Consider the following 142,681-nt stretch of genomic DNA (forward strand, 5'->3'; position numbering starts at 1 on the left):
CCTCAAGTATTTTCTTTGTTGTTGAAGTTAATGGAACCTACCTTCCAGAAGCAGAGTTGCTACATTCCACATTTAGAACAATTATCAATTTTATGCGGTGTTTTATTGCTCCCTGATTCTTAACCGTGCAGCTGCAAGCTGGAAGAGTCTGTAGTGCAGTCTTTCCCTTTCATCAACTCCAAGGGCAAACTTTACTCCTCTTTGCCCACTTTCAGACAGAAACTGTGTGTCTTCTACTTAAGTGCTACAGGTACCAATCTCAAGTAAAACAATTTAAACTGCCTCCCTTTTGTATAAAAATCGATGTTGTCTAAAATCACCAAAGGTACATTGTTTAAAACAATTCACCATCTTCCATTGGGTGCTGGATTCAGGGGCACAACTCCTCATGATAAACTTGTGTAGTGGGCAGCATGATGAAGGAGGGAATTGGAGGCTGACTGTACTACCTGAATTCCTACTTCTATCTTCCCTCCTATCAGTGTTGGGGAAGTAGGATTTTTTTCTGACATTCGGGATCCTACAGGCAGAGCATTTTGCAATTGCACACATGCCACTTTGAGGCCTAACCATTTGAAACACATCTTTCTACTCATACGTTTCACATTGCAGCATTACCCCAAGCAGCTTGGTTGAACTAGGGAGACCACCAGCAAACTAAACCTTCCTCAATGACAAGTGTCCCATGGCAGTGATCTCAACTATAATGAGGTGCAGCTGGTTATCCCGTCTTCCTGCTGCCCTGAACCCTTTCCAGTTCACTTGTCACTCAGATCAATCCACTCATGATGCCATAGCCTGTGTACTGCATTCTGTCCCTTTTCACATGGAAAATGGTGCCTCATATGCTACGATGCTGTTCATTGACTTCAGCTCAGTGTTTAATATGATCATCCCAGAAGCTGGTGGATATACTGACCTCACTGAGTCTCAACATCTCTCTCCGTAACTGGATCCTGGACTTCTTAACAAAAAAATCACATCAGTACATTTTGGCAGGAACATCTCTATCTCCATCACACTGAGCACTGGCACTCCCCAGACCTGCTGCTCTTCGCAATGCTAACTCTTGACTGTGTTGCTAAATCCAGTTCAAACCAAATTATCAAGTTTGTTGATGACAGAACAGTGGATGGCTCATCAACAACCATGATGGAGTGACATACAAAGAGGAAGTAGAATGGTGCAAACACAACTTAAGTCTCAATGTAGACATGACCAAAGAAATGCTTGTGAACTTTAGGAAGCTGTAGGCTGACGACTCCTCACGACATATACACTGTTCTTCCGTGGAGAGAGCTGGGAGCACATAACGGACAATCTGACCTAGTCTCTCAATAACACCTCTTTGGTTAACAAAGCACAGCAATATCTTCACTTCCTGAGGAGATGGAGGCAAGTGAGGCCTCCTCCCCATAGTAACCATCTTTATAAAGGAGCTCCACTGAGATTGTCCTGATCAGCCGCATTGCCATCTAGTGCAGGAATTGCAAGACATCTGACTGCAAGTTCCTACAAAGGATTGCAATGACTGCTGAGAGGATCATCGGAGTTTTCCTTCCACACGTTAGAAAATAATAAATAATAAAATAAAAATAATGATAATAATACATAAACAATTAAATCAATTACATTTATTGAATAGATTTTTTAAAATGTGCAAAAACAGAAATACTGTATATTTTTAAAAAGTGAGGTAGTGTCCAAAGATTCAATGTCCATTTGGGAATCGGATGGCAGAGGGGAAGAAGCTGTTCCTGAATCGCTGAGTGTGTGCCTTCAGGCATCTATACCTCCTACCTGATGGTAACAGTGAGAAAAGTGCATGCCCTGGGTGCTGGAGGTCTTTAATAATGGACACTGTTTTTCTGAGACACCGCTTCGGAAAGATGTCCTTTGTCGGCTCGTGCCCAAGATGGATCTGACTAGATTTACAACCTTCTGCAGCTTCTTTCGGTCCTGTGCAGCAGCCCCTCCATACCAGACAGTGATGCAGCCTGTCAGAATGCTCTCCATGATACAACTATAGAAGTTTTTGTGTGCATTTGTTGACATGCCAAAGCTCTTCAAACTCCTAATAAACTACAGCCACTCTCTTGCCTTCTTTATGACTACATCAATATGTTGGGACCAGGTTAGATTCTCAGAAATATTGACACCGAGGAACTTGAAGCTGCTCACTCTCTCCACTTCTGATCCTTCTATAAGGATTAGTATGTGTTCCTTCGTCTTACCCTTCCTGAAGTCCAGAATCGGCCCTTTCGTCTTACTGATGTTAAGTGCCAGGTTGTTGCTGCTGCACTACTCCACTAGTTGGCATATCTCACTTCTGTACACCCTCTCATCACCACTTGACATTCCACCAACAATGGTTGTATCGTCAGTAAATGTATAGATGGTATTTGAGCTATGTATAGCCACACAGTCATGTGTATATAGAGAGTAGAGCAGTGGGTTAAGCACACACCCCTGATCGTCAGCAATATGTTATCACCAATCCGCACAGATTGTGGTCTTCCAGTTAGGAAGTCGAGGTTCCAATTAACAGTGCTATTAGTATAATCCTTGTTCTATCACCTGTATTGGGCAAGTCCACTGTGTTCCTGTAACATATCCCTTCCAAAACGTTGCAAAAGCAATCCTAATGATAATCCGTACTGAGATTTCTGATGATATTTTTGAGGCCTTTCACATTTCGTATCATCTCGGACAGAGTGAACTTGACTATAGAGAGCAGTTATCTCCAAAGCTAACTGTATACATCTCCTCTAGGTTCCCATGCTGCGGTCTGTTTCCTGCTGGATCTGCTGTTTCCTGTTGAACTTCAGGTCCTGTCCTGGTTAAATAAAATCCAATTCAATACCAGAGCTAAACTTCCTTCATGCCAACTTCATCATTCTCATTCTATGGGCTTGAGTCATTATCAATAGATGGAAATGGAAATAGTCCTGTTTCCATTTGTGGGCTCTGCTTCTCCCAATCTGTTACTAAAAGTCAGCAAAGGAACTAAACACACTTGTTATATAATTCAATGCTGCTTTGTCTCCAAACAACGCACTTTGTATTGTATTTTCCATTTAACTAATTTGTGTGCTCCTCTTCAATTCTTACCTTTCCCCTTAATACCTAGATGATAACTCAAAAAGAGGTTTTCACTGGGCTATTTGCTCAGAATTCCTATAATCTGAGTTGGGGGATAGGTTGAATAGGTTAGAACTTTATTTGCTGGAGTCAGAAGAATGAGAGGAGTTCTTAGGAATACAAAATTATTAGGGTATCAATAGGGTAAATGCATGGAAACTTTTTCTCTTGATGTTGGTGGAGATTAGAAGTAGAGATCATAGGTTTAGGATGAAAGGTGAGATATTTAAAGGGAATCTAAGGGGGAACGTCTTCACTCAGAGGGTGGTGTGAATGTGGAATAAACTGCCAGTGGGTAGATACGGGCTCAATTGTAACATTTAAGAGGTTTGGACAGGCACATGGATGAGGAGGGTGTGGAGGGTTAGAGTCTGGGTGCAGGTAGATGGAACTAGGCAAAAGACCAAGCTTGCACAGACTAGATGGGCCAAAGGACCTGTTACTGTGCTGTAGTTCTTTATGACTTTAATTCTCTTTTCTCAGCTGGACTTCAGACATGAATACTCCATCATCTATTCTGCATTATTGTTTGAAGATCAGGAGCAGCCGCCACCAGCATCCCTATGGTACATATTGATGAATGCTGTGTGTTATTTGGTACTAATTTTGATATGTAGTGTATCAATTGGAAAATACTTAAATAACAAATTAAATTGGGCCATTAAATATCCTTGGTGAGTAGGATTAGGGAGAATCCCAAGACATTTTATTTGTATATTAGGAGCAAGGGAGTAGTTAAGAAAAGGGTAAATGAAAAAATTTATGAACAAATGAAAGAATTTATGCATGAATCCAGAAGTAGTGGGGTATATTTGACTGTGAGTATTTTTCATCTATATTCACAAAGGAAAAGAAAATGAATCATAGGAAGGTGCTGATATTTTATGGCATGTTAATATGAAGAAGGAGGATCTGTTACATGTGCGATTACTCGATTCAAATATGATAAGGTGGTGGATCCTCAGGTGGCAGAGACAATCTTTAATAAAGAATGACTGTGCATGACTTTGTTTAAAGTGGGGAGGATGATAGGTCGGGGTCAGGATCCAATGTCATAGAATTCAAGACGACTAGAGGCTTTCTCCAGCTTTGCTGCCATTGTTATGTGTCATCATTTCCCACCAGCTCCCCTGTTGAGATCTTGCTTGGATCACTCTTTGTCTGGGACCACCCCCTGGACCCTACCGTTATGGGTGACTCCACTAGGAGCTAAGTGACAGAGAGTTAAACTCCAGACAACATTGCTCTCAGGATCTCAGTAACTCACAAACTTTGGATAAGATTCTGTGTATACAGAAACATGAAGGTGGATAAGCCTCAAGGGCACAAGGAAATGATGAAGATGATTGAAGATGATGGGGCAGTGGATGTCATCTACATGGACTTTAGTAAAGCATTTAACAGGATACTCATGGTCGGCTACTAGAGCGGATTAAGTCATATGTGAGTCTGTGATGAATATATTACTAGATTGCTCATTGAAGACAGAGATAGTGGTGGGTAAGTGTGTTTATGACTTGAGATCTGTAACCAATGGTTTGCCAGAAAGATCTGTCCAGTATACAAGAGATTTGGATTCAAATACAGATGGTCTACATAGTATACTTGCAGATATTGATGGCCATGTGTAGAGTGAGGAAGGTTGTCAAAGCACGTACAAGAATATGGGTCAGTTGGTAATAATGGAAGAAAGTGGCAAATTGAGTTTAAGTGAGATACATTGCACAGGGATTTCAAATGCAAGATGAGAGTTTACAGAAAATGGCTGGATCTTTAGGTGTTTTGATGTACTGAGGGATCTTGTTTGCAAGTCCAAAACTCCCTGAAAGTGGCAACACAAGTAAATAGAGTGGTAAAACAAAGACATTCAGTGTGTCTCCTCAGTTCTTAATATTTGAGCAGTAGTGTTGGTAAGTCTTGCTGCAGATGTATAAATATTGGTCAGGCCAGATTTGGAGTATTGTGTACAGGTCAGGTTGCCCCATAACAGTAAGGATGCAGAAGGTCCCAATGGAATACCTGGTAAGGCTCTGAAAACCTGTGCCAACCAACTAGCAGGAGCACTCAAGGATATTTTCAATCTCTCACTGCTATGGGCAGAAGTTCCCACTTTCTTCAAAAAGGCAACAATTATACCAGTGCCAAAGAATAGTAATGTGGACTGCCTTAACGACTACCACCAGGTAGCACTCAAGTAAGTCAAGTCACTTTCATTGTCATTTTGACCATAACTGCTGGTACAATACAGAGTAAAAATGAGACAACGTTTTTCAGGACCATGGTGTTACATGACACAGTACAAAAACTACGTTAAAAAAACCAACACAGAGAAAGCTACACTAGACTACAGACCTACACAGGGACTGCGTAAAGTGCACAAAAACAGTGCAGGCGTTACAATAAATAATAAACAGGACAATAGGACAAGGGGTCAGTCCAGGCTCTGAGTATTGAGGAGTCTAATAGCTTGGGGGAAGAAACTGTTACATAGTCTGGTGTGAGAGCCCGAATGCTTCGGAGCCTTTTCCCAGACGGCAGGAGGGAGAAGAGATTGTATGAGGGGTGCATGGGATCTTTCATAATGCTGTTTCCTTTGCAGATGCAGCGTGTAGTGTAAATGTCTGTGATGGCGGGAAGAGAGATCCTGATGATCTTCTCAGCTGACTTTACTATCCACTGCAAAGTCTTGCGATTCGAGATGGTGCAATTTCTGAACCAGGCAGTGATGCAGCTGCTCAGGATGCTCTCAATACAACCCCTGTAGAATGTGATGAGGATGGGGGGGTGGGAGATGGACTTTCCTCAGCCTTCGCAGAAAGTAGAGGAGTCACTCACATCGACAGTGATGAAATGCTTTGAGAGGTTGGTTACGACCAGACTGAACCCCTGCCTCGGCCAGGACTTGGACCCACTGCAATTTGCCTATCATTACAATAGGTCAATGGCAGACACAATCTCCATTGCTCTTAACGTGGCTTTAGACCACCTAGACAACACAAACACCTATGTCAGGATGCTGTTCATCAACTATAGCTCAGCATTTAATACCATCATTCCCACAATCCTGATTGAGAAGTTGCAGAACCTGAGCCTCTGTACCTTGCTCTGTAATTAGATCCCTGACTTCCTAACCAGAAGACCACAGTCTGTGCAGACTGGTGATAACATATCCTCTTTGCTGACAGTCAACACTGGCACACCTCAGGGGTGTGTGTTTAGCCCACTGCTCTACTGTTTATTATTATATTTATTTTATTTATTTATTATTACTATTTTTTCTGTCTCTGCTAGATTATGTATTGCATTGAACTGCTGCTAACAAATTTCACATCACATGCCGGTGATAATAAACCTAATTCTGATTCTGACTTTGGAGAGGATGCAGAATAAGCAAATAAGGGTTTGACTGGATTGGAGTATTAGCTATCAGGAAAAGTTGAACAAACTTGGATTGTTTTCTCTAAAGCAACAAGATTGAGGGACAACTTGATAGAATTTTATAAACTTATAAGAGACAGAGTCTTTTATCTAGTGTGGATATATAAATACTTGAGGGAATAGGTGTAATGTGAGATGGGAGATGTTGAAGGTAGTAATCTCTAGATTAATCCCAGTGCCTCGGGCTAGTGCAGATAGGAATGGGATGGTAGCATAGATGAATAAGTGGCTGAGGAGATGGTGTAGGGGACAGGGTTTCAAGTTCTTGTTGTCATGGTTGGATCCATGAAGTCCACGTTCCGGTTCACAGTCTGGTCCATGGACTCCGAACTCCAAGTCTACTGGCTGTCCATTGTTTCAGTTGGATTTAATCACAGGCATCTGATTCTCATATTGGGGCTAGAATATAAGTGGCCTTGGGGTCGCGTGTCATTGCTGGTTCGTCTTGTTGGTATCCCGTCCTCGCCTCTGTGGGGTAAGTCAGGCCGTTCTTGCTGTTACCCTATGGTGGGATCTGTCCTTACCTCCATTGGGTAAGTCAGGCCGTCTTTGCTGTTACTCTGAGGCTGGACTGTTCCCTCCCTTCCCTCTGAAGCCTGGCCGGAAGCCCTGCAGGCTACCCACGCTGGAAGCCCTGCCAGCAACCTCGCCTGCATCCTCGCCTGTATTGCCATCAAGTTCAGCTGCCGGAGTGAGACCGGAGCCTTGCCATGCCAACAGAAGAAACTATCTATCATTGAGCTTGGAACTGTCTCTTTGTGTCCCTGTGTTTAGTGTCCGTGTATGAGTCCCGGCCCTATGCCGTGTCCCAAGGAGGGGTCCTGACTCCGTGTAAAGCCCCGGCCCTACGTCCTGTCTCAAGGAGGGGTCCGAGCTCTGTGTTCTGTGTTCCTGTGTTCCAGTTCAAGGCTCCGTCATCCTGTGTTCCAGTCCAAGGCTCCGTCATCCTGTGTTCCAGTCCAAGGCTCCGTGTTCCTGTGTTCCAGTCCAAGGCTCCGTGTTCCTGTGTTCCAGTCCAAGGCTCTGTCTTCCTGTGTTCCAGTCCAAGGCTCAGAGGAGGTTCCATTCCATGTCCAAGGCTCGGAGGAGGTTCCATTCCATGTCCAAGGCTTGGAGGAGGTTCCATTCCATGTCCAAGGCTCGGAGGAGGTTCCATTCCGTGTCCAAGGCTCGGAGGAGGTTCTAGTCCATGTCCAAGTCCAAGTCGTAGCCTAGGCCCTGAGTCCTGGTCTCGTCCAGGACTAGTGTCCATGTCCAGCTACGCCTCTCCCCGCTTCTGCTTTGCTCTCCCTCGACCTAGGCTCTGCGTTCCTGCTCTCCCTCGATCAAGACCAAGTCTGAGCTTCATGTCCTCGTCCAGCCCTGGAGTTCCACGTCCAGTCCTGTTGCCTTGCCACGTCCAGTCCTTGCCTGGATCCAGAGTCCGAGCCCAAGTCAAGACGCAGGTCCCAGATCCCTGTCCAGTCTCTGGCTCGGATTCCTTGTCCAGGTTCCTAGCTCCCAGTTCCCAGCTCCTAGTTCCTCATCCAGGTCCCACTTTCCTACTCTAGTCCTAGCCCATGCCCTGTCTCCTAGTCTTGTCCAGGGCCTGTGTCTTGTCCAGCGTCGTTTCTTCCCCACTTCCCTTGCTTTCTTGATACACCTAGTCCTCTCCCTAGTACTTTAGTGTCTGTGTCTTGCATTTGGGTCCGTTCCCAATGCCCACCTTATGACACTTGTATCTTTGGAATCATTTCTGGGGAAGAGGTGACTTGTACAAGAGGACGGGATGCATCTGAACTGGAGGGGGAAACTAATACCTCAGCTGGGAGGTTTGCTAATCCTATACAGAAGTTCAAGCTAGTCCTGCAGGAAGCAAGGAACTGGAGCACCAGGTCAGTAAATGAAAGAAGGTAGATGTCAGAAGTATTGAAAGACAAAATTGAAATAACAAGTATGATGGATCAGATAGTTTGAAGTGTGTTTATTTTAATGCTAGGACTATTATGGGTAAAGGTGGTGAACTTAGAACACGGATGTTGTGGACATTACTGAAACTTAGTTGAGAGAGGAGCAGAAATGGGTAATCAATGTACCAGGTTTTTGAAGTTTTAGAAAAGATAGAGAAGGGGGTAAAAGAGAAGGAGGGTTTGCACTACTAATCAGGAACAGTATCACAGTTGTACTCAGGGGAGACATAATGGAGAGTTCAGGCACTGAGTCCATTTGGGATTTGATTAGAACTCAAGAATAGGAAAGGTACAATCACACTGATCAGATTTTACTACAAACCCCCTAGTAGGCACAGGAACAGATATGTAGCCAAATTAAGGAAATGCATAAAAATGATAAGGCTGTTGTCATGAGGGATTTCAGCTTCTGTAATATAAAATGGAACATTCTTAGTGCAAAGGGTTTTGATGTGGCAGAATTTGTTTTGTGTTTCCAGGAGGATTTCTTCAATCAATATGTAGATGGTCCAATGACAGGAGGGGCTTTGCAAAACCTGGTGTTGGCTAATGAGCCAAGCCAGGCAACTGATATTTCAGTTGGTGAGCGGCTAGGGAACAATAACCACAACTCCTTAACTTTCAGGATAGTGGTGAAAAGAAATAACTACATTCTACAAATCAGTGAATTTGAATGAAACAAGGACAACGGAATTAGACAAGCCAATTGACTTTGCTTTGCCATATAACTGAAGGAAATGGAGGGTGCCATTTTGTGAAGTGACACTGCATCCTCCATTTTGTGAACTGGCTTGATCAGTTTTTACAGTCGACATGATGATGCTCCAGGTAACCTGCTGGATGAGAGATCATTTCCAAATAAGAAGTTATTTGTGAAATGTTTTTTGCTATCAGATGCATGTTTGTGAATAGTGTAGTCTCTGTCTGCCCTAAGTAATTCGACCTGGTTTGACTGCCTTGAACCAGTCAGTCAAAGAGAACACAGAACCGTAAATTACCAGTTATCACTTGCAGAAAAAGTGCTGGTTTGGATCAGAACCAATTAAAAGGTGTTAAAGTTCAACTGGGTGACCCACAGCCAATAACACTGAAATGTGATATTTGAAATGGTAGGGATTGAATATAAAAGCAGCTACTTTGGGTGCTCTAACAGTGATAACCCCAGTCACCAGAGACCCACCATTGTGGGTGTGAAGGAACCCACGGACATGCAGCAATCAGAGGAATACATTGCCAGCGTGGATTACTTTTAATGATATTACCTTTTCTATTCTTTGAGTGTTCACGGATGGTCAGGAAAACTTAGTATTTGTGCACACAGGTACTTGGTTGTGTAAATTCACAGGTATTACTTGTTGGCAATTACAGATTCTCTCTGTGCCTCTCTAATCATTATTAGTAAGGGGTAGATCCTTGAAAGAATAGCTACAATTAAGGATAGGTATGGTCCCTGTGAGTAAGTTTTAAGCTGAAGGAGGGCAAATTACAAAGTTGGTAGGCAGCAACTAAGTAGAGTTAATTGGGACCACGTTTTGTTCTGACTATGTGAAGGGTGTTTAAAGATTAATTGCACTGATTACAGTAGAGGTATGTTCCTGTTAGAAGGAAGGACAGGGATGGAAAGATCTCCAGAGAGGTGATGAATTTAGTCAAGAAGAAAAAGAGCAAGTATGTAAAGCTTTGGAAGTTAGGATCAAACGGAGTACATGGGAAGTATAAGGAAGCCAGGAAAGAACTAAAGAGGGAATTAGAAAAGCCAAGAGGGGCCATGAAAAGTCCTTGGCAAGTAGGAATAGGGTGCATCTCATGGCATTCTATACATACATCAAGCACTAGAGGATAACTAGGGAGAAGGTAGAACCACTCCAGAATAAGGGGGGAGTACTTACCTGGATGCTGAGAATGTGAGTGAGGTACCTCATGAGTACTTAACTTCAGTAATTACCAAGGAAAAGGCCATGGTGGACCAGGAGATCAGTGCTGAATGTCTAAATATGTTAGGGTATTTAGTGGTCAAGGAGAAGGAGGGATTGGGCCTCCTAATGAGTATTAAGGTGAATAAGTCCCCAGGGCCTGATAGGATTTACTCCTGGTTATTGAAGGAGGCAAGAGACAAGATTGCTGGGGCCTTGACCAGTATCTTCATGACCTCTCTAGGACATATTTGTAAGATCCTGGAGGACTGGTGAGTGGCTAATGTTATCCTACTAATTAAGAACGGAACAAGGGACAATCTTGGGAACTGCAGACTTATGAATCTCATGTCAGTTGTAGGAAAATTGTTGGAGAAAATTCTGGGGGATAGGATATATGGGTGTTTGGAAATCTTTGGTCTAATTAGGAAGAGCCAGCATGGTATTGTGTGTGGCATGGAACATACAAAATCTATAGCACATTACAAGCCCTTTGGCCCACAATGTTGTGCTGATCATGTAACCTACTCTAGAAGCTGCCTAGAATTTCCCTACCGCATAGCCCTCTATTTTTCTAAGCTCCATGTATCTATCTAAGAGTCTGTTTGACAAACTTACTGGAGTTCTTTGAAGACATAATGAGTGCAGTGGATAGAAGGGAACAGGCGGATGTCGTATACTTGGATTTCCAGGTGTTCAATAAGGTGCCGCACAAGAGACTTAGAAATAAGACACGGATGCATGGAGTCAGAGGAAGTGTATTGGCATGGATAGTGGATTGGTTAACCAATAGGAGGCAGAGAGTTGGTATAAATGGGTGTTTCTCTGGTTGGAAGTCAGTAGTGAGTGGGGTGCCACAGGGGTTGGTGCTGGGCCCGCAGCTGTTCACCATTTACGTTGATGATTTTGAAGAGGGGACTGAGTGTAGCACAGCAAAATTTGCTGATGACACTAAACTGAGTGAAAAGCAAATTGTACAGAGGATGTGGAGAGTCTACAGAGGGATATAGATGGGTTAAGTGAGTGGGCCAGGGTTTGGCAGATGGAATACAATGTTGGTAAGTGTGTGATCATCCACTTTGGAAGGAATAATAGAGGAGCAAATTATTAGTTAAATGGTGAGAGATTGCAGCACGCTGTTGTGCAGAGGGACTTGGGAGTGCTTGTTCATGAATTGCAAAAAGTTGGCTTGCAGGTACAACAGGCTATTAAGAAGGCAAACGGAATGTTGGCCTTCATTGCTAGAGGGATTGAATTCAAGAGCAGGGAGGTCATGTTGCAACTATACAGGGTACAGGTGAGGCTGTACCTGGAGTACTGTGTGCAGTTCTGGTCTCCATACTTGAGGAAGGATGTACTGGCTTTGGAGGCAGTGCAGAGGATGTTCACCAGGTTGGTTCCAGGGATGAAGGGGTTAACTCATGAGGAACGATTGAGTCACCTGGGACTATACTCTCTGGAGTTCAAAGAATGAGAGGGGATCTGACAGAAACATACAAAATTTTGAAAGGGATAGATAAGATAGAAGCAGGAAATTTGTTTCCATTGGTAGGTGAGACTGGAACTAGGGGACATTGCCTCAGGATTCAGGGGAGAAGATTTAGGATGGAGATGAGGAAAAATTGTTTTTCCCAGAGAGTGGTGAATCTGTGGAATTCTCTGCCCAGGGAAGCAGTTAAGACTTCCTCACTAAATATACTTAAGAAACAGTTAGATAGGTTTTTACACAGTAAGGAAATTAAGGGTTATGGGGAAAAGGCAGGTAGATGGAACTGAGTTTACGGACAGATCAGCCATGATCTTATTGAATGGTGGGGCAGGCTGAATGGGCCGGATGGCCTACTCCTGCTCCTATTTCTTATGTTCTTATGTTAAAAGACCCTATTTTATCTGCTTCTACCACCTTCCCTGGCAGTGGATTCCACACACCTGCTACTCTCTGTGTGGAAAACTTCCCTCTGAAATCTCCCTTGTACCTACTTCCAAGCACCTTAAAACTATGCCCTTCATATTAGCCATTTCAGTGCTGGGAAATGCCTCTGACTATTCACAGAATCAATGCCTCTCATCATCTTATACACCTCTATCAGGTCAGCTCTCATCCTCCGTCACTCCAAGGAGGAAAGGTCAAGTTCACTCAACCTATTCTCGTAAGGCATGATCTCCAACCCAGGCAACATCCTTGTAAATCTCTTCTGCATTCTCTCTATAGCATCCACATCCTTCCTGTAGTGAGGTGACCAGAACTGACCACAGTTCTCCATGGGGTCTAACTAAGGTCTTATACCTCACAGTTCTTGAACTTAATCCCACGGTTGATGAACACCAGCACTTCATACACCTTCTTAATAACACTGTCTACCTGCGCAGCAGCTTTGAATGTTTTATGGACATGGACCCCAAGATCTCTCTGATCCTTCATACTGCCAAGAGTCTTACCACTAATGTTATATTCTGGCTTCAAAGTTGACCTATCGAAAAGAACCAACGCACTTATCTGGGATGAGCTCCATCTGCCATTTCTCAGCCCAGTTCTGCATCCTATCGATATCCCGCTATAACCTCTGACAATCCTCCAGACTATCCACAACACGCCCGAGTTTTGTATCAACCGCAAACTTACTAACCTTCCCTTCTACTTCTTCATCCAGGTCATTTATAAAAATCATAAACAGGAGGGTTCCCAGAACAGATCCCTGTGGAACACCATCCTCCATGCAGAATATGACCCATCCACAACCACCCTTTGTCTTCTGTGGGCAAGCCAATTCTGGATCCAAAAAAGCAAGGTCCCCTTGGATCCCATGCCTCATTATTTTCTGAATGAGACTCACATGGGGAACCTTATCATGGGGCAGGTTGTGTCTTATCAACTTGATTGTGCTTTTAGACAAGGGGATGAGGCAGATTGATGATGGTCAGCAGTGAATGTTGCCGACATAGATTTTAGTAAGATGTTTGAGAAAGTCCTTCAAAGGAGGCTAATCCAGAAGATTAAGATGCATGGGTTTGTGACAAATTGCTTGTTTGGATGCAGAACTGGTCTGCACATAAAAAACAGAGGTTAGGCTTTGAAGAGACTTATGCAAGTTGGAGGTCTGTAATTAGTGGTGTTCTGCAAGAATCTGTGCTGGGATCTCAGCTGTTTGTGATGTATATGAATGACCTGGATGAAAATATAGATGGTTGGGTTAGTGAGACACTGCACCCTGGCTGGACAAATGCAAGGAGACAGTACATTGTTAAAGACAGGATCCATAACAGTGTTACTGAGCAGAGAGTTCTTGGGATTCAAGTTCATAGCTCCTTGAAAGTGGCCACACAGGTCAAAAACATTTTAAGACCATAAGGTATAAGATCAGAACTAGGCCTTTTGACCATTGAGTCTGCTGTGCTATTTCATCATGACTAATCCAACTTCCCTCAAGCCCCAATCTACAGGCTTCTCCCCGTATCCTGCATGCCCTGGCCAATCAAGAATCTATCATTCTCTGGATTTAATCTGCATAAAGGCTTGGCATCCACCACTCTCTGGCTAAAGAAATTCCTCCTCATCTCCATTCTGAAAGGATGGTCCTTTATTCTGAGGCAGCGTCCTCTGGTCTTAGACTCTCCCACCGTAGGAAACATCCTTTCCACATCCACTCTATCAAGGCCTTTCACCGTTTGATAAGTTCCAATTAGGTCATCCCTCATTCTTTTGAATTCCAGTGAATACAGGTCCAGAACCATCAAACACTCTTCACGACAAGGCATTTTTCGTCACCCTCTTTTGAAGCCTCTGCAGTTTCAGCACATCTTTTCTAAGCTAAGGAGCGGGACCCAAAAGTGCTTACAATACCTCAAGTGAGGCCTTATCAGTGCTTTATAAATTCTCAAAATTACATCTGTGCTTTTATTTTCTAGTTTTCTTGAAATGAATGCTAACATTCATTTGCCTTCCCCGCCACAGACTCGACATGCAAATTAACCTTTAGGGAATCCTGCACAAGGATTCCCAAGTCCTTTGCACTTGAAACTTGTCAACCCATTCATTTCTTCTACCGAAGTGCATGACTATACACTTCCCAATACTGTATTCCATATGCATTTCTTTGCTCATTCTCCCAATCTGTCCCAGTCCTTTAGAAGCTTCACTCCTCCTTCAAAACTACGTGCCCTTCCACCTATCTTCATGTCATCTACAAACTTTCCAACAATGTCATTAATTCCATCAACATAATCAGTGACATATAACGTAAAAAGAAATCAGTCCTGACACAGACCCCTGTAGAATACCACTTGTCAATGGCAGCCAACCAGAAAAGGCTTCCTTTATTCCCACCCTTTGCCTCCTGCCAATCTGCCACTGCTTTATCCAGGCAAGAATCTTTCCAGTTCGGTAGGCTTTTGGAATGCAAGCATTGAGTTCAAAAGTCAGGAGGTATTGTTGCAACTTTCTAAAACTCTGCTTAGGCCACATTTGTAGTGTTGAATACAGTTCTGGTCCCCTCACAATAGGAAGAATGCTGAGGCTTTGGAGAGGGTGGAGAAGAGATTTATCAGTACGCTGCCTGGTTTAGAGGGTTTGTGCTATCATGAAAAGTTGGATCAACTTTGGTTGTTTTCTTTGGAGTAGTGATGTCTGAGGGGAGATCTGACGGAGTTTTATAAGAGTATGAGAGGGATAGATAGAGTAGAGAGGAGTATCTGTTCCCCTGGTTAGAAATGTCTAATACCAGTGGGCGTGCGTTAAAGGTGAGAGTGGGTAGGTTCAAAGGGGATGCCTGGAATGTGCTGCCTGATATGGTGGTAGAGGCAAATACATGAGATATTTAGATAGGCACATGAATGTGTGGAAGATGGAGGGATATGAACATTGTGTAGGTAGGTGGGATTAGTGTTTGTGGTTTTTTTTATTTGCTTTTTAACTGTTTTGGCACAACTTTGTGGGCTGCAGGGTCTGTTCCAGTACTATGTTCTATGAAACTTTTTATTCATTTCAATGCACTTCAATCACATATCTAATCAATCATCTATCATGTGTTACGTACCCCGTAACCGGGTGTCTTACCAGCAAAGATAGAAGTGTCCGTTGGAGTCTGGTGGTACTATTTTCAACAGTGTTTATTAGTAAAAATATACAAATCAATATCAATGCAAATATACAGATAATACACGTTAGCAATACTAAACCTAAAAGTGCGGGTATAATAATAATCAGTAATAAAACAAGCTCTATCGTTGTCTAGGGGATAATGAATTGTCAGATGGAAATATAAAGTTCAGTTCATTTCATGCAGGCTGCGGTAGTTGTCAGTCGATGTGTTGCAATTGTTGGAGAGAGAGAGACTAGAGAAAGAGAGCACGCGAACAGTAACAGCTATGGTCTTTGCCAACCTTCCTTTACGATTTCGATCCGTCGATGTGTCGTTGTTGTGGCCATTCAAGTGTGACCCCTCCGTCCTTTAGCTAGACCGTTCTTCCATGGTGGACTCGTCACCCAGGCAAGGGTGGACACACACACAAGCCCCCACTGGTCTCGCTATAAACACTGAGAGTTAAAATTTACCGACCTTTCGTTCGGTCTCCAATGTCCCACACTGTCTCGTGGGTTTCTGCTGCTCACTAGCGTTTCTGCTGGTGCGTCTGAGGGGTGTCACCCCAGACCTCGATTTTATCCCCACTCACGGGGTCTCAGGTGTCAATCAGGTTTGAATGACTTAACCCATCAAACCAGCCCACTCTGGCTGTCCCCTGAGGGATTTCAATGAATAGAACAGTACCAAGTAAACAATCCTTCTCCAAAAGACAATAGCAGTCATCAATGGTTCCACTCCTCTTTTGTTAGTAGGAGGCATTCCACCATGGGGTACCTTTTAGCTGTGTCTCTCTCTCATTCTCTTTCATGAGCTGTTATCAATAACAACTGCCCTGGCAGATTTCCTTTTGTCTTTCTTACTTCCTTGTTAGCAGCATCGAAATAGTAGCGATTTGCGATTCTCCAAAAAGGGGGCGGCATGGGCCACTCTGCACCCTTCTGCCCATCAGAGTTGTTCATCCTTCGTAACACATGCAATAAGCAGATTTTGAAAATAAGTATTGCCAACAAAGGATTTCTATAATTCGGAGCATATGAGTAGAATCAGATGTTGTAGGATCTCAAGGGTATACTCCAGATTTGAATTCATACGTAGATTTAAAATCAATGGATTAATAGGTTGTGGAGCGTGGGAGGCAGGCCGAAGCTGGGTTTCTCTCCTCCCCTATTTGGGTGTGTCTGAGACTTCATCTGTTGAAGTTCTGCTAAATGATCTCAGTAGTATGAAAAGGAAGAGAACAGTGCCTGAGTGAGATTACCACTGAACAGTTACAGTTCAACACTTTTGAGAACACAATGCAACTGGGATACAGCTACCTTATGCTTGGTATGTTAAGTGAAATTGATCTCAGAAAGATTACTCTGTAACAGTGTTTTACCATTTTTAGACATGTAAAGTTAGTACTTTTTTCTGTATGAATGAATATTTTCTTGTTTGACCTTTCTCTCGCTGTCACTCTCATAAGAATACAATTCCCTTTGCCTCATCTGTTTAAGAAATTATTTCTTCCTTTTCTCTTAAAATATATTAGATAATTAGACTTTGACATGGCTCTGCAATCTTTGGTGTGAATGTTTATGTCCTTACTCTTTGCTTCTTTCAGGCTTTCTTTTCTCTCTTCACTCCTTCATGCTCCCTTTTATTTTTTTTTAATTATTTTTTATTTTTTATATTTTTTCTCCAGCACCTCACACCAAGATCACAGCATTTCTGCATACTCCATTTTCCACAGTTTTTATTTAATATGTGAATGTTTCCACCAGCGGTCTGAACTGTGGACTGAAAATAGCAACCTTTTCATATGCACCATGGGGGAAGTGACTGGGAGGCAATAAATGCTGATATGAGTAATCTCCGAGTAGCCCACAGCTCTCAGGCAGCTGCTGTACACAGGCCACCTTAAGCAGTTCTCCCTCTCATTTTGATTGTATCTTATTGTAAATCATTCACAAAGTGGTCAATTTGAACTGTAATATCCCATTTATGAATATAAGAAATTTTTAGACTGAATTGAAAGTTTAAAAAACTATTTGATCGTACTTTGTCATTGGAATAAATTGAATTCACATGACATGTATATTGTCTGGGCAATGTGTTGGTGTAAATGCTTAGAAATTATTTGTTAATTATCACTGGGTTGTCTCCTCTTGAGCATTGCATGCTGAATGGAGACCTGACGGAAGTTTATCATGTTATGAGAGGCATACATAGAACAAAGTTTTTTTCCTGGGTGCAGATGTCAAATACCAAAGGGCATAGCTTTATGATGATAGGGAAAACTTTAAAAGTGACTGCGGGGCAAGTTTTTTAACAAACAGTAGTGAGTACATCGAAAGTGCTGCCAGGAGAGGTGGCGAAAGCCAATACATTTAGCCGCACATGTGAACCAGAGGGATAATGATTACATGCAGACAGATGGGAGTAGATTAAATGTGCATGATGGCCAGTCAAAGCGATTTCTCTGTTCTGTCAGTAACAGCAGCACCTTCTATACCCAGAGGATGTTGAAAATGTGGTGAACCCTACATATTTTGCTAGTTAATTGATGTAATGGCTCACTTCTGACTGCTCAGCACACCAGGCCGCTTTTGTTGAGACTCAAGGATGATTCCTTGTGTGACTGAAGGAAACACATCTTAAACACGACTGATTCCAGACCACCGGGAAATCTGTATGTTCTCTTGATAAAACTTCTCTGTGGTACTTTTACCCCAGGACCCCTTGTAAGTATTTGCATACACATGTTCATGGGCTGAGGCATTGAGTGTACAAGTTTGGATGCCATGTTGCAGTTGTACAAAACATTGATTATATTTCATTGGACTATTGTGCATATTTCTGGATGCCACATTACAGAAGGATTGTGGTAGCAATAGGGAGAATGCAGGAGAGATTCACCAGGATATTGTCTGGCTTAGTGGGCTAGAGTTACAAGGAGAGAGTGGACAGGCTGGCTTTACTCTCATTGAAGACTGAGAGATGACCTTATAGAGATTTATAAAGTTATAAGTGATTGAGAGGATAGACATAATCTTATTTACAGGGCTATGGAGTCTTGAACAAAAGGAAATTAGATTTAAGGTGAGGGAGAGGAATTTAAAGAATATTTAAGAGGTATTTTACACAGAAGATGCTGGTTACCTGAAACAATATGGTAGAAGCAGATGCAATTACAATCTTTAAGTAATGCTTGAACAGTCCCTGGATAGGAAAGACTTGGAGGAGAATAGGCTAAATACAATTAAGAGTAGATTTGGTAAAAATGGTTCAGCTTTCTCAACAATATTGACCCTACAGCTTATCTACACTAATTGCATTTGCCTGCATTTGGCCTATTCTCCTCCAAGTCTTTCCCACCCAAGGAATGTCCAAGTGTGGTCTGGATAGATTGTTTTATGGCAAAGGGATGCTTGATAAGTGGAAGGCTTTCCAAAGTCAAATATTGAGAGTACCGAGTTTGTATGTTCCCGTCAGAATAAAAGGCAGCGGTAACAGGTTTTTAAGAGATATTGAGACCCTGTTTAAGAAAAAGGTGTATAGCAGATATAGGAAGACAAGAACAAATTAGGTACTTGAGGACCATAAGAAATACAGGATAACAGTTCAGAAGGAATTTAGGAGGGGTTAAAGAGGCTGCTCGAGCAGACAGAGCAAAGGAGAACCCTGAGGGCTTCTACAGATATATTAATAGTAAAAGGAAATTGCAGGGGCCCTAGTAGAGATATTTAAAACATTGTTAGTGACAGGTAAGGTACCGCAGGATTGGAGGATTGATAATGTTGTTCCACTATTTAAGAAAGGCTCTTAGAAGTAAACCAGCAAACTATAGGCTGGTGAGCCAGGTATCATTAGTAGGAAAGTTACTGGAAGGTTACTGGAAGATGTTCTAGATATGAGTATATGGATAGACAGGGACTGACTAAGGATAGTCAATATGGCTTTGAGTGTGGTAATTCACGGCTAACCAATCTTATAGAGTTGACGAAGGCAAGGCAGTGGATGAAGTCAAGTCAAGTCACTTTTTATTGTCATTTCGACGATAACTGCTAGTACTGTACACAGTAAAAATTAGACAACATTTTTCAGGACCATAGTGCTACATGAAACAGTACAAAAACTACACTATACTACAGACCTACCCAGGATTGCATAAAGTGCACAAAACAGTGTAGGGATTACAATAAGTAATAGACAAGACAATAGACACAGTAGAGGGCAGTAAGTTGGTGTCAGTCCAGACTCTGGGTATTGAGGAGTCTGATGGCTCGGGGGAAAAATCTGTTGCACAGACTGATCGTGAGAGCCCAAATGCTTTGGTGCCTTTTCACAGATGGCAGGAGGGAGAAGAGTTTATATGAGGGGTGCATGGGGTCCTTCATAATGCTGTTTGATTTGCAGATGCAGCGAGTGGTGTAAATGTCTGTAATGGCGGGAGGACAGACCCCAATGATCTTCTCAGCTGACCTCACTATCCGCGGCAGGGTCTTGTAATCGGAGATGGTGCAATTTCCGAACCAGGCAGTGATGCAGCTGCTCAGGATGCTTTCAATACAACCTCTGTAAAATGTGATGAGGATGGGGGGTGGGAGATGGACTTTCCTCAGCCTTTGCAGAAAGTAGAGACGCTGCTGGGCATTCTTTGCTATGGAGCTGGTGTTGAGGGACCAGGTGAGATTCTCCGCCAGGTGAACACCAAGAAATTTGGTGCTCTTAACAATCTCTACCGAGGAGCCATCGGCAGGGAGTGGTCGCTCCGTGCCCTCCTGAAGTCAACAACCATCTCTTTTGTTTTGTTCACATTCAGAGACGGGTTGTTGGTTCTGCACCAGTTCTTTAGCTGCTGCACCTCCTCTCTGTAAGCTGACTCGTCATTCTTGCTGATGAGACCCACCATGGTCGTGTCATCGGCGAACTTGATGATGTGGTTCGAGCTGTGTGTTGCAGCAGAGTCATGGGTCAGCAGTGGACTAAGTACACAGCCTGGTGGGGGGGGGGGGCGGGCCCATGCTCAGTGTGATGGTGTTGGAGATGCTGCTCTCGATCCGGACTGACTGAGGTCTCCCAGTTAGGAAGTCCAGGATCCAGTTGCAGAGGGAGGTGTTCAGGCCCAGTAGGCTCAGCTTTCCAATTAGTTTCTGAGGAATGATTGTGTTGAATGCTGAACTGAAGTCTATGAACAGCATTTGAACGTATGTGTCTTTTTTTGTCCAGGTGGGTTAGGGCCAGATGGAGGATGATGGCAATGGTGTCATCTGTTGAGCGGTTGGGATGGTACGCAAACTGCAGGGGGTCCAGTGAGGGGGGCAGCAGGGTCTTGATGTGCCTCATGATGAGCCTCTCGAAACACTTCATGGTGATGGATGTGAGTGCAACGGGACGGTAGTCATTGAGGCAGGACACTGAAGACTTCTTCGGCACGGGGACCATGGTGGCGGCCTTGAAGCACGTTGCAACAATGGCGCTACTCAGGGAGATGTTGAAGATGTCAGTGAGAACATCTGCAAGCTGGTCTGCACATCCTCTAAGCACTCTGCCAGGAATATTGTCTGGTCCAGCAGCCTTCCGTGGGTTGACCCTGCACGGGGTTCTCCTCACATCAGCCACGGTGAGACACAGCACCTGGTCATTTGGAGGAGGGGTGGACTTCCTCGCTTCCACATCATTGTGGTGGTTCACAAGGATGATTCCAGGAACAAAATGGTTATTATATGAGAAACGTGTGATAGCTCTGGGTCTGTACTCACTGGAATTTAGAAGGCTGAGGGGAGATCTGAATGAGGTTAACAAGCGTATGAGGGGCATAGATAGAGTGGACACAGAGTATCTGATACCCAGGGTTGAAATGTCAAATACCAGAGGGCATGTATTGAAGGTGAGAGGGGGTAGGTTCAATCTGGATATGAGGGGTAAATGTTTTACTCAGAGTCGGATGTCCATAATGCACTGCCTGGTGTAGTGGTAGAGGCAAATACATTTAGGTAGGCAGATAGATGTAAGAAAGAGGGATATGGTCATGGAGTAGGTAGGAAGGATTAGTATTTGGGTGCTTTGATTTGCTTTTTAGCAACATGGTGAGCCAAATTGTCGAAACATTGTGGAAACCATAGAAAGGGTGCAGAGGAGATTTTCAAAGATGTTGTCTGGATTGGGGAGCATGCCTTATGAGAATAGGTTGAGTGAACTCAGCCGTTTCTCCTTGGAAAGATGGAGAATGACAGTTCACCTGGTAGAGGTGTATAAGATGATGAGAGGCATTGATCATGTGAATAGTCAGAGGCTTTTTCCCTGGACTGAAGTGGCTAGCATGAGAGGGCACAGTTTTACCGTGCTTGGAAGAAGTTACAGAGGAGATGTCAGGGGTAAGTTTTTAACACAGAGAATGGTGAGTGCATGGAATGGGCTGCCGGAGATTGTGGTGGAGGCAGATACAATAGGGTCTTTTAAGAGTCTCCTGGACAGGTATATGGAGCTCAGAAAAATAGAGGGCTATAGGTAACCCTAGGTAATTTCTCAGGTAAGGACACGTTTGGCACAACTTTGTGGGCCAAAGGGCCTGTATTGTGCTGTGGATTTTCTATGTTTCTAAATGGCCCGTTCGTGTTCTGTACTCTTCTATGTTTAACATTCTTTGCTTTTTCCCTCTCTGGGAATCAGCAAGCAATGATGAATTGTGCAGCCTTTAGACTCATAGGCAGAGAAAATTATATTACAGAAACAAGCCCTTCTGATCAAATAGTCTGTGCCGAACTATTTAAACTGCCTGCACATAATTGATCTTCACCCAGACCATAAGATATAGGAGCAGAATTATGCCAATTAGCCATTCCATCATGGCTGATCCCAGATCCCACTCAACCCCAAATAACTGCCTTCTTGTCAAATCCTTTGATGCTCTAACCAATCAGGAAATGATCAACTTCTACCTTAAATATATGCACAGACTTGGCCTCCAACACATTCTGTGGCAGAGCATTCCACAGATTTACTACCCACTGGCTAAAAACAAAATTCTGCTTACCTCAGTTCTAAAGGGTCACCCCTCAATTTTGAGGCTGTTCCCTCTAGTTCTCGATACCACACCATAGGAAAAATCTTCTCCATATCCACTCAGTCAAGACCTTTCAACATTCATTCAGTTTCAATGAGGTTCCCACCTAATTCTTCAACATTTCAGAGAGTACAGGCCTAAAGCTGCCAAACGTTCCTCATACATTAACCTCTTCATTCCTGGAATCATCTTCATAAACCTCATCTGGACTCCCTCAAATGACAACACATCCTTTCTGAGATATGGGGCCAAAAACTGTTAACAATACTTAGCCCTCCATACACCCCACATCCCCATACCATCCAAACCTCACTTAAACGTTGAACTTGTGCTCGTACGTACCACTTGCACCAGCAGATCATTCCACACTCTCACCACCCTCTGCATAAAGAAGTTCCCCTTAACTTTTTCACCTTTCACCCTTAACCCATGACCTCTCGTTGTAGTCCCACTGAACCTCAGTGGAACAAGCAGCACACACAAAATGTTGGAGGAACTCAGCAACACAGCCAATATGCTGGAGGAACTCAGCAGGCCAGGCAACATCTATGGAAAAGAGTACAGTCGACGTTTCGGGCCAAAACCCTTCGGCAGGACTGGAGAGAAAAAGCTGAGGAGAAGGGATGAAATAAAGAGCTGGGGAGTTGATTGGTGAAAGAAATACAGGGAGAATCAGATTCCTCCTTGGGAGAAGAGGGAATCTGATAAAAGAGGACAGAAGGCCATGGAAGAAAGATAAGGGGGAGGAGCACCAGAGCGAGGTGATGGGCGGGCAAGGAGATAAGGTAAGAAAGGATAAAGGGATGGGAATAGTGAAAGAGGAGAGGGGAGGCATTACCAGAAGTTCAGAAATCGATGTTCATACCATCCGGTTGGAGGCTACGGAATATGAAGTGTTGTTCCTCCAAACTAAGTGTGGCCTCATCATGACAAAGGAGGAAGCCATGGATAGACATAGTGGAATGGGAATGGGGAGTGGAATTACAAAGGACAGCCACTCTGAGATCCAACTTTGCCTGGTGGACGGAGTGTAGATTTTCGCAAAACGTCTCCCAATTTACATTGGGTCTCAATGATATAGAGGAGCACCAAACATACAGGAGCACTGGGAGCACCAAACACAGTAAATAACCCCAAAAAAACTCACAGGTGAAGTGTCGTCTGACCTGAAAGGACTGTTTAGGGCCCTGAATGGCAGTGAGTGAGCAAGAGTAGGGGCAGGTGTAGCACTTGCTCCGCTTTCAAGGATAAGTGACAGGAGGGAGATCAGTGGGGATGGACAAATGGAGAAGGGAGTCATGTAAGGAGTGATCCCTATGGAAAATAGAAAGTGGGGCGGAGGGAAAGATGGGCTTGGTGATGTGATCCCGTTAGAGATGGTGGAAATTGCGGAGAATTATCTGCTAGACATGGAGGCTCGTGGGGTTGTCGGTGAGGACAAAAGGACACCTTTTGGTAGGTTGGCAGGAGGATGGGGTGAGAGCAGGCGTGTGTGAAATGGAGGAGATGGCAGCTGAAGGTGGTATTGATCATGGAGAAATGGAAGCCTTTTTCTTTGAAGAAGGAGGACATCTCTTTCATTCTGGAATGAAAAGCTTCATCCTGAGGGCAGATGCAGCAGAGATGGAGAAATTCAGAGAAGGGATGGGATAAGGTATACTCCAGGTAGCTGTGAGAGTCCATGGGTTTGTAATACAAACAGGGTGGGTGGAGGTCAACTATACACTTTTCCATAGATGCTGCCTGGCCTTCTGAGTTCCTCCAGCATTTTCTGTTTGTTGTTTGGATTACCAGCATCTGCAGATTTTCTCTTGTTTGTAAGGAACTCAGTAGCTTAAACAGCATTTATGGAAAAGTTGACATTTTGGGCCAAGATCCCTCTGCAGGACTGAGAGGGAAGGGGTGAGATGCTTGAATTAGGTGGGGGGGGGGGAAAGAGGATTGCTAGAATGTGATAGGTGAAGCCAGCTGGTGGGAAAGGCCAAAGGCTGGAGAAGAGATAGGGATGGTGAGCAGACATTAGGAGAAAGGGAAGTGCGAGGGAATCCAGGGGGAAGTAATAGGCAGGTGAGAAGAAGCAAACAGTCAGAGTGGGGAATAGAAGGTGGGGGGGGGGGAGAATTTTTGTTCACCGGAAGGAGAAATCTATATTCATACCATCAAGTTGGAGGGAATCCAGGCAGAATATAACGAGTGCTCATTCACCCTGAGGGTGGCCTCATCTTGGCACAAGATAGATTGACATGTCAGAAAGGGAAGGGGAATCAGAATGAAAATGCTTGGCCACTGGGAAGTCCTGCTTCTGGTGTCTGGTGCAGAGGTATTTGACAAAGAGGTCCCCCAATTTACAAAGGGTCTCACCAACATAAAGGAAGCACCGGACGCCATCGACGTCCCCAGTAGATTCATGGATAAACTGTTACCTCACCTGGATGGTCTGTTTGGGGTCCTGAATGGAGGTGAGGGAAGAGGTGTACGGGCAGGGTCGCACTTAGGCCGTTTACACGGTTAAGTGCCTGGAAAGAGATTAGCGGGGAGGAACGAATGAGCAAGAGAATCGCGGGTGGGGGGGCAATCCCTGTGGAAAGTGAAGTGGGGGAGGTAAGGATATATTTAGTGGTGGGGTCCCTTTGGAGATGTGGAAGTTGCAAAAGATAATGTGTTGGATGTGGAGGCTGATGGAGCAGTAGGTAAGAACAAGGGGGGGTCTCTATCACCTTTACAACACTAGAAAGATGTAATGAACACAGATGTATGGAAAATGGAGAAGATGCAAGTGAGGGCAGCATCAATAGCAAAGGGAGTGAAACCCCATTTTTTTAAAGAAGGAGGACATCTCAGATGTCCTGGAATGGAAATCCGCATCCTGGGAACAGATGAGGCAGAAGCGAAGGAACAGAGACGGGAAAAGTATTTGTACAGGAGACGGTGTGAGAAAAATTAGTCAAGACAACCATGGGAGTCAGTAAGTTTATAAAAGATGTCAGTTGATATTTTGATTCCAGAGATGGAGACAGAGAGATCAAGAAAGGGGAGGGAGGTGTCAGAGATGGCCCAAGTGAATTGAAGGGCAGGATGGAAGTTAGAGGCAAAATTGATGAAATTGGCAAGCACAGCCTAGGTGCACAAAACAGTGCCAATGCAAATATCAATATAGAGGAGGAAGTGTTAGGGGGTATGAGCGGGGAAGGCTTTGAACATAGACTATTCTACATTGCTGAAGTGCAACACTTTACACTTGTCTGCAGTAAATTCCACCTGCCATTTTTCAGCCTATTTTGCCAGCTGATCCAGATCTCACTACAAGCTCTGATAATCTTCCTCGCTGTCCACCACACCCTCAGTCTTGGTGTTGTCCACAAACTTGCTGATCCAGTTAACCACCTTATCATCCAGATCATTGATGATAAACAACCACAGATGAGAAACAAGCATTGGAGCCAGCACCAGTCCCTGCAGCACACCACTAGACATAGGCCTCCATCAGAGAGGCAATTACTTGTACTAGTACTCTCTGGCCTCTCCCACAAAGCCAACATCTAATCTAAATTACTACCTCACCTTTAAGATCTACTTTTCTACTACTTACAAATCAATTGGATGTCACTGTGTAGTCAATATCTATTTTTCATCATGATTTGCCCCTGAATTTAGGAGGCATCTAAGATTGTCCACATAACAGAGAATTTGGGGTCACAAGGGGCCAACACAGGTAAGAGGGACATATTTCCTTTTCTGAAGAATGTTGGTGAAATGGCTAAGTAAGTCTTAACCATTATGGTTAAGCAGCCTCAGGATCACCTTTTCTAGAATTCATGTTTTTCCAACTCCACTTATTATGATGTAATTTCTTTGTCCATACTCAAGATCATTCTTTCAGTGATTTATCCATCACTCTACATGGAGACACAGGGGCTACAGATGCAGGAATATGGAGCAACATAGAAAACACTGGAGGAATTTAGTGGGTCATGCAGCATCTGTGGAGAAAATGGACAATCAACATTTTAGTTTGAAAGCTTTCAATCTGGACTCAGATGAAGGGTCACAAACTGAAATGTTGACTGTCCATTCCTCAGTGTATATACAGCTCTTCATAAAACTCTAGTTAGGCCACATCTGGAGTATTGCATAGAGTTCTGGGCACTCCATTATAGGAAGGATGTCAAGGCTTTAGAGAGGGTGCAGAGGCTGTGGGGTGATCACATAGATGTCTATAAGATTACAGGAGGCATAGAGTTGACAGATGGTATCGTTTTGTCAGGGTTGAAATGTCTAAGACCAGAGGGCATGCATTTAAGGTGAAAGGGAGTAATGTCAAAGGAGATGTAAGGGCTAGTTTTTTACACAGAGAGTAGTGCGTGCTGGGAATGCACTGCGTGGGGTAATGGTAGAGGCAGATAGGTTAAAGCCTTTTAAGAGAAATTTAAATTGACACACGAATGTGAAGAAAATGGAATGATATGGATATTGTGCAAGCAGAAGAGATTAGTTTGGTTGGCCATTGGTTACTACTTTAATTGGTTTGGCCCAACTCTGGGCCTAAGGACCTGTGCTATACTGTCTATGTTCTGTGCACATTATTCTGCTGTTTGGATAAGTTTTTTGTGTACAAAATCCACCTTACAAACTCAACAGGCACTTTGTTTAAGATGGCGCCGGTATCTGGTGACTCTGCGCGTGCTCTCCTGTGCAAACTGCCCTCTACACTATCCTATACCCAGGAAACCCTTCTAAACCTCCAATTTGCTACATCTAGCAAGATCAACAACACCCTGGCGAAGCTACTGTCCCAGATGGAGATCATCGACACGCCAGAATTGCTTCTTCAACTCCGGACCGGACCCGGACCCGATCAGCGTGGCCTGGTCCGTTGGTGGCCATCCACAGCTGCCGGGAGTGAGGTCTCTGCCGCCAACCTCGGAAATCGAGCCTGAGTCTCGGCTGGAGCGGAAGCCTCCACAACCGTGACTCTGTTCACGGACTTGTTTCAGCCGGCAGCCCGGCCCTCTGGGATTAAGTGTCGGCTTCGGGGCCCAACCCGATCGACAGTCCAGGCCCCCGGCAGTTTGAAGTGGCAGCAGAGCCTCCCCTGTCACTTGGCCTGACTTGGAGTGCCGGACGACGCGACCCGCCGATTAATCCCTGCAGGATGTGTCCACCAACCTCAAAGAGCTGCCAACAACACACTGCATCGATGGAAACTTGGAAAGATGCACTATTTACCGAGGAAGCGTGGGAAAAGAGCTGGGCTGCTGGTCAGATTGAAGGGGAGGGGCTTTAAGGTCCCTCTGCCCACCATCCTACTCCATCCCACGACCTCACTTTGGAAAATTGGGTCATCAGGCCATAGTCCTCCTTCCACCTTACAAACAGAAACTGAAGCGGGAGGTCACGGTGTAAAAAGTGGTGTCGCTTTGGACAGAGGAAACGGATGAGGTCCTCTGCTTTGAGTCGGTGGACTGGTTAGTATTCAAGGACTCGGCAGCTAGCTTCGATGAGTATGCCTCAGCTGTCATGGACTTTATCTGGAAATGCACAGAGGACTGTGTGTCTCGCAAGACGATCTGGGTATTCCCTAACCAGAAACCTTGGATGAATTATGAGGTCCACTCCCTTTTGAAGGCTAGAGCTGCGGCTTTTAGGTCCAGGGATACCAGTCGCTACACGGAATCCAGGCGTGAACTACGGAAAGCCATTAAGGGCGCCAAGAGGCAATATCGAGCCAAGTTGGAAGCCCAGGCTAACCAAAGGGATGCCAGTAGACTATGGTAGGGTCTAAATGAGATCACTGGGTGCAAAGAAAAGGCTGGGAATATCAATAACTGTAACGCTTCTCTTCCTGACGAACTTAACGTATTCTACGCAAGATTCGAACAGAAGAGGAGCATCCCGCCCCCTCTGGATGAACCGGACCTGGTGGCATCGAGATTCATCGTCACCAAGGAAGACGTTAGAAGAGCCTTCCTGAAGATAAATCCAAGGAAGGTGATGGGCCCAGATGGCGTCCCGGGATGGGTTCTCCGGGCCTGTGCAAGTTAGCTAGCTGGACTGTTTGCTGACATCTTCAACTGCTCCCTGCTTCAGTCTAAGATCCCCTCGTGTTTTAAGAAGGCAACGATAATCCCGGTGCAGAAGAAAAGCAAGGTGGCATGCCTGAATGACTATCGACCTGTGGCTCTGACATCAACTGCTATGAAGTGCTTCGAGCGATTGGTTATGGCACACATCAACCATAGCCTACCGGTCAACCTGGATGCTTGACAATTCACCTACCGGAGCAACAGGTCAACAGCAGATGCCATCTCTCTGGCACTACATTCCTCCTTAGAACACCTGGAGAATAAAGACGGATATGTAAGGCTCCTTTTCATTGACTACAGCTCTGCCTTCAATACCATCATTCCAAAAAAACTGATTCCTAAGCTCCGGAACCTGGGCCTTAGCACTCAGATCTGCAGCTGGATCTTCAACTTCCTCACAGACAGGACCTAGGCTGTAAAAATAGGGGACAAGCTCTCCTCTACAATCACTCTGAGCACTGGTGCCCCACAAGGCTGTGAACTCAGCCCCCTGGTGTACTCACTGTACACCCATGATTGTGTAGCCAAGTTTCCATCGAACTCAATATAGAAGTTTGCTGATGACACCACAAATGTAGGCTGTATCTTGGGTAATGATGAGTCTGAGTACAGAGAGGAAATTAAGAACTTGGTGGCATGGTGCAAAGACAATAACCTATCCCTCAACATCAGCAAGACGAAGGAATTGGTTGTTGACTTCAGAAGGAGTAGTGGACCGCACGACCCCATCTACATCGGTGGTGCACAGGTGGAACAGGTCAAAAGCTTTAAGTTCCTCGGGGTGAATATCACAAATGACCTGACTTGGTCGAACCAAGCAGAGTCCACTGCCAAGAAGGCCCACCGGTGCCTTTACTTCCTGAGAAAGCTGAAGAAATTTGGCCTGTCCCCTAAAACCCTCACTAATTTTTATAGATACACTGTAGAAAGCATTCTTCTAGGGTACATCACAACCTGGTATGGAAGTTGTCCTGTCCAAGACCGGAAGAAGCTGCAGAAGATTGTGAACATAGCCCAGCACATCACACAAACCAATCTTCCAACCTTGGACTCACTTTACACTGCACGCTGTCGGAGCAGTGCTGCCAGGATAATCAAGGACACGATCCACCCAGCCAACACACTTTTTGCCCTCTTCCCTCCGGGAGAAGGTTCAGGAGCTTGAAGATTCGTACGGCCAGATTTGGGAACAACTTCTTTCTAACTGTGATAAGACTGTGGAACGGATCCTGACCCAGATCTGGGCCGTACCTTCCAAATATCTGGACCTGACTTGCACTACCTTACTTTCCCTTTTCTATTTTCTAATTATGATTTATAATTTAAATTTTTATTATATTTACTTTGATTTGTACTCCAGGGAGCACGAAGCGCAGAATCAAATATTGCTGTGATGATTGTACGCTCTAGTATCAACTGTTTGGTGATAATAAAGTAAAGTATAAGTATAAAAGATATCCAGTGGTAGATTAAAGAAACAAAGGTTGGTTCTATTTTAATGAATTTGTCATTGTTTCAGGCTATTTCAGTAGCCTTGAATACTTCTACCCTTGAAACTGCATGTTATTCCAACCTCTCCTTTGCTTACTTAGACAAAGAAACCTTATTGCCATAGACACCTAAACAATATTACAGTGTAAATATTTCAGGCTTTAGGTACTGCAAGCAATGCTGGAATATATAACTACAGCTAAATATTCTTGAAAAGCTTTTGGTGAATCGGTTCAGTCATTGCTCTCTTTGAAATGGAGGTTTTGTCATTGATGCAGTTAGTAGAATTTCCAAGAGGTTAAACCATTGCTGAATGACTATGGCTATACTTCCCATTCAAGGTTAAATGCGATGTTCAAGGGAATATTATGGTTGTGATCTTATTCAACCTAGCTGGTTTATGTCAACATGCCACCAACTGGCCTGTGGTCAGCCCATATCATTGTAAACCTTTCTTGCCCAAGTGCATCTTAACTGTTGTTAAAGTACCTGCCTCAAGCACTTCCTCTGGCAGCTCATTTCACACATGGACTCTGTGAGAAAGTTGCCCCTTGTGTTCTTAAATATCTCCCCTCACACCCCAACCTTATGTCACCTGAACTGGATTTCTCAGTTCTGTGAAAAATAACTTACATACATTCATCCTATCTGTGATTTTCATGATTTTCTGCACCACAGTAAAAAGAGCCCTGATTCTCTTACTCTCCAAAGAATAAAATTCCATCCTGCTCAATCTCTTTCCATAATTCAGTCCCTTGAGTCCCAGCAACATGCTGGTAAACCTTCATGAAGATGCTGGCATGCCACGCACCTGATGAACTCATTACAACTAATTCCCAAGGAATCAGGCATCAAACAGCTCTAGGTAATTTTATTGATCACATCTTTGCAGAGTCACAGAGCTTTTCTCTAAATTTAGTCAATTGTTAAAGCATTAACCATGTTTCCTTTCCTTCTTTGTAGTTCTGTAGGAGTGGAATGAAATATGAAATGGACTCTTACCAAGTTTTTTTCTGGTTTCTTTTAGTGATTTACTTCAGTCACGTAAGGATTCAAGCTGTACCCCCACCGTGTCCGAATGGATACAATTATCAGGATATTAATGGCTGTGTTGGTGAGTTGGAGTACAACATTTTCACTCAAAGAATCTCTTTACCATTCATTCTCCCTGCAGCTGTCAGCCAAAGCTCAGAAAAAGAAATTAACAACTTATTTTCCTGGGCTATTCACATCTAAAGAATCTCCTGATTCTGAAATGAATGGGAGGCTGTGGTGTCCAAACACATACATTTATACAGTGATTTTGGGACAAATATCACAGAAACACAGAAACAGGATTGTAAGTCAGTTCTGCCATTCAATATCATCATGACCTATCATTCACTTTCAGTGCCCCATTCCTGCTTCCTCTCCTCTTGATCCCCATAGCCCTAAGAAAAATCTAATCTGGAATATATTTCATGTTTAGGCTTCAACTTGTTTCTGCAGCGAGACATTTCACAGATTCAGCATTCTCTCAGAGAAGGAATCTCTCTTCCTCCCTGTTTTAAATAAATAAATTCTTATACTATGACTGCTGAGCCATCAGGAACATTCATACTGCGCGTTATCTTCCAGGCCTGTTAGCATTCTCATTCTTTTAAACTCTGGTGAGTATGTCACTAGTTGATACAACTCTCCAGGCATCAGCCCTGTCATCTTAGGAATCTGTCCAGTGGACCTTTGGTGAATTATTTTCATAGTTAGAACAACCTTCCTCAGATAAGGAGACCAGATCTGTACACAATACTCCAGGTGCAGACTCATCACGGTTCTGCAAATCTCTACTTTTAGTACTCAAATTCCCTGCAACAAAGCTGAACAAACCATTTTCTGACCTATCACCCACTGCATCTGCATGAAGACATCCAGATCCTGTTGTAACTGTTCTTTTCCACCATTCAGATAATCTGCCTTCTTGATATATTGCCCCCAAAATGGATTACCTCAAATTATTCATGTTGTACAGCATCAGCCTAGTATCTAGGCACCTCTCTACCTGTTAATGAACCTTGAGTCTTCTGTATCCTCTAGGCTGATATTCCCACCCAGCTTTGTGTTATCTGTAAAACTAGAGAAAGTACTATTAACTCCTTCATTCAAATCATTAATTTATGGTAAGTAACTAGGGTTCCAACAATAATCCCTGTGGTACTTAACCCTGTGACTGCCACTCAGAGGAAACCATGTTTATTTCTGTTTCTTGTGGGCCAAATATTTTTTTATCTAGATCAGCACCTTGCCCTCATCCCATGTTGACTTAATTTTTGTGGGATATTAGCACCAGCTTTCTGGAAGTTTAAATACACTGCATCCACTGCTTCTCCCTTATGCATCCTCATGTTTTACAGATTCCATTGAGGTTGCCCAATTTAGTCATTCTTCAAGTGCCCTGTCATTGATATCAGCCTAACTGATCTATGAGTTCCTGTTTTATCTTGCGACCTTTGTAAACGCTAGGGTGACATTCACTCTTATTAATTGGAACTGTTCCAGAACTAAACAAAGCTGGAAAGTGATCATCGATACATCGACCATCTTCAGTGTCACTTCCTAAAGTACTTGCAAAACAGTCTATTGGGCTCGGGGAATTTAAAAGTCTTTAATCCTTTTAATATTTTAATACCATTTTCCACAAATACTGAGTTTGTTTAGTTCCCCCCTTTCATTAGACCCTGTGTACCTTAATAGATCTGGGAAGTTGTTGCATGAGAAGGGATAGGATCAGGCATGATCAGCTAAGCAGCATGACAGGTGGCTGACTTTTGCTCCTAATTCATACATTTTTGAGCTTTTATTAAACCTTGAATCATTTTCTCTTCAATTCAGATGAAGATGAGTGCTCTTATGGGGAAAGTGTTACAGAAGCTATGTGTGGTCACAATACTGTTTGTTACAACACAGTGGGAAGCTTCTATTGTAACTGTCAGGAAGGATATATGAACTTACAGAAGAATAGTAACTTCACAAAGCTGGAAATCTGCACAGGTGAGTGATAACACTCATATTTTTGGTATTTAGTGCTTTACTTATTGACACATTCTGAAGTTTTCCCCCGACCTTAGCACGGGTCAGTCAGAAGATGTCTTGTTGTTCTTCTCCGGTATAAAGTGGGAGTACTCACAAATCAAGGCTCCTGCCATTTATTTCAATGTTGCTGCAATGTCTCTGCCGGTGGCCCATATACAAGTCTCATTCCCCATTTTCCCTGGTGATTTAAATCAAATCTCCAATTGATTCAGTTTTTCTTTAAATTCACCCCCCCCCCCCAAAAGACCTTGAACACTCTACTCATGGGAGGTTAATGAGCTTCCCTCTGTTCATCTCGTCTAATCCTGTTGTGGATTTTTCTGTCTCTAGGAACAAAAGCTAAGAGGTGATTTCCATCTGTTGAATCAAGTAATTCAATCAGATGAGAAATTATGGCAGATTTTTCAAATTCAGGATCAGAATCAAGTTTAATATCACCAGCATATTGTCATGAAATTTGTAAATCTCTCAGTGGTCCCACATTTTAATTCCACATCCCATTCCCATTTTGATATGTCTATCCATGGCCTCCTCTACTGTCAAGCTGAAGCCACACTCAGGTTGGAGGAACAACACCTTATATTCCATCTGGGTAGCCTCCAACCTGATAGCATGAACACTGATTTCTCTAACTTCTGTTAATGCCCCTCCTCCCCTTCTTACCCCATCCCCAATTTATTTATTCCCCCCTCCTTTTTTTCCTCTCTCTGCCCATCACTCTTTGCCTGTTGTCCATCTCCCTCTGGTGCTCCCCTCCCCCTTTCTTTCTCCTTAGGCCTCCCGTCCCATGATCCCTTCCCTTCTCCAGCTCTGTATCCCTTTTTCCAATCACCTTTCCTGCTCTTAGCTTCATCCCTCTCCCTCTCCCTCCTGTCTTCTCCTATCATTTCGGATTTCCCCCTCGCCCTCTACTTTCAAATCTCTTACTATCTTTTCTTTCAGTTAGTCCTGACGAAGGGTGTCAGCCCGAAACGTCGACAGTGCTTCTTCCTATAGATGCTGCCTGGCTTGCTGTGTTCCACCAGCATTGTGTGTGTGTTGCTCCAAATACTATTTCAGTTTTTTCCCGTCCGAAACTTTGAAAAAATTATGGTGTATATTTGTTCAATTATGATACCATAAGACAAGGGATACCATAAAACCCTTTTTGCACCGTGCACTGGTTTAAAATTGACAATATTCTTGCGGACTGACCAACGGGGGAGTGGGGGGGGCACAGGTGTTAATCATGACCGGAATATCAGTGATAAGTCAACTATAATTCACTTATAAGTGGCTAATACACTCAATTTCGTTTCTAAAAGGGTTTATCTAACAAATTTAATATTAAAAACACTGCACATATTTTACTCACATGAATATAGTGATAAGTCAATTATAACTCACGTATAAGTCAATAGCATCATAACATTTTAAGTAAGGTTTGGATATTAAACACACAGCGCATATTTTCCTCATATGAACATATAAAATTACTGCAACACACCAGTGAGAAGACAAGGTGAGGGCCGAAGGTCCCTGTACCGGGGCCATGGTGGTCGCAGTCCGGAGAAAGCGACCGACCGAGCGAGGAGTGCGACAGGGCGCGTCCCCACCCCCGTTGTAGGTAGGTAGGATTTATCGGCTGACAAAAGTTTGGCTCGAGGGATGACTTTCAGCAGATTGCAGCAAGGTAGCTGCTCTGCTACTTATGAAACCCTGAGCCTGAATTAGGTCATCTGTGAATATTTTACCACCAGGTTCCCCACAAACCTTCGGTGTGCTAAACAGATTTAGAGGTGGCGCCTATCTATCTGCACCCCAGGCCAGTAGCAACTGCACTTCTCGCTGGCTGCGCGAGGTGGCCGGTTACTCGAGGCCAACCAGTGATCCCTGGCGCGAGGGTATCACTGCATTTAGGCGACTGATGACCTCACGTGCGTAATGACCTCATGTGCGTTCAAGTTCAACAGTGGACGTGACAGGGAATGATGAAAGGTGCAGCTGACTCATATCGTTTCATATCACCAAATCATGTTGTTTCCTCGCTGCCCGGTGGTTGTGGACCACTGCCATAAGACCATAACACCAGATACAGTATTCTCTCTTCTTCTTGACAAATTCATCTCAAAAGCTAGTAAAGCAAACTTCAAGGAGAGCTTCTTTCCTTAACATTGGGAGTTTAGTTGTGAATGCAAAGATCTAATATCACAGGCAGACACAGACAGTCTGCAGATGCCTGAAATTCAAAGCAATATACACACAGGGTCGGAAGGTGTTAAATCATTGTAGATAGAGCTAAAGAACTGCAAGGTTAGAAAGACCCTGATGGAGTTGCATACAGACCCCCAAATTGAAATGAATTGACTTTATTTCTTACATCCTTCACATACATGAGGAGTAAAAATCTTTATGTTACGTCTCTGTTTAAATGTGCAATCATAGTAATCTATAATAATTTATAATAAATAGAACAGTCAATGTAATATAGAGTACACTCAGATCAGCATGAGTTAATCAATGTCCTGTTGGAAGAAGTTGTCCTGGAGCCTGTTGGTCCTGGCTTTGATGCTGTGGTACTGTTTCCTGGATGGCAGCAGCTGGAATAGATTGTGGTTGGGGTGACTCAGGTCCCCAATGATCCTATGAGCCCTTTTTACACACCTGTCATTACAAATGTACTGAATCAAGGGAAGTTCACAACTACAGATGCACTGGCCTGTCCACACCACACCCTGCAGAGTCCTGCGATTAAGGGAGGTACAGTTCCCATACCAGGCAGTGATACTGCCAGTCAGGATGCTCTCAATTGTGCCCCTGTAGAAAGTTCTTATGAATTGGGGGCCCATACCAAACTTCCTCAACCGTATGAGGTGAAAGAGGTGCTGTTCCGCCTTTCTCGCCCACAGCTGGTGTGTACAGACCACGTGAGGTCCTCGGTGATGTGGATGCTGAGCAACTTCAAACTGTTTACCCTCTCAACCCCAGATCCACAACCAGTTCCTTTGTTTTTGCAACATCGAGGGAGAGGTTGTTTTCTTGACACCACTGTGTCAGAGAGATGACTTTTTCCCTGTAGGCCACCTCATCATTGTTTGAGATAAGGCCAATCAATGTAGTGTCGTCTGCAAATTTAATTAGCAGATTAGAGTTGTGGGTGGCAACATAGTCATGGGTATACAGGGAGCAAAAGAGGGGACTCGGTACACAGCCCTGAGGGGCTCCTGTGTTGAGAGTCAGAGGGGTGGTGGAGGTGAGGGAACCCACTCTTGCCTCCTGCTAGCGATCTGACAGGAAGTCCAGGATCCAGCTACACAAGGAAGGGTCACAGCTGAGGTTGCTGCACTTCTTAGAGAGCCTGGATGGAACTATGGTGTTGAATGCTGAACTGTGGTCCAAGAACAGCATTCTCACAGAAGCATCCTTCTTCTCCAGATGTATAAGGATGATACATACAGCAGTGGCTACTGCATCATCTGTCGATCGGTTGTATCAGCAGGTGAACTGTAGGGGGTCCAGTGTGGGTGGTAGCAAGCTGCAGATGTAATCCTTGACCAGCCTCTCAAAGCATTTGCTTATTATTGAGGTGAGTGCGACAGGACGCCAGTCGTTGAGGCATGTTAGCTTGGTCTTTTTTGGTACAGGGACAATGGTGGATGTTTTGAAGCAGGAGGGCACTCTACACTGGGAGAGGAACAGATTTAAAATGTCACTAAACTCACCTGCCAGTTGTGCTGCGCACATCCTGAGTACTAGCTCTGGATACCATCTGCTCCTGCAGCCTGGCGACTGTCCACCCGTTGGAAACGTCTCTGTACCTGAGCCTCAGCGATGACCAGGCTGCAGGTTGAAGCGGTGGCTTTCCTCGGAGGCTCAGAGTTAGCGACATCGAACCGAGCGTAAAAGCGATTGAGCTCATCTGGGAGAGAGGCTGCGATGTTGGTGGCACCACAACATTTGGCTGTGAAGTCTGCGATGGGATGCAGCTCTTGCCAGAAGTCACGTGTGCTGTTCATTATGAATCTTGACTCAATATTGACCCTATATAGTTGTTTTGCAGCTTTAATAGCTTTGCGCAGATCATAGCAGTTTCTCCTGACCTCTAGCTGATCGCCAGTGATGTAAACTCGATGTCACGCTACTCGCACAGAAATATTGATCCAAGGTTTCTGGTTCGGGAAGACCCTGATCGACTTTTGGGGGACAACATCGTCGATGCACTCCTGGATGAAGCTCGTGATTCCATCAGTGAGCTCGGAGACATCCTCATCGTGGAAGATATTCCAGCTGACGTCATGGTAAGAATGTGGTCCACAAATTACAGCAAGAGATAGAAAACGCATGCCCAAAGGGCAAAGCTACAATAGTCACAGTGGGTATTCAATATGCAGGCAGATTGGGAAAACAAGTTGGTGCTGAAATAAAGGAGGGGGAATTTCTAGAGTGCCATTGAGATGGATTTTTACAGCAACTCATGGATGAGCCCTCTAGAGGATCAGCTATTCTTGACTGAGTGTTGTGCAATAAACCAGAATTGATTAGAGACCTTAAGGTAAAAGAACCTTAAGGGGAAAGTGATCGTAATGTGATCAAATTCACACTGCAATTTGAGAAGGAAAATCTAAAAACAGACATATCAATATTATAGTGGTGTAAAGGGAATTACAGAGGCATGAGAGAGGAGTTGGCCACAATTGATTGGAAAAGAACACTAGCAGGATGATGGCAAAGCAGCAATGGCTGTTTGAGACGCACGCCATGAAGAGCAGTGAGAGCTCGTCCCCACCACCACCCTTCGGCTATGACTACCTTTGGAGCCTAATGGAGGCGTTAGTGATGATCTTTCAAGAATCACTGACTTTACATCACACCCACATGTCTTACTTTCGCTCGCCTCTTCATTGTGGTGATAATTTGTCACAATTTACCACAGTAAAAGTGTTATTAATAAGTATTTAGACATAGTTCTTACTCTATTATCCATCCATATACTATTGACCAACTTCAGTAGTCCTATTTTAAACCAGGAGGATCATAAAGTTGAGACTGACTAAAAGAGGAAAACAATTGAAAATGATATAATAACATTTAACATCTGACATGTCAGAGTCCTAGCGACTAAAGAACAGAAACAGGCTATTCAGCCCATCTAATATGTGCTCTGATTATTCTGTCTAGTCCCATCGACCCAGGAGAAATTTCTTCACTCAGAGGGGCCTGAGAGTGTGGAACAAGCTGCCAGTGCAAGTGGTACATGGGAGCTTGATTTCAACATATAAGAGAAGGCTGGATAGGTACATGGATAGTAGGGGTATAGAGGTTTATGGTCCCAGTGCATGTCAATGGGAGTAGGCAGTCTAAATGGATCGTCATGGACTACATAGGCCAAAGGACCTGTTTCTGCTGGTTTAAGATGACACTACTGAGAGACAACAGTTTCCTGGTGGTTCGTAAAGCAAGAAATACAACTAAGTACTTTATCAGCATTTTTCTGTGGTTAAATTGTAAACTATCACTGCAAACAATGAAGAAGTGAGCAAAGGTGAGGCTGACTTGCAGGTTGAGGCATGTGGGTGCAATGCAAATTCTGAGCATCGCAAGTTTGAGGCATATTCTAGATGGAGTCAGAGTCAGAAACAGAATTGGAGCGAGCAGAGCGGAGAAATTTTGGAGAAGCTTCAGAGCCCATCCACCTAAACTGAGAGCAAGGTTGGATCGATCTAAGTTCTGGGCTGATCTGGAAAGTTTGGGTACGGGAAAGAACATGGTGGCAGGATCCCTGCACAGAGCATATTGGTAAGGTAGGGCCTGTGTCCAGTGCAGAGGATGACCCAGTGTTAGAAAATTTAAACACATCCCAGATGGACTGAGAAGACAGAGTTTCAGGACTCGAGGCAAGGGCCAGGCCAATTTTGTTTACTGCTTCGAGACATTTGTTTCACTCTCCATGGAACTGAGGCTGTGTAACTACTCCCCCTGTTCCAGGCTTTGTGTCTACGAGCTTCATGGTGATTTGCCCCACTGTGTGATGAACCAAGGCCGCAGCTGTGAGCTTGGTCTGGCTGTCATGGTATTTACAGGTTTAATCATAATGGAGCTCCTATTTTTCTTCCCAGGCAAAAACATTTTCTTCCAATACTCTGCCTGCAAAATTAATTCCATTCCTCTATGCATTGGACTCAATGTGATGTTACATGCAGGAAAAGATTTCAGCGCAAAAAGGTGCACTCTAAATGAAACAATGGACAATTTTTTAGATATGAAAGAGGTAACAATTCAGCTGTGTTCTTACAGAACAACAGAGCAGGTATGAATGTCAGGGACAGGGGCAGGATTGGACCCAAATGCAGGATGCAGACACCGAAGTACTAGGGGTAGGACAGGATGGGGATGCCATGGCATGTGAGGGGTAAGGCAGGTGGGGTTGGATCCCAGAGTTCGGACGAGGCAGGCAGGAGGATTCCTCATGGCGGGCCACATGGATCCCGGGCAGGGCCACCTCCCAGGCGGAAACAGAGGCCTGGGCCATTCACGGACACCTGGGCAGGTGCGGGGCACAACCCATGGGAAACGAGGGGAGGAAAGGGTAGGAGTCCTTAGGGCAGGCCGCATGGATCCCGGGCAGGGCCACCTCCCAGGCGGAAACAGAGGCCTGGGCCAGTCACGGACACCTGGGCAGGTGTGGGACACAACCCTTAGGGAGCAATAGGTGGAAAGGGCCAAAACCCCTGCCGGCCAGCAGCAATCCAGCCAGACCTGCCCGACAGAGGCAACAGGTAGGTAGGGGCAGAACCCCGCCGGGCAGCAGCAGTCCGGCCAGACCTGCCTGACAGAGGCAATGGGTAGGAAGGGGCAGAACCCCCCGTCAGGCAGCAGCAGTCCGGCCAGACCTGCCTGACAGAGGCAATGGGTAGGAAGGGGCAGAACCCCCTGTCAGGCAGCAGCAGTCCGGCCAGACCTGCCAGACAGAGGCAAGGGATCAGAAGGAAGCTGGGTCCAGGGTGAGCAGCAGGACTACCGTGATACACCAGTAAATTGAGAAAGGCAACCGACAGCATGAGCAAGATAAATAAGGCGGAACCGCGGGACCATCGCACAGGAGAGAAGCAGGGGAACAAGACCAATCAGATAGAGCATATACAGAACAGGCTGGCAACCAGGGCAGAACAGGATTCCGAGCTGGCAGTCCAGGTACTGAGCAGGTTAAACCAGCTTCAGAGCAGGACAACCCCCAACTAGGCTCAGTCCCCGAGCCCCTTATAAACACCTGCAATAGGCAACAGGTGTACCTCCTTAAGCCAAGATGATCCAATGGCTCCGTGTGACAGGAGGCCTGGCTGCAAGGCCCGGAGTCCGGAGTCCACGGACCGGAGCAAGACTCGGAAGGCGGGCTCCGGACCGGACCCTAACAATGAAGGGCCTACTGACCTACTCTTGATCTGTTTCTCATCTTTTTACGCTCTCATACCATAATTCTTCAATCTTTATGAAATTTTCCCTGTTCTTCTGTTTCTTAACATCCATACTATCTTTGTTACCCAATTAATATTCCATAATCTTATCAATTAATTATTCAGGTTGAATAACCTTCCTTTCTGTTCCATTCCAACCCAGCATCATGGACCTCAGCTTCACATAGTGAAACCTGAATGAAGCAATGTGGCTCTCAACAACAACCAGGGCATCTGAGAGAAACGGATGCAGCCTTTTACCCATGAAGAAGCTTTGTCTCAGTGACGAAATCTTGCTAGAGCTGCTCATGGTGATGTTTGTCTTTCTGTCCCACAATACAGGTGATAATGATCTCTCAAAGCACATAAACCCCTGAGTGGAAGAGCCATTAATAGCTCCTTACTGTGGCTCACTGAAAGCCTCTGACAACCCGAGATGCCAGGCAAGACTGCACGTTAAGTACCATCATCATGGGGATGCTTCAGAACTTCCCTGGTCCTTTGAACAGCTGGTGGTTATTCTGTTGCGATTGCATATTGTCCAATTCATAAAATCATCTCATTATAAGAGAATGTTCAGATTGGACTTTTTCCTTAATCCACTTAGTTGGCAGCGAATCTCCTGCCACATTTTGACATCCACTGGATGTGTCAGCATTCTGTTAAGAAAACTGGCATGGAGATATTTCTCAGCTGGGGGAAATGGTCACTGCAACCCAGTATAAAGAATGAATACTATTCACATGTCTGTTTCATATTGATTACAGAAAATAATGAATGTTTCCAAATTCCATCAGTGTGTAGGCCAAATACTATACATTTTAATACAGTGGGATTTTCTACTGCCATCCCATCAGGACTAACTAACGTCACAGTTGGTTATACAGCACATACAAGTATGTTATTGAGCTTTTACAGTGCATGATCTCCCTGTGCTGAGCTTGGTACCGTTGTTGTGATGCTAGGTATATGTGATTGAAATTATTCTGTTCAAGGTGGATAAGCGAAGGATATTTAAAAGTAAAGAAAAATAAAAGAAAAGGTTGGTACAATGAGATTGCAGGAGCAGGTAATGCAAACGTCTGACAACTCCAGGCATACATGCTCAATCTGATCTTGGTGCTGCCCGTTGACATAGTATCCTAATTTCTGGGAAGGTGGAGCAGATAAGTGGCGATACTTTATGTGCAGCTATGATGGAAATCATCACACATTCCCATTTATATAGACAATAGGGAAACCTAATCAGGTTATTCAAGTAGCACCACTTAAACCGATACCTGCTTTTGGTGAACCTTTTTCCAGGGTCATAGTGGATTGTGTTGGCCCATTGCCAAAGACAATAGACAATAGGTGCAGAAGTAGACCATTCGGCCCTTCGAACCTGCACCGCCATTTTGAGATCATGGCTGATCATCTACTATCAATACCGGGTTCCTGCCTTGTCCCCATATCCCTTGATTCCCCTATCCATAAGATACCTATCTAGCTCCTTCTTGAAAGCATCCAGAGAATTGGCCTCCACTACCTTCCAAAGCAGTGCATTCCAGACTGCCACAACTCTCTGGGAGAAGAAGTTTTTCCTTAACTCTGTCCTAAATGACCTACCCCTTATTCTCAAACCATGCCCTCTGGTACTGGACTCTCCCAGCATCTGGAACATATTTCCTGCCTCTATCTTGTCCAATCCCTTAATAATCTTATATGTTTCAATCAGATCCCCTCTTAATCTCCTTAATTCTAGCGTGTACAAGCCCAGTCTCTCTGACCTCTCTGCGTAAGACAGTCCAGACATCCCAGGAATTAACCTCGTGAATCTACGCTGCACTTCCTCTACAGCCAGGATGTCCTTCCTTAACCCTGGAGATCAAAACTGTACACAATACTCCAGGTGTGGTCTCACCAGGGCTCTGTACAAATGCAAGAGGATTTCCTTGCTCTTGTACTCAATTCCCTTTGTAATAAAGGCCAACATTCCATTAGCCTTCTTCACTGCCTGCTGCACTTGCTCATTCACCTTCAGTGACTGATAAACAAGGACTCCTAGATCTCTTTGTATTTCTCCCATAACTAACTCTACACCGTTCAGATAATAATCTGCCTTCCTGTTCTTACTCCCAAAGTGGATAACCTCACATTTATTCACATTAAACGTCATCTGCCAAGTATCTGCCCACTCACCCAGCCTATCCAAGTCACCCTGAATTCTCCTAACATCCTCATCACATGTCACACTGCCACCCAGCTTAGTATCATCAGCAAATTTGCTGATGTTATTCTCAATGCCTTCATCTACATCATTGATGTAGATCGTAAACAGCTGTGGTCCCAATACCGAGCCCTGTGGCACCTCACTAGTCTCCACCTGCCATTCCGAGAAACACCCATTCACCGCTACCCTTTGCTTTCTATCTGCCAACCAGTTTTCTATCCATATCAATGTCTTCCCCCCAATGCCCTGAGCTTTGATTTTACCCACCAATCTCCTATGTGGGACCTTATCAAATGCCTCCTGAAATTCGAGGTACTCTACATCCACTGGATCTCCCCCATCTTAACTTCCTGGTTACATCCTCGAAAAACTCCAACAGATTAGTCAAGCATGATTCACCCTTGGTAAATCCATGCTGGCTCGGCCCAATCCTATCACTGATAGCTAGATATGCCACTATTTCATCTTTAATAATGGACTCTAGCATCTTCCCCACCACCGATGTCAGGCTGACAGGTCGATAGTTCTGTTTTCTCCCTCCCTCCTTTCTTAAAAAGTGGGATAACATTAGCCATTCTCCAATCCTCAGGAACTGATCCTGAATCTAAGGAACATTGGAAAATGATTACCAATACATCTGCAATTTCCAGGGCCACCTCCTTTAGTACCCTAGGATGCAGACCATCTGGACCTGGGGATTTGTCAGCCTTCAGTCCAATCAGTCTACTCATCACCGTTCCCATCCGAATGTCAATCTGTTTCATTTCCTCGGTTACCCTATGTCCTTGGCCCATCCATACATCTGGGAGATTGCTTGTGTCTTCCTTAGTGAAGACAGATCTAAAGTACTTATTAAATTCTTCTGCCATTTCTCTGTTTCCCATAACAATTTCACCCAATTCATTCTTCAAGGGCCCAACATTTTTCTTAACTATCTTCTTTCTCTTCACATACCTAAAAAGCTTTTGCTATCCTCCTTTATATTCCTGGCTAGCTTGCGTTCGTACCTCATTTTTTCTCCCCGTATTGCCTTTTTAGTTAAGTTCTGTTGTTTCTTAAAAACTTCCCAATCATCTGTCCTCCCACTCACCTTAGCTCTGTCATACCTCTTTTTTTTAATGCTATGCAATCTCTGACTTCCTTTGTCAACCACTGTGGCCCCTTTCCCCCCTTTGAATCCTTCCTTCTCCGGGGGATGAACTGATTTTGCACCTTGTGCATTATTCCCAAGAATACCTGCCATTGCTGTTCCACTGTCTTTTCTGCTAGGATATCCGTCCAGTCAACTTTGGCCAGCTCCTCCCTCATGGCTCCATAGTTTCCCCTGTTCAACTGCAACACTGACACCTCCAAGCTGCCCTTATCCTTCTCAAATTGCAGATAAAAACTTGTCATATTATGATCACTACCTCCTAATGGCTCCTTTACTTCAAGATCGCTTATCAAATCCTGTTCATTACATAACACTAAATCCAGAATAGCCTTGTCCCTGGTCGGCTCTCGTACAAGCTGTTCCAAGAATGCATCCCATAGGCACTCTATAAACTCCCTATCCTGGGGTCCAGTACCAACCTGATTCTCCCAGTTCACCTACATGTTGAAATCCCCCATAACTACTGCAACATTACCTTTGCCACATGCCAATGTTAACTCCCTATTCAACTTGCACCCAATATCCATGCTACTGTTTGGTGGCCTGTAGACAACACCCATTAGGGTCCTTTTGCCCTTACTGTTCCTCAGTTCTATCCACACAGACTCTACTTCTCCTGATCCTATGTCCCCCCTTGCAAAGGACTGAATCTCATTCCTCACCAACAGGGCCACCCCACCCCCTCTGCCCACATTTCTGTCCCTACGATAGCACGTATACCCTTGTACATTCATTTCCCAGGTCTAATCTCCCTGCAGCCATGTCTCCGTTATCCCAACAACATCATAGCTACTCATTCGCACCTGAGCTTCAAGCTCATCTGCCTTATTTCTGACACTTCGTGCATTCAGATATAGAATTTTTAGCCCATTTCTCCTCTCTCTGTTTGAATTGCTGCCTATTGTGCTTAACCCAGCTCCCCGAACTCCCATACACCCCTAGAATTTTGTTGTCCTTCCTAAATTTACTTATTCTTTCTGCACATTTAACTCCATGTTCCGTCAGACCATCCCTCTGTACATGTGTCCTCCTTATCACTTGTTCCGCCTCACCTTTCTCTACTACACACTTAATATTCTGGAACCGTGTAGTCCCCACCTGTCCTTTATTCTTCCTCTCGCTATCCTCTCTCACATTCTGGATCCCCTCCCCCTGCAAATTTAGTTTAAACCCCCCCCCAAGAAGCACTAGCAAACTTCCCTGCAAGAATGTTAATACCGCTCCAGAGCTATTACAGCTGAAATCCACAAACTTAAAGTAAACAACATTATTGTAAGACACTTAAAAGATCTATTAATCCTTAAATTAATGGACCCCACCTGGAACACTTGGGTTGTGAGTGCAGTTCCCCTTTAAGAAAATGAAACCAGGGATAGCAAGCTAGTTTACAGGTATGATCAAAATGCCTTAGACTCTGCCAGTCTCTGGAAAATAAAGTTGAAGACCTCAGAGCAAAATTGTAGGACCTGAGGTATATCAGGGACTCCTGGTGAAGTGGTAGAGACTTTTAAGTGATGTTTCAACAGGTACATGGATGTAAGGATGATGGAGGGACATGGACAGGGTGTAGATAGGAGGGATTAGTAGATAGGAGCTATATACCTGTGAGAGTCGGTGGGTACATAGACTGCCTCCAGAGTTGAAGACAAGAGATCTAGAAAGGGGAGAAAGATGTCAGAAATGGACCAAGTAAATCTGAGAGCAAGGTGGAAACTGCAAACAAAGTTGATGAAATCAACGAGCTCAGCATGGGTGCAAGAAGCAGTACCAATGCAGTTACCAATGTAACATAAGAAGAGTTGGGAAGTGGTGCCGGTGTAGGCTTAGAACATGGACCGCTCCACATAACCGATGAAAAGACAGGCATACCTGGGACCCATGCGAGTGCCCATGACTTCACCTTTGGTTTGAAGGAAGTAGGAGGAGGTGAAGGAAAAATTGTTGAGGGTGAGAACTTGGAAGTATAAATTGGGAACATATGTGAACTTGGAAGCATAGATTGGAAACAGATGTGAACTTGGAAGCATAAATTGGAAACAGATCTACTCAGGAAATGTGGCAAAACCTCAGGGATATTTGCATGGCATTTTACATAGGTACATTCCAATGAGACAGGGAAAGGATGGTAGGGTACAGAAACCATAGTGTATAAAGGCTGTTGAAAATCTAGTCACAAGAAAAGAAAAGGTTAAAAAAAACTAGGTAATTATTGAGCTCTAGAAGATTATAAGGCTAGCAGGAAGGAGCTTAAGAAAGAAATTAGGAGAGCCAGAAGGGGCCATGATAAGGCCTTGGTGAGCAGGATTAAGGAAAACTGCAAAGCATTCTACAAGTACATGAAGAGCAAGAAGATAAGACATGAGAGAATAGGACTAATCAAGTGTGACAGTGGAAAAGTGTGTATGGAAACGGAGGTGATAGCAGAGGTATTCAATGAATACTTTGCTTCAGTATTCACTGCAGAAAAGGATCTTGGTGATTGTAGGGATGACTTACAATTGAAAAGCAGATTGAAAAGCTTGAGCATATAGACATTAAGAAAGAGGATGTGCTGGAGCTTTTGGAAAGCATCAAGTTGGATAAGTCTCCAGGACTGGACAAGATGTACCCCAGGCTACTGTCGGAGGCAAGGGAGGAGATTGCTGAGTCCCTGATAATGGTTTTGCATCATCAATGGGGAAAGGAGAGAGGTTCCAGAGAACTGAAGGGCTGCAGATGTTGTTTCCCTCATGAAAGGGAGTAGAGATCGCCCAGGAAATGATAGACCAGTGGGTTTTACTTCAGTGGTTGGTAAGTTGATGGAAAAGATTCTGAGAGGCAGGATTTATGAACTATTGGAGAGGCGTAATATGATTAGGAATAGTCAGCATGGCTTTGTCAAAGGCAGATCGTGCTTTATGAGCCTGTTGAATTTTTTGAGGATATGACTAAACACATTGATAAAGATACAGCAGTAGATGTAGTGCATATGAATTTCAGCAAGGCTTTTGATAAGGTACCTCATGCAAGGTGTATTGGGAAAGCAAGGAGGCATAGGATCAAGGGTTCCTTGCTTTGTGGATCCAGAATTGGCTTGCTCACAGAAGGCAAAGAGTGGCTGTAGATGGGTCATATTCTACATGGAGGTTGTTGACCAGTGGTGTGCTTCAGGGATCTGTTCTGGGAACCCTTCTCTTTGTGATTTTTGTAAGTGACCTGGATGAAGTGGAGGGATGGGTTAGTAAATTCACTGATGACACAAAGGTTGGGGGTCTTGTGGATAGTGTGGAGGGCTGTAAGAGGTTACAGCAGAACATCAATAAGACGCAAAACTGCGCTGAGAAGTGGCAGATGGAATTCAACCCATATAAGTGTGAGGTGGTTCATTTTGGTAGGTCAAATATGATGGCAGAATATAGTATTAATGGTAAGACTCTTGGCAGTGTGGAGGACCAGAGGGATCTTGGGTTCCGAGTCCATAGGACACTCAAAGTTGCTGCGCAGGTTGACTGTGTGGTTCAGAAGGCATACGGTGCATTGGCCTTCATCAATCATGGGAATGAGTTTAAGAGCTGAGAGGTAATGTTATAGCTAGATAGGACCCTAGTCAGGCCCCAGTTGTTGTACTGGGCTCAGTTCTGGTCACCTCACTACAAGAAGGATGTGGAAACTATAGAATGGGTTCAGAGGAGATTTACAAGTATATTGCCTGGATTAGGGAGCATGCCTTATGAGAAAAGCTTGAGTGAACTCAGCCTTTTCTTCTTGGAGTGGCAGTGGATGAGAGGTGACCTGATAGAAGTGTACAAAATGATGAGAGGCATTGATCATGTGGATAGTCAGAGGCTTTTTCCCACGGCTGAAATGGCTAACACAAGAGGGCACAGTTTTAAGGTTCTTGGAAGCAGGTATAGAGGAGATAGAAAAATAGATAATCTGCAGCACAATACAGGACTTCGGCCCACAATGCTGTGCCGAAAATGTCCTTACTTTAGAAATTACCTAGAGTTACCCATAGCCCTCTAATTTTCTAAGCTCCATGTACCTATCCAGGAGTCACTTCAAAGACCCTACCATATCTGCCTCCACCACCGTCACTGGCAGCCCATTCCACGCACTCACTCACTCACCAAAATCTTACCCCTGACATCTCCTCTGGACCTACTTCCAAGCACTTTAAAGCTGTGCCCTCTCATGCTAGCCATTTCAGCCCTGGGAAAAAGCTGTCCTCACGATGTCAGAGATATTTTTTCAGATGTTTTCGGAATATTTCTAAGTGCGTAAATCTTCGGCATAGCATTTTGGGCTGAAGGGCCTGCATTGTGCTGTAGGGTTTCTCTGCTTCTATGCAGGACCAATTCTGCCGAGCACAGCAGAGTGGTGGTTGAGGGGATCTTGTCAGTTCTGTTTTCTACAACAGGGGTCATCAACCATTTTTGCACCGCGGATCGGTTTTATATAGACAATATTCTTGCCGACCGGCCGACTGGGGGTGGGGGGGGGGGATGGTGTGGGTGTTAATCACGACCGGAATATCAGTGATAAGTCAACTATAAGTCACTTATAAGTGGCTAATACACTCAATTTCGTTTCTAAAAGGGCTTATCTAACAAATTTAATATTAAACACACTGCGCATATTTTCCTCGCATGAATATAGTGATAAGTCAATTATAACTCACTTGTCAATAGCATCAGAACATTTTAAGTAACGTTTGGATATTAAACACACAGTGCATGTTTTCCTCATATGAACATATAAAATCATTGCAACACACCAGTGAGAAGACAAGGTGAGGGCCGGAGGTCCCCGTGCTGGGGCCACGGCAGGTCACAGTCCGGAGAGAGCGACCGACCGAGGGAGGAGTGCAACAGGGCGCGTGCCCTTGTAGGTAGGCAGGATCTATTGGCCCACAAAATTTTGGCTCGAGGGATGACTTTCAGTAGATCGCAGCGAGGTAGCTGCTCTGCTGCTTACGAAACCTTGAGCCTGAATTAGATCGTCTGCAAATATTTTAGCACCGGATTCCCCACAAACATTCAGTGTGGTAAACAGCTTTAGAGTTGACGCCCATCTGTCCGCACTCCAGGCCAGTAGCAATGGCACCTCTCGCTTGCTGCGCAAGGTGGCCAGTTACCCGAGGCCAACCAGTGATCCCTGGCACAAGGGTATCACTGCATTTATGCAACTGATGACCTCGCGTGGTTAATGACCTCACGTGCATTCCAGTTCAACAGTGGGCGTGACAGGGAATGAGAAAAAGGTGCAGCTGACTCATATCGTTTCATATCGCCAAATCATATTGTTACCTCGCTGCCCGGTAGCACATGCTCTGCGGCCTGGTGGTCAGGGACCACTGGTCTAGAAAGATGTGAAGAGTTTTAAGGCCCTCCTGATGGGGGATGGAAGTGTTTAGGGACTGGACATTCACAGTTAAAATGAGACAGTTTTGTCAATAAAAGAAAGCAGGAGTGGTATAAAGGAGGAATATTCTTTTCCCATGTTTCACCTGATGCTGAGAGGCTCATGAAATTTGAAATAATTATTTGAGGAATTCCAAGTCAATTACTTTTATAGAACTGTACCACACCCTTTTGTGAGTTTGTCATTGAGTGGGGCAGGAATAGCCCTAGATTACAAGGAAGACTTTAATACATCCATAACGTCAAAGTATTGCTTGGTTAATGTGTGGGATAGTTCTTCCAACTGAGTCACTGTTCACCAAATATTTTTGTGAAGGAACTTGCAAGTCGATTGGGCTGGAAGAGTACTGGCCACAGCAGAATCTGGTGTACTGGATCACTTTTACATGTTAGTTCAGATAAATTGCTTTAAGTTATGATCCAACTTTCCAGCACCCACTCTGCAAAAAGCCAGAAGGAGGTAAGTTTGTCAATGACACATTTCACTGTAAGGAGCCCTTCAAGTAACATTTCATTTACTAATCTCTCCTTAAAGTGAATTCTCTTCACCATTTCTAGGTGCATTATCATATTGGAATCAGCACCACTGAGAAGAAACTGGAAAGGCAGTTTGCTTGGTGAAAAACTAAAGAGCCTATGATGAGTCCGTGTTAAGTTCTAAAATGTGGCAGAGAGAAACTACATCTGTTGCTTAGAGCTCTGATGTTTTTTAAGTCTCTGAGTGTCACTGCTGTAAATATTGTGCATTACATGGCAACAAATGTCATGGGAATTCAGGTCCAGGAGTGAATAAAGTATGTCACCAGTACATGAAGATTTTGTATCCTATTTTAAAATTGCTTTTCTATTCCAGATATCAATGAGTGTGACGATAACCCAGACATTTGTGGTCCAAATGTAACATGCGTCAACAACCCCGGAAAGTTTAGCTGCAGCAATAACACTGGATTTGTTCCAACCTCTGAAGAAGAAAAAACTCAGAGCCAAGGTAAAGTCTTTTGTGTTAAGATTCAAAGCATTCACCTTTCTTCTAGTAAACAATTGAATTTGCTCTTGTTCATAAATAACTGCACTTATTGTCAGAGCATTTGTTGAATCAAAATTGTTAACTAAACAATTTACACAACTTTTGAGGTGGGACATGGGACTGACTGGGAGTAATGAAATGAAGTGTGAGTTATTGTTTGAGCAATGTTTAAGGGTTTGAATGAACTCAGTCTTATTCAATCTCAAACATGGAGTGAAATAAATCATAATTCAGCCCATGCCAGAGTCCAGAGGACCATAAGATATAAGAGCAGAAGTAGGCCATTCGGCTCATCGAGTCTGCTTCGCCATTCAATCATGGGCTGATCCAATTCTTCCAGTCATCCCCACTCCCCTGCCATCTCCCTTTACCCTTTGTTGCCTGTTAATCAAGAATCTGTCTGTCTCTGCCTTAAATGAACACAAAGACTTGGCCTCCACAACCACTGGTGGCAAAAATTCCACAGATTTACCACCCTCTGACTAAAGTAATTTCTCCGGACCTTAATTTTAAATGGACGTCCTTCAATCCTGAAGTTGTGCCCTCTTGTCCTAGACTCCCCTACCATGGAAAATAACTTTGCCATATCTAATCTGTTCAGGCCTTTTAACATTTGGAATGTTTCTATGATATCCCCCCCCCCCCCCCCCGTTCTCCTGAACTCCAGGGAATACAGCAGCCCAAGAGCTGCCAGACATTCCTCATACAGTAACCCTTTCATTGCTGGAATCATTCTCCAATGTAGTATATATATCCTTTCTAAAATAAGGAGCCGAAAACTGCACACAATACACCGTATGGTCTCATGAGTGCCTTATAGAGCCTCAAAATCACACCCTTGTTCTTATATTCTATACCTCTGGAAATGAATGCCAACATTGCATTCTTCTTCTTCACCACCGACTCAAACTGGAATTTAACCTTTCGGGGTATCCTGCACAAGGACTCCCAAGTCCCTTTGTATCCCGGCATTTTGAATTTTCTCCCCAGCTAAATAGAATGCCCATTTATTACTTCCACCAAAGTGCATGACCATATACTTTCCAACATTGTATTTCATTTGCCACTTCTTTGCCCATTCCCCTAAACCATCCAAGTCTTTCTGCAGGCTCTCTGTTTCCTCAACACTACCTGCTCCTCCACCTATCTTTGTATCATCGGCAAATTTAGCCACAATTCCATTAATCTCATAGTCCAAATCATTGACATACAAGCAGTGGTCCCAACACTGACCCCTATAGAACTCTACTGGTAACCAGCAGCCAGCCAGAGTAGGATCCCCTTATTCCCACTCTCTGTTTTCTGCCGATCAGACAATGTTCCACCCATGCTAGTAACTCCCCTGTAATTCCATGTGCTCTTATCTTGCTAAGCAGCCTCATGTGTGGCACCTTGTCAAAGGCCTTCTCAAAATCCAACTACAGCACATCTACTGCAACTCCTTTGTCTACCCTGTTTGTAATTTCCTCGAAAAATTGCAGTGGTTTTGTCAGGCAAGATTTTCTTTCAGGAAACCATGCTGACTTTGGCCTATCTTGTCACATGCTTCCAGGTACTCCATAATCTCATACCTAACAATCGATTCCAACAACTTCCCAACCATTGATGTCAGGCTAACAGGTCTATAATTCCCTTTCTGCTGCCTCCCACCCGTCTTAAATAGCGGAGTAACATTCGCAATTTTCCAGTCAACCAGTACAATGTCAGAATCTATCAATCCTTGAAAGATCATTGTTCATGCCTCTGCAATGTCTCCAGCTACTTCCTTCAGAACCTGAGGGGGCATTCCATGAGGTCCAGGAGATTTATCCACCCTCAGACCATTAAACTTCCTGATCACCTTCTCAGTTGTAATTTTCACGGCATATACATCACTTCCCTGACCCTGCAGATGTCTTCAGTTCCTTTGCCATCTCTGTGTCTCTCATTACAATATCTCCAACATCATTTTCTATTGATCCTATATCTGCCCTCAAATCTTTTACCATTTATATGCTTAAAAAGGCTTTTAGTATTTTCTTTGATATTAGTTGCCAGCTTCTTTCATAATTCATCTTTTCCTACCTAACGACCTTCTTAGTTTCCTTCTGCCAATTTTTAAGAGCATCCCAATCCTTTATCTTCCCACTAGTTTTGGATTCCTTGTATTGTCTCTCATTTACTCTTACTTTGGCTCTGACTTCACTTGTCAGCCATGGTAGTGTCCTTCTTCCATTTGAAAATTTCCTCTTATTTGGAATATATCTATCTTGCACTTCCCTCATTTTTCACAGAAACTCCAGCCATTGCTGCTTTGCTGTCCTTCATGCCAACGTCCCTTCCAGTCAACCTTGGCCAGTTCCCCTCTCATGCCATTGTAATTTCCTTTATTCCACTGAAATACCAACACACTTGAATTTAGTTTCTCCTTCTCAAATTTTAAAGTGAACTCAATCATATTGTGATCACTGTTCCTTAAGGGTTCCTTAACCTTAAGCTCTCTTATCACCTCCAGATCATTGCACAACACCCAGTCCAGCACAGCCGATCCCCTAGTGGGCTCAACAATAAGCTGTTCTAAAAAGCCATCCCTTAGACATTCTGAAAATTCTCTCTCGAGGTCCAGTACTGGCCTTGTTTTCCCAATCAACTTTCATGTTAAAATCCCCAATGGTTACCAGAATATTGCCCTTCAGATACTCCTGTTGTGATTTGTAATCCACATCCCAGCTGCTGTTTGGAGGCCTGTATACAACTGCCAATAGGGACCTTTTACACTTGCCATTTCTTAACTCAACCCATAGAGACACTACGCTTTTGAATCCTATGTCATCCCTTTCCAATGAGTGAATATTATTTCTTATACACAGAGCCACACCACACACCACCCACTCTGCCTATACTAGACAGTAGGTGCAGGAGTAGGCCATTCGGCCCTTCTAGCCAGCACCGCCATTCACTGTGATCATGGCTGATCATACACAATCAGTACCCCGTTCCTGCCCTCTCCCCATATCCCTTGACCCCACTATCTATAAGAGCTCTATCTAACTCTCTCTTGAAAGCATCCAGAGACTTGGCCTCTACTGCCTTCTGGGTCAGAGCATTCCACATATCCACCACTCTCTGGTAGAAAAAGTTTTTCCGCATCACTGTTCTAAATGGCTTACCCTTTATTCTTAAACTGTGGCCTCTAGTTCTGGACTCACCCATCAGCGGGAACATGCTTCCTGCCTCCGTGTCCAATCCCTTAATAATCTTATATGTTTCAATCAGATCCCCTCTCATCCTTCTAAATTCCAGTGCATACAAGCCCAGTCGCTCCAATCTTTCAACATATGACAGTCCCACCATCCCGGGAATTAAGCTCGTGAACCTACAATGCACTCCCTCAATAGCATGAATGTCCTTCCTCAAATTTGGAGACCAAAACTGCACACAATACTCCAGGTGGGGTCTCACCAGGGCCCTGTACAGCTGCAGAAGGACCTCTTTACTCCTATACTAAATTCCTCTTGTTATAAAGGCCAGCATGCCATTATCTTTCTTCACTGCCTGCTGTACCTACATGCTTGCTTTCATTGACTGATGTACAAGAACATCTAGATCTCGTTGTACTTCCCCTTTTCCTAACTTGACTCCATTTAGATAGTAATCTGCCTTCCTGTTCTTGCCACCAAAGTGGATAACCTCACATTTATCCACATTAAACTGCATCTGCCATACATTTGCCCACTCACCCAATCTGTCCAAGTCACCCTGCATTCTCATAACATCTTCCTGACATTTCACACTGCCACCCAGCTTTGTGTCATCAGCAAATTTGCTAATGTTACTTTTAATCCCTTCATCTAAGTCATTAACGTATATTGAAAACAGCTGCGGTCCCAGCACCAAACCTTGCGGTACCCCACTGGTCACAGCCTGCCATTCCGAAAGGGACCTGTTAATCACTACTCTTCGTTTCCTGTCAATCAGCCAATTTTCAATCCATGTCAGTACTCTGCCCCCAATAACATGTGCCCTAATTTTGCCCACTAATCTCCTATGTGGGACTTTATCAAAGGCTTTCTGAAAGTCCAGGTACACTACATCCACTGGCTCTCCCTTGTCCATTTTAATAGTTACATCCTCTAAAAACTCCAGAAGATTAGTCAAGCATGATTTTCCCTTAGTAAATCCATGCTGACTTGGACTGATACTTCTACTGCTATCCAAATGTGTCGTAATTTCCTCTTTTATAATTGACTCTCACATCTTTCCCACCACTGATGTCAGGCTAACCGGTCTATAATTCCCTGTTTTCTCTCTCCCTCCTTTCTTGAAAAGTGGGACAACATTAGCCACCCTCCAATCCGCAGGAACTGATCCTGAATCTATAGAACATTGGAAAATGATTACCAATGCATCCACGATTTCTAGAGCCACCTCCTTAAGTACCCTGGGATGCAGACCATCAGGTCCCAGGGACTTATCAGCCTTCAGACCCAATAGTCTATCCAACACCGTTTCTTGCCTAATATAAATTTTGTTCAGTTCATCCATTACCCTAGTTTCTTTGGCCGCTATTACATCTGGGAGATTGTTTGTATCTTCCCTAGTGAAGACAGATCCAAAGTACCTGTTCAACTCATCTGCCATTTCCTTGTTCCCCATAATAAATTCACCTGTTTCTGTTTTCAATGGCCCAATTTTGGTCTTAACTATTTTTTTTTTCTTTTCACATACCTAAAGAAGCTTTTACTATCCTCCTTTATATTCTTCGCTAGTTTACCTTTGTACTTCATTTTTTTCTCCGCATATTGCCTTTTTTTGTTATCTTCTGTTGCTCTTTAAAAGCCTCCCAGTCCTCCGGCTTCCCGTTCATCTTTGCTATGTTATACTTCCTCTCTTTTATTTTTATACTGTCCTTTACTCCCCTCGTCAGCCACGGCCAACCCTTACTCCCCTTAGGATCTTTCTTCCTCTTTGGAATGAACCAATCCTGCACCTTCTGCATTATTCCCAGAAATACCTGCCATTGTTGTTCCACTGTCTTCCCTGCTAGGGTATTGTTCCATTGAACTTTGGCCAGCTCCTCCCTCATAGCTCCATAGTTCCCTTTGTTCAACTGTAATACTGATACATCCGCTTTTCCCTTCTCCTTCGCAAATTGTAGGTTAAAACATATCATATTATGGTCACTACCTCCTAATGGCTCCTTTACTTCGAGGTCCCTGATCAAATCTGGTTCATTGCACAACACTAAATCTAGAATTGCCTTCTCCCTGGTAGGCTCCAGTACAAACTGTTATAAGAATCCATCTCGGAGGCACTCCACAAACTCCCTATCTTGGGGTCCAGTACCATTCTGATTCTCCCAGTCTACCTGCATGTTGAAATCCCCCATGACAACTGTATCATTACCTTTGCGACATGCCAATTTTAACTCTCATTCAACTTACACCCTACATCCAGACTACTGTTTGGGGGCCTGTAGATAACTCCCATCAGGGTCTTTCCACCCTTAGAATTTCTTAGTTCTATCCACACTGACTCTACATCCCCTGATTCTATGTCCACCCTTGCAAGGGACTGAATATCATTCCTCACCAACAGAGCCACCCCACCCCTTCTGCCCATCAGTCTGTTCTTTCGATAAGATGTATATCTTGAATATTCATTTCCCAGGCCCTGTCCGCTTGAAGCCACGTCTCTGTTATTCCCACAACATCATACTTGCCAATTTCCAACTGAGCCTCAAGCTCATCTACTTTATTCCTTATACTTCGTGCATTCATATATAATACTTTTAATTTGTTACTTCCCCCCACCTTTCATATCAATTCCTATTTCACTTGGTATGATCTCTTCTTGAGCTTTCTGCTCCATTGATTCTGTTGTCCTTTTTAACTTTTCTTATTTTCACTTTCCCTTTAACTCCATCTTTATATTTCCAGTTCATCCCCTCCCCCCACTACTTAGTTCAAACACATCCGTGTTGCAGTGGCAAACCTGCCTGCCAGAATGCTGGTCCCCCGCCTATTAAGGTGCAACCCGCCCCTTTTGTACAATTTATCCTTACCCCAAAACATACCCCAGTGGTCCAAGAATGTAAATCCTTGCTTCCTGCACCAGTTCCTGAGCCACACATTCTGATCCATTATCTCCTTGTTCCTGCCCTCTCCAGCACAAAGAACTGGAAGCAAACCACCCTGGAAGTCCTGCTTTTCAGCCTTCTTCCGAGTTCTCTGAAGTCCCGCTGCAGAAAATCCTTCCTCTTCTTCCCGATATCATTTGTGCCGACATGCACTACTACTTCCGGCTGTTCAACTTCACCCTGGAGGATTCCCTGCAATCGGTCCATGATGTCCTGGATCCTAGCACCAGGGAGGCAGCACACCATCCTTAAATCTCGCCTGTTGCCGCAGAAACCCGTTTCCGTGCCTCTTACTATGGAGTCCCCTACTACCACGGCTCTTCCTGATGTCTGACTCCTCGGCTCTGCTTCTGCACCAATTTTCGACTCGCAGACCTGTCTGCCTCTCAGACTGGCAATATCTTCTGTCCTGACAGCTTCCAAGAGGGTGAACCTGTTTAAGAGAGGTACATCCCCCGGGGTCTCCTGTACTTCAAGCATCCTTTCCTTCTTCATCGTTGCCCTCTTCTTTCTTCCAGTATCCTCAGTGTAATGACCTCACTGTAGGTCCTGTCCAGAAAACTCTCGTTTTTGCAGATGAACCTGAGGTCATCTAGTTCTTTCTTCAGTGCTGCAACATGCTCCTTCAGAAGCTGAATCTGGATACACTTTCCACATTAGGAGCCGGGGGCACCATCAGTGTCCCTGACCTCCCACATCATGCACGTAGCACACTGAATCAGCTTAGCAGTCATGTCTTCACCCTCTCCAATTGTGCCTGACTTAGTCTCCTCCCTCAGCCTCCTCGACGAAGACTCTTGAGCCAAAGACTAGCACTTTTCACACCAGGCACTTCCCTCGACCCGGCCACCTCCCGACAGCCTACTTATCGACCAGGCCGCCTACTTACCTATCTTTCCGACACACCATATATCCTTGGACATTCAGCTCCCAATGGCAGCCATCCTTTAGCCAAGTTTCAGAGATGGTCTCAACATCATACTTAGCAATCAGTAGCTGAATTTCAAAATTGTCGATTTCATTTCTTTTGTTGTCAGTAGTTAGATAGTGACAATTGTTAGAAATCTTTGGATAGGCCAGATAGGGATATACTAACCGCAATGAAACCTAAATATTAAATAGCCATCCCATTCTTCTTGTTTATATTTTAGTTTGTGCCTTTCAGTAACTGCCTCCTTTAAATTTATCCTGTATTTATTATTTATAATTTATTTCACGTATGTCAGTTTGTGCAGGTGACAGATGCCTTAGGATATCAGCTGACTTTGTGTAAACTACAAACTGGTGATTGTTCCTGTTTCTATACTGTATACTGTGCCTGCCTCAACTCTTCCTCTGACAGCTCTGGTGAATTTTTTCCCTGCAAAGTCCCTATTAAATGTCTCTCCTCTCACCCTAAACCCATGTCCCTTTGTTCCTGATTCCCTAATCCTGGGAAAAAGGCTGTATTCATTGATTCTATCTGTACCACAAATGATGTTCTACACCTCTGTGATATCATCCCTCATTCTTCCACACTGCAATGTTCACAATTTATATCTCTACTTATCGCCATAATTCAGTCCTTCTGTCCAGAAGACCAGAAGACGTAGGAGCAGAATTAGGCCATTTAGACATTGAGGCTGCTCTGCCATTCCATCATGGCTGATTCCAGATCCCACTCAAACCCATACACCTACCTTCTCACCGTATCCTTTGACGTCCTGACCAACCAGGAAACTATCAACTTCTGCCTTAAATATAAACATGGACTTGGCCTCCACCGCAGTCTGTGGCAGAACATTCCACAGATTTACAACTATCTGACTAAAATAACTTCCTCCTTACCTCTATTCTATACGCACCTAAATTTTGAGGTTGTAACCTTTAGTTCTGGATACGCCCACAATAGAAAACATCCTTTCCACGTCCACCCTATCTAGTCCTTTCAACATTTGGTAGGGTTCAATGAGATCTCCCCTCTCCACATTCTTCTAAATTCCAGTGAGTACAGGCCCAAAGCTGCCAAAAGCTCCTTACATGTTAACCCCATGATTCCCAGAATCATCCTCATGAACCTCCTGTGGACTCTATCCAATGACAACTCATCCCAAATAAATGCCAACATTGCACTTGCCTTCTTTACCACAGACTCAACCTGTGAATTAACCTTCTGGGAGTCTTGCATAAGGACTCCTTAATCCTTCTGCACCTCTGATGTTTAAACAGTCTCCCTGTGTAGATAAAAATAGAAACATAGAAAACCTACAGCACAATACAGGCCCTTCAGCCCACAAGGTTGTGCCAAACATGTCCCTACCTAAGAAAATACCAGGCTTACCCATAGCCCACTAGTTTTCTAAGCTCCATGTATCTATTCAAAAGTCTCTTAAAAGGCCCTATCGTATCCGACTCCACCACCGTTGCCAGCAGCCCGTTCCACACACTCACCACACTCTAAGTAAAAAATTTACCCCGATATCTCCTCTGTACCTACTTCCCAGCACCATTTCAACCCTGGCAAAAAGCCTCTGACAGTCCTCTCAGTCCAATCAATGCCGCTCATCATCTTATACACCTCTATCAGGTCACCTCTGTCGCTCCAAGGAGAAAAGGTCAAGTTCACTCAACCTATTCTCATAAGGCATGCTCCCCAAGCCAGGCAACATCCTTGTAAATCTCCTCTACATACTTTCTATGGCTTCCACATCCTTCCTGTAGTGAGGCGACCAGAACTGAGCACAGTACTCCAAGTGGGGTCTGACCAGCGTCTTACATAGCTGCAACATTTCCTCCCGACTCCTAAGTTCAATTCCACGATTGATGAAGGCCAATACACCATATGCCTTCTTAACCACAGAATCAATTTGCACAGCTACTTTGAGTATCCTATGGACTCGGACCCTAAGATCCCTCTGATCCTCCACAATGCCAAGAGTCTTACCATTAATACCATATTCTGCCATGATATTTGACCTACCAAAATGAACCACTTCACACTTATCTGCGTTGAACTCCATCTGCCACTTCTCAGCCCAGTTTTGCATCCTATCAATGTCCTGCTGTAACCTCTGACAGCCGTCCACACTATCCACAACACCTCCAACCTTTGTTTCATCAGCAAACTTACTAACCCATCGCTCCACTTCCTCATTCAGGTCATTTATTAAAATCACAAAGAATAAGGGTCCCAGAACAGATCCCTGAGGCACACAACTGGTCACCAACCTCCATGCAGAATATGACCCATCTACAACCACTCTTTGCCTTCTATGGGCAAGCCAGTTCTGGATCCACAAAGCAATGTCCCCTTAGATCCTATGCCTCCTTACTTTCTCAATAAACCTTGCATGGGGTATCTTATCAAATGCCTCACTGAAATCCATATACACTACATCTACCGCTCTTCCTTCATCAATGTGTTTAGTCGCATCCTCAAAAAATTCAATCAGGCTCGTAAGGCAGGACCTGCCCTTGACAAAGCCATGCTGACTATTCCTAATCATATAATACCTCTCCAAATGTTCATAAATCCTGCCTCTTAGGATCTCCTCCATCAACTTACCAACAACTGAAGTAAGACTCACTGGTCTGTAATTTCCTGGGCTATCTCTACTCTCTTTCTTGAATAAAGGAACAACATCTGCAACCTTCCAATCCTCTGGAACCTCTCCCGTCACCATTGATAATGCAAAGATCATCGCCAGAGGCTCAGCAATCTCCTTCCTCACCTCCCACAGTAGCCTGGGGTACATCTCATCCAGTCCCGGCAACCTATCCAACTTGATCCTTTCCAAATGCTCCAGCACATCCTCTTTGTTAATATCTACATGCTCAAGTTTTTCAGTCTGCTACAGGTCATCACTTCAATCAACAAGATCCTTCTCCATAGTGAATACTGAAGTAAAGTATTCATTAAGTACCTCTGCTATTTCCTCCGGTTGCATACACACTTTCCCACTGTCACACTTGATAGTTTCTACTCTTACACGCCTTATCCTTTTGCTCTTCACATACTTGTAGAATGCCTTGGAATGACATAAAAGTCCGCACTATTGTTCCTGTTATCAAAATGCATTATCATACATTTCCCAACACTGTATTGCATCTGCCACTTTTTTGCTCATTCTTCTAATTTGTCTAAGTCCTGCTGCAATCACATTTTTTCCTCAACACTACCTACCCCTCCACTTATCTTTGTAACATCCAGAAACCTTGCCACAAAGCCATCAATTCCATTATCTAAATCATTAACAAACAATGTGAAAAGTAATGGGCCCAATACTGACTGCTGAGAAATACCATTCATCACTGTCAGCCAATCAGAAAAGGCTCCCTTTATTCCCACTGACTGCCTCCTGCCTGTCAGCACTTCCACTCTCCATGCGGGTATCTTTCCTGTAATGCCACAGGATTTCATCTTGTTAAGCAGCCTTATCAAACACCTTCTGAAAATCCAAATAAATGACATCCACTACCTTTCCTTTGTCCACCCTGCTTGTTACTTCCTCAAAGAACTCTATAACAGATTTGGCAGATAAGATTTCCCTTCACAGAAACCATGCAGCCTTTGACTAATTTTATCATTAGTCTCGAAGTACCTCAAAACCTCATCCTTACTAATAGACTCCAACACTTTTCCAACCACTGAGGTTAGACTAATTGGCCTATAATTTCCTTTCTTTTGCCTTCCCCAGCTTAAAGAGTGGAATGACATTTGCAATCTTCCAGCCCCCTGGGACCATCTTTTCCCTTATAGCTTTTTTAGTTGCCTTTTGTTGGATTTTTAAAAACTTCCCAGTGATCCAATTTCTCACTCACTTTTGCTGTCATAAGTCCTTTGCTTGGCTTTTATGAAGTCCTTATCTACCCTTGTCAGCCACGGTTGCTTACCCCTGCCATTTGAGAACTTCTTCCTCTGTGGGACATATCTATCCTGCGCCTTGTGAACTATTCCCAGAAACTTCAGCCACCTCTGCTCTGCCGTCATCCCCACCAGTATCCTCCTCCAACCCCTGAGCAAGGTCCTTTCTCATGCCTCTGTAATTCCCTTTATTCTATTGTGATACTGATACATGTGAGTTATGCTTCTCCCTCTCAAACTGCAGTATGAATTCAATAATATTATGATAACTGCCTCCTAAGGGTTTCTTTGCAATCTTAATCTCACATCTTAGCTACTATTTGGAGGCCTATATATGATTCTCATAACGTTTTTTTACCCTTGCAATTTTTAACTGAAACCACAAAGATTCAACATTCTCTGACCTTGTCATCTTTTTTTCAAGATGTAATTCCATCTCTTAGCACCAGAGCCACATGACTGCCTATGTCTTCCTGCCTGTCCTTTCAATACAAAGTATATCCTCTGATGTTAAGCTCCAAACCAATGCCTTCCCTCAGCCACGACTCAGTGATGCCCACACAGTCATAGCAACCAATCTCCAATTGTGCCATGAGTTCATCCACCTTATTTCAACTGCATTTAAATACAGCATCTTCAGTCCTGAATTCTTTGCCCCTTTGAATTTTGTCCTGTGGTACAAATCAACTCTTTTCTCTGTCTGCATTTCTACCCAATAATTGGCTTATCCTTCCTTACATTCATGTTATACCCATCATCTACTTGTAAGCTTGCTGGCTCATCCTCAGCACTATCATACTGGCTACCATCGCTACCATATTAGCTTAAATGGCAGGAATATCTTCGTAAATTTCCTCTGCACTCTTTGCAGCTTTAAGGCATCTTTCTTATAGCATAGTGGCCAAATTAAATAAAATATTTCAAATGTGACCTCACTATTGTTTTGTAGAACTGCAATGTAACATTCCAACTTCTACACTCACTCCACTGACTGATGACACCCTGTTTATCGATGGTGCCACTTTTATGGAACCATGTACCTCTACTTCTGTGCTAAATACAGGGCCTATAAAAAGTACTCACCCCCTTGGAAGTTTTCATGAAAAAGTTTTCATTTAACTGAAAAAAATCTTTCGTGTCAATGTGAAAACAGATCTCTACAAAGTGATCTGAATTAATTACAAATATAAAACACAAATTAATTGATTGCATAAGTATTCACCTTCCCCCCCCCCCCTTTAATATGACACATAAAGTCATCACTGGTGCAGCCAATTGGTGTTAGAAGTCACAAAATGTATTAAATGGAGTTCATTGTTGATCAGAGGTTGTCACGGCTGCAAAGAATGACAAAGACATGGAAGGGTTGTCTACAGATCCTTTATGGGTGAAAGTTAGGAACAGGAAATGCTCAATAACTCTACTGGGTGTTTCTTAAAGAACACCCAATAGTAACAGGGACATTGAGGAGCAGATAGGGAGACAGATCTTGGAAATGTGGAATAATAACAGGGTTGTTGTGGCGGGAGATTTTATTTTCCCAAATATGGATTGGTATCTCCCTAGAGCGAAGGGTTTAGATGGGGGAGAATTTGTTAGGTGTATTCAGGAAGGTTTTTTGACACAATATGTAGATAAGCCTACAAGAGGAGAGGCTGTACTTGATCTGGTATTGGGAAATGAACCTGGTCAGGTGTCAGATCTCTCCATGGGAGAGCATTTTGGAGACAGTGATCACAATTCTATCTCCTTTACCATAGCATTGGAGAAGGAAAGGAACAGGCAAGTTAGGAAAGTGTTTAATTGGAGTAAGTGGAAATATGAAGCTATCAGGCAGGAACTTGGAAGCATACATTGGGAACTGATGTTCTCAGGGAAATGTACTGAAGAAATATGGCATATGTTCAGGAGATATTTGCTTGGTGTTCTGCATAGGTATGTTCCAATGAGAGAGGCAGGCAAAGGATGGTAGGGTACAACAACAAAGGCTGTTGTAAATCTAGTCAAGGCTTATTGAGAAAGTAAGGAGGCATGGGATCCAAGAGGTCATTGCTTTGTGGATCCAGAACTGGCTTGCCCACAGAAGGCAAAGAGTGGTTGTAGATGGATCATATCCTGCATGGAGGTTGGTTACCAGTGGTGTGCCTCAGGGATCTGTTCTGGGACCCCTTCTCTTCGTGATTTTTATAAACGACCTGGATAAAGTAGTGAAGGGATGGGTTCGTAAGTTTGCTGATGACACAAAGGTTGGAGGTGTTGTAGATAGTGTGGAGTGCTGTCAGAGGTTACAGCGGGATATTAATAGGATGCAAAACTGGGCTGAGAAATGGCAAATGGAGTTCAACCCAGGTAAGTGTGAAGTGGTTCATTTTGGTGGGTCAAATGCAGGCATATAGGACACTGCTCAGACCCTACTTGGAGTACTGTGCTCAGTTCTGGTCGCCTCACTATAGGAAAGATTTGGAAACCATAGAAAAGGTGCAGAGGAGATTTAGAAGGATGTTGCCTGGATTGGGGAGCATGCCTTATGAGAATAGGTTGAGTAAACTTGGCCTTTTCTTCTTGGAGCGATGGAGGATAAGAGATGACCTGATAGAGGTGTATAAGATGATGAGAGTCATTGATCTTGTGGATAATCAGAGGCTTTTTCCCAGGGCTGAAATGGTTCGCATGAGAGGGCACAGTTTTAAGCTGCTTGGAAGTAGATACAAAGGAGATGTTAGGGCTAAGTCTTTTTACACAGAGAGTGGCGAGTGCGTGGAATGGGCTGCTGGCGACAGTGGTGCGAGTTGATACGATAAGGTCTTTTGAGAGACTCTTGGACAGGTACATGGAGCTCAGAAAAATAGAGGGCTATGGGTAACCCAAGGTAATTTCTAAGGTAAGGACCTGTTTGGCACAGCGTTATGGGCCGAAGGGCTTGTATTGTGGGCTGAAGGATTTTCTATGTTTCTATGCTTCTACTGTGTGCAGTCGAGGCATTCCAATTGATTGTGGTAAAAATACACCTGTATCTGGAAAGTGAGTCAGTATCCTGGCAAAAACTACACCATGAAGACAAAAAAACACTCCAAGCAACTCCACAAATCAGTTATTGAAAAGCACAAGTCAGGAGATGGACACAGGAAAATCTCCAAGTCACTGAATATCCCTTGGAGTACAGTTAAGTCAATCGTCAAGAACTGGAAAGAATATGGCACAGGTGTAAATCTGCCTAGAGTAGGCTGTCCTCAAAAACTGAGTGACTGTGCAAGAAGTAGACTAGTGAGGGAGGACACCAAGAGACCTATGACAACTCTGGAAGAGTTACCAGATTCGGTGGCTGATATGGGAGAGACTGAGCGTACAACAACTGTTGCCCGGGTGTTTATCCAGTCACAGCTTTATGGGAGAATGGCAAAGAAAAAGCCACTGTTGAAATCTCGGCTTGAGTTTGCCAGAAGGCACATGGGAATCTCTGAAGTCAGCTGGAAGAATGGTCCGATGAAACCAAAATTGAGCTTTGTGGCCATCTGACTAAATACTATATTTGGCATAAGCCAAACACCACACATCATCAAAAGCACACTATCCCTACCATGAAACAGAGTGGTGACTGCATCATGCTATGTACGGGGATGCTTCACAGCAGCAGGTCCTGGAAGGCTTGTGAAGGTAGAGGGTAAAATGAATCCAGCAAAATACAGGGAAATCCTGGGGGAAAACCTGATGCAGTCTGCAAGAGAATTGTGACTTGGGAGAAGGTTTGCTTTCCAGCAAAACAACGACCCCAATCATAAAGCCAAAGCTGCATTGGAATAGCTTAAAAACAACAAAGTTAATGTCTCAGAGTGGACAAGTTGAAGTCCAGATGTTAATCCAATTGAGAATTTATTGTTGAATATGAAAAGGGCTGTTCACTCACAATCCCCATGCAATCTGACAGAGCTTGAGCAGTTTTGTAAAGAAGAATGGGGAAAAATTGCAGTTTCCAGATGTGCAAAGCTGATAGGGACCTATCCACACAGACTCAGGGCTGTAATTGCTGCCAAAGGTGCATCTACTGAATACTGATGAAGGCTGTGAATATTTATGTATATCAATTATTTTGTGTTTTATATTTGTAATTAATTTAAATCACTTTGTAGAGATCTGTTTTCACTTTGATACAAAAGAGTATTTTTCTGCTGATCAGTGTCAGAAATGCCAGATTAAATCCACTGTGATTGAATGTTGTAAAACAATAAAACATGAAAACTTCTGGGGGGGGGGGGGGTGGTGGTGAATGTTTTCTATAGGCACTCTAATTCTGCAGAGCACAGCTATTCACAGTATATGTCCTACACTCTTTGGCTTTCCCAGGATGAAACACCTCACACTTATCCTACTTGCCTGTTTTCTGAGCTAAACCCCAAACTCGGCCAGACTTGTTTAAAATTTCCCAGTAGCACTAGCAAAACTTTCTGCTGAGGTGTTGGATCCCGCTCCAGTTCAGGTGCAAGCTAACCCTCTTTACATATCACATCTGCCCCAAAAGAGATCCCAATGGTCCAAAAAAATGAATCCCTGCCCCTGCCCAACTGTTCAGTCCCACATTCATCTGCTGTAACCATTTTTTCTTGCCTTCACTAACATGTGGCACAGGGGGAATCCAGAGATGATTACCTCGAGCACTGCTTTCTGGTCTTTTTCCTATCTCCCTATATTAACTCCGCAGGACCTCATCGCTTTTCTTTCTACAGTATGTAATTAATGCCACCATGCAGAATGACCTCTGGCTGCTCACCTGTCCTATTGAGATGTTGTGCAACTGCTCAGACGCCTCCTTGCTGCTGCAGGGTGAAAGTAGAGGCTGATACATTAGGGAGAATTGAAAGCATGTAGATAAGCACATTGATGTAAGAAAAACAGGGGGTTATGGGATGTGTAGGAGTGAAGGGTTAGATTTATATAGGCCCGTACATGGGTCTAAGACACAAGGCATAGGAGAAGAATTAGGCCACTTTTTTCCAGCGAGTCTGCTTGGCCATTTCATCATGGCTGATCCATTTCCCTTTCAACCCCCTTCTACTGTCCTTAACTTGTAATCTTTCACACCCTGACTAATCAAGAACATGTCAACCTCTTCCTTAAATACACCTAATTACCTGGCCTCTACAGCTACATGTGGCAATGAATTCGACAGATTCACCACCCTCTAGCTGAAGAAATGTCTCTTCATCTCTATTTTAAAGCAACATCACTCTATTTCAAGGCCATGCCCTCTGGTCCTAGACTCCTCCCACCATAGGAAGTATTCTCTCCACATCCACTCTGTATAGGTCTTTCAACATTTGATAGATTTCAATGAGATTCCCCTCATGCGTCAAAATTCCAACAGGCCCAGAGCTATCAATTGCTCCTTGTAGATGAGCCTTTCATTCCAAGAATCATACTTGTGAACCTCCTCTGCACATCTTTCCTTAAATAAGGGGCCCAAAAATGCTCACAATACTCCAAGTGAGGCTTCATCAGGGCTTTATAAAGCCTCAACATTACATCCCTGGTTTTATATTCCAGTCCTCTTGAAATGAATGCTAACATTACATTTGCCTTACCACCAACTCAGCCTGCAAATTAACATTTTGGAGAATCTACTACAATGACTCTTTGCACCTCAGAGTTTAGAATTTTCTCCATGTTTAGAAAATATGTTTTTATTTCTTCTATCAAAGTCTCATGACCATATACTTCCTGACACTATATGCCATTTGCCTCAAATCCACCTGCACCTCCACCTATCTTCATATCATCCACAATCATGGCCACAGAGTCATTAATACCATCATCCAAATCATTGACAGAGAACATGAAAAGAAGTGGTCCTAACAGAGACCGCTGTGGACAACCACTAGTCACAGGCAGCCAATCAGAAAAGGCCTCCTTTAATCCTCCTTGCCTCCTCTTCGCCTCCTGCCAATTGGTCAATGATGTATCCATGGACGTATCTTTCCCGTAATACCATACACTCTTATCTTGTTAAGCAGCCTCGTGTATGGCATCTTGTCAAAGGCCTTCTGAAAATCCAAGTACACAACATCCACCAATTCTCCTTTGTCTATACTGTCTGCTATTTCCTCAAAGAATGCTAACAGATTTGTCAGGCAAGGCATTCCCTTAAGGAAACCATACTAACTTTGGCCTTTTTTTTTGTAAATTATTTTTTTATTGAAGTTCATCATCAAACAAGCATTTCCATAAGATGTATTTCAGACATTGTGCATATATATCATATAATCATATATATCACAAATCTCCACGAAGTATTTATCTGAGGTATACACTTATAGAAAAGAGTGGAAAGAAAAAACAAGCAAAAGGAAAGAACTATGTACAAATAGGGAGTGATTTTTTTTACAACAGATTCATTGATTTGTGAGAATAAAATAAGGCCTATGAGGCATTATATAGTTAAACCATTTTTCCCAGTATGAATCAAATTGTTCCAGCTTATGATTAACAGATGCTGTCATCTTCTCTATTTTGTAAATGTCCATTGTAATATCTATCCATGTATTTAAAGTTGGGCTCTCCTGTGATAAGCATTTCCTAATAAGAGTCTTTTTACCAGCCACCAACATTATATTCATTAAATATTTATCTCTTTTCAACCATTCATGACGTATATATCCAAAATATATGGTCTTACGCTCTAAGGGTATTTCACATTTAAAGATGTCTTGTAGGGCATTGTGTATCCCCCTCCAATAGTTTTTGATAACAGGGCAGTCTCAAAAAATATGAGGAAAGTTAAGGGAGAGGGGAAGAAGAAGGGGGGGAGGTCAAAGGGCAATAGAAGGGAGGGAGTGAGGAGCAAGAAGGGAGGTAGAGGAGTGGAGAGGGGAGGGAAAGGAGTGAACCAGAGACAGAAAGAGAAATATTCTAGAACTAACACTTATCCAGAAGAGGCAGGCAGCTGCTCATGTTGCCAAGACCCATTCTCTGCACAACTCGCCCTTTCTAGTGTCAGCTGTCACTGTGAGCTCTGGGTTTTATACTCTGTATAATCTCACCATCACACTGACTCCACAATGGAGAAGGAAATGAAACTCTCTTCCTGAAAACGTCTAAAGGCAAGGGTCCTGATGAAAGTCTCAACACAAAATGTCAACTCCTTATTCCCCTCCATAGATGCTGAGTTCCTCCTGCATTTTGTGTGTGTTTGACTGCATTTTCAGCATCTGCACAATCTCTTGTGTGAAGTTGGGCATCGTGGGGTTGTGGCCCAACCATCAGTTCAATAGAGGACCAAATACCTGGTCAGAACCGGTGCACCAAGTCATCAGTCTGACAGCCGGGAGCGTGGTAGATGCAACACTCTCTGTCCCAGTGAATAGATCAGTGTGAGCAGGGTGGACTCGTTAATTAGCAGCCACAGGAATGTATCTGTCACTGAAGGGTGGTGGTTCACAATAACAGAACAAGTGAGAACAAGTAAACACAAGAGTTTATGCAAATACTGGATATCTTGAGCAAAGCACACAAAACATGATGGAGGAACTTAAGAAATAAATTGAATAGTTACATTAAACAAGTAGAGCAAAAATAAAAATAAAAACAGTCATGAAGTTATGTTCCTGGTTCAATGGCCATTCTGAAAGCGATGTCAGAGGGGAGGAAGCTATTTCTGAATTGTTGAGTGTTTGCCTGCAGGCTTCTGTACCTCCTTCCTGATGGTAGCAACGAGAACAAGGCATGACCTGGGGGTCATGATGATGGATGCCACCTTTTTGAGGCATCTCTCCTGGAAGATGTCATGGACACTACGGAGGCCATTGTTCATGTTGGAGCTGACTGAGTTTACAACTTACTGCAGTTATTTTGATCCTGTGCAATAGCTCCCCCACCCCCATACTGGATGATGACGAACCCAGTTAAAATGCACTCCACAGTACATCTGTAGAAATTTGCAAATGCCTTTAGTGACAGACTTAATCACCTCAAACTCCTAATGAACATAGCCACTGTCCTGCCTTCTTTGTAGCTGCATTGGTATGTTGGGTCCAGGACAGATCCTCAGAGACATTGACACCCAGGAACTTTAAGTTATTCACTCTTCCCATTTCTGATCCCTCAATGACAACTTGTGTGTGTTCCCTCATCTTACCCTTTCTCAAGTCCACAATCAGCTCTTTGGTCTTACTGACATTGAGTGCAAAGTTGTTGCTGCGACATCACTCAAGTTGCTGATAAATTTCACTCCTGTATGCCTTCCCATCACCATCTGAAATTCTGCCAACAATAGTTGTATCATCAGCAAATTTATGGATGACATTTGAGGGATGCCTAGCCATACAGTCATGAGTGTAGAGAGTAGAAGAACGGGCCAAGTATTCATCTCTGAGGTGTGCCAGTGTTGATTAGAGATGTTATTTCCAATCTGCACTGATTGTGGATTGAAGTTGAGGATCCAATTGCAGAGGGAAGTACAGACACCCTGGTTCTGGTGATTTTCAATCAGAACAATGGGAACTTTTGTGCTGAATGCTGAGCTGTAGTCAGTAAATAGCATCCTGACATTGGTATTTGTATTGTACAGGAGATCCAAGTCCGCATGAGGAGCCAATGAGATCGCATCCACTGTCGGCCTGTTGTGGTGATAGGCAAAATGCACTGGGTCCAGGTCCTTGCTGAGATGGGAGTTAATTGTAGCAATAACTAACCTCTCAAAGCACTTCATCACCAGATATGTGAGTGCTTCTGCACGATAGTCATTAAGGCAGATCACCTGCTCTTCTTGGGCACTGGTATAATTGCTGCCCTTTTGAAGCAGGTAGAAACTCCCACTGTAGCAACGAGAGATTGAAAACCCCTCCCAATCAGCCCAAGACCCTTCATCAGGTCTGGAAATGAAGGGGGAAGAAGCCAGAATAAGGAGATGGGGGAGGGGAGGAGTACAAGCTGTCAGGTGATAGGTGAGACCAGGTGAAGGGGAAGGTGAGTGTGTGGGGGAGGGGAGTGAAGTCACAAGTGGCGGGGGGGGGCGGGTGATCATTGGAAGAGGTAAAGAACTGGTAAAGGTAAAACCATGGAAGAAAGGGAAGGAGGACAGAAACAAGAGGGAGAGATGAGCAGGTGAGGTGAAGGGGCAAGAGGGAAACCAGAATGGAAAAATAGAGAAGGAGGGAGGGGAAGCAAGAGGAGGGAGAAAGGTAACTTCCTCTAACCGCCCTCCCCTTTCTCTCTTTTTCCATTCCCCTGGTCATCCTCTTACCCTTTTTCCTCTCACCTTCCCATCTCCTCCCTCTAGTCCGCTTCCCAACTTCCCTTTCTTCCCTGGTCCTCTGTCCGCTCCAATCAGATTCCTTCATCTTCTTCAGCCCTTTACCTCTTCCACCTATCCCCCCACCCATCTTCTTACTTCATCCCACCTTCTCACCTTCCCCTTCACCTGGTCTCACCTATCACCTGCCAACTTGATTCCCCTCCACTCCCCACCTCCACCTTCTTGCCCCTTTGCTTTCCCATCCAGAAGAGGGTCTCAACTCAAAATATCGACTGTCTATTCCCCTCCATAGATGATACGTGGCCTGCTGGGTTTCAGTCGAGTTCCAGCTGCTGGAACGATTCAACCTGTGTGAGGAGCTCCCAAATGGAAGTCCTGAATGAGTTTTATTTGTTTCACTGACGTTTGGGCTTCTGCAGTTATAGTGACCATAACATTGAGGGCTTATCAAGAAAACACAATTAACATCCTTCACAACTGAAGGTTATGGTCACCACCCAGTCCAAATGACATACAGTAAACAATTAATTTTGTCTCTGCTACTCTAAAATCATTGTGAGAAGGATGTTGAAGAGATAAGCAAGAAATTTACAGAAACTGGGCTCAAGGCTTGGGCTGATGTTTAGATCAGCCCTGGGCAGTGAGAACACAGGACACGGTGTGATTGGGGAGTGAGGGCATTAGAGTACTGTGGAAACCACTTAAACACCAGCCACATCTCCCGCTGACTGCTCCTACCCTTCAAAGAGCTGCTGCTGGGAGGGCTGGCTGGAAAATGACTGCATCCGGGCCCGGAGGTGCCACTCTCACACTGTTAGCTGCTAAAAGTTTGTTATCGCGCAGGAAACTACCGATATTCATCAACATCCATGTATGGGGGTGGGGGTGGTGGAGAAAATTTGCAGCCTGCATTTTGCCTCCGGGGACAGCAAGGAGTGATGTTGTGTTGGATCAATCTTGTTTATATTTTTTGTCCAATCACCTACACTCAGTGGCCACTTTATGAGTTATCTCCTGTACACAATAAAGTGGCCACGAAACGTATGTTCATGGTCTTCTGCTGCTATAGCAGACCCACTTCACATTCAATGTGTTGTGCATTTGGGGATGCTCTTCTGCACGGCACTGTTGCAATGCATAGTTATTTGAATTACTGTCGCTTTCCTGTCATCTTGAACCAGTCTGGCCATTCTCCTCTGACGTCTCTCATTAACAAGGTGTTTTTCACCCACAGAACTGTTGCTCACTGAATGATTTTAGTTTATCACACCATTCTCTGTAAACTCTGGAGACTGTTGTGTGTGAAAATACCAGGAAGTCAGCTCTTTCTGAGAAACTCAAACCACCCCGTTTGGCAACAAAAATCATTCTGCAATCCGTCATTTAAATCACTTTTCACCCCATTCTGATGTTCGGTCTGAACCTTTTGACCCTGTCTGCATGCTTTTGTGCATTGAGTTGCTGCCACATGATTGGCAGATGAGATACTAACATTAACGAGCAGGTATACAGTAGTAGCGAATAAAATGGCCACTGAGTGTGTGTCCCGTAGTGGTGGACACCTCCACCATGGGGAAATGGGTTTGTACTTTCTGCCCCAGTTATGCTACCTGTGGGTTCTGAAAAATGTAACTAAAGAGATTGAGGAAACATTAGTTATGATGTTATGATGTTTCAAGAATCACATGATGCTGGAAAGGTTCAGGAAGACTGGAAAATTGCAAATGTCACTCCACACTTCAAGAAGGGAGGGAAGCAGAAGAAACAAAATTATACACCAATAAGCCTGACAAAGTTGAAAGTAAATTGTTTATCCAAGTACTGTATGTATATATCAACAAATACTGCCCTGAGATTCATTTACTTCCAGGCATTCACAGTCAGACAAAGCAGTACAATAGAATCAATGAAAAACACACACCAGGACTGACAAACAACCAATGTGCAAGAGAAGACAAGAGGTGAAATACAAAAAGTAAACAATAAATGGATAAATAACAATAAATGTGTGTAGTTTTTCACTGACTCCATTGTCATTCTCTGTTTTACTGAAAAAGCTTGTAAGAATATGAATCTCAAGGTGGTATATGGTGACATGTCCATACTTTACCAAATTTCCTTTGAACTTTGGTGTTGTTCTGCCATTTAAGAAGGGCAATGAGGCAAAGCAGGAAATTCCAGGTTGGAAAACCTTACATCAGTGGTAGGAAAACAGAGGAACAGAGCAATTCACAACTGGAAAAGCATTGACATTAGGGATAGTCAGCATGGATTTGTGTAGGGAAGTCTTACAAACTTGATTGAGATTTTCAGGAGGTGCAGGCTATAGATCTTGTATACATGGAGCTTAGAAAGCCTTTGACGATGTGTCTCATGGTAGGCTGATCCAGAAGATTAAGGCCATTGGATCGATGAAATCTTTGTAAATTGGATGCAAAGTTGACTTGTTCATAGAAGACAGAAAGTAGTTGTAGAGGGTTGGTATTCTGACTTGAGGTGTGTGACCAGTGGTATTCCACAGGGATCAATGCTTGGAGCTCAGTTGTTGTAGTATATAAAAATGATATTAATGAAAACATGGATGGGTGGGTTAGTAAGTTCGCAGATCATTCAAAAAAATATTGGGGTTGTTATGGGTAGTGTAAAAGATTGCCAAAGGATACAGCAGAATATAAATCAAAGTTCACAGTTCAAATCCAAAGTAAATTTATTATATATGTAAATATATATCACTATATACAACCCTGAGATTCATTTTTTATGGGCATTCACAGTAAATACAAAGAAACACAATAGAAACAGTGAAAAAAATACACAAACAAGATAGATAAACAACGTACAAAAGACAACAAACTATTGATCTTGATACTACAGATATGGACAGGATGATTTCAGGTGCAGTTTAATCCAGCCAAGTGTAAGGCATTACACTTTGACACATCAAATGTAAAGGGTCAGTACACAGTTAATCGCAGGACCCTTAACAATGCTGATATTCAAAAGGATCTTGGGGTCCACGTCCATTATTTCCTGTAAGAGTCTGCACAGGTTACTGGGGTGGTAAAGAAGGCAATTGGCATGCTTGTCTTGCCTTTGGGAAATTGAGTTTAACATTAAGGAAATTATAACATGAAGTCTTGATCTGACAGTCAACCTAATTTGACCTTGTGCTTTATTGTCTGCCTGTCAGTGCATGATATTTTAAACTTTATTCTGTAATCTGTTATTGTTTTTCCTCCTACTACCTCAATTCACTGTTGCAATGAAATGTTCTGTAGGGATGACATGCATAACAAAGTTTTTTGTTGGAACTCAGTTAATGTGACATTAATAAATCAGTTTACCAGCTTTTTAAAGTTCTGGTTATGCTGCAACTGGAGTTTTGCATTCAGTTTTGGTGTCATGAGGAGGGGACAAGGGTGCTGGGAGAGGACCCACACGCAGGACACAAACATGTCTTTCTTAGGTTCAATAAAATAGTATTTATTACTCGCTACACAGAAAATTGGGAAATCAAGGAGGACAAAGGGGAACACGAACCTCGGACTAGGGGACTAGGGACTTGGATCGCCGCGGACCTGGGACTTGGAAACAGGGAACTGGGATCGCCCCGGCCATGACTAGGACAGTGGGAACATGGACAGCCGCGGACCTTGGACAGTGGGAACATGGACAGCCGCGGACCTTGGACAGGGGGAACATGGACAGCCGCAGACCTTGGACAGTGGGGACATGGACAGCCGCGGCCATGACTGGGACCCTGGGAACTGGGACCGCCACGGACCTTGGACTAGGAGACTAGGACCTTGATTCACCGCCACCAGAAACTTGGACACCAAAACACAGGACAAGGAACTTTGAGCCAGGACTCCTCCTTCAACTCAGGCATCGAGCCGGGACTCTTCTTCAGGGGATAAACACAGACACTGGGCATGACATCGAGCTGGAACTCTGCCTTCAGATTAGGCACCGAGCCGGGACTCTTCTTCAAGGGGACAGACACGGACAATGGGCATGAATGTCGAGCCAGGCCTCCGCCTTCCACTCAGGCACCGAGCCGGGACTCTTCGAGGGGTAGACACAGACAAGGGGCATGAATGTCAAGTCAGGACTCTGCCTTCAACTCACCCCTGGCAGATTGACCTTGCCCGGACCCACTCTGGCGAAGGAAGGCGAATTGCTGGTACTCCGATGCAGGCTGGATAACTCTGTCTTGTCGTAGCGATGGCAACTTGCTAAGGCTTCTTAACACTCTCGCCCCGAACGGCTAAATCCAGGGGCTTATAAGCTGCCACTTCAGGTTGAGAGTCGATCACCTTAATTGCCAAGCTCAAGGGAAACGTGAAATGGAATTAGAAGGGAACAAAGAGTCAATGGTCCGGATCATAACCCAACCTAACTAAATTTAAAGGGGAACTGATCCAGACCATGACATCTGATCGCTCTAGTCTGGGAATGATAGCAGGTCTGTTAGTGGACTCTTCAAACCCTCGTACCTTTGTCCCTGGACAGGCTCTTTCACAGCTTGAGCCAGGCTAGACTCTCAATCCGTGTCCCTCTGAAGGAATTCCATGCCAGACCTCAGCTTCTGGTCTGCCCCCCTCACGTCTGTGTGATTGGATGTGGTAGAGGTGGCTTCACTCTGCAAATAACTCATGTTGTCTCTGCCCATGATATATTTATGGCACAATGTGAAGGGAGCTTCATTCTGTACTTACCCCATGATGTCCCTGCCTCAGATGTGCTTGTGGTACATTGCAGAGGGAGATTTACCATGTATTTAACCCATGATATCCCTGCTCAGGATGTTTGATGGGATGGCACAGAGGGAGTATTACTCCGTATTTAACCCATATTGCCAGTGCTGTGGAGGTATTTTATGGGATACTGTAGAGCAGGGGTTCCAGACCTTTTTTTAATGCCATGGAGGCATTACTGCCCATCCTTTCACACTCTTCCACTCTCTCAGAGACAGGTCCGCCACCTCACCTTGCCTCAGTTCTGATTGTTGATTGTTTGCCAGAAAAAGTGTGGTTAACAAACTATTTTATTGCTATCCTTGTTTCGTTAACCATCAGACAGACATCGCTGAAGTTCACCAACGTCATCTCACGCCTGAAGATGCACTAGAGATATTTAAGAGACACTCAGATAAGCACATGGATGAAAGAAAAATGGATGATCATGTGGGAAGGAGGAGTTAGATTGTTCTTATAATAAGTTAAAATCTTGGCACAACATTTACCTAAGCATAATATAATTTTAAACTTTAAAGAGGAACTCAGAAACTCAGACAGCATCTGTGGAGAAACATAATCAGTCGATGTTTCGAGCCAAGATTCTTTACCAGGACGGATTTGACCCAAAATGTTGACTGTCTACTTACTTCCATAGATGCTGCCTGACTTGCTAAGTTCTTCCAGCATCTTGTGTGTGTTGTTCAATATTCCTAGCATCTCTTTTGTTTCAACTTTAAAGAGTTGAGCTAAGAATGTAAGAATTGGAGTTTGCACTTTTCTCGATGATGAGTTTGTTTCCTCCGGGTGCTCTGGTTTCCTCCCACATCCCAAAGTTGTGCAAGTTGGAGATTAATTGGCCGTTGTAATCTGTAGGTGTGTGGTAGAACAGAGTATGGGTGAATGGGCAATAGTTGGGATTGCTCTACAAGCCAGCGGAGACTCGATGGGCTGAATTGCCTCTTTTAACTCTGTCCAAAACGAAGAGCTTTAGAGCTGCTGAATCTAGATATCTTCTTCACACTTGCAAAACTGTGTTTCTATGTCAGTAAACATTATTCATCGGCACACAGATAACAGATCACTTCTTCAAGTGAGGTTACTTGTAAAGGAGAACTACATATCTTTGAACTAAATATAAACATCTTATTTCATATCCTGAATACAAAAAGCACTTGAGTAAATTGTGTTCATTTACCCTCAATGATCTCCACCTCTTGTTAGACAGTGAAATGTGAGATAGTTTGGATCAGACAACATTAAGCTAGTTAATAGCTTTACAGAAGTTACTGGCAAATTATTTTACATTTTCATTTCGTATTGATCAATGCTTTCTCACCTCACTGTCCCAACTCACTGCCTGTAATTCACCACTAAATGTCTCCAGCAGGAAGGAGAAAGCAGGCTTTGCCACAAGAATGGTTTCCATGGGAAATGGGGAACCACAATATGGTGCTGCTGGGAGTATATTGGGCTCTAATGGAATTTGGAAGTGAAGTCTGGGATTTCTTTTCACTTTGAGAGTCATGGGCACAGGGACTCAGTTACAAGAGATCCCGTCCAACGATCCCCACTGAGGAGCAGCAGGCCATTGTCTCCTGCACCATCACTGACCTTATCAACTCTCCAATCCAATCTCCAATCCAATGCCACCAACCAGAGTTCCCTTACACCACACCCCCACCCCGTTTCCACCCAAAGTCCATAAACCTGACTGTCCAGGTAGACCCATTTTTTCTGCCCGTTCCTGTCCCACTGAGCTTGTGGCTGCATACCTCAAATTTGTTTTTTTGTCCCCCTGGTTCAGTTCCTTCCAACCTACGTCCGTGGCACTTCATGCACACTTGAACTTTTCAATGACTTTACGTTCCCTGGCCCCAATCGTCTCAGTTTCACTATGGGTGTCCAATCCCAATACGTCCCCACCCCTCATCAGAAGGGCCTTAAAGCTCTTTGCTTCTTTCTGGAGAACAGACCCAACCAATTCTCTCCACAACCACTCTCCTCTGTCTTGCAGAACTGGTCATCTCCCTCAGTAAATTTTCCTTCAGCTAATCTCACTTCCTTCAAACCAAAGGGGTAGCCATGGGCAGTCACGTGTGTCCCCGCTATGCCTGCCTTTTTGTTGGCTATGTGGAACGGTCCATGTTTCAAGCCTACACTGGCATCACTCCCCAATTCTTCCTATTCTATATTGACAACTGCATTGATCCTCCTTCCTGCACCCATTCTGAGCTTGTCGATTTTATCAAATTTGCCTCCAACTTCCACCCAACCCTCAAATTCATTTGGTCCATTTCCAACACCCCTTTCTCAATCTCCCTGTCTCCATCTCTGGAGACTGACTCTCACAGCTATCTGGACCGTACCTCTTCCCAGCCTGTCACTTTTAAAAATACCATCCCCATCTCTCAGTTCCTCTGTCTCCGCCACATCTGCTCTCAGGATGAGGTTTTTCATTCCAACCCAACTGAGATGTCCTCCTTCTTCAAAGAGAGGGGCTTCCTTTCCTCCACCATCTACGCTACTCTTACCCTCATCTCTTCCATTTTGCACACATCTGCCCTCACCCCATACTCCCACCGCCACACCAGGGATAGAGTTCTTCTTGTCCTCACATACCACCCCACCAGCCTCCGCATCCAGCATATAATTCTCTGTAACTTTGCCATCTCCAACGAGATCCCACCACCAAGCACATCTTTCCCTTCCCTCCACTTTTGGCTTTCCACAGGAATCACTCCCTACTTGTTAGAACAGAGTTAAGGAGGAAGTTTTTTAGCTAGGGTAGTGAATCTGTAGAATGCCCTGCCACAGGCTGCAGTGGAGGGCAGGTCTGTGGGTAAATTTAAGGCAGAAGTTGATCATTTCCTGATCAGTCAGGGCATGGAATAATATGGGGAGAAAACATGTGTATGGGATCAGCCATTATGGAATGGAGAAGGAGACTCGAAGGGCTGCAGATTCGAGCATGCTGGAAATCTGAAACCGGGGATGGCGCTGGAATCTCCCAGAATTCTGTGTCTCACCCACAGATGCTGCCTGACCTGCTAAGTATATCCAATGCTGTACTTCCAATGCAGATTCAGGGAGGAAGTGAGCAATTAAATGAATTTTAAATGTGACTAAACCTGGTCTTGCCACAGTCATTATAAAGATGAGTGGAGCACTGAGAGTCCTCTTTCCTCCCCTGCGCCCATCCAATGAAAAGCAGCTCCAGTACAGAAGGTGTGGTTGCCGACCTTCCACACTGTTATCAATAGTCCCATGGTATGGAGAGCAGGGTGGTAACCATCCCGGCTTCTAACAGGTGACCAGCCATTTGGTCCCTTGAGTCAATTCCATCTGCTCCTTAACTCCATTCACCTGATGTTCTTTCTCAAACCATAAAGCCTCTTCCCAAGAATACTCACTCAATCCTTTGTTCCAGCGGAGGTCTTCTCTGGATTAAACAACACAGTGCTGAGTTACTCCATTCCGACCCACAGAGCCCGGGTATAAAAGGGAGCAATCCATGTTTACTATTGAGAGAGACTTTCCCTGTTCACACAGATATCGATGAATGCAAGTCCTCACCTTGTCACGAACATGCAACTTGTATCAACGTAGTGGGATCCTACCAGTGCAACTGCAATGCAGGGTTTCAGGCATTAACTGCGACCGCCAACCTCATGGCGGGGAAAGTTTGTGAAGGTAAGGACTTTGTATCAGCATGAAAGTGGAGAATAAATCCCAACTGATTGGGGATATCAGTCCTCCACAATTCGCCTGGAGAGTCCCACAACTAAAGAACTTAATGGGCTCTGTCCTGTGTAATTTACACAGGGGAGTAATTGTGGGAGGTGGGGAAGTTATCATTGGTTTTTCTGTTGTTTCCTTTGATAAATCTGATCATTAGTTCAAATGGGAAGGGAAAAGGGACTGACAAGCAAATGGGAAGAGCTCATTGTGGTCAGCATGGATGAGACGGGCCAAAGGGTCTTTTTCTCTGCTGTATTACTCCATGACTTTATATTTCAGAGTTTGTGAAATGAATTCATTGAACAGTCAAGTTCCTTTCGGAACAACAAACAGAGTACAGCATTGTCCAGGGACAGGTGTGACTGAAGGAGGCAACTCTGGCTGGCATGGTGATTACTATTGCAAACTTGATTCCCAAACTCCCACACAGTCTAATGTCAGCCTCTCAGAGCAGGTTCAGTGACGGTCTGAGTAATCCATGGGGACACGGAGGGGAATAGTCAGAGATGGACCATACAAAGATGAGAGGAGCTTGGAGTTTGGCATCTGAAATGATAACATTTCTCAGTTCCGTATGATCGTAGGAAGCAGCATCAATGCAATTGTTGATGGACTGGAGAAAGCTGAGGGAGATGATCTGGACAGGATTGAAACAAGGACTCATGTCCCACCGAAGTTCAGGTGTAGCTTGTCCCATGTGAATTCGTACAGCCACACCGATGACCACGAGAAAGTGAGAGACGAGTAAGAGATATCAATGAGTGTGAAGCCTCTCTGTGTCACCCCCTCATAACTTGTTACAACACATCGGGTTCCTACCCATGCAACTGTAATGCAGGTTTTCAGGCAACTCCAGCGACAGTCAGCCTCACTGCAGGACGGTTTTGTGAAGGTAGAGACTTTATATCACCATGAAAGTGAGAATTAATGACAAGGCTGTGTGGGTGTCATCAATCTTCCCGGATTGTCTTGAAGATATTCTTGGAATTAAAGAATTAACTCACAGGGTCTGCATTGTGTAAATCGCATAGTTGGTAAACGATGATGTTTTATTTGTTTTATCATTATTTCCAGATATTTTTAGATACAGGGACAGAATTCATGGACTAGGCAGGTCCTTTGGACAGAGGAGATTACAGTTTTAGCTCTCGTAGTCACTACTACTACAATCCTGCATCCCAAATTCCCACATGGACCAACATGTTACTCACTGAGCCCATTCAGTGGAGGGGCTGGGAAATCTATTGGGACTGAGATGTTATCAACCCCGTTCCGGGGTCAGGGCAACATTAAAGATGAGTAGAGCTACGGGCATCCAGTACACCTCTCCACTGGGAGGTTCAAAGGTCCAATTTAATGTCAGAGAAATGTATATAATATACATCCTGAAATGCTTTTCATTCGCAAACATCCATGAAAGCAGAGAAGTGTCTCAAAGAATGAACGACAGATAAACATAAGAACCTCAAAGTCCCCCCAGCTCCCCTCCCTCGCGCGTAAGAGCAGCGAGCAACAATCCCCCTCCCCCACCAGCAAATAAAGCAAGCATCGGTACCACCTCCGAGCACTCATCGTGAGCAAAGCAATAGCAAAGACACAGTCTTGCAGTTACCCCACAGACTTCACATTTCATCCGGCATTTGACATTCCACAGGTTCTCTCTCTCCCTGATAAGGGAGAAAGAGGCGTCTCCATTTTCTCCCCAGTGAGTGGGAGACATAACAAGAACCCGCTGGTTTATGACGTTTGAAAGTTTGTTACATTGCTTTTTATTGAGCTCTGTGCCTAAAGGTTGCACAGATCCCGGGTTTTCGGGCCCACAGCAGATATCCTGACTCTCCTGATGACACACCGGTCTCCTGCTGTGAAACCGACCCTCGATCCGCCCGTCTCCAGAGCCCCGAGATCTTAAGCTTCTGAATTCGAGCCGGACTCTCAGGATCCGAACCCTTGGCGTGCCGAACAACGGGCATTCCTGAAACTCTGAGAACAGGTCCCATTCCCGCAAAGAACCTATGTCAGTGTGTAACTGCAGGGCAGGGTTTTCAAACGAACCCTGAATGGGAAAAATAAAGATATTAAAGATGGAAAGAGAGCTGTTTTTGAAAATGCAATGAATCAGAATGCTCTCCATGGCACATCTTTAGCATTCTAACTAGTCGCATCACCAGAGAAGGTGGGGCTACCACTGATTCCTCCAGTGGGATCTGCAGGTGTTGATAGGCAGCTTCCAGATCCAATGACCAGGAGAGCAGGCTAGCAACCATCTTGGCCTCCAGCAGGTGGGAAGCTATTGGTTCCCTGATTCAATTCAATCCAGGCTGGTCTGTGCCTTAACTCCACACACCCGTCTTTCTGCCTCAACTCTGAAGGCCTTTCCCAAGAAAATCACTCAATTGTTTGTTCCAAGGAAGGTCTGGTCTGTGTTTAGCAACATGCCTATGTTTTGCTCCATGCGGACCCACAGAGTGCACCTGTAACAAGGAGCAAACAGTGTTTATCATTGTGAACGATTTTGTCCTTTCTCACAGATATTGACAATTGTGAATACTCGCCCTGTGACAAATATGCAACTTGTAACAACACAGTGGGTTCCCACCAGTGTAACTGCATCATAGGGTTTCTGACATTTTCTATGACTGCCAGCCTCACCACAGGGAAGAACTGTGAATGTAAGGACTTAATATAACCACGATATAGAGAATCAATTCAATGTTGGGGTTGCCATTATCAACCCTACACCATTGTCCTTCAGATAACTCGAAGTAAAGAAGGATATTCTGTGCAAGACCCACAGTAGGGTTATTGTGTTGGACATGGATTTCATGACCTGTTGAGTTTCTCCAGGAACAAGTCTGTTCAGAATTGCCATTTGTAGCTGGCATGCTGGTTACTATTCTGATCCTACATCACAATCTCCACACGATCCAATGTGGAGACCATCTGGGAGCAGGGTCAGTGAGGGGCTGGAAAATCCATGGAGATACCGGTGTGATCCAGAGAGGGAAGGTGAAGAGTTAGAGATAGACCTTGTAACTGAAACTGCCTCACTGTAGGCTCATAATGAGTTAGCTATCCCACTGTGAATTCAATCTCCGCTGGTGATGAATGGAAAGGTGTGTCTTCTGTCACTATGATAGTGTGGTGAGTAATGGAACAATCAACCGCAATCTTGTCAGTAGGAAAGATGTCTTGTGTTCCAACATCTTATCAGTGATTCTCTTTTCCCAATCCTCTGGTATTGGTGAGTCATCAAAGTTGACTGACTTCAATGTCAACTTTCCTAATAGAGGAGACTATTCCTTTGTTTTTCAATCTTTTGATTGAATTTTTGGAAAACAGATGCACAACAGTCATAATAGTAGAAAGGGAGTGAGATTACATTGTTGGCAGTTAACATATGAGTAAAAACTATAGGTAACAGCATATAATAGATCTCCCAAACCCTAAATATAAACAGGATACCAGAAAAAAATAAAAAGATGGAAAAAACACCCTAAAATTAAAAAAAACAAAAACATAGAAATAGGAGACTATTTCTCTTCCTTTTTCTTTACTGGGAAACTAGAAACTCCTGACATCTCCTCCTGAGTGTTGCTGACAAACACTGTTCTCCTGTTAGAATAGACAGCCAAAGATTTCTGCAGTTCAGGTCTCACCAGCACTCCTGCAGACAAGAATGGCTTTTCTTCCTGATCGTCAGGAGCATCCACAAAAGTGGCTGGGGTACTGGGCACTCCTGAAAATCTGGGTGTTCCAGTCACTCGAACTCCTCCGGTAGAAGGTAAAGTGACTGGTTTAGACTGAGTACACCACACAGTTCCGGCTTTCAGCTTCACCCCACCCCCTCCGGTCTTCTCTTATCATTTCGCATTTCCCCCTCCCCTTCCTACTTTTCAAATCTCTTACTATCTTTCCTTTCAGTTAGTCCTGACGAAGGGTCTCGGCCCGAAACGTCAACAGTGCTTCTCCCTATTAATGCTGCCTGGCCTGCTGTGTTCCACCAACATTTTGTGTGTGTTGCTTGAATTTCCAGCATCTGCAGATTTCCTCGTGTTTACAATGGAAGTGTTTGTTCCCACAAGAACGGTAACATTACTTTTGACAACTGGATCTGGGCAAACCAACACAACTGTATCAATAGTCTCAGCTACCGCAATATCTGCTCCTGAATACACCAGTGTCAACGACAAAAAACCATCATGAGGGTAATCATCAGCACTAAGCCCCCAAACCTCAAGGGCACTGATCAGAGCCAACAGGAAATGAGTCAAATCCCTGTTGAAAAGGATCTGTGGAGTAAAGTAACTTGAGAACCCGTGTCAAGTATGACTCTAGCATAAATACCTTCAGTCTGTCTGGAGACATCAGAACTTGGCCCCACTAAGCCTTCAGGAATAATGTTTTGCACCTTAGTATTGTTGTTGATACACTGACTGGAAAGTGTTTGCTCCAGGACGTCAGACTGTCCCTTTACTGGGTCCCTCTGACGTTTCCCATCATTTTCTGTTTGATTATCCACTGGTTACTTTTCGAAGATTTTCCTGTCGCTCACAATCTCGTTTGGAATGTCCACCTTCTTCACAATTGTAACAGAAAATACCAGTCCTATCCTCAGTAAGGAAACCCTTTGCAGCAGCATTCCTCTGCTTTGTGAGTTCCAAAGGTGGGTCGGGCTAGACTTAGCAAGCTCACCATATATCCATCCCCGAGATTCAGGTATTGAGATTCTCGATTGTAGATAAAACCCAGAGTGAAATGTGTCATTTGTGCTAACAACCAGCATACCTGAGGTTGTGTTAGGGGCAGCCCACGAGTGTCACCACACATTCCAGTGCCAACATAGCATGACCACAATGCTCAGAAGAACAACACAGAACACAAAAAGTAACAAAGCAACAACAGCAAAAACAAGCCCAGTTCCTCCCTCCCACCGACGCACATACACAGTCCTTTAACCGCAGGACAGGCCTCGAGCGGACCGGACTTGGGCCTACAGACACCAGGTTTCTTCCTCCCCAGTGGACTCATGGAGATCTGTAGATCTGGCTCCAGCCAATGGGCCTTGACTTCTGATTGGACCATCAGATCTCAATCGTCAGCATCGATTCCAGGGCACAGCATTCACCAAACACCAGGCCTCAAACACTGAACACCTATCGTGAATCCAGGGGGTCATTCCAGGAGGATATTATGGATAACCTTTTAAGACAACTTGCTCATTTTAGTGAGAGATGTCTCTATGTCAAATCATTTCCTCAGTTGCAGCTGCTGTGGAGGAATTTGAATTCAGATTGGACCCGGGGTGCTGGGGCCTGTGGAGCAGCATCTGTAGTAGATGCAGCACTGTGCCTCCCTGATGCTAGATCCAGGGGAATCCATGCATGAAATGGTTAATAATCTGTGAAGTAGAGTACGAGGAACAAAGATCTGAGTGAAGTTCCTGTGGGACTCCATACACCACACACTTTCCAGTTGTCATTATCATCATCTTCACTCAGAGGGTGGAGTGAGAGTGGAACGAGCTGCCAGTGGAATTACACCCTATCCTCATTATCTGCATCTTCAGACAATACAGATTCAGTTATGCGAGGAACCTATTTCTACCAACTTCTCCTAATATGCGTCCTAAACTCACAGTTATGCGAGGAGCACTGCTTTCCCACCAATACAAGTCAGGTGGACAAGCCTCACAGTCTCACTCCCGCCAGTCTCGCATTGGTTTTGGCAATGTGTGGATGTACGACCTTGCACTCTTAAACCTTTGCTGTTTTTACCCACGGTGCAGTGATTTTGTGCTCGAAGTATTTAACTGTGCCTCCTAGGCGTCTGATGTCAATTTCTGGGCCATCAGCCAAGCAGCAGAGAACCACTTTAACACTTGAAAAGAAGTTGGAAATTCTAAACAGGGCGCCGTCAGGTGAAAGTAACACAGCTCTGGGATGTTACTTCGGCCTGGGTGAGTCCACGATCAGAAACTTAAAGAAAAATGCTGAGAAAATAAAAAGTGCAGTGATTGATTCACCACAAGTGTCTTCAAAGATTGTTACCAAAGTGCATAACCCGATTATGACAAAAATGGAGAAAATGTTGAGTTTGTACATTGAGCATGAAACAAAGAAAAAAACAACACTTAGTTCTGATCATCTTCGTGTGAAAGCTTTGGAAATTTATGGTCGCCTTTGTTTAGAGGCTAGTGAGGAAGTGTCAAATGATATTGTTAGCTTTAATGCAAGTACGGGATGGTTTTCTAAGTTTGTTAATTGTCACAGGCTTCACAACTTAGCTGTGCGTGGTGAGCAAGCTAGTGCTGACCACGAAGCTGCTGATCGCTACCCTGTGCAGTTGCGGGCTATGATAGCTGAGTTAGGCATCACACCAAAGCAGGTGTTGAATGCAGACGAGACCGGGCTTCTTTGGAAGCGTATGCCGAAACGCACTTACATAAGTAAGGATGAAAAGACTGAGTCAGGGTTCAAGGCAGCAAAGGATAGATTGACTCTGCTTATGTGTTCCAATGCTGAAGGAGACTGTAATATGAAGCCTCACTTAGATTATCATTTACTAAACTGCCGTGCTATTAAGGGTTTAAGTACTGTACACCCTAGTATGTTAACTTTCTATGATTTATTACATTGAATATTAGCTTAAGTTGCTGAAATATAATATGAATGTTGCCTTGTGGTACTGCTTTTTTGTCATATAGGTATGAAAATGTGAATAAGTCACAGATAAAACATATTTAGGAAGTTCTCCAGATGTATCCCTATTTTCTCCATTTAAATAATTATTCACATTATGCATTTTCACATTATGAGTTGACTGTGAGGAACGTATGCCCCGCATGTATTGGAAGCGGTTGTATTGGAAGCAGGGTCAATTTCAACATTTAACAGTAATTTGAATAAATACATAGATGGGAGGGGTATGGAGGGCTATGTTCTGGGTGCAGGTCAATGGGGCTGACAGAATAACAGTTCAGCACAGACTAGATGGGCAGCAGGGCCTGTTTCTGTGCTGTAGTCCCCTATGACTCTATGACTACATCTGTGTTGGTAATATTTGTACCTCTCTTCCTCTCTACAACAGATGTGGATGAATGCCAGGATAAAAATGCGTGCGGAGTGAACATGACCTGTCGCAACTCAGTTGGGTCTTTTTTCTGCGTCTGCAAAGCTGGATATCACCAGAAGCAGGGAGACACTCAGCTGGCCTGTACAGGTGAAAATAGAATGATTACTGAGAGCTGAGAATTAAAACAAACAATGCTGGAAACACTACAGAAGTCCCTAGAACCTATGCAAAGAAAAAGAGTTTGTGTTTCAAAGACTGGCTCACACGGGGTTCTGTCATAGAACCTTCAGCTATTCCTGCAGTATTAATACTTACACCGCCTTTAAGTAATGCCACACAAGGGTGTATAGACGATACCGTAGCCTGAATCCTCCTTGTCAAACATGGGGTCCTCTCGGAGGTTTCTTGAAAGCCTGTATCACCCGCCCTTCGTTGTTGGTTAAAGGGGTTAAGATTAAAGGGTTCTCGCATGGTAAAGGAAGCTTCTCTTGCCTTTATCAGGGTCTCTTCCCTTTTCACACGCTGCCTGCACACATCCCAACTCTTGTCCCTGTGCTTCGGCCCTTCTCTCAAATCCCCTCTTCTTCTCCGCTGCACCTTTACATATTAATAAGGAATGTTATGGCATCCTGCTAATTTTTGTTTTGCCATTCCAGACTGGCTAATTTAAAAGAATGTGCTACCTCTGGTTGGAGACAATTTATAAGCGTTTGCACTGTCAGTGGGTCATTTCCTGCTAAGTGTATCCCTGCTCTAAATTCCCAAGTATCTTCAAACCGGACAATAAAATCAGTAATAATCTCTCCCCCCTTCTTTTGCTGACGTCTAGTTACTTTTCAGAAGTCAATGCATTGCCTGGCTCCTGTGAGAATGGCATATTTTGCTCTGTTTAGCCAATCATTCATTCCGTCAGTAGGACTCCTGTCACCATTTCCTTCGCTCCCCGGTGGAGGGGCCCAGTCCTCTTGTGGTCCTCGGGTCGCATTTGGAAATCCTGTTCGCAAGTTCCAGATAAAGGGAAGGGGTGCTATTCAAGGACATAGTCCGGTGCCTGAGGCCAACGGAGCCGAGAGCCCTGCTGGGGCCACCTCGGTCTTTTGCATAATTTGTTCGTCCTCTCTTTTTAATATAGGTTTAACCTTTGGCGGCTGGTATCACTCAACCACCTCCTTCCATTTGTTAAAACACCACATCATATACTCTAAATCCCAGTTAGGATCTCCTTCCCTAGCTTTTGTTTCACTTCCCCAGTACTGAGCATCGTTTAGACCAAATGGTCCACCATAAAGCCAATCACCACCACTCCAGCACAGAGATCACTAAAAAAAAAGTTACAGAGTACCTGGGCATCTCCCATTTCCAACCAAACCTTGTCTGCGGGCAAACCCAGGAACCAACGAGCTGCTCCATCCTCCTATATTGTTCCTGTCTTCTGTCAGGTGTTCCTGTTCGTGGCTACTGTCGTTACGGGATCAGCAGGCTGAGTCCTGGCGTGCGGTGGTGATCCAGAATTCCTTTTCCGATTCCCTTTCTGGGGTTTGCTGTTCCTGTTAACCATTTTACCTGCCTGTTAATTGTTCTGTACAAAGGACGTAAACACTCAAGAACATACAATCTAATATTCTATATACTGTAATCCCTTTTGCCCTTTTCTATTGGCCAGTGGGGCAGGCTCCAATTTTGAGGTCTCAGCTGCCTACGTTTTAATACCGTATTTTAAACACAGCTCACAAGCCCCTTCTTCGAACCCCCGTCTTTGTCTGAGTCCGGTATGGGGCAGCTCCGCTCCCTACCTCGGTCTGACTTCTATCTTACAATCAAGTCTCACGGTGGGGAGCCTGGTCTGATGTTGACGATAAGCAGGTTTTTCGGATGGGTTCATTGAGATCCTGTATCATCCTCGTCACCAGATTCTGTTGGAGAATTTAGTACTGATCAAACACAAAGCAGGCTCGAAGCTAGTTACCGCCTTAATTTGTGAATTCACGGGGAACCTTTCCACATGTCTCCGCCAACACGAGGTTATAATTCAAATTTATACAGTAAATCTAATCAGCCAGTCTCCAGACACTGTGGAACCGATCCTCTGAGAGACAAAGTGATTAGCCGCTTGTTTGGTACTCTGATCAATGCAGAACCGATCGTATAGGTGCTAATGTCCTGTACATTGCGGAAATTGATGACGTGATCAATTGTTATTACAAAGAAGACGGTCCCCACGATTCTGCCAACCCCCAGTTCTCAAACCCTTTCCTCCACTAGAGGGTCATTGTTCATCTCCCCACCACCCACCCTCAACTCCACAACTCCGCCCGATCCCCGGCACCTTTGGTGTCCAAAGGACTATAAAGGTCAGCCTTGAATCTCCATAGTGTTTTGAGAAACCAGGGCTGACTGAACTCCAAAGGTCTGCAGCCCTCTGATGAGGAATTCCTCATGATCCCAGAGCACCAATCCTCAGACTGATCTCAGACGTGGGCAGCTCACCCCACGATGTTCAGCCCCCTGGCCCCAGTCCTCAGACTGATCTCAGAGAGGGGCAGCTCACCCCACGATGTTCAGTCCCCTGGCCCCAGTCCTCAGACACGGGCAGCTCACCCCACGATGTTCAGCCCCCTTGTCCCAGTCCTCAGACTGATCTCAGACACGGGCAGCTCACCCCACAATGTTCAGTCCCCTGGCCCCAGTCCTCAGACTGATCTCAGACACGGGCAGCTCACCCCACGATGTTCAGTCCCCTTGTCCCAGTCCTCAGGTCAGTTGCAGGAGGAACAGTTTAGACTGGTCTCAGTGAGTGGTAGGAAGGGGATGAGTGAGCAGAGAGTGGGGTTGTAGAGATGGGGGAGTGTGAACAAGATTATTTAATGTATAATGAAGATAATTAAATTCAGCACCTTGTCACTTGGTGCTGAATGGTCTCACTCCAGCCCATTGAAACAACTTCACATCAAACATGTGTCCTGATGTCACACACAGAAAATGTTGGAGGAACTCGCCGGTCAGGTAGCATCTAATAAGAGGAAATAAACAGTCGTCATTTTGGGCTGAGACCCTTCATCAGGACTGGAGAGGAAGTGTGAAGAAGCCAGAATAAGAAGGTGGGGGGAGAGAAGGGGACAAGCTGACAGGTGATTGGTGAAGTTAGGTGAGGGAGAATGTAGGTGGAGGGGGAGGAGGTATGAAGTAAGAAGCTGGGAGGAGAGAGATGGAGAATGTAAAATGGGCTGAATAAGAGGAAAGCTTTTAGTCGAGGAGAGTGAACTGAGGGAGAAAGGGGAGGAGAAGGGACACCAAAGGGAGATGATACATTGCTGAGAAGAGAAGGGATAAGAGGAGAGCCAGAGTAGGGAATGGAAAAAGAGAGAAGGGGGAGGGTGTGAAATTACTGGGAGTTTGAGAATTCAGTGTTTATGCTGTCAGGTTGGAGGCTAACCAGACAGAATATGAGGTGTTGTTCCTCCAACCTGAGAGGGCTGATCACTTACACATTTAACTGGTTTCATGGCTGTGGAGATGTTTACAAATTGTCCCTCCCAAACCAGCAATGAGGCCCATACCAACATTTCCACATTAGTGTGGCTTGTGCCAACATTACAAGTACAATGCCAACCATGGTATCGGTCCAATCCCACACCCACTTTGGGTGCCAGTGGGTGTGGGATTGGACGAGGCATCCACAGTTGTTCTTGGGGTCAGGAAGATGTGGCGTTGAGTCACAGTACGGTGTGTCCGGGTCTGATGCTGCTCGTTGTGGGAGTACACCAGATTGGAGTTACAGAGGTCAGCGCTTCCCTGCCTGATCGGTGAACAGCAGGAGGTTGGGGGTAGAGTCGGCAGGTGGATGCACTGATCTCTCAAATGCCATCTTCATTCCAGTGGATCCACTTTCCTGTCCTGTCTCTGAGAAGCAGAACTCTACGCCGTCGCAGTGCAACTTGGATTATTCAGCAAACGCCCAGCAGGTATGAGAAGTTCTTCTGATGTTCACTCACTCCGTTTCTCCAAGGAGCAAACTTAACTTCCATTATCCCCGGATGTGGATCTGTTGGAATGTTTTCCTGCATATGCAGTCCTCACCAGAGTCAACAGTGTTTCTTGGGCTGTCAGTGATCATGTGGGTACCGAAGAGAATTAGTTTTAATTTGGCATCATGTTCAGCACAGATATTGTGGGCTGAATGGCCTGTTCCTGTGCTGTACTGTGCTATGATCTATGTATTATGGAAAACAGAGCTGGAGAGGAGTAGATGTGAAGGGAGGGAGTATGGAGTGTGGTCAGGGTAGGGAGGGTGTAGGGAGGTACAGAACTGGTGGGCAGAATCTGAAAGTTAGGGCCACGCCTTTCAGGAGTGAAATTTGAAAAGACTTGTACACAAAATAGTGGTGGAAGCTAATAATTAAACACCTCTCTAAACTAATCCGCTCTGCCTACACAACATCCATATCCATGATTCTCTGCACTTCCCTGTCCTTATCTAAGAGCCTCTTAAATGTCTCTGTCATAATGTAAAGAGAATACAAAGGAATGAGTTTAACATTAGCATTAATGGGAGTTTGAGGGACAGCATCCACTCAGTGGGCTGAAGGGCCTGGTTCCATGCTGTCTGAATTCATGACTGAATTTCTACTTGATCAGCTGATTGTTGGTCCATGCCTGTGGATCGTTTGGCCAAGATCTGTCCCACAGTTCTGCCAGACCCTCTACAACATGTTGGAATGCTCTAAGACTGTGAAGGGCAGTGAATAAAGGGTAAGTCTGATTTTAGGCCATTCCTTCCTGCTTTTCCATTCTCAGTATGCAGTGTAACCTGGATTTTTTAGCAAACTCCAAGCAGGTATGAGAACTTCTGACGTTTACTCACTCCGTTTCTCCAAGGCGCAAACTTAACTTCCATTATCCCCAGATGTGAATCTATTGGAATATTTTCCTCACTAGATCTATCTCTCTCCCTGCTTCTGTCCATCACTCTTTTCTACATATGTCTCTTCTCCTCACCCATCAGAATAAACACTGTTCCTCACTCTTTGTGTAATTCCAGCTTGCTGCTTTTACATTTGAGCAGCGACCATATGTTCAAATTCACTCTCTAGATGTGGGTGTTGCTACCACGGCCAACATTTGTTGCCCATCCCAATTTATACTAATCCAAGACTCATTCCTTTTTATTCCATCTACTTTCCCATCGATATCCCCTAAATTCAACCCCTCGCTTAGGGCAATTCACAGCAGGCAATTAACCGACTCGCCTGCACATCTTTGGGATATGGGAGGAAACCTGGAAACTTTACTGATTAGTGAAGCCACACCAAAGACCCAGGTTCTACCCTGACATTGGGTGCAGTTTGCATCGTCTCCCTGTGTTTGTGTGAGTTTGTTCCACTTGTTCCAGTTTAAAACTTTCCTCAAGGAGAGACTGGTAAACTGGATCAGTTTGTGAAGTGTTTAAAACTGTAACAGAAAGTTATTTATTGATTCATTTGGAGATAGAACATGGAACAAGTCTTTCTGGCCAGTGAGCTGCATGACCCATCAACCTACTAATTTTACCATTAGCTTAATCACAGGACAATTTACAATGACCAATTAACCTACTGACCAATGCATTTGAAAGGATCTTGAGCACCAGAGGAAATCCACAAGATTCACAGGGAGGACATACAAACTCCTTCCAGACAACACAAGATTGAATTCTGAACTCTGGAACACCCCAAGCTGCAATAGCCTTGTGCTAACTGCTAAGTTTCCTCAACACCCTGTGATGCTGCCTGGCCTGTGGACTTTTGGGACCAAAGTGATGCAGGAACTCGGCAGTTCAGTCAGCATTAATGGAGAGGAATATGCAGTCGACACTTTGACCTGAGACCCTTCAGCAGGACTGTTCAAAAACTCATTATTCCCCTCCACAGATGCTGCCTGACCTGCTGAGTTCCTTCAGCATTTTGTGTGTGTTGTTCTGGATTTCCAGCATCTGCAGAACCTCTTGAATTTAGGATTTTTGGGACTATTAGAAAAATAAAACACTTTAAATAAATTGTTCTGCCCCTCAGAGTAAGTTTAACATTAGCATCAATGGGAGTTTGAGGGTCAGCATCCACTCTGTGGGCTGAAGGGCCTGTTTCCATGCTGTTTGAATCCATGACTGAATTTCAACTTGATCGTTGGTCCACGCCTGTGGATTGTTTGGCCAAGATCTGTACCACAGTTCTGCCAGACCCTGTACAACATGTTGGAATGCTCTGAGACTGTGAAGGACAGTGAATAAAGGATATTTTAGGCCATTCCTTCTTGCTTTTCCGTGCTCAGAGATGTCCTTTCATTGACCACGTGACCTTCAGTAGGAGTTGCCATCGGACACTATGTTAGAGTCACCTGTGAAGCCAAAGATTTTTAAAGGATTCATTTTCAAACATTTTTTTCAGATTGCTTGTGATATTTGATTATTTCTCTGTTTGATTGCTGTTGTATTTTTAGATTGCCCAGTTAAACTCTGCAAAAGATGTGCTGAAGTTAGCTGATTGCTACCGTGATAAAATCTGTCAGAATTTCAGTGGAACAAACGATACCACGGTAAGGAATTAGAAGCCCAACAATTTTATCCTGGGGTAAAAGTGGTGTGTTCCTGAGGTGGAGAGAGTAAAGAGGATATTTTCAAGGATATAGTCAGGAGGATTTTGACTAAGGAATGATTGATAAAGTTGGCTTTCTTGAAGCAGAGAGCACGGAGGATATGTAAAGGTCTTTTCACCTAACCAGAAACATCAGTAACAATGGACATGAAGTATTTGGCAAGAGGTTGGGAAGGAAGTTGAACAGATACTTTTCTCAGCCAGAGGATCTTGAATACATTGTCAGAAAGAGAGTCATAGATACTGTATCTAAAAAGTACAGTACTTGGGCGGGGGGGGGGGGGGGGGTATTTTTTCTGCCAGAACTGGCAAGGTGATTTGTTGTTTTCACATTACAACCTATAAGAAGACGAGGTTGGACAAACTTGGGTCATTTTCTCTGGAGCATCAGAGGCAGAGGCTGAGAGAGGCATAGACAGAGTAAACGGTCAGAATCTTCCTCCCAGGGTAGAAACACCAAATACTGTAGGATATGCATTTAAGGTGAGAGTGGGGAAGTTTAAAACAGATGTGTGGGACAGGTTTTTACACAGAGTGTTGGATGTCAGGAACAGGCTGTCAGAGGTAAAGGTGGAAATAGTGGTGTTTAAGACACTGTATCTGGGAGTACAGTTAGACGAGAAGCTAGACTGGACTGCCAACACAGATGCCTTGTGCAGGAAGGCACAGAGTCGACTGTACTTCCTAAGAAGGTTGGCGTCATTCAATGTCTGTAGTGAGATGCTGAAGATGTTCTATAGGTCAGTTGTGGAGAGCGCCCTCTTCTTTGTGGTGGCGTGTTGGGGAGGAAGCATTAAGAAGAGGGACGCCTCACGTCTTAATAAGCTGGTAAGGAAGGCGGGCTCTGTCGTGGGCAAAGTACTGGAGAGTTTAACATTGGTAGCTGAGCGAAGGGCGCTGAGTAGGCTACAGTCAATTATGGATAACTCTGAACATCCTCTACATAGCACCATCCAGAGACAGAGAAGCAGTTTCAGCGACAGGTTACTATCGATGCAATGCTCCTCAGACAGGATGAAGAGGTCAATACTCCCCAATGCCATTAGGCTTTACAATTCTACCGCCAGGACTTAAGAACTTTTTAAAAGCTATTATTAATGCTTTTTGAGATAGTGATTTAGATGCATATCATATTTTTTAACTGAGTTAAGTATTGTATGTAATTAGTTTTGCTACAACAAGTGTATGGGACATTGGAAAAAAAGTTGAATTTCCCCATGGGGATGAATAAAGTATCTATCTATCTATCTATCTATCTAAACACGTGACGTTTCAGGGAATGAAGGGATATAGATCATGTGGATACAGAAGAGAAATGGTTTTAATTTGGCACCATGTCCAGCACAGATATTGTGGGCTGAATGGCCTGTTCCTGTGCTGTACTGTGCTATGATCTATGTATTATGGAAAACAGAGCTGGAGAGGAGCAGATGTGAAGGGAGGGAGAATGGAGTGTGGAGGGGGTAGGGAGGGCGTAGGGAGGTACAGAACAAGAGGGCAGAGTCTGAAAGTTAGGGCCATGCCTTTCAGGAGTGAAACTTGAAAAGACTTGTACACCCAGATGATGGTGGAAACTCAGAACACTCCTCAGTGACCCATCAATGTTGGGTTAAAGGTGGATTCTAGACCCGAGAGGGATGGGTTTTGTTAACTGGAGGTATTAATGGGATGGGGGAAGATCACCAGATGGAGTTAAGTTACATGGGTGTTACTGAATGGCGGTATGTTCTTACAGCACATTTCTCACTGAATCATAGGATATTCACAACACAACAGGGAGCCATTCTGCCCATTGTATCTGTGCTGATTCAACCCAATCCCATCTCAGTGTTGGCATCGTACTTTCTAAATGTGGTGAGGGTTTCTTCATCTGCCAGCCTGATGTGCCTTGTATTTCTGCCACTCTGTAATATGGGCAGTTGTGCAGATGTACTGGAGATACAGGTATCCTAAAGTAGACATTGAATATGGATAAAATTAGGTGACACCAGAAAATGCATTTGCATCCCAGAATCACAGAAGGTTGCCCAGTCCCGATGAAGGGTTTTGACCTGAAATGTTGACTCTCCATTTCCCTCTGTAGATGCTGTTTGACACTGACTGAGTTCCTCCAGCTTGTAGTGTGTGTTGCTGCAGAAGATGCACTTACATCCAGAGCTGCACAGGATTGGAAATGACAGCTTTATGGGACAATGTTCATTGCTCTTGCCCACAGTGTCTGCACTGGATTGGTGACCAGAGAATGACGGAAGAGGCAAAGGGAGTCATAAAGAGATGGAGAAAGAGTAAGGGTTGAAAAAGTGGGAGCAGGGGAACAGAAGACAATGGAGAAAGAAAGGAAGTCAAAGATGGGAAGCAAAGGGAGAGAAAAAGGTAGTGGAATAGAAGGGGAGAAAAAAGGTAGAGAAAGATTCAACAATTAGTGCAGTAGGAATAAAAACAGGAAGGGGTACAATCCTTCCATAAAGAAGAGAACTTCTTAAAGGTAAGCTTTCAATACCCCAGGAAAATCGCCAGTCATGGAACACTAAAAGAACTGCCAAAGTTCAAAGTAAATTTATTATCAAAGTACATATACATCACCATAAGCAACACTGAGGTTCATTTCCTTGCAGGCATTCACTGGGAAATAAAGAAATACAATAGAATTTATTAAAAACTATAAATAGCAAAGGGTGACATATGACCAATGTACAAAAGAAAACAAATCTTGCAAATGGTGAAAAATGTAAATAAATAATACTGAGTCGTAGAGTCTTTGAAAGAGAGTCTGTTGGTTGTGGAGTCAGTTCAGTGTTGAGAATCACAGAATCAAGTTTATCATCACAGACCTGTCATGAAATCTGTTGTTTTGAGTAGTAGTACAGTAGAAGATGTAACAAATTACTGTATTATAATAATTTGATGGTCTTCATTTTTAATGGGTTTTATTGGGTTTCTTTGTTTTGTGGCTGCCTGTAAGGTTGTACATAGTATATGTACTTTGATATTAAATGTACTTTGAACTTTAAAATTACGACAAATAAATAGTGCAGAAGTGGAATAGTGAGGATCACGGATCATTCAGAAGTCTGATGGTGGTGAAAGAAGCTGTTCCTGAAATGCTGAGTGTGCATCTTTAGGCTTCTCTATCTCCTTGATGGTAGTTATGAGAAGAGAGCATGTCCTGGCGGTGATGGTCCTGAGTGATGGATGCTGCAATCTTGAGGCACTACCTTTTGAAGATGTCCTCAATGGTAGGGAGGGTTGTGCCCATGATAGGTCTGGTGGAGTGGACAACCTTTTCAGTCTCTTTCAGTCCTGTTTTTAGAGCCTCCATTGCTGGACTCTGCAGGCCAGGCAGCATCTGTGGAGAGGGAAACAAAACTAATGATTTTGCTCAATGACCCTTCATTGGAAAAACATCATTTTCCATTTCTGGAAAATACTACATCTGTATACATCTGTAGTATTTTGCTTCTCAATTCATGAGGTGTTCTTTTTCATCTGCAGCCTATGACAACATTTGTAAACAGTGTTCTTAATACTTCCTGGCTGGAGAGCATGAACACCACTCAAAGACTGACGGTGGCAACTGCCACAGTGGAGCTCTTGGAGAACATGGCAATGGCGATTGCTCTGAAACTACCCAGTTCAAAGTCAAAGACCATAGAAACAGAGTCTTTCGGTAAAGTATTGGACTCTGAAGATTATCGAGTCTGTGAAATTGGTTTCAAGTTAAGGGAAGGAAATGTGGAGATTACTTTCTCAGTAATCAGCTGGTTTTGAAAATGATTAATATGTGGGCTCTTGATAGAAATCTTTGTTTAATATTTCTAAAGCTTAAAAATCAATCAAGCTACAGGAAATGTGGAAGAAAGAAAGATGCTAGGAGTAGCCAATAGTTCAGTCTGCATTTCTGGAAAGATTAATAGTTAAAGTTTCATGCTGAAGAAGTTAACCATTTTTCATCCTAATGTTAATGCCTGACCTGCTGAATTTACCAACATTTTCTGCTTTTATTTCTGATTTCATGAGGTTGCTTTGGAAGGCTGTGCTGAAACATGCCACATCACTGATTGTGAGTGTCCACTCTCATGTGTTGCACAATTTACCCTCACCCTCACTGCTGCCTGTTGCTCACAATGTCTAGGCTGAGGGGGTGCCACACCTTCAGAGTTGCCTCATTTGCACGAGATATTCTGTCATTTGCTCAGTTGGTGAGAATACAGGACGCTATATCACAGAAGACCAGGAGAATTCTACCAAAGGCCCCAGACAAGTTAATCCACAAACCCTCATTCACATTATATAATAAGTTATCTAATTTCTTTGTGACCTCACTGTCTGCAAACAAACTACTCCAAAGTATTCACCAGCAATGTAGTATCATAGAAACATTGTGCAGAAGGCCATTCTACCCATTGAACCCGTACTAGGTCTCGACAGGGCCATTACAGTCTGATCATCCCCTGTTTCTCAATAGCCGTATAATTATTTTCTCTCCAACACTCCATGTGTTTTCCCATTTGGAAGCTCATGGTGAAATAATTCCACTTCCCATCCATGCAGTGAGTTCTGTGACCACTCACTTTGTGGTAAGGTTTTCTCTCCTGGCACCCCTGGTTCTACAATAGTCACCTTTAAACCTCTGGTTATTGGTTCTCCACCCTTCTTCAATGGAAGACCATTGCGTGAAATGCGCTTCCGGCAATGGTGGTGGAAGCGGATACAATAGGGTCTTTTAAGAGACTTTTGAATAGGTACATGGAGCTTAGAAAATAGAGGGCTATGGGTAAACCTAGTAATTTCTGAGGTAGGGACATGTTCAGCACAACTTTGTGGGCCAAAGGGTCTGTATTGTTCTGTAGGTTTTCTATGTTTCATTCTCTTCATTAACTCTGGCCAAAGCATTGACAATCTTGAAGATTTTTATCAAATTATTTCTCAACCTTCACTGCTAAAGAAGAACAATGCCACATTCTCTGGTCTGTCAATGGATCTTCCTGCTCTATCTTCTCTGCACTCCCTCTAAGCATCATAGCCAAACACAAAGTAGCTCAATCATCTCTTATGTTAATTCCACCACACTTCAAAAATAACATCTAGAAGGACGTTCTGAAGTTGAGAAAAAGACTGAGGTCATGAAACTTCAGTGTAGGTTCTGTGCTCATGATATAGGAGCAGGAATCCTCACTACCTCTGGTAAGGAGTCAAGATCACTGTCTGTGCCAAGGATAGGAGGTGCTGGTAAGATATTAGACCTGGTGAACTAACATATTTGAGCCAGAATTTATCATTTTACCTACTTTTGATCAGTGCCACCAGACAGTGAAGAACATGCATGAGTATTTTCACTCAGTTCTGTGGGAACTGAGACTAATTGATTTCTTACTACAATAAGCTAATTCAACCCAAGAAAGCCCAGTTGCAAATTGTATCCATCAGATGGGATTCTCAGAAAATCTGAACAAGACTTTGCAGAGAGGCATTGATTAAAGAGTTATCAGCAGAGAGAGAGAGAGAGAACATCCTTTTTGCCTCTGAATGATTCACCTTACTTTAACTTTCCTCATAGTTCTTAAGGTCAAGGTGCCTGAAAGGAACAATGCGAGTGGAGACCAACTGGTGAAATTGGAAACTCAGAATAATGCCTTTGAGATGAACTGGAAAACCATTGCTGGAGAAAATAACACTGGTAAATTTCCTGTCTCTTTCCCATGCTTGTGTACACGGTATAAGAATGAGTTTGGCCAGTGATTTACAGACTCATTCACAGGGGATGTTCTACCTTTCCCAGGTTGTTGACTGAACTATTACTCTGTGGGATCAGTCTGTGTTCCCCTACATCAAAATATGCTGCTGTGTTTGATTTTATTGTGTAAACCTCGGTGAAGACAATTCTGCCTTGAGTAGAAATCAAATGCAGTTCAGAATGAGCAGTGCTTGGCTACTGTTTTTAGTCCATGTGTAATCAACAGTAAGATCCAGTTTACGATATCAAACTCTGTATTAATCTGAGAGACCTCAGCACGTAGTTTGCAGACTGACAGATATTTGCTGCGTTCAGGATATCTGCTCATCTGATCATGGAGAGGGTCAGCGTGGGAATGAAAGGGTTAACATTTGACGGAGGTAAGAAGAATGAGGGCGGATCTCACTGAAACGTATCGAATATTGAAAGGCCAGGGAGAGTCTTGCACCAGAGAGCACAGCCTCTGCATACAAGGACATCCCTTGGGAATAGAGGTGTGCAAGTATTTCTTCAGTCAGAGGCTGTGGAGGCCAAGTGATTGGGGATATTTAAAATGGGGCTTGATAGGTTACTGATGGTGCTGATAAGTGGCAACTCTTTGCATGCAACTCAGGTGGGAATCATGAGGGTGTGCCTTCAGGAACATACTCGATGTTACCAAACCAAAAACCATGGATAAACCAGGAGATTTGTAGACTGCTGAGAGCTGGATATGTGGTATTCTAGACCAGTGATCCATAGCTGCACAAGAAACCCAGGTATCACCTACTGAAGGCTATTTTAAGAGAGAAAAACACATGCCAATTGAAGTTAGAGATGGAATCAAATGCATGTCAGCTCTGACAGGATTTACAAGCCGTTACTTTCTCCAAAGAGAAACCTTACATCATGAATGGCTGTGATGATTCTCTCCCAGATGAGCTCAGTGCCTTTTATGCGGGCTTTGAAAGAGAGAATAAATCTATGCCTGCGTGAATCCCTGAAGTATCTGGTGACCCTATGATCTCTGTGTCAGAGGACAACATCAGAACAGCTTTCAAGAGGCATCAGGGCCTGATGGTGAACCTGGTAGGGAAATAAAACCTGTGCCAACCAACTGGCGGGAGTGTTCAAGAACATCTTCAATCTCTCACAGCCGGGCAGCCGCGTTCGGAGTTCAATTCCAGTGTCCTTCGGAAGCAAGTTTGTACATTCCTTCCTGTGTGCGCATGTCTTTCCACTGGGTGTTCCGATTTCCTCCCGCCATTCAAAGTCAGACCAGTTCATAGTTTATTGTCCCATGATTAGGCTAAGGTTAAATCAGTGGGTTGCTGGGTGACACAGCTCAAGGGGCCAGAAGGGCCTGTTAAATGCTGTGTCTCTAAATAAAATAGAATAAACTGTGCCTGTCGCTACAATTGGATGCAATCTCACTGGCACTCCACTTGTCCTTGGATCACCTGCATAATAGCAACACTTACGTCAGGCTGCTGTTTATTGATTCCAGCTCAGTGTTCAACACAATCATATCCTCAGTTCTAATCAACAGACTCCAAAACCTGGGCTTCTGTATCTCTCTCTGCAACTGGATCCTTGACTTCGTCATCAGGAGACCACAGTCAGTGCAGATCAGAAATAACCTCTTCCTTGCTGATAATCAAGACTGGTGCACCTCAGGGATGCGTGCTTACCCACTGCTCTACTCTCTCTACACCCATGACTGTGTGGCTAGGCACAGCTCAAATTCCATCTTTAAATTTGCTAACAACACAACTATTATTGACAGAATTTCAGATGAAGTTGAGGAAGTGTACAGGAGTGAGATAGATCAGCTGATTGAGTGGTGTCACAACAGAAACCCTACACTCAACTTCAGTAAGACCAAGGAACTGATTGTGGATTTTAGGAAGGGGAAGTCGAGGAAACACACATCCTCATCGAGGGGTCAGCAGTGGAAAGGTAAACAGTTTCAAGTTCCTGGGAGTCAACAACTTTGAAGGTTTGTCCTGGACCCATGTTGATGCAATTGCAAAGAAGGTACGACAGCGGCTATGTGTGATTCAGAGTTTGAGGAGGATTGGTATGTCACCAAAGACACTAGCAAATTTCTACAGATGTACTGTGGAGAGCATTCTAACCGTTTGCATCACTGTCCGGTATGGAGCGGCCACTGTGCAGGATTAGAAAAAGCTGCAGAGTGTTGAAAACTCAGCCAGCTCCATCAGGGACACATTCAAAAGGCGATGTTCAAACAGGCGGCATCTGTCATTAAGGAAACCCATCACCCAGGACATGTTGTCTTCCTATTGCTACCATCAACGACGCAGAAACAGGTACTGAAGACACACTCTCAGCAGCCTCTCCGCAATTAGATTTCTCAATGGACAATGAAACCACGAACACTACCATTTTACTTTACGCTATCTTTTCACACTACTTATTTAATATAATTTTCTTTGTGTATTCTACTTATTGTAATTTAAAGGATTATTATTATTATTATTATTATTATGCATTGCAATGCACCAATGCCCTAAGAAACAAATTTCACAACATAAGCCAATGATATTAAATCTGATTCTGATTCTGGTTAGCAAGGCATCAAAGCTTAAGGGGAGAAGGAAGGAGAATGGGGTTGAGAGGGATAATAAATCAGCCATAATGGAATGGTGGAGCAAACCCGATGGGCTGAATGGCCTAATTCTGATCCTTGGTCTTAAGGTCTTATCTCCTTTCACAGAAAGGCACCATTTTCTGTGGATCTCCAGATTTTGAACCATCCATAAGACACAGGTCAGGAATGTGATAGACACCCATTTACCTGGAAGAGTATAGCTTAACCAACACAAATTAACTTAACACCATCCACGATAAAGCAGCCTACATGATGAGCTCCATGTCCATCCCCATTGACAGCTGATCTTAATACTCAAAAGACTTACAAAGTGCTACTGCAACGGACGTGTTTTGTGTTGACCTGCCTTTATATCCAGTTGCTGGAGTGTTTCAGTGATGTCTCTCCACATTCACCAAAGGCTGATCTATTATCTCCACAGAGTTTCAGGCCATTTCCTTAATTGTATTCAAAGACTTGGAATCCCTGCTGAACCAAGAGATTAAAGGTGGCCGTCCATCTCAGAGCAATGTCTCATTAAACTCCAAGGTGATAGCCGCCACCATCAGCAACAAGGCCATCAGCTCTAATCGGAAGGAAAAGTTCAATTTGACTCTGAAACTCAACCAGGTTTGTAGATATGATCTGTGATGTTCCCCAATTGAAGATGAACTTCCTGCTAAAATGCAAAATGGGAGGCTGAACAGGCACAGATCCTGGGTTTAGGTATAACATTTCCATGGAAACTGGGTTTGGGCCATTTCAGGTCAGTTTATGGTGGCCTTTCCAGTCACCATTACTCAGGGACAGTACAATGGGGCCTGATAGAGGAAGTGGAGATCCCTCACCTGAGAGAGATGGGGGAATGTTTAGAGACTGGTGGTGAGACACATCAAAGGAGGAGTCCCTTGCTGTCATTTCTCAGGTCATTGAGTAACTGGTTACAAAGTACAACCACCATTTCATTGAAAGGAAAATACCCATTACTGCATTACTGTAATTACCCATTCAGCCATCGAGTTTGCACAGTAGCAGAGTGGTTGACATAACACTTTACAGTGCCAGCAATAAGACAGGGGTTCAATTCCTGCCAGTGTCTGTAAGGAGCTTGTTCTTTCTCTTTGTGACCACATGGGTTTCATCAAAGACTGTGTTGGTCATTGACACAAATAATGCATTTCACTGTACGTTTCAAAGGTTTTATGTTCATGAGGCAAATAAAGGTAATCTTTTCTAGTTTTATTGCCCTGCACTTCACAAGTTTGATGGGACAATGTAGATGGAGCTTCGCTCTGTTTCTACCTAGTGTCTCCTGTCCCGTGGCTGTGAAGATTTAAGTTGTTATTAGAATTTGTTACACTACTGGAAAGAAGGGCGATCTTATTAAAATGGAAAGATATTTCTTCCCCTACATTAATTGAATGGTTTTCTCAAGTGATGTTATGTCTTAGTTTGGAAAAAATTAGAAGTAGAATTTTTGATCCTCAATTTGATTTTGAGAGAAGATGGGGTTCTTTTGCCAAATATATTCATTTAATTTGAATTAAGTTATATGTTATCCTTCCAATTTTATTTTTTTTTTATAAATTAAATATGAAATGGCTGTTGATGACTTTTTTTTAATATATTTAGATGATAGTTAAATGTATTGCTCTGGGGGGCTGATTCTTAATGGGTGTTTTTTTTTGTAGTTAGTGGGGTTTTTTCCCAGTTAGATGGGGTTCTTTTTTTTTCCTTCTTTTTCCTTCTATTTTTTTCCATTTTTATATTTTAAGATCAGTTTTTTTCAGCTTTATTAATTGTATACATATTAATCTGTTGAAGTTTTGTATCATTTTATAGCTGTTGAAGATTATATACCAATAAAAAGATTCTAAAAATGAAAATGAAATGAGAATATTTTCAATAATGGTTAAAAGAATATGTTCCTATCTGGAAACAGGAAAAGGAAGATGGCGAAGAGCCAGAATGTGTCTATTGGAGTAATACCAAAGAGAGAAGTGGCTGGTTATCTGATGGTTGTGAACGGATCCATTCCAATCAGACCCATGTAATCTGCCAGTGTAACCATCTGACAAGCTTTGCTGTTTTAATGGCTCCAGTTCAGATTGAGGTAAGAAATCATTCAACAGAAAAATCTGTAGTCAGATGAAAAGGGGCGAATGAAGAGAGTCAGAGTGAGAGAGACACAAACACAGAAACAGACCCTTCAGCCCACATTCTCCATGCTGATCATCGAGGGTCACCTACATTAAAATTTGTTCGGTAGCTTTCTATATACTGGTGATACAAATCCTCGTCCAGATGTCGCTGAAATGTGGTGATGCACCTGCCTCTGCCACCCCCTCAAGGCAGTGTGTCCCAATGGGTGAAAACAATCCTTCCACAAATCCCTTCAAATTCCTTACCCCACCCGCTCAACCTCTGCGACTGCATTTCGACTCTTCTGCTATGGTGTAAATTTTCCCAGTATCTATTCACTCTGTGCTCCGTCAGCACCCTCTGCTGCAAGAAAAACAAAACACTGATCCATGCAAGTCAAAAGGATGGTTCAGAAGGCATATGGTGTGGTGGCCTTCCTTAGTCAGATGTGGTTAGATCGCTGTCAGAGCACTGAGTTCAGTTCTGTTTGCCTTATTATAGGAATGTTAGAAACGTAGAAAGCCTACAGCACAATACAGGTTCTTCGGCCCACAAAGCTGTGCCAAACATGTCTTTACTATAGAAATTACCAAGGGTTACCCATAGCCCTCTATTTTACTAAGCTCCATGTACCTATCCAGGAGCCTCTTAAAATACCCTATTGTATCTGCCTCCAGCATCATTGCTGGCAGCCGATTCCACACACTCAGCACTCTCTGCGTAAAAAAACTTACCCCTGACATCTCCTCTGTACCTACTTCCAAGCACCTTAAAGCTGTGTCCTCCCATGTTAGCCATTTCAGCCCTGGGAAAAGCCTCTGACTATCCACACGATCAATGCCTCTCATCATCTCATACACCTCTATCAGGACACCTCTCATCCTCCGATGATGTGGAAGATTTAGAGAGTCTTCAGAGGGGATTTGCGATTGGAAAGCATGTCTTATGAGGATAGGTTGGGTGACCTAGGGCTTCGTGAATCACCTCTTCACCCTCTCCACTGATATTTTTCATGACACTTTCCCACAGTGCGGAGGGAGACAGGATAACCGCCAAATGTTGGCAGGAGGCTTGTAAGAGGAGAAGTCCCTCTGTCACCATTTCTCAGGAAATTACGTAGCCACAGTTTCAGAGAACAAGTCCAGCAGCTCACTCAGCAGCACTCTAGCTGTGGTCTAGACAATGTTGCTTAAAGATTTACCATTTCCTGTCTGTACTGTACGTATATTTTATTCCCTGACTAATGCTGGCAAGTAATCGACGCCTTCTTTACTGCCTTAGCGACCTTTATTTCCACCTTCGGGAATACATTGACTTGTACACACTGTTCCTCCACACACCAGGTCCTCACCATTCATGATGTAAGTCCTACCCTTATTACAGATACTTGAGGGACCACCGACACTGGACTGAGGAGCAACAAACAATCTGCTGGAGGAACTTATCAGGTCAAGCAGCATCTGCAGGGGGAAAGGAATTGTCAAAATTTCAGGTCCGAACCCCATATCAGGACTGAGTTGATGTTCTGGTTCTGATTCAGAGTTTCAAGCCAAAACAGCGACAGTTCCTCTCCTCCCACAGACGCTGCTCGACCCGCTGAGTTCCTCCAGCAGATCAATTATTGCTCCCACCTTTGTTAGACGTGCCAAGGTTATGGTACGGTATTAGTTATGGGTGGCACTGTAGCGTTCCTGCCTTTATTAGTTATGCCAGGGATACAGTACGGTATCAGATGTGGGCAATACGGTAGCGTAGTGATGAGCAAAATCACTTTATAGCACCAGTGATCACCAATTGCGGTTTGATTCCCACCGCTGCCTGTAAGGAGTTTGTACCTTCTCCGCATGATCACCATGTCTAATGCTGTCCCTGGAGACTCTATCACAGCCGATTCCTGAGCGTGGTTCCCCACTTTGTGCTTGCAGATTGACGACTGGCACTTGGAGGTGATCACCTACATCGGCCTCATCATCTCCCTGCTCTGCCTCGCTGCCTCCATCGCCGTATTTGTTAACTGCAAATCCATCCAGAATGCTAACACCAATCTCCACAAGCACCTGAGTATCACCCTCTTCCTGGCACAGTTCATCTTTCTGATCGGAATACGGATTAAACAGCCGGTAAGAAATCCAAATTACCACCTCTAATTCCCATATAGCTCCTGAATGTGCAGTTAGTCAAATTCTGCAGAAAAGCCAGACTTAACGTGGGAGTGGTGGGATCTCAGCCCCTGCTCTCCCACCACTCTCCTCTGGTGTCCTCTCCTTCCATTGGCTCATCATGACCAGCGTGTCATCCCTTTAATCAGACCCTCATTGCAATAGTGGCCAAAGCCTCCGAGCATTGGAGACCCTCCCCTTCCCCACAGTCTTGTCAACACAGAACATTGCCCTTTCCCTCCCTCTGTCCTCCTGCCCAATGACCTCACGGGACACTCCAAACCTCCCCATTCACATTCACCCTGGGGTGCAGTGGATTAACCGTGTCACTGAGTTTCCCGGTCACTGGAGAATGAGTGACATCAGCACACTTTGCAGATCTGGAGCTGCAACAAGATGTTTTGTAAAAAGTACCAAAGTTGTTCTAAGTTTATGGACTCACAAGAGTTTGTAAACACTGGAAACCTGGAGCAAATCACAAAGGAGCTGGAGGAACAGAGGAGGTCAGGCAATGTGAAACGTCTAACGTCCGTGTCCCTTCATAGATACCTACTGACCCTTGGAGTTCCTCCATCTCCTTTGTGTATTATTCTAATTGTATCACTGAATTACTACTCATTAATAAATCTTTGGTGTGTATCCCCACCGTGTTCTTTATATGTTTGCACATTATCTCTTCCATTGTGTACATGTGTTGGTGTACTGGTTTATTTCAGTGTCTCTGTGTTAGTATCTCTGAGTTACACACACAAAACACTGGAGAAACTCAGCGGGTCAGGCAGCATCTATGGAGGGAATAAACAGTTGAGATTTTGGGCTGAGACCCTTCCTCAGGATTGGGAAGGAAGGTGGCAGATGTCAGAATCAGAGGGAGAGGAGGGGGAAGGAATACAAGCTGGCAGGTGATAGGTGGGATGAGGTGACGGGGAAGGAGTGTGGGTGGTGGGGAGTGTGGGGTACGAATACAGCAGCTGGGAGATGATAGGTGAAAAAGTTAAAGGGCTGAAGGAAAAGGAATCTGATCGGACAGGAATGTGGAGCAGGGGAGAAAGGGAAGGATGGGAACGGGGGAGATAATGGGCAGGTGAGGAGAAGAGAAGAGGTAAGAGGGAGTGGAAAAGGTTGTCAGTCCATTTCTGATGCCATGTTTTTCTCTGTGTCTGTGTGAATGTCTTCAGCTGTGGTTATCTCTCTCGGTTTCTTTCCACTTGTCTGTAACCGTCTGTGCGTCTCTGACCCGTCTCTGCATGTTCCTGCCTGCGTCCCTGTCTCTGACTGCCCTCTGCTTTTGCCCCGAGCTGCTCACTATCCACTGTGTTGCCTCTTTCTTTAGGTTGTGTGCGCCCTGATTGCCGGGTGTCTGCATTACCTCTTCCTTGCCGTCTTCGTCTGGATGTTCCTGGACAGTGTGCAGCTTTTCATCATGTCCAGACACCTGACAGTCACCAATTACACTCGCAGACATATTATCAAACCAAGATACCTGTACGTTTCTGCTTATGCTGTTCCTGCTGTGATCGTCATTATCTCAGCGGCAATAAACCCTGGAGGCTATGGAACAGAGGCCATGTGAGTATTAAATGATAAGGAAATGTGATAGAGTGATACAACCGACTGATGCAGAAAGAGCCTTTCATTCCATCTGGTCCATGCTGGTTTCCTGCGGATTTAGCCCATCAGTCCCATTGCCCCTCTCCCTATCTCCCTCTACCCCTGCATCTTATCCTCCCATAAATTGCCATCAACTCCCCTTTGATGCTTTCTCCACCCACCCACAACAAGGGGCAAGTTACTGTCAATAACGCACGGTTGGGATGTGGGATCAAACCGGAGCTCTCGGAGAAATCCTGACGTGGTGATGGAGAGAACTTGCAAACTCCACTTGGACAACAACCGAGGTCAGGATTGTCCCGGGTCCTGGAGGCAGCGGCGCAATTGGCTGCACTATTGCCCTCACACAGGACGTGAGCTGAGTCCTGTACCAGCTCTGGAGAACAAAGCATACAATTCACCCGATATCCTTCATCAGAAACCTTGACAATACTGTAGTAAATATTCCCCAAGTGGTGATTGCATGGTGAGGTGTAGGAAGCTGCCGTGAAACTTGTAAAAAAGGAAAACAATTGCGAGGGTTATTATGGATCTTGTCTGAGATATTCCCGGAGACTGGGGAGGGTTTGACTTCACACGCTGACAGCTCCTGTCCCAACTGACCTCAGCTGCTGAGCCACTGAGGAGTCCGAGATTGTCTATAGGCCGGAGGAGAATCTTAGGAATCATAGGGGCAACAGGAGGAGAACATTTTGCATTTCAAAGCATCTACCAATGAACCCTGACTGGAACACATTTCCCTAATCTAGGTCCACAGCTCTTGACACCCTTATCCAACAAGTGTCCACCCACCTCGGCAACCTGTGATCAAAGGGGAGAGTTTGCAGTGACCTGATATCCCACTGATCTCCATTTAGGGAACTGCAGAAGTGAGTCTGCCTGAGATCGCAGCATCACAGAACATTGCAGAGCTGATAGGCTAATGGCCAATCATTCCCTCAACTTCTTCTGGGATTGACCACAATGAGAGAGGCAAACAAGGTTTCTGTTGAAACACCAGCTGCCCGATGCTGTTGGACTTGGTCACTATTAACCCTAGTCTCTGCATGTGGAGCGAGGGGGAGATGGGGTGGTGCCCCTCCCTATCCTTCTCATGTCCATCCTGTGCTAAGTGGCCCCACTCTCCCAGTTTAATGACAGATACCCAACTCTGGACGGAGGTTGAGTTCCAGTGCAAAGCTGAGGGGGAGTCACATTGTCACTGGTGCTGTCATTGGAGGAGATATCGCAGCCAAGTCCTGTCTGTAGTTTCGGACGGACAGAACTTATCAAACAAAACTATATCAAAGAAGAGCACAGGCCATTTTCCCCCACATTCAGACCAACATCCCGTAACCAGTGACATGATTGGTCATCAGCACACTGCTATTGTTTGGGATTTTGCCATGCAGAGATTGGCTGCCAATTTCCTGCAATGTAGATCCACTGACATTCTCAATGTATTTCACAAACTGACTGCCACCCAGTGACGAAACTCTTCCATCTTCACAGCTGTTGGCTGAAGCACGAGTCGGGGTTTAACTGGAGTTTCCAGGGCCCAGTCGGATTTGTGATTCTGGTAAGCTTCCTGTTTCTCTCTACACACCAGCCATTCCAGACCAGGGTTCTCTCTTGTTGTGTGCTTCACTTTCAGGCCCCTGTGTGTGTCTACATGGTGTGTCTCTATGCCCAGGGTTCACAGACACCAGATATCACTGTGCTCTGGAGTCTCTCGGTGTCCAGGGTTGAGAAGGACGAGCTTGGGGGATGCACTGAAGCTCGGTGCAGACACTGCAAAAGCTCAGTGGGGAAGGACCACAGTCAAGGGTGGTGCCTCTGTTGTGGGGCTGTGTCCAGTGTAACAACCCCTCATGAATCACTCATGGACTGTGAGAAGCATCGTGTCCTCTCAATGTTAATGTGTCTGACACTCAGCGTGGTCAGCACATTTGATAACTGAAGAAATATCAGTGAACCTGGCCCTCAGGTGTGTGTGAATCGCACCTCTGACCTAGGGGTTAGCCTTTGACCTCTGATCTGTTGCTTTCAGAATCAGAATCAGGTTTATCACCTGCATGTATTGTGAAATTTGTTAACTTGGCAGCAGCAGTTTAATGCAATACATGATAGAAGAAGAAAAAAATAAAATAGTACTAATAAATAATTAAATCAAGTACAGTTTACGTATATTGAATTAATTAAAAATCGTGCAAAAACAGAAATAATATTGATACACCATCAATAGCTCTGAGACGTGGGTTAAAGTAGGCTTTTATTGGCTGGAAGAAAGCACAAGCAGCAAGTGACCATCACACAACATCCTGGAGACTGAGGAAGGGTCTGTGTCTCCAATCGCCTTTATACTGGGGTCTGTGGGAGGAGCCACAGGAGCAGTCATCAGGGGGGCGTGTCCAGACAGGTATATGTAGTTCACCACAAATATATATTAAAAACGTGAGGTAGTGTTCACGGGTTCAATGTCCATTTAGGAATCGGCTGCCAGAGGGGAAGAATCTGTCCCTGTATCACTGAGTGTGTGCCTTCAGGCTTCTGTACCTCCTACTGATGGTAACAGTGAGAGAAGGGCATGCTCTGGGTGCTGGAGGTCCTTAATAATGGACACGGCCTTTTTGAGACATCTCTCCTTGAAGGTGTCCTGGTTACTTTGCAGGCTAGTGCCCAAGATGCAGCCCACTAAATTTACTTTCTCCTAACCCTGAGCTTCCTCTCCTAACCCTGAGCCATTGCCCCTAACAACTCCAACCCTGTGTTATCCTCAACTCCAGCCACTGACCAACACAAGGGATGCACCCAGCCTGCACATCCTGGGTAGTTTCCTCCAGTATTTGCCCCTCCCCAGACCCTCTCTGAGTCGTGTGTGCACTGGGCCCAGTGATAACGGAATCTTCATGGTTGCTTTCATCCCTTTGAGACATCGGCACATTTACAGATTAGATACCACTTTACCCCAAGTGTTGGGACAGTTCGTTAAATGCTTCACACTTTGGAGATGATGAAAGATTTTGATCTAAAAGCAATTCCTGTTGTTGAAGTATGGTATCACTTTCCACCATCTTCATCATCCTATTATTTATCACTGAGTAGGGTGGGCCTAGTCCTTGGGTTTGGTTGTGTCTCTCTGCATAATTAAGAAGAGCAGTGAGGAGGAATAGGCAGGTTGAGGGGCACCGGGTCATTGATTCAGGGCAGGGTGGAGGAAAGAAGCAGAGAAAGTGGGGCCTGCTTCCCAACCTTCTGGCCTGGAATTCCCAGCTCACAGATCCCACTGACTCAGCATTGTGGTTGAGGGTGAACAATTCCCAGTTAATTCCTCTCCTGGGTTTCCTAGTCATCCCAGTGCATCTCAATTCCGTGAAAAATCCCATCCCCTGGAAGAATGTTGGTTTTCCAAAATGTATGAGTGGAGAGTCTGAGGGGGAGACTTGGGGGACAAGCAGAAACAGGAGAAAATCTGCAGATGCTGGAAATCCAAGCAACTGACACAAAATGCTGGAGGAACTCAGCAGGTCAGGCAGCATCTATGGAAAAAAGTACCGTCGACGTTTCGGGCCAAGACCCTTTGGCACCGTTCTCCGTGCGTTGCTTAGATTTCCAGCGGTCGATTACCACACTGCTAAGTCTCTTCCAGGTAGGGCTACCCTGAACAAGTCTAAATCTCCCCAGAGCTGCTGAAATGTCTCAGCCCGAAACACCTTTCCATAGATGCTGCTGGCCCGTTTAGCTCCTCCAGAATTCTGTGGGACAGGGAGAATTTTAGATAAAGAAAGAGAGAGTGTCACGGGTAAAACCAATAATCATTGAGGAGTAAGTGTGAGTGTCAGTGAGTGAGAATGGAAAGTAGGTGGGGTGAATTCAAAGTGCAATTTGGGAAATCCGTTATGCCTTGCTAATGAAAATCAGCATTTCTCTCACTCTTGTCTCGCTTTTTCTCTCCATCATTCTCTCGCACTCTCTCTCTCACACACTCTTTCTTTCTTGCAATCTCTCCCTCTCTCGCATTCTCTCTTTATCTCTCTCCAGGTCAATACAGTCCTTTTATTTTCCGCTCTCTACTTACTGAGACGCCATTTCAACTCGCGCAACAAGGAGGTGTCGAAGCTTAAGGAAACCAAGTAAGTGACTTGATGGATGTATATAAGATGATATGAGGCATGGAGTGGACAGCCAGCATCTTCCTCCCAGAGCAACAATGGCTAATACGAGATGGCATAATTTAATGTGATTGGAGGAAGAGTATTGGGTGGAGGGTGGGGTGGAATCTCAGAGGTAAGTTGTTCACACAGAGAGTGGTGTGAGTGTGGAACACATTATCAGGGGTGGCAGTAGAGGGAGGTACATTAGGGGCATTTGAAAGACCCTTAGATAGGCACATGGATGAAAGAAAAATGAAGCCCTATGTGGGAGGGAAGAGTTAGCTTAATCTTGGAGAAGGTGAAAAGTTTAGCACAATATCATGGGCTGTAGGGTCTGTATTGTGCCATGTACTCTGTTCTATGTTCCACTATGTGTCCATCACTAGCCCAGCCTCTCGGGACCCTGTCATGGGGCAGAGTCCTGACATGGAAGCTGCTGTTGTTCGTGACCTGTAAAAACACAGAGACACTCCTACTGAGAGCCAACAGCACATGACCCATGTGGCTAGGTCCCAAATGTCTGAGGCATCCTTGATGTTACAAAGTAAATATATGCACTTGCATCCTCTTTAGATAATTATAGGGAGGGAACACAAAGATCTCCTTGCACATACCTCACCTTTCAGAATCAGAATCAGGTTTGTTAGCACTGAAAAACTTTACTATCACTGAAATACTAGTGGTTGCTTTATTAGGCATGTCTATTACATACACCAACATATTCTGCTGCTGTAGCTCATCTGCTTCAAGGTTTGATGTGTTGTGTGTTTGAAGAATCTTTGCCGAACATCACTGTTATAATGCATGGTTATTTGAGTTACAGTTACGTTCCTTTCAGCTTCAACCAGTCTGCTCATTCCCCTCTGACCTCTATCATTAACAAGGTGTTTATGCCCACAGAACTGCCACTCACTGGATTTTTATAAAACAAAATTTACACTATTCTCTGTAAACTCCAGATACTGTTGTGCATGAAAATCCCAGGATATCAGCAGTTACTGAGATACTCAAGCCACCCCATCTGGCACCAACTGTTATTCTACAGCTAAAGTTACTTACATCAGGATTCTTCCCCATTCTGGTTAACAACAGAAGCACTAGACCATGCCTGCTTGCTTTTATGCATTGAATTGCTGCAATGTGATTGGCTGATTATACAGTTGAAGTCAGAAGTTTCCATACACCTTAGCCAAATACATTTGAACTCAGTTTTTCACAATTCCTGACATTTAAATCTAGAGTACATTTAAGAATGTGGAATGTCAGAATAATATTAGAGAGAATGATTTATTTCAGCTTTTATTTCTTTCATCACTTTCTCAGTAGTTCAGAAGTTTACATACACTTTGTTAGTATTTGGTAGCATTGCCTTTGAATTGTTTAAATTGGGTCAAACATTTTGGGTTGCCTTCCATGAGCTTCTCACATTAAGTTGCTGGAATTTTGTTCCATTCCTCCTGACAGAACTGGTGTAACTGAGTCAGGTTTGTAGGCCTGCTTGCTCGCACATGCTTTTTCTGTTCTGCCCACAAATCTTCTATCGGATTGAGGTCAGAAAATGATGTCAAGTCTGGTTCATCCTTGGGAGCAATTTCCAAACACCTGAAGGTACCACATTCATCTGTACAAACAATAGTACGCAAGTATAAACGCCATGGGACCACGCAGCCGTCATACCGCTCAGGAAGCAGATGCATTCTGTCTCCTAGAGATGAAAGTACTTCGGAGCAAAAAGTGCAAATCAATCCCAGAACAACAGCAAAGGACCTTGTGAAGATGCTGGAGGAAACAGATAGACAAGTATCCATATCCAGAGTAAAACGAGTCCGATATTGACATAACCTGAAAGGCTGCTCAGCAAGGAAGAAGCCACTGCTACAAAACCACCATAAAAAAGCCAGACTACAGTTTGTAAGTGCACATGGGGACTTTTTGGAGAAATGTTCTCTGGTCTGATGAAACAAAAATTGAACTGTTTGGCCATAATAAGCATCATTATGTTTGGATTAAAATGGGTAAGGCTTGCAGGCCGAAGAACACCATCCCAAACGTGAGGAAGGAAAATTGTGTGGATATGTTGATGCAACATCTCAAGACATCAGCCAGGAAGTTAAAGCTCGGTCGCAAGTGGGTCTTCCAAATGGACTATGACCCCAAGCATATCTCCAAAGTTGTAGCAAAATTGCTTCAGGACAACAAAGTCAAGGTATTGGAGTGGCCATCACAAAGCCCTGACCTCATTCTGATAGAAGATTTGTGGGCAGAACAGAAAAAGCATGTGCGAGCAAGGAGGCCTACAAACCTGACTCAGTTACACCAGTTCTGTCTGGAGGAATGGAACAAAATTCCAGCAACTTATTGTGAGAAGCTTGTGGAAGGCTACCCAAAACGTTTGACCCAAGTTAAACAATTCAAAGGCAATGCTACCAAATACTAGCAAAGTGTAAGTCAACTACTGACCCACTGGGAAAGTGATGAAAGAAATAAAAGCTGGAATGAATCATTCTCTCTACTATTATTCTGACATTTCACATTCTTAGACTAAAGTAGTGGTCCCAATTGACCTAAGACAGGGAATGTTTTCTAGGATCAAATGTCAGGAATTGTGAAAAATTGAGTTTAAATGTATTCAGCTAAGGTGTATGTAAACTTCTGACTTCAACTGTATACTTGAATTAATGAACAGGTTTACAGATGTGCCTAATGAAGTGACTACTGGGTGTATGCCATGATATCTGTTGTTTTGTAACAGCAAATTGACTTTATCTTTTATATTAGAATTATATTGTTTTACATTTGATCCCTGGTGAGTAAGTGGGGTGACAATTAGCAGTTTCCCAGGAAGGGCTTCTGTCCATGCTGCTGATCTCTACGCATGGTGACATTGGAAGTGGGGAGCTAGTCGGCCAGAGTTCAGATCATTGGCCAGAGATTGCATGTGGAAATCTTCTTGTGTACATGCCATGTGAGAACAGTGTCAGGACTGACATAGTTGCTGCCACTTAACCCTCAAACCCAATGACTAGGAATGGGTGCACAGACAATGTAAAATTGATGATATCAACAGAAGATGGGACACAGCATTAAGGTCTCACTCAGAAGGCACTTCAATAATCTGAGCATGACCTAGCAGAGCCAACATTGTATCATGAAGGGAAAGTCATGTTTCCTATCGACAATCTAATAATAAATAAGGTTGAGAAGGAGGAACCATTGGGTTTTCAGAAGGCATTTGGACATTATGGCAGAAGTACTCCTTCTGGGGATAGATTGCATAGACAGATGAGGTGATTCTCAGCAGCTCTGAAGGCTTCTTCCCACTCACCATCAGGATCCATTCTTGGTTATGTGCACAAATTGACAGGTGTGCACTGTGGTGAAGGTTTACCAGGCTGATCCCTAGGCTGGATAGGTTGATGTTCAAGAGACATTTAAGCAGAATGGAACTTCACTCAGTATAGTTTAGAATGGTCAAAGGGCCCACTTTGAAAACAGATGATTATGAAGGGGATAGAGAAGACGTTGAGCAGATGACAGGGCATTTAGAGCAAAGAACAGTTTCCGGATGGAGGTGACACTTTTGAAAATCAAATCATGAGGGACTTCTTACCTTGAAAGATTGTAAATCTGTACCCCAGAGTGATGCACATATGGAGTTATTGAATATTTGAAAGACAGAAATTGACAAAGATTTGAGCTATGGGAGAGTCAATGGGTTTGCAGAGAGCAGGTGAGTATTGTGGAAACCAAGATTAGACCAACCACGATTTTACCAAATCACAGGGAAATTCAAAGTGGTAATTTCTACACCTACTTCATGACTTATGTAGCACAGCATCCTGAATTGGAAATATATCACTGCTCCTCTGCTGTGACTGGGTCTAAATCCTGGGACTCATTTTCCAACCATTTCATGGGAGCACTTGCACCAGAAGGAAAGCAGCACTTCCAGGCAGTGACACACCACCGCCTTCTCAAGGGCAGTTTTGATGCAATAAGCAATATCCTTTCCAGTGATGCCTGGGGCCCAGCAATGTATCCAATAAACACAAGAATGTGCTGTTGGCTGTTGAGAAAACCCTGTGGGTATGAAAGATCCCACATGAAGGGAATTTCTTCATTCCTGTGATTTTCAATCACCTGGTTTCTTTTTTCTTCTTCTCTACAGAACCCTAACCATTAAAGCTGCAGCACGGATGTTTGTTTTGGGAACCACGTGGATCTTTGGAATATTTCAAGTTGATAAGAGCACTGCAGTGTTCTCCCACTTATTCACAGTCATCAACAGTCTCCAGGGTCTGTTCGTTTTCCTTATTTACTGCGTTTTCAATCGCCGGGTAAGAATCTCTTCCCTACAGACACATACTATGAATGGTTGGGCACCTGGGACGTAAAGGAACAGAGGAACCTAGGAGTATGAGTTTGAAAGCTGTGTCAGGTGGACAGGGTGGCGAAAAAGGCATTTGGCACACTTGCCTTCATTAGTCAGGGCAATGAGCATTGGAGATTGGACATTATTTTGCAGTTTCATAAGTTGTTGGTGAGGATGCAATTGGAATACTGTGTATACTTCTGGTCACCCTGTTATCAGTAGTTAAATTGGAAAGAGTTCAGACAATATTTGAAGATGTTTCTGGATTAAAGGGCCTGAGTTATACGGAGAGGTTGACCTGCTTAGGTCTCTATTCCTTGGAATGTAGGAAAATGAGAGTCAACCTTGCAGAAATGTTTAAAAGTATGCGAAACATATACTGTATAAGATGGGTGATAAGTCTTTTCCAGAGGGTTGGGGAGACCCGAACTAGGGGGCATAGATTTAGGGTGAGAGGGGAAAAATTTAAAAACGGACCTGAGTAGTAGAGGATGGTGAGTATATGGAGTAAGCTGCCAGAAAAAGTGGTTGAGGCAGGTACAGTAGTATAATTTAATAAGTATTTGTATATGCACATGGAAGGTTGGGGGTTGAAAGGAGCAGACTCAATGGGCCGAATGGACTAATTCTGCTTCAGTGTCTCATGGTCTAACACAGGAATTTGGAACTAACGGGTGGGCATCGTGGTTGGCATGAGCTTGTTGGGTCGAAGGGCCTCTATCCAAACTGTATTACTCTATGACTCCATAAATCTATGAATTTCTCCTCCTGATCTTACTCTCCACATATAATCATCATAGTGATGAATGGTTAGAGAGTCTTTTACTGAAGCATGAATTTGAAGCAAGAGTCAGCCACATGGTCCTCTAGGTTTTCTTCACCATTTAATCTGATCAGGCTGATGTGATTGTGACCTCCAATCTTCATTTTCATCCCCCCCCCCCTTTATAACCTATCATCTCCAAACCCAGAAGCTCTCCGCCTCTGTAAATTTTTTTCAAAGATCATGATTTCATTCCTCTTTGATAAAAGAAATTTGGTGGTGTGGTGGGTAGTGAAGAGCACAGTCTCAGGCTACAGCCAGACCTTGATCAGTGAGCAAAATGGGCAGAATAGTGGCAGATGGAATTTGATGATGGTAAGTGTGAAGTGATGAGAACAAGTAAGGGTAGGATATACACAATGAATGATATGTTCTGAAGGAATTTTGAGGGACAAGGAGCCCTTGACATGCAGTTTCAGAAATCCTTGAAGATGATAGCATGGAGAGTTATGTACTTGGATCCTAAATTGCCTCTGCACATTCATTTAGTCTTTTGATATGTAAATGTATCCTCTTCTTTTGATGTTGGTGGTTTGGCATGACACCTGAGCAATTTGCTTCCTGTAAGCCTCAAAGCACTTTCCAGTCCCAGTATTAGTTCCATGGCGGGCAATGTGGAAAGTCTAATCCTATCTGACCGAGTATCTTGGAGATTTCCTTCTCTCTGAGTGATCCACTGAAGGTGCCAATGGGACACAGTGACTACATAAATTGTAATTCTTACTTGGCCTTGGGACTCTGAAGGGTGATTGAAAGATAGTTTTATTCTACTAGGTAGGAATTAACAAATTCATTAAAGCTTGCTACAAAATAATAGTTAGTGTGTAATGATTTCTCTCACCACTCATAACTGTGTTATGACACTTACATCATCATTACAAAAATAGATAGAGAGGACCATTGCAAAAATAAATATCAGAAAATGGAAAAAAGGTGCAAAATTCACAATTAGCACAAAGAATCAAACAATTTTATTGTGTAGAAATAAAATTCATTAAACCTGATGTGTGACTAATGTATCATTCTCATTTTATTGAAGGTGGTTGATGAATTACGGAAATGGTTGACCAGTAAACGGAAGAGCATCACCACAGATTCCTCACAGATGGAGATGAACACGACTGAGGTGAGAAGCTTTATCCAGAAGGACAGAAATCTTAAGAAGGTCAGGCTGTGTCCGCGGAGGCAGAAATAAACTGAGTGTCTTGGGTCGATGGCAGTAATGGTTCTCTTTTGACATCTGTAGAAGGAGAAAGAGTGAATGTTTCAGGAACTTCATTCCTCCAATCAGGCATGGGCTGAGAAGTGGGAATTAATTCACAGACAATCACCACCTCCATCAAGAGCACATCAATCCACTTACCCCTGAGATTCAATGATGTCATTGAGTCCCTTCCATCAACATCCTGGAGCTGTCACCATTAACTAACTGAACCAGATCAGCCACATTTACTGTAGTATACATGTGGAATGAGCAGCCAGAGGAATTGCTTGAGTTAGGTACAAAACAATTTTTAAATGGTAGTTGGATGTAAATGGATAGGAAAATTTTAGAGAAATGGGATAAGCTTGGATGGGGCATCCTGGTTGGTATAGGCTAGTTCGTGACGAGGCCTGTTGCCATGCTGTATCAGTATCAGATTTCAGAATCAGTTTCTTGGAACAACCTGAAAGATCTCAGAGATGGTATTTGAAATAATGGGCAAATCGATTGAAAACCGATGCACACCATGCTATTGCTTGCATGTTGGCCGGGGGTGAGGTGGAGCAGTGTCAGTGCTTTTGCTGGTGCAAGTGTTGGAGGAAGCTGAGGGGGAGGACATTTACTTGTGCATGGGAGGGGGAGGGTGGGTCATTGGGATTCTCATATTCCTGTCAGTCAATCCTTGGTGTAATTTGTTTTGTGGATGTCTGCGAAGAGTGAGAGTTTCAGGCTATATTCTGCATACTTTCTCTGATATTAAATTAACCATTTAAACACCAGGAAACCAGACAAAGCTGATCCAGCTGAACATGAATTTGTTGCAGCTTTTACATTCTCAGTTGATGAGATTACCTGCAAAAGTACATTTTGACAACAGAATGACATCTAGACGAAGAGTTAATTGAGGAACAGACAAGTTCCAGATTGCAGAATAAAATGATTACCACAGGTATAGCAATAAATCCAATTTTCTGACACAATGATGAGGACATTCTATTTCATAATTAGTGAAGTCCCTGAAACTTGGGCAGCATCGCTGCTGCATTCAATGTCTCTACTTTAGTCTGCGGTTTCCTGTTTCCACATTAGAACAACACACATCACTATTTATTAATTATTAGCCCTCACAATTCTTTCCCCTGCAACACAGTTTTATTATCACTGACATATGTTGTGAAATTACTTAATTTCTGGTCCCAGAACTCTGCATTACATAAAAGTTACTAAGAGTTACAAAATAAATAATGCAAAAGGCAACTGGATAGAGTTCATGGTGTGTTCAGAAATCTGATGATAGAAGTCTCCTATCCTCGTCCCTGATGGTGGTAACAAGAAGAAGACATGTCCCGGATGGTGAGGGTCTTTAAAGATGGATGCACCTTCTTGAGTCTCCTCGAACTCCTAATGAAGTAGATGGTATTTGAGCAGGGCCTAGCCACAGGAGTTTGGACAGAGTAGAGCCATGAGCTCAGCACACATCCTTGACTGTCAGTGAGGAGGAGATGTTATGACTGATCCATAATGATTGGTCTCCCGATAAGGAAATCTATGACTGTGAATCACTTGGTGACAATAGTGGGTCCGACACACTGCTGGATTCCTACAACATCCTCTCATGATCTCAGCTCAAGACCCACACCCCATCCCCGAATCACCAGTTTAAGTCCCACATTGGTGGGGTTACTGCTCCTGACAATGGACAGTGAACCCACACAGCTGAAACTCTAATCCATGCAAATAATGAGATTGTTTCTGCCTCCACTTGGCTTTTTGCTGCCCTCTGCTGTTGCATGAGATCTGATGATTGAATAACAAGTCAGTTTGCTCCCCTTGCTGGGAGTGGTGTCTGCAGGGTCTCGGCAAGGTAGCTTGGCCTTGCCCCATCCTCTGCCCACCACACACGAGTAGGCACCAGCTTTCCAACAGACCATTGTGGGCCAACACAGGTGATGAGCACACTGTGGTTCTTGTTCCCATTCAAGCCCTCCTGCTGACCATGAATGCCAAGGAGCTTTGACTCTTCTGGCAGAACCCCCAAGGCAGTGAATAGAAGAATTTTACCTCCTTAAATTTGGTCTTAACCCAATTTTGTCTGGAGCAAGACAAGTAATAGCAATCTCATTTTGTTTTATCTAGACTTATAAAGTAATACAATCAGACTCAGTCATGACCCAATGACAAGATTCTTCTTAGTGGAGTTACTCTCTTTCATTCTCTTTCGCTATTGCTGTGCATCTGGCTCTGAAGATTGTGGATTCAAGACCCACTGCCAAGAATGGAAAGCTAATTTGTGGGAGTGGTCTCACCAGCAGAATTATTTGGCTTGTACTGAGCTTGTAAAAAGGCAGAATCCAACTGGAATTCTAGAAGTGTGTGCATATGAAAATGAGTCTGTATAAGAATATGTGTGATATTTGCTGTTATGATGAGTGTGATTATAAATAAATTTCAGGATTTTTGCTACATTTCCAAGTTTTACACAGATATCCTGTTATTTTGATTGTTGTTGCTTATGAGATTTATGACTTTGGTGCCAACATTGTTGAGAGTTTACCTGAAGTCACAGTGAGATACCAGATTTGAACTTGACCTTGTCCTAACATGTTGCATCTGTAGAGGTCCGACATAAAGATCAGATACACAATGTACACCAGACTCTAACGGATACAAAACCCATGTAGTAGATTGGCACAGAACTTGGATATGTGCACAATTCATGTTCGCACATAGGCACTCACTACACAGACCTAAAGCACATGTAGAGCAGAAACATACACAGATGCACATGTGCACAAACACTCACATAAAAGACAACCATGCACACACAGACCTCAAGCACATATGCAGCAGAAACACACACACACACACACACACACACACACACACACACACACACACACACACACACACACACACACACACACACACACACACACACACACACACACACACACACACACACACCAATTTGAGTTCCCATTGTATCCTGTGATTGGCTAACTCAGCACCAGAGAAGCATCACGTCTCTCCTCTTCTGCCTTTATAAATGGAAACTCAGTGCCAGTGTTGTGCGCTACATCCCTTTTCAAACCATCTATACGAGAAATAAATATGATATTTTTAGTAGGAATAAAGCTCTTTATTTATGAATTTGTTTATGCTTGAAAATCACTGGACTATTGATCAAAATCCATAAAATGAAAGTGTCTTAAATAAATAAATCTTATTGTACTGAGGCCATTGTGTAATAATTAAAAGTGAATGAGATTTTGAACTGTAGAAAGATGGTTGTACATGGATTATCACGTGGTGAGAGGAATGACCCCCCCCCCATCATACTAGAGAAATGGGTGTGGCAACACGAGTCAGTGTTACGTCAGGGGTCTGTCCTGGACTGACCTGAAGACCCATGAGATGTGTTCTTGGTGGAGCAGCGGTCACCTTCACTGCCCACAGACACTGGACATAACTGTCTCCAAGCAAGGCCACCTTTCAGCCCAGATATTCCCCACAACCAGCACAGCTTCTGGGGGCTGGGACTGGAGGGGTCATCGTCTCCAATGGAATGACCATGGAATGGTTTGCAAATCCCACCACAAATCCCTTTCCCCTCTTCCCCCATCAACTCACCAACGTCTGTTGTAGGAGGCCCAGTAGAACTGGAACCTCAGGGAATTGGAGAAAGAGTCTGTCTCTGTTGGTCCATCGACCCTGTTTAGGGCCAGATCAATGCCTCCTGGTCCTAAGGATATTCCTTCAGTTTTTTGAGTTGAGGTTCAATTCCAAGGAATTATAGGAACAGTCATTATTGCCCACTGTTTCCTTCCATTGTGAACCCCGCTGAAGATGAAGGTGGCTTGTTGAGGGCATTACTGCTGGCCCATTTCTACTAAAGTTGCTCTACTCTGCTGAGGTACACACCCATTCCTGACCTCTCCTAAGCCCCTACTTCTCCTTACCTAACTCTCCTTTCAACCCCCATCTTCCTGACCTTCTCAGTCCAACTAACTTCTCTTAAATCCACCTCTGGTGCTTTCCTACAACCTCATCCTTCATAGATTCCTCCCCCTCCCACGGTCCCCCTCCATCCTCTCTGCTCTGGGTGGAGTGGGAAATGGTGGAGACCACAAAGTGAAAAAATCCCTCCTTTGGGACCTGGATCTTGGTGAGTTTATTGTTGTTCTCTGGGCCTTCAGTTACACTAAATCCATAAATAAGCAGTACAAGAGAATAGTGAGGTACTGTTCATGGATTCATAGACCATTCAGTAATCAGATGGTGGAGAAGAACAAATACTTCCTCAAATGTAGGTGTGGGTCTTCATTTTGAAGCCGTGGTGCTTTAAGAAGGGAGAGTCCATCATTCAGGACCCTCACCATTTGGGACATGCCCTTTTCTCATTTCTACCATCAGGAAGGAGGTACAAGAGCCTGAAGCCCTACACCCATCATTTCAGGAATAGCTACTTCTCCTCTGCCATCAGATTTATGAATGGTCCATCAATTCTACCTCACTATTCCTCTTCTGTTCTATTTATTTATTTCTGTAACATACGGTCAGTTTTATGTTTGCACTGTACTGCTGCCACAAAATAATTCATTTCATGATATACTGAATGTCAGTGTCGTAAGCCTGATTCTAATTCTGCCCTTGGTGAATTCATTGTCGCGTCTCTGGTCCTCAAGCCTGAGTTTGGGGGCGGTCTCCATGTCTCTCTAATTCTCACAGGTCCACCAGAAGTTGCCCTCCTCCTCTCTGAACTCGGACCTCAGGAAGTTGTGGGCTTCAGACTCCCCACCTGAGAGCTGAGTCTATATGAAAGGGTTTTCTTTCCTTCCTCTCCTGAGGACCCGCTCTGCGTCGGTCTATTCATTGTGGTGCAGAGAGCCATCACATTCCTACAGCTCCCAATGTCTCCCCCCACACGTGACAGCCCAGGCACTGTAGACACACGCACACCCGTTCTCCTGTTGTCCATTCCTGTCCCTACAGTCTCGTCCCATCCTTTCCTCCAGTTCAACAACAGCCTGCAATTGCCTGTCATTCTGGGTAAAGATGTAGATCAGCTTTATTTATCACATGTACATCAAAACATACAATTAAATGTGTTGTTTCTGTTAATGTCCAACACAGCTCAAACATGTGCTGGGGCATCCCACCGGTGTTGCTACACTTCTGCACCAATGTAGCATGCCCACAGCTTACCAACCTTGACCCGAATGTCTTTTTGGAATGTGGGGGAAAGTCGGACCACCTGATGGAAAACCACATGATCACAGGGAGAACTTAAAAACTCCTTAAAGATAATGTCAGGAATTGAAACCAGATCACTTGTGCTATAAAGTGTTATGCTAACTACATTACTGTGCTGCACTCAAACAGCACCATGCCATCCTATTCCTCTAGGGACTGACCCAGACGTCAATCTCTGGGCGTATCCTAAAACAGAAGATCTCTCCGTGCAGCATTTCTTTCACAGGGCCTGATGTTTGTCACTTACCACCTTCTGAAATGACCCAGCAAGTGACTCAGTTGCAACTTTACTGTAAACAGAGGAAGAGTAAAATGGAGTGAACCACCCAGCATCAACCTGGACTCTGGATCAGAACCCAGTCAGGTTGTTCCAAGTGAGATTTTCCTCCTGAACTTGTTAAGAAACATTCTGGATTTGCTCCGGCTATGTGTATGGCTTATCAAAAAAAGCTGTATCCATCACTTCAATACCCAGCTAAATTAAGGCTTTTTGTCAAAAATTCTGGGGTTCATATTTTTGATGACCCAGCTGAAGCATTACATTTTATTAATTCTCTGCCTGACGAGTCTGAAGCCTGAATTTGGATGATTTCAACTGTTTTTGATTGTCTCACAATGTAAGCAGTGATGAAATCAAAAGATTTGATGGCTATAGAAAGCCTTTACCTTAAAATGTACTTTTATCTCTGAACCAGACTGGTTTGGATGGTTTTAGCCTCAGAAGACATAGCAGGAGAACTGTTGAAAGACTTTGAACCATCTAGAATTTTTTTTCTGTTTGTAGCATTTAAATGAATTAATTGCTTTTTGCTCTGTATGCTTTTGTAAAGATCTTTTAAGTAATTATCTGGATTTCTTTACTTTTTAAAGATAGATTGGATAATTTAAAGGTGGCGATTGTTTTTCTTCTTTGCAAATATTTCAAGAATTTTTTTGGACTTATCTAATATTATGAAAGTTATTCTCAAAATTGAAGGTCATTTTTCTTTAAAAAAACAATGTTCCTTCCAAATCAATTATATTGAGTTATATGTTGACTGTAATGAGTTTTATATCTGGAAGAGGGAGAAATGAATTTTTTTCATTTTTACTTTATACTTAGGCAGGTGGAGTTTATAATTGCTTTGTATGCATTCTTTGGGGCTTGCATTGATTGATATCAACTTATTTCCGGGCTTTGTCGTTTGGATGGATTTTTTTCTTTTTTCTGTTTTAATTTTTTATCCCCATTATGGATTCCCGGAGCGTACGCTAATTATTATTACTGTTGTTTATCTCCACCATTCTCGATTATCTTATCCTGACATGCGTCTAACTGTTTCTTTTAGATACAAAGTCTCATGATGATACTTAAACAGTTAAGTGTTTTAAGTTGGAATGTCCATGCTTGGAACCATCCTATTAAGCGCAAGAAAACATTTAAAACTATTAACCGATTCCAACCTGGTATAATCTTTGCACAAGAGACGCATATCAGGTTATGTGATAAAAATTGATTTTTTAAATTTTGGGAGGATTCTCAGTTTCATGCAAACTCTCAAAGTAAAATTGGAGGTGTTTCTATTTTTATTGATTCCAATATTCCTTTTAACCAGGAGGATATGATAGCTGATATTAATGGTAGATTTTTGATCATAAAAGGAACAATTCATAACAGGAAAATGGTCTTGGTTAATATTTATGGACCAAATTATCCATCATTTTTTAAAGCTGTCTTTGCTCTATTACCTGAACTAAATGAATATATGTTATTAGTGGGTGGCGATTTTAATACTTGTTTAAATCCTTTAATGGATAAGTAATCATCCAAACATTAACACCCCAATCATTCTGTATCACTTATTAATTCTTTTTTAATTGATTATGGCTTACTTGAAATTTGGAGGCATATGCATCCTAGTGATACAGAATATTCTTTTTTCTCACGTGTTCATAATAAATATTCAAGAATTGACTATTTTATAGTCAACCCTCGACTTCTATTTAATGTTCAGAAATGTGAATATGATGCAATTGTTATCTCTGAACATGCTCCTCTAAACCTAATATTTGAACTGAAAGAAGTTGCTTCTACCAGACCACTTTGGCGTTCTCCAGAACATTTGTTACAAAGTTCAGAATTTGTTGAGTTTATTGAAACTCAGATAAAAGAGTTTATTCTCTTTAATAATATAGGAAATGTCTCAAATTTAGTAATTTGGGATACATTAAAAGCTTATTTATGTGGTCATATTATTTCATATATAGCTAAGTTGAAGAAACAGACAAGAATGGAATTAGATAAAATCTCTAAACAAATTGAAGACTTAGATAACATTATTGCAACCTCTCCTGTTGTTTTGTTTAAAAGAAGAGTGGAATTACAATCACAATATAATTCATTATTAACCTATCCTATTGAAGGATATTTGCTTAAATTGAAAAGTTAGTTTAATATTTTTGGGGATAAAAATAATAAGCTCTTAGCTTCCCAATTAAGGGCAGCTAGAGCTAAGAGACAAATTTTAAAGATTCATAAGGAAAATAGAGATAAAGCAAGTAACCTTGAAGACATCAATAATATGTTTCAGGATTTTTATTCTGATTTTTATAGATCCCAATATCCTGCAAATTCCTCCAAAATGAAGGCTTTTTTTTTTACATAAGATTAAATTTCCTCAAATTACTGTTGAAGATCAACAGATGCTTGATGCTCCAGTTACTGAGCATGAAATTCAGAAAGTTATGTTGTCGATGCAATCAGGTAAAGCTCCTGGGCTTGATGGTTATCCAGTAGGATTTTACAAAAAAATTTGGAAGATTACTTTCTCCATACCTTTTGGAAATATTTCATGAATCCTTTGAGAAGGGTAGTTTACCTTCTTTTTATGAAGCTTCTGTTTCCTTAATCCTTAAGAAAGGTAAAGATCCTGCTGAATGTCCATCATATCAACCTATTTCGTTATTAAATATGGATCGCAAAAATTCTCTCTAAGATAATGGCTAACCATTTGGAAAATAGTTTAACTAAAATCATCTCTATGGATCAAACAGGCTTTATTAAAGGCTGTTACTCCTTCTTCAATGTTCAGAGATTGATGAACATTATATATTCATCATTATCTAAGGAACCCCAATGTGTTATTTCTCTTGACGCAGAAAAGGCATTTGATAAAGTTGAGTGGTCATATTTGTTTAAAGTATTAGAAAAATTTGGTCTTGGTAATAATTTCAATAGGTAGATTCAAATGATCTATAAGAACCCTATTACTATGGTCATTGCTAATAATTTCAGGTCTTTTTTCACTTTCACTTGGTACTAGACAGGGATGTCCATTAAGCCCTTTATTATTTAATCTCATACTGGAGCCTTTGGCCATAACACTCCGTGAAGCTAAAAATATTCATGGTATTTCTATGAATGGGACCGTACATAAGATTTCTCTTTATGCAGATGATCTTTTGCTTTTTATTTCAAACCCTGAGGAATCAATTCCTGATCTTTTGGAAATACTAAAAGATTTTGGAAAATTTTCAGGATATAAACTTAACTTGAATAAAAGTGAATTGTTTCCATTACATGCTCCTGTTTTTATATATAATGATATTTCATTTATAATTGTTAATTCTTTTAAATATTTAGGTGTTATGATTACTAAAGAATATAAAATCTTTATAAGGCTAATGTAATTCCTTTAATGGACTCCATGAAACAACTATTTTCTAGATGAAATCCACTTACTCTTTCTTTAATAGGTCGTATCCATGCCGTGAAAATGATGATGTTACCTAGATTTTTATATATTTTTTAAAATATACCTATCTTTTTAAATAAATTTTTTTTGATCAAATTGACTCTATTATTTCATCCTTTATTTGGAACAATAAAATACCAAGAATTAATAAGTATCATTTACAAAAATCTAAAAAAGATGGTGGACTCACTCTTCCTAAATTAAGACTGTACTGTTGGGCTGTTAATATCTGAAAATTATGTTTTTGGATATATTTTTGGCTCGATAAGAGCCAAACACCAGCTTGGATTGATTTGGAATTAAAAGCTGCCAAACAATTTTATCTAACCTCATTATTAGAAGCTCCATTATCTTTACAGCTTTCTAAACTTCCAAATTTAAATCTCTACCCTGTTATTAAACAGTCCTTATGGATTTGGTTTCAGTTTCGCAATTTTTAAAATTTTAAACAACTTAAATTGTCTAGTTCTCTATATCGACATTTTTTTATTTAAGCCTTCAATAACCAATCCCAATTTTCTCTGATGGAGAAACAAGAGGATATGTTCTTTTACAGATTTATTTTGTGATGGTCGATTGATGACTTTGAAAGAGTTAATTAGCAAATATTCTCTCTCTCATACACACTTTCTGCAATATTTTCAGACTAGACATTTCTTACAACAATACTTATCTAAGTTTCCATATCTGCAAGAATCTGATTTGTTGGATACCATTTTGAATTTGAATCCTTTAGTAAGAGGTTCCATTGGTAGAATTTATAATTTATCTTTACTACAAAAAGATAACCTCTCACTAAAGATTAAACAAGATTGGGAGAGAGAACTTAATATGACCTTTGTTAATGAAGATTGGTTGTGAGTTCTGAAAATGGTAAATTCTTCTTTGATATGTGCCAATCATTGTTTAATTCAATTTAAAATTGTTCACCGTTATTATTTAACAAAGGAGAGACTATCCAAAATATTTCCTAGTATAGACAATTACTGTGATGGGTGTAAAACTGAAGTGGCCACTTTGTCACATATGTTCTGGTCATGTTCTTCATTAAAATCTGTTTGTCAATCTTTATTTTCTATAATTTCTAAAGCTCCGAAAATCAATTTACAACCTAATACATTGACTATTTTATTTGGAATAGATCCGCATCATATTCAGGGTATTTCATCTTCAGATCAACATGTAATTGCATTTGTTACATTGTTGGCAAGAAGGGCTATTTTAAAAAAATGGAAATATACCTCTGTCCCTACATTAATTCAATGGTTTTCTCAAGTAATGTTATGTCTCAGTTTGGAAAAAATTAGAAGTAGAACTTTTGATCCTTGATTCGATTTTGAGAGAAGATGGGGTTCTTTTGCCAAGTATTATCATTTAATTTGAATTATTTTATATGGTTTCTTCCAATTTTATTCTATATAAACATGAATTGGCAGTTGATGACTCTTTTTCTTTATTTATATAGATGATGGTAAGACGTATTGCTCCAGGGTTTGATTCCTAATGGTTTTTTCCCCTTTTTTTCTTTTTTTTGTAGTTAGTGGGTTTTTTTTAGTTAGTTGGGGTTCTCTTATTTTCCTTCTTTTCCCTTTTAAAATTTTTTATTTCATCTTCATATATTACGATCAGCTTTTTTTCTTCAGCTTTATTAATTGTACATATATCAATTTGTTGGTTTTGTATCATTTTATTGCTGTAGAAGATTATGTATCAATAAGAAGATTCTAAAAATGAAAATAAAGTACACTCAGCAATAACAGAGAGGCAGATGATAGGTGGAGCACAATGAGACACAGGTGGCAGCAATACAGGCAATAATGAGAAACAGATGAGGGTGAATTAATCAGTATTACAGGGGTGGAGTAGGGTTAGGGTCAGGACAGGAGCACATGGCAATACAAAACCACAGACTGATGGCTTGGGGAAAACACACAAAAAGACTGAGTTCATCTGCAGGTACCGACACCTTCTGGGCTGCAATGGCCCAGAACCTCAGTGATATGCTACATCACACCACGGCGTATCACAGAAGTCTAATGGCCTATGCAAGCAATATCATCACTGTTCAAAATCTGCTCTCAGGGCTTCCCTGACAGATAAAAATTGGCACGATCATCTCCCATGGGTCCTGCTGTGACTCAGAACAGCTCCAAAGAGGACACACAGTTGACCATGGCTGAGTTGGTATTGGGGCAGCTGTTATGAGTGCCAGGTGAATTTTATTCCTGATACTATGACCACCTGGTTGGCCTCTCAACTGTATTGCCCCCCAATCAGTAATTCCTTTGATATTCCTGCCTCCCATCATGGTGAACAGCATTGTTGCGTTCCTGGTGATTTACATTCTTCCTTGTTTGTTTTCATCCGACATGACACCCAATGACATCCCCTTATGATGGCCAGTTCCACATTTTGGAACTGAGAAAAAAGAATTTTATTGAAGATAAGAAGGGTAAGCTGGGATATATTTCAATATATTGCCTTAAGCTGGCCCACCATGAATTGGAGGATTCTGCTACCATGTCCTTTATGTTATGACACACCTATGAGAATGTCAATACACCTCTGGATGATCCAGAGGACTCTGCTGTTCCTCTGCCCATGGAACATAGGACCTGAGCTGGGCAGTTTGTCCAAGCTCCAATCAGGCTCACAATTCTGGCTTTAGTGATTTCCATGTGGGCTGTGATGGGTAACATAATTGGTTGATACCTCCATAATTGATAACCATCAACATTATATGGGCTTCATTTGAAGAGGTTGTTCTGATACTATGGCACAATTATGCAACGGAGTTTTATTCCATGTCGTGTACAGTTCCTGATGTTCAATAAATGAGTTGCTATGGTTTTTCATAAACACAAAATGTCTCTGCCATTTTAGTTGTAAAAAGCTGCATGGTTATATGTTGGGCATGTGTCCATCATTGGTCAAGGGGTGTGGTTGTAGTTTCGGGTTGGGTCCGTTGTTCGTCAGCAGTGTAGTTCTATGTTGTGAGCATGTCTGTAATTGGCAATGGTATGGTTATATGTTTGAAATTGGTTCATCATTGGCCAGGTATGTGGTTCAATTTTGGGGAAGTGTTCATTATTAGTCATGGTCTGTGCATCACTGGTCAGGGTGTAGTTGTAGTTTTGGGTGGGTGTATCGTTAGTCAGTGGTGTAGTGATATGTTGTGGCTGTGTTTGTAATTGGCAATGGTATGTTTGGGATTGGTTCATCATTGGTCCGGTGTGTAGTTATATGTTGGGGATGTGTCCGTCATTGATTTGGTGTGTGGTTATATATTGGGGATGTGTCCATCATTGATTGGTGTGTGGTTATTTGTTTGTAGTGTGTCCATCATTGGTGAGGGTTGTGGTTATATGTTGGGGATGTGTCCATCATTGGTGAGGGGTGTGGTTATATGTTGGGGATGTGTCCATCATTGGTGAGGGGTGTGGTTATATATTGGGGATGTGTCCATCATTGCTCTGGGGTGTGTCGTGTGTGTGTCCAACATTTGTCAAGATGTAGTTTTATGTTAGAGATGAGTCCATAATTGATCAGAGAGTTGTGTGTTGTGTGTGACTCCTTCATTTGGGTAGATGTGGTTATATGTTGCAGTGAGACTATCATTGATCAATCTGGTTACAGGTTGGTGAGAGTCCATTATTGTTTCGTGTAAGGTTATATGTTGTGTTTCCATCAATGGTCAGTGTGTGCTAATACGTGGGAGTGTGTCTATCATTATTTAGGGTGTGTTTATCAATCACAGTCATATATTCACCGGGGTGTGGTTATGTGTCGGAGGTGTGTTCGTTATTGGGCAGCATGTGGTTATATGTTGCAGTTTCTCCACTATTGGTCAGGTGCATTGTTGCACAATTACTGGTGATTTTATTAGGTACAAGAGTGGAAGATGGTGAGGTTTTCTGCTGTGCAGCCCATCCACTTCAAGCTTCGATGTGATGTGTATTCAGGGACGCTCTTCTGCACGCCATTGTTGTAACGTGGTTATTTGAGTTACTATTGCCTTCCTGTCAGCTTCAACCAGTCCAGTCATTCTCCTCTGACCTCTCACATTCACAAGGCGTTTTCACCCACAGAACTACCGCTCATTGGATTCTTTTTTTTTGCTTTTGGCATCATTTTCTGTAAACTCTACGGACTGCTGTGTATGAAAATCCCAGAACATCATCAGTTTCAGAGAGATTCAAAACCAACCCATCAGTACCAACAATTATTTGACTGTCAAAGTAACTAAAATTACATTTCTTCCACATTCTAATATTTGGTCAGAATAAAACCTGAACCTCTTGATCATGTATGCATGTTTTAATGCATTGATTTGCTGCAACATGATTGGCTGATTAGGAATGTATTAACTAGCAAGTGTACAGGTGTACCTAATAAAGTGGCTGTGTGTGTGTGTGTGTGTGTGTGTGTGTGTGTGTGTGTGTGTGTGTGTGTGTGTGTGTGTGTGTGTGTGTGTGTGTGTGTGTGTGTGTGTGTGTGTGTATGTATATATACACACACACACACACTTCAATTCCCCATCAAGAAGGGCTCAAAGCCCTCCGCTACTTTCTGGACAATAGACCTCACCAGTTCCCCAACACCACCACACTCCTCAGGTTGGCGGAACTGGTACTCACACTTAATAACTTCTCTTTGGGCTCTTCCCACTTTCTTCAGACCAAGGGTGTAGCTATGGGCACTCGCATGGGCCCTAGCTATGCCTGCCTCTTCGTGGGTTATGTGGAACAGTGTATGCTCCAAATCTATACTGGTACTGCTCCCCAACTTATCCTTTGATACATTGATGACTACATTGGTGCTGCTTCCTGCACCCATGCTGAGCTTGTCAATTTCATCGACTTTGCCTCTGACTTTCACTCAGCCCTCAAATTCACTTGGTCCATCTCAGACACTTCTCTCCCCTTTCTCGATCTATCGGTCTCCATCTCTGGAGATAGACTGTCCACTGACATCTTCTATAAACCCACTGACTCCCATAACTACCTTGATTATACCGCTTCCCACCCTGCCAAATGCAAAAATTCTATTCCCTACTCCCAGTTCCTCCGTCTCCGCCGCATCTGCTCCAAGGATGAGGCTTTCCATTCCAGGACATCCCAAATGTCCTCTTTCTTTAAGAAACGTGGTTTCCCTTCTGCCATCATCAATGATGCCCTCACCCGCATCTCCTCCATTTTCCACACTTCAGCCCTCACCCCATCCTCCCGTCACCACAACAGGGACCATGTCCCCCTTGTCCTCACCTATCATCCCACCAGCCTCTGGATCCAGCATATTATCCTCCGCAACTTCCGCCACCTTCAACAGGACCCCACCACTAAGGACATCTTTCCCTCTCTACCCCTCTCTGCTTTTTGCAGGGATCGTTCCCTCCGCGACTGCCTGGTCCACACGTCCCTCCCCACAGATCTCCCACCTGGCACTTATCCCTGCAAGCGTAAGTGCTGCACCCATCCCTACACCTCCTCTCTTACCACCATTCAGGGCCCCAAACAGTCCTTCCGGGTGAGGCAACACTTCACTTGTGAGTCTGTTGGGGTAATCTATTGCATCCAGTGCTCCCGGTGCGGCCTCCTCTACATCGGCGAGACCCGACACAGATTGGGGGACCACTTCGTCGAGCACCTCCGCTCCGTCCGCCTCAACAGACAGGATCTCCCTGTTGCCACTCACTTCAACTCTCCTTCACATTCCCATTCGGATATGTCCATACATGGCCTCCTCTACTGCCATGATGAGGCCAAACTTCGGTTGGAGGAACAACATCTCATATACCGTCTGGGTAGTCTCCAGCCCCTTGGTATGAACATCAAATTCTCCAACTTCTGGTAATTCCCTCCCTCTCCCTGCCCTCATTCCACCTTCACTCTGTCTCCTCTTCTAGCTGCCTATCACCTCTCATGACTCTACCTTCTCTTCTACTACCCATAGTGCTTTCCCCTTACATTCCTTCTTCACCTCTCCTGCCTATTCCCTCCCCCACCCTTTGATCTTTCCCCTGATTGGTTTTCCACCCTTCCCCCAACTTCTTCATAGGGCCTCTGCCCCCTCCTTCTTTAGTCCTGACGAAAGGTCTCGACCCGAAACATTGACTGCTTCTTTCAATGGATGCTGCCCGACCTGCTGAGTTTATCCAGCTTCTTTCCTCTAGCAGTTATATGTGTTACTTTGGATTTCCAGCATCTGCAGACACTCGTGGTTATGTGGTGTATGTTGCAATGTATCCATCATTAGTCAGCGTGTTAACAATTTGGAGTATTTTCATTATTGGTCAAGTTGTGGTTGTATGTTGGCGTGTTTCCATCAAGTGTCAGGGTGTCGTTATATGTTTGGAGTGGAGCTATGATTGGTCATTGGTGTGGTTATATATTGGAGGTGTATCCCCATGACTGTGTCACCAACCACCGCTCCAATCTGCTAATTAAATTTGCTGGCTGCACTACACTCAAATAATAATGAGGCAGCTTACAGAGAAGAAGTCATCACCCTGACACAGTATTGTCAAGAAAACAAACTCTCCCTCAGTGTCAGAAAAACAAAGGAGTTGGTTGTGGACTACAGGAGGAATGGAGTCAGGCTCACCCCTCTTGACATCAATGGATCTGGGATCAAGAGGGTGAGCAGTTTTAAGTTCATCGCCTTGAACATCACCAAGGATCTCACGTGATCTGTACGTACCGGCTGTGTGGTGAAAAAGGCACAACAGCGCCTCTACCACCTCAGATGGTTGAAGAAGTTTGGTATGGGCCCTCAAATCCTATGAACTTTCTATAGGGGCACAACAGAGCTGGCTGCATCACTGCCTGGTATGGGACCTGTACGTCCCTCAATCGCAGGACTCTGCAGAGAGTGGTGCGAACAGCCCAGCGCATCTGTAGATGTGAACTTCCCACTATTCAGAACATTTACAAAGACAGGTGTGTAAGAAAGATCACTGGAGACCCGAGTCACCCCAACCACAAACTGTTCCAGCTGCTGCCATCTGTGAAATGGTGCTGCAGCATAAAAACCAGGACTAACTGGCTCCAGGACAGCTTCTTCCACCAGGCCGTCAGACGGATGTACTCATGCTGACACAACTGTATTTCTATGTTATATTGACCATCCTGACTATGTGATACTATCCTATTACATTCTACTTATTATAAATTACTATAAATTGCACATTGCACATTTAGACAAAAACATAATGTAAAGATTTTTCATTTCATTTTAAAATCTTTTTCATTAATTATTATTGAAGATTGACAAAAACATACATTAAGTCAACATATCATTATGTACAATAAGGAATTAAGTTAGCAAATAATTGATTAACAAAGCTAAGCAATATATGAAAAATAATGAGAAAATAAAGTGTTAAGAATATTTTTTGAAAGAAAAAGGAAAAAAAGAACCCCTACTAACTGGAAACTCCCCCCCAAAAAAAAAACATTGGGAGCACAACACCAGAGCTATACATCATACAAACTTAAACAAAAAAAAAATCAAACTGCCAACTCAAATCCACTTAAAGAAAAAAATCGGAAGGAAACCATATTAATTAACTCAAATCAGATGATAGTTGTGGGCAAATGAACCCCACCTTTTCTCAAAATCAAATCGAGGATCAAAAGTGCGGCTTCTGATTTTCTCCAAACTGAGACATAACATCACCTGAGAAAACCATTGTATCAAAGTAGGAGTGGAAGCATCTTTCCATTTCAACAGGATAGCCCTTCTGGCCAATAATGTAACAAATGCAATTACATGTTGGTCTGAGGGAGAAATACCATGAATATATTGAGGCATTATACCAAATAAAATTGTCAATTTATTAGGTTGTAAATTAATTTTTAAAACTTTAGAAATTGTAGAGAAAACAGACTTCCAAAAACGTTTCAATACAGAACAGGACCAAAATATATGTGTCAATGTGGCCGTCTTGGTTTTACATCTGTCACACTGACTGTCAACATTAGGAAACATTGAGACAATCTCTTCTTTGTCAAGTAGTAACGATGTACAATTTTAAATTGAATTAAAGAGTGATTGGCACAAATCAAAGAAGAGTTAACCAACTTGAAAATCCGCAACCAATCTTCTGTTATCAGGGTGATGTTAAGCTCTCTCTCCCAATCTTGCTTAATCTTAAGTGAAAGGTAATTGTGCTGTTGTAATAATAGATTATAAATTTCCTAATAAAACCCTTCACTAAAGGATTCATTTTTAAAGTAATATCTAATAGGTCAGAGTCTTGTATATATGGAAAATTACTTAAGTGTTTTTGTAAGTAGTGTCTGACCTGAAGATATTGCAGGAAATGTGAATACGAGAGAGAGTATTTATTTACTAATTTCTCAAAAGACATCAATCGGCCATCTTGGAACAGATCCGTGAAGGAATAAACTCCTTTATTCTTCCAAAGAAGAAAGGTAGGATCACATAATGAAGGTTTAAATAAATAATTTCGATAAATTAAACTAAAAAGTTTAAATTTTTTGAGATTAAAAAAATTACGAAACTGGAACCAAATTTGTAATGACTGCTGAATCATAGGATATAAATTTAAATTAGTAATTTTGGCCATTTGTACAGGTAGAGAAGCTCCTAATAATGAGGTTAAGTGAAACAGTTTCACAGCATTCAATTCCAAATCAGCCCAAGGCAGTTGTTCACTTCCATCAGCCCAATATAAACAAAAACACAAATAACTTATATTAACAGCCCAATAATACATTCTTAGATTAGGTAAAGCGAGACCTTCATCTTCTTTTAATTTTTGTAAATGATATTTACCAATTCTTGGTCTTTTATTATTCCAAACAAAAGATGAAATAATAGTCAACTTGATTGAAAAACTTCTTAGTTAAAAAAATAGGGATATTTTGAAATACATATAAAAATTTTGGTAAAATCATCATTTTAACTGCATGAATTTGGCCGACTAACGAAAGTGTAAGTGGATTCCATCTACAAATCTAGCTGGAAAATTCTCCAGCCAATTATCCATTATTTTTGAAAGAATTTTAGCATCCACATTTAACAATGAAATAGGTCTATATGAAGCACAGTCAGTAGAGCCCCTATCTTTCTTAAGAATTAAAGAAATCGAAGCTTCATAAAATGTGGGAGCTAACTCTCCTATCAAAAAACAAATTTTTAAGTGTCTCCAACTTATATGAAGAGAGCAATTTTTTCAAAATTTTTATAAAACCCTACAGAATAACCATCCAGTTCAGGAGCTTTACCAGACTGCATTGAAAAAATAGCTTTCTGAATTTCACTTTCAGTAATAGGAGCATCAAGAGTTTGTTGATCTTCAACAGAAATTTGAGGAAAATTGATCTTTTGTAAAAAGGCATTCATTTTAGAAGAATCAACTGGAAACAGAATTATAAAGTTCAATATAAAAGTCTTGAAAAATTGTATTAATATCTTCATAATTACATGCTAAACTACCATCTCCCTTATGAATTTTTAAAATTTGTCTTTTAGCTCCAGCTGCTTTTAATTGAGATTCTAATAGCTTATTGTTTTCATCTCCAAACGCATAAAATTGACTTTTCAATTTAAGCAAATTTCTTTCAATAGGATAAGTTAATAATAAATTATATTGTGATTGGAGTTCAACTCTTTGTTTAAATAAATCAATGTTAGGAGGGATTGCATAATTATTACCCAAGTCTTTAATTGGTTTGGAAATCTTTTCTAACTCTGTTTTTGTCTCCTTCTTAAGCTTAGCTGAATAGGAGATTATCTGAATGCACAAATATGCTTTAAATGTATCCCATTTAATCAATTTGGACAAATCTTCTGTATTATTAAAAAGAAAAAAAAATCTTTTATCTGAGTCTCAATAAATTTTACATAAGTCTGGACGTTGTAATAAATTTTCTGGTAAATGCCAAGGCAAATTTGCAATAGCGACATCATTCAATTCAAAGGCTAAACTTAAAGGCACATGATCTGAGAGAGCTATAGCATCATATTCACATTTCTGGACTTTGGACAAAAATCGGAGATCAACTATAAAGTAATCAATTCCCAAATATTTTTTGTGAATATGTGAGCAAAAAAGAATAATCTCTATCATTAGGATGTAAATGTCTCCAAATTTCAACCCGACCAAAATCAATTAAAAGAGAGTTAATAAGTGATGCAGAACAACTTGGAAGCTGTTGATTAGTTGAACTCTTGTCAATCAAAGGATTTAAACAACAGTTGAAATCACCACCCATTAACAACATTTAAATCCGGCAGTAAAGCCAATACCTTTTTAAAAACAGGATCATCTACATTAGGCTCATATAGGTTGACCAGAACAAATTTTGTATTACAAATAGTTCCTTTAACAATTAAAAATCTACCATTAATATTTGACACAATGTCTTCTTGGATAAATAAAATATTAGTTTTAATGAAAATAGATACTCTTTGTTTTATTTTGACAAGTAGTGTGAAATTGAAGGCCCATGCTCCAGAACTCTGTAATGGGAAAAAATGCAAAAAAGAAAACTAAAATTAATCTTATAATTAAAAGTATAAATCAAAACTAACCCCAATCCTCCCACCACCCCAAAAAGCCCAAAATTCAGCAAAAGATAAAATGCCTCCCCATAGAGTAAAAAAAGAGACTCCGCAAGCTGCCCATTTTATAATAGTGGTTTTAAATAGCTTTCCTTAATTCCTCCCCCCAGTTACAAAAAAAAAGGCAACATACAACCCTAAAATAGAAAAGCTCTGCAAAGGAAAGAAAAATATTTTACTAAATATAAAAAGCCAAACACTACAAGGCAATACTCCACCATATCAAGTCATGTTAACTGGTTCTTCTGCCCACTTACTGGCCCTACTTCTAACTGATATATATGCAATTTAAATATCAATTGGCTTTAATGCCTTCCATTACTTTACAGAGTATTATTGTGCTGGAAAATGGACACTGTTGAGACTGGGTAATCATTAAAACATGAAACAGATTCCCAGCTAAAATGGTTAATGCAAGAGGGCACGACTTTACAGTGATCAGAAGAAAATATAGGGATCTCAGAGATATTTTTTTCCTAGACCAGTGGGTCCATGGAAAGATCTGCCATGGGTAGTTATAGAGGCAGACACAACAAGGACATTCAAGAATCCTAAATAGGCTCATAGTAAAAGATGAACAGAATTATCTACAGGACAGAAGCATTAGATTAATCATGAAGTAGATTAAAAGGTAAGCAGAACGTCATGGGCCAAAGGGCCTGCACTGTTCAGTTTTTCTCTACAACATTTAGTTCCTCATATTCAGCATAAAAGTTCAGAGAAAGAAATGTTTATACTTAATCCTTAAAAACATGCTGGGGGAATTCAAAAAACAATCTCCAAGGACACCAAAAACAATAAAATTAAACAAATAGAAAAATACCTTTGTAATCTCTAGTGAAGAAAAATCAGCACGATTTTCCATTTAACTGACACGCCCAATGAAAAACTGATTTAAAGAAAATTATCATCTATCGATTAAGCACTTCCAACTAATATATATATGTGTGTGACCTTAGGAACTATGAAAACTATCACTTAATTAATGAAAAAAGTAGGATAAAAACAAATAATCAAACAATCTGTCCATTGTCTTAATTCGCTCAGTAGACCAAACAGATTTTGGAAATGTCATTCATCATTCACAAAGTTCACATCTTCTTTAAATGGTCGATTGAGCAAAAAGCATCTTAAGCAAATCAGAAATATTGAAAGCTTATCTTCTTTCTGAAAGAACCATTATTCTGCAGATCTAAAACCATTCAAACCTCAGCTACAACCGGAATAGAGTTAACATAGTCCAATGCCTCTTTGGGGTCCAGAAAAACAGGTGGAGTCAAATCTTTGGAAAATAATTTTAATCGGGCTGTATATTGAAGTGATGGGAATAATCCCTTATCATAGGCTATCTTCATGGTTGGAACGAATTTAGACCGCAGGTCCATGACTTCCATGGATAATCATCATAAAAATGAATCTCAGAATCTTTAAATTTAAAAACTCTGTTTCCTTGCATATTTTATGATTTGGTCTTTAACTTTAAAATGAAGGAAAGAGACTAAAACTGACCTTGGTTTGTCTCGGCGAGGTGTCGCAGTGAAAATTCTATGTGCTCTTTTGAAGTCGGGAAGTTGAGGTAAAATATCCGGAAACAGAGATTGAAACAAGTTAGCAAAATAGTCTAATAAATCTCCGGTCTCAGATCTTTCCTTCAATCCAACAATTTGAATATTATTCCGACGAGATCTTGCTTCCCAATCGATAATCTTATGTTGAGACTTCTCCAAGCGAGCTGAGATCTCCACGATTTGCCGCTTCACCTCTTTACGTTCAGAATTCAGGGAAATAATGTTTTCCTGCACAAACTGAACACTCTCGTAACGACTTCATCTCAGAAGAGGTAGCATCAAACTTCACCGTGTTGTTGTCTATCTTCTTATGCAGACCCATCAGCGAATCTTCCAGACGCTCTGCCCAAGCTGGTGTTTCCTCCGACTTTTTCCCTTTTCCTTTTTTTGTAATTTATTTTTATTGAAGTTCATCATCAAACAAACATTTCCATAAGATGTATTTCAGACATTGTACATATATATCATATAATCATATATGTCACAAATCTCCACATAGTATTTATCTGAGGTATACACTGCTGAATTCAGGAAGCTGCTTTCCACTTCTTAAAGATCGTGACATAGTAACAACTATTCCCCTCTAAGACCCAACAAATAAAAGTTAGAAATTCAAAGTTTAAACTGGGGAAAAAGAAGAATTAATTGCAGCCACACAGATCTGCGTGTCACTCCATTAGACAGCAGGTGGAGTATCGATGGAGTACTTTGCTACGCTCCGCGAACCCCGACAACGAGTCAGCAATCGCCCTGCGACGTTCTTACTGTGAATGGGCTGTTCGAAGACCTTTCTCATTTCAGAGACGAAGGAGGGGAAGGAGGATCAAACTTCTGGTAGGTTATCCCAGATTGCAGTGCCCCGTGCCAAGGCATCCCCTCGTAACAGCCCCAGGATGTACGCGATCTTTGATCTATCCAAAGCGTCCGTACGTGGCTGTAGCTCAAAGACCAAGGAGCGTTGTAATGAGAAAGCCCGGCACCTCCCTAGGTCCCCAGCGTAGGGTTCCGGCTTGGGTACATACGGCTCTCAAGGGAATGGTGTTGCCGATCCCGGGGTGAAGCCATCCCGATCTGTGTGGTTTGGTCTGTCAGGGTTCTTGGAGAGAATGGTGTAAGGGAAGCAGACACCCAGTTCACTGACCTTCCTCACGTTCGTGGATAAGGTACGAAGGGTTTTCGTGACCTCCCTGAGCAGCTGGTCGTGGGCGCCCAGTAAGTGGCCCTGGCTGGCGAGGGCCTGTTGCATGGGGTCCAAGTCCGCTGGGTTCATTCTTGGCCAGTTCGTTCTCTTGCAAGGACGTGGCTGCGGGGGGAATCCAAGTGCTGGACACGGGCACGGAGGCAGGATCGAGAGGCATTAGTGCAGTTGCGAGCATGGAATAGGTATCCAGAAGAGTCTTTACACAGAGACCAGGTTCACATACAGAATCCAGGAAAATAATGCAGAACTTAGAACCGACAGTCCTAAAGAACCATGAAACGAGTCGACCAATGAACTGGCAGCTCCGTGTTGTGATTACAGGGTTCTTATCCTACATTTACTGATGGAAGGCAGCTGTGTGTAATTAGTGGAATTGGGAATGATTGGAAGTTAGATGAGGGGATTGAAGCCCAATTACTGAGGTAATAGCAAGGTGGGGAATTGCCAGACGGGACCATGACACTTCTCACAGTGTGGAACACAAGAGCCCACGGAATTTCAATTCCCACCTCCCAGTTCAAGCCCACTGAGCGATCCTGTCTCAGTTCTGATCAGTTGGGTCTGAAGAATAAAGAGCAGACACAGGACATCTCACCCTTCATATCTGCTCCTCTGTTCATCCACATCATGGCTCATCCTCCACTTTCACACTATTTCTGTTGAGTCCGATAGTAACATCCTCCAAGAGCACCACAGCCTGGTTGTGGTTTGGAGGCTTGTGTGCCTCAGTGATTCTGAGAGCAATGTTGGCTGGAGTCAGGACATTGTGCTCGTAGGGCTACCCGTGCTAAACAGGTCAAAGGGTAGAGGCCAGATGAAGAGTTGTCCACTGGTTCTCCATGTTCAGGGGTTAAGCTCTAGACTAACCACTCTGACTGGTAAAAAAACAATTGTTACAGAAACAGCAATGAAGAAACCTTCTACACAGACAGATGGAGGAACTTCATTGCTGCTCTAAATGCCAGCAGTGTAACGGGCAGAAAGTACTATAGGGACAGTACAGTACAGGAACAGGCCATTCAGCCCACAATGTTGTACTGAACTGATAAACTAGGTAAATGCCTGACTAACCTAATCCCTTCTTTTATTTATTATTATTGAGATACAGTGTAGGATAGGCCATTCCGGCCCTTCGAGATGCACCGCCCAGCAATTCCCCGATTTAATCCGAACCTAATTACACGAAAATTTACAATGACCAATTAAACTACCAACTGGTATGACTTTGGACTGTGGGAGGAAACTGGAGCACCAGGAGCAAAATGAACATGTTCATGGGAGGAATGTACAAAATCCTTACAGGCAGCAGCGGGAATTGAACCTGGGTCACCTGTACTGAAAAGTGTTGCGCTAACCACTACACTACTGTGCCACCCCTGCCTATCCCTCCATCCTCGGCACATTCATTTGCCTATTTGAGAGCTTCTGAAACACCTCTGTCGTACAGTATACGCCTCCAGCACCACCTCCGGCATCACCCACAACTCTCTGTGTAAAAAACCTTTCCCATATATCTCCTGTGAACTTACCCATCATAATGCAGGCTCTCTAGCAATAAGAATTGGTAAGTTTCAATGAGATCCCTACAATTTCTCTAAACCCTAAAGAACACAGCTCTAATCTGTTTAAAGCAACACACACAAAATACTGGAGAAACTCAGCAGGCCTGGCAACATCTATGGAAAAGAGTAAACAGTCAATGTTTCAGGCCGAGACCCTTCATCAGGACCAGAAAGAACGACAAGAAGTTAGAATAAGAAGCTGAAGGAAGGAGATGGCCTCAGGCCGAAACGTAGACTGTACTCTTTTCCATAGATGCTGCCTGGCCTGCTGAGAATTAAGAGGGGGTGATTGATAAGTTTGTGGCCTAAGGTAGAAGGAGTCAATTTTAGAAAAACTAGCACATTAATTTTTCAACATAGTCCCCTCCTACATTTGCACACTTAATCCAGCGGTCGTGGAGCATATGGATCTTGGACCTCCAGAAAGTGTCCACAGATGGGTGATTGATAAGTTCGTGGCCTACGGTAGAAGGAGATGAGTTATTAACTACAAACTTCCTGCATTTTCACTCAGAGTTCACCTGCATGTTCATGTTATGAGAGCTGTATAACTCATCATCTTCTACCTTAGGCCACAAACTTATCAATCGCCCATGCTAGGACACTTTCTGGAGGTCCAAGATCCATACGCTCCACGACCGCTGGACTAAGTGTGCAAATGTAGGAGGAGACTATGTTGAAAATTTAATTTTCTGCATGAACTGATTATCTTTCCAAATACTTTGATAATTTTCTGAATGAGAATTACTTTGTTTAAGAGTTGTGATGTTGGAGAATTGTCATGAAAGGAGTGAAACAGCGTATATATAATTTTTGAATTTGAATTTAAATTTGTAGATATACTGCCTGGAACTGAAACTGAAGTTAACTATAATACTTGAGAACAGGAATTGTATTTTGTTTTCTTTTTTTTCCCTTTTTCAAAAAAATTTTTTGCTCAGCATAACAAAACTTTCGATTTCCAAGTACATCTACATTTCTTCCCTTCATAGATGTCAGCTATCAGAACACTTCCATCAAAGTTAGACATCACCACCACATCCTATACAAAAGCCCGTATTAGTATAGCAGACAGGTTTACATCTACATATTGTAGAAAAGGTTGCCATGTTTTATGAAAACTATTTGTTTTTGAGTGTACCATACACGTTAAAAGTCCAAAGGAATATATTCCATGATTAAT

General features: G+C 43.2%; 1 protein-coding gene across 1 annotated transcript; it reads left to right on the forward strand.

Annotated features, from left to right (window-relative positions):
- Positions 1–16,757: 16,757 nt before the first annotated feature.
- On the forward strand, positions 16,758–120,722 carry LOC140740399 (adhesion G protein-coupled receptor E3-like). The gene is made up of 18 exons (XM_073069536.1): positions 16,758–16,848; positions 31,172–31,258; positions 33,013–33,171; positions 50,264–50,398; positions 86,209–86,340; positions 90,070–90,155; positions 92,665–92,760; positions 96,312–96,486; positions 98,377–98,496; positions 101,589–101,776; positions 103,089–103,259; positions 105,214–105,408; positions 106,781–107,016; positions 108,550–108,616; positions 111,079–111,170; positions 115,360–115,528; positions 117,426–117,512; positions 119,727–120,722. Exons 1-18 carry the CDS (start codon positions 16,818–16,820, stop codon positions 119,766–119,768), a joined length of 2,268 nt encoding a protein of 755 aa, XP_072925637.1. The 5' UTR covers positions 16,758–16,817; the 3' UTR covers positions 119,769–120,722.
- The last annotated feature ends 21,959 nt before the right edge of the window (positions 120,723–142,681 follow it).

This window comes from Hemitrygon akajei, chromosome 16 (assembly GCF_048418815.1).
Source record: "Hemitrygon akajei chromosome 16, sHemAka1.3, whole genome shotgun sequence".
NCBI lineage: Eukaryota > Metazoa > Chordata > Chondrichthyes > Myliobatiformes > Dasyatidae > Hemitrygon > Hemitrygon akajei.

Bases quoted from the DNA above. Each gene is read 5' to 3' on its own strand.
- LOC140740399 (XM_073069536.1), top strand. From the start codon at position 16,818: ATGCAACTGGGATACAGCTACCTTATGCTTG. The intron at 90,156-92,664 runs GTATGAGAAGTT...TTGTATTTTTAG, and splicing joins ATTCAGCAAACGCCCAGCAG to ATTGCCCAGTTAAACTCTGC. The intron at 101,777-103,088 runs GTTTGTAGATAT...ATCTGGAAACAG, and splicing joins TGACTCTGAAACTCAACCAG to GAAAAGGAAGATGGCGAAGA.